Raw genomic sequence first — 132,091 nt, forward strand, 5'->3', positions numbered from 1 at the left:
ACTTACAGATATCACAGATAAGGTTTCACAGCATTCCGGAATGGGAAGAGAGGGTGTTGCAAAGGAAAGCCTAGTACATTTAAAAGTTAGAATGAATCAGTTATTTGCCAAATAACTAAGTAAAAGTGTTGTTTTAGTTTTTAAAAAGGTATATGCAAAAAAAGAGTATTTACTGGTCCTAATCAGAGTTCTAGACAAATATTGTGGGTTTTGTTTTTTAACCCCCCAGCGCCCTCCTCCCCCGTCGAGCTAAAACTGGTGTGTGCGTGCGTGCGTGTGTGTGTGTGTGTGTGTGTGTGTGTGTGCAGGGCGCCTGCAAAGAATAGCACGCATCTTGTAGATCTTAAAAAAAAAAAAAAAAAAGCCAAATAAACCTGTTTCTTGAATAAACCAATACATTTCTGAAGTTAAAAAGAATCCCAAAGGAAACAGGAATTGACAGCTTGGGAGCTTGATTTTTGGAAAAAAAAATTTTTTTTTAATTAAAAAACCCCTAATCTCCACATTTTTTGCTAGGCGAGAACCGAAGTTTGGAGGTAGACGAGCAGGCGAGCGGTTTGCCCGGGCGCAGAGCATGAAGGCCGGGCGGGCGCGGGGAGCGGGCGCCCGCCGCCCGGCGCGGGGGTGAGCGAGAGAGAGAGCGGAGCGCGTGTGGCCGGCGCCGCTCGGCCGGGAGCTCCCGCGCCCGCGCCCCGCGCCCCGCGCCCGCCGCCGCCGCCGCCGCCGCCCCTGGTGCGATGGCGCAGAAACCCCGTTGACAAGGCACTGCTTTTTCATGACGGTGAGTTTCCCTTTGAGTGTATTATAATTTTGTGATAAAAATTTCAAGGAGAAAAAAAAAAACACACACAACCTCCTTCCTCTGCCTCTTTCCTTCGGGGAGGGGGAAAGCGAGGGAGGGGGGGCTGGAGATCTATCTCCAGACAGACAGAAAAGAAAGAGGAGCAAATTAAACACCGAGTTGCCAAAACCAGGATATTAGGTTTCAGCCCAGAGAGCTATTGGCTAAGGCTGTGTTTTTTTTTGGGGGGGTGGGTTTGTGGGTGGGTGATGGTGGTGGTGGGTGGATGTTTAATGGACACGGAGAAAAGGGGAATCGAGTGTTTATGCCTTTCCCAGCGCCGCCCGGGCCCCGGGAAGACCAAGTTCAGTGTCTCGGGCGGGGGCGCGGGCGGGCAGGGGGCGGCGGGGCTGGGCTGGGGGTGCCTCGGCGGGGTGGGGGCCCCGGCGCCTTTTTTTTTTTTTTTTTCCTTTTCCGCGGATGCAAATTTCTGGAGCGGGGAGAGGGAGAGAGCCTGGGAAGGGGGGTGGGTGGCGTGGCGGTTGGTGGTGGGGAGGAGAGGGGAGGGAAGCCTTTTAATGACTCATTGATTGAGCCGGTTTAAAATTAGTTGTGTGCGCGAGTGTGAGTGTGTTTTCCGCCCCCCGGAGCCGCCGGGAGCCGGGAAGGAGGGAGCGGGGCTCGCCGTGGGGAGGACGGCGCGGCGAGGCCGCGAGCAGGGGGCAGGGAGGGCCAGGAGTGACGGCGGGCGAGGAAGAAAAATAAGCTTTTCCAATCTCCTCCCCTCGGTTTTCCCCCCCTCATTTCTTTTCTCTCTCGGAAGCTCTTGGGTGTGAATCGCATTTTCTTTCTTCTCGGCAAAATGGACCCCGCGTCTCGGGAGGGGGAGGGGAGAGGGTGGGGAGGGAGGCGGCGGCAGGGACCGGGTTCCTTTTTCACCCTGGCTGCTGCTTCCCTCCGCTCCTGCGGGCGGCCGCGGCGAGAGCTCGGAGCCGGCCGCCGGTCCCAGCCGGGGCCCGGTCCTGCGCGCGCCCGCCAGCGGGACTGGCTCTTCCCGGCCGCCTCGCCGCCTGGCTCCGGAGCTCCGCCGAGGACCCGCGGCCGGGCCGGACCAGCCCTCGCGCCGCGCCGAGGACACGAGGCCCACCCAGGCACTTTCTGTCGGGCCCGCGCGGCCGGACCGAAGAGACGAGAGGCTGTGGCGGCACTGTTTTGGCCGAGAGCGCGCGGGCCCGACGCGGTTCGCGCCCCCCGAGTCGCCCCGAATGCGGGATCTTGGGCGGGGGGGGGCTGCGGCTGGAAGGCGCTAAGATGGCGCTGGGCCTGGCCCGTCGCCAGGGCTGGTGGCGCAGTTGCTCCGCGGGCGCCATCTTCCCTGGCGGCGCGGGCGGCGCCCTTCGCGGACGCTTCTCCGGCCCGGGCGCCGGGAGGGCGAGGGCGACGGGGAGCCACGCTTGGGGTGCAGAATTCTGTAAATGGGGCCGGAGCCGAGGCCGGGGCCGCCTAGCCTTGGCCTTCCCCGTGCCCCCGGACCCAAAAGACGAGGAGGCCGGCCCGGAGCGGGAAGGGACCGGGGCCGGCGGCGTCCTGCTCCTTAGCACTTGTGTTGGAGGGAAGAAGTGGGGCTTGGGGTCGGACCTTGCGGCCGGCGGGTTCCCTCTCTGAGCCTGCAGACCCCCTCCGGTCAAATTCGGAGGGGAGGGGGCTTCTCGTTAGCTCTTCTGGGGCCTAAAACCGCACGGCTTTGTCTTCCCTGGCCTGGCCGAGGGCAGGGCAGGGCATGGAGGCTTTTCCTTCATCCTCTTCCAGTTAGTTTTGAAGAGTAGAGTCAAACCAGGTTACAAAATTGCAGGAAGAAAGAGTCGAGGACAGTGTCTGCCTTCTAGTGACTCGGTTCTCGATTGGCACCCTACGTTAGTTTTATTTCTTTAGTTGCTTTATTTTAAAGCAGTCCTGGAGAGACATTTATGTAGTCCCAACTGTGAAAAGGTTATGGGTTCCAGTGATTTGAAACATCTTGTTGGCTTTCATTTTAATTATTCCAAATGGTAGTGATTTAAAACAGTTCTCAGAACTCTGATCCGAAAAATTAAACTCTCTTTGAAACGCTTAGACTTTTTTTTTTTTCCTTTCCCTTTCAAAAACAAAAACGAACCCCCCCCCCCCCCCCCCCGCACCGTTTTGGCTCATCTCTTTCTCATCGATATAATAAGGCTTCTCAGTTCTCGGACTCCCTAGAGTGTTGCCTTAAAATCATTCATTTAAGTATTTATCTGTCGTGTCGTAGGTCTGTATTAAGAGATGCGTGTGGGTTTTAACTGTGTTTTTGTTACTGGAAAGATTATTGGGAGGAGGAAAAAAGTCTAAAGCTCTCATCTCCCTAGGAGTCCACAGAGATGGAAAGTAAGTAAGTAATTTCTAGTGGATAAAAGTAACATCGGGGCACCAGTAAGTGTGTCCTTGTGTTTATAACCAGTCTATATAGTGGCCGTTTTATCCCCTTTAATAAGACCGTACCATATATTGAACACTACTCCATGTGTGTGTCTGGTCCTTTAATTCTTATTTATATCAGCCCTGCAGTGTTGATTTGATTATCTCTTTATACCAGAGGATCACCCAGATACACAAATTGTTCTTGGTCTCACGGTTTTAAGTGGGAGAATTGACATTGGATCCCAAAAGCCATGTTCTTGGCTTTACACACATGGTGTCCAAATCCGAGTTTCAAAAGCAACTGGAGCGAGATATGTTTAAATACAGATTTGTAACCTCACCTTTGCCCCCCATGATTTGTTAGGGCCAGTAGGGTTTTTCTGTTACTGTTGGTTTCCCCAAAACATCTAATGTGTTACACAATCTCAGTTTTAAGCTTCTGACTTTCAACTTCCTGCTGTCCCTAACGCCCAATTTTGAAATTCTGGCCCACCCAGCAAATATGTAGGAGTCTGTGTTAGTCGACAGCTGTCCAGGTGATTCCACTGTGACACAGATATGCATTTGGACTATCTCTATACTATATACCGCGTGCTGTGCTGCTGGCTCTTTTTTGAATGGAAACATGAGGCCCATATCGCTTTGAGTTTCAACACAGTTTTATTGCTTGTTCTTTTTTCTCCTCTAGCTGCCATTTATCAAATTATTGAACCTTTTCTTACAGAAAGAAGGTTTAGGTATTCTAAGACTTTAAAATCTCAGTACGTTTTCAAATGTGTATCTCCTTCTGCTGAAAAGTTATATAACATACAGGCTTCTAGGTCTAGCTGGGCCATCTAGTTTAGTCCAGACAGCTGTGCAACAAAAATAGAATTGAATCTAGGATTGATACAGAAATGAGGAATAGGGTAGAAAAGATTCGGGGGTGGGGGAGGGACCTAGAAATAAATTCTTGGGGGAAAGGATTCTTTTCAGAATTTTGAATTCGGAGGATATCTTTTGGGTTTTGGGAAGTAGGATGGTGAAGTGGCTCTAAACATGAGACCTTTTAAGAACAGAGGAGGCTTTCAGGACACGGAAGGTCAGGAAGAAACATCCAGAGCAGGTGATGAATAGCTGACCTGGCCAAAATGGGAGGAAACTAAGCGATAAAAATCATTAACTTCTCTGGAGCAAGAGCCGTGTATATTTGTTCTGTGCTTTCCTTTCTTTATTTCTTTAGTCACTGTTGTGTTTAATAACTGCTAGGGGGAATGGTTAAAAACTTTTGTGATGCAGATGTCAAAATTATGTTATCTTATGCGCACATTTCTCTCTCCTTCCACGTTTGAACATTTTTATAAGGAGCAACTCTTAAGCACCTGTGTGCAGTCCGTGTCCAGTCTAGACTAGTGGGCGGGTGGAGGTCTAGGCTTTGACTGTCCAGTGTGCTTTTTCTCCCTTTGTGTTTCATGGTAAATGCCAGAGTAATTATATTCTTTGACTAAAACCCAGTAAAGCTTGAAAGGAGAAGAAATCTAAAACCTGCTTAGGAGGAGGAGCGTCTTCGTTTTATTTTTATTTTTTAAATATTTATTTTGTGAGAGGTAGAGTATGTGCAGGGGAGAGGCAGAGAGAGAGAAAGGGAGACAGAGAATCCCACTCAAACCCACAAACCATGAAATCATGTCCTGAGCTGAAATCAAGAGTTGGACGCTCAACGAATCTGAGCCATCCAGGTGCCGGACTAGCTTCTTCATTTTAAAGTAGCCTTTAGTGGGGGGTGCCTGGCTGGCTCAGTCAGTAGAACATGTGACTCTTGATTCCAGGGTTGTGAGTTCAAGCCCCACATTGGGTGCAGAGATTACTTTTAAAATAAATTAGTTAATTTAAAACATAATAAAGTGGCCTTTCGTGGGATTCAAGGCAGACAAAATCTCTGCCCTCATGGAATTTAGAGTATAGTGGGGAAGACAGGAAGTAAGTTAAACACAAATAATCATGATAATTGGAGATTAGAAAAACAGTAAAAAGTTAAGCTGGTAGATCTATAAGAATGTGTTGTGGGGAATGACTTTTGGCTAGTGAGAGTCAAGGGGCATCCTTTAGAGAGTGATACTTGAGCTGAGGCTTGAAACATGAGCTTGTACTACTCGCTGTGTGGAAGCTGGGGAGACAGTCCTAACCTGTGAACAAAGTGCAAAGACCTGGAAGGCCCAGAAGGGCATGGGTGTTAGAGAGAAGCAAGAGGAGAATGAAATAAGAGTTGAGAGATCTTCTAGGGCCTCCTGTATTCGGCTGTACCAGGAGTTTGGGGTTTTGTTTTATTCAAAATAACAAGCTATTGAAGGGCTTTCATTGGGACAGTGGTTATTATTTGGTGGGTTTTTGTTTTTGTTTTTGTTTTTGTTTTTGTTTTTGTTTTTGTTTTAGAGAGAGAGGGTGCAAGTGAGCGAGGGGCAGAGAGAGAAGTGGGGCTCATCCAATGCAGGGCTCCAGCCCAACTGATGTGGGACTTGAACTCACAAACCGTGAGATCGTGACCTGAACCGGAGTCAGATGCTTAACGACTGAGCTGCTGTTTTTGTTTTTAATTTTTTTTTTAACGTTTTTATTTATTTTTGAGACAGAGAGAGACAGAGCATGAATGGGGGAGGGGCAGAGAGAGAGGGAGACACAGAATCGGAAGCAGGCTCCAGGCTCTGAGCCATCAGCCCAGAGCCCGATGCGGGGCTCGAACTCACGGACCGTGAGATCGTGACCTGAGCTGAAGTCGGACGCTTAATCGACTGAGCCACCCAGGCGCCCCTGTTTTTGTTTTTAAAGATCACTGCTGCTGTATGGAGCAAGAGGGGAAGTAGACAGGGAGGCTATTGCAGTAGCCGGCTCAAGACTGATGGTATCTAAGCAAATACAGTGGCAGTGGGGATAGTGCAGGGTAGATGGTGGGATTCAGATGTATTTTGAAGGTGGAATCAGAAGTATTGGCTTAATGAGTTATCTGTAGAGACGGAGGAATCAAGGAGGACTTCAAGTTTCTAGCCTAAGCTTTGGTGGCCGATGGTGCCATTTGCTGGTTGGAGAAGACTGGAGGAGGAACAGGTAGGAAGGGTGTGTAACGAGTTCTGTGTGGGACCTGTTATGTTTTTGAAATACTTGCAAGACCTCCAAGTGGAAGGTCAGGTAGGCAGTGAATCTTCAAATTGAGCTGATGGGAGTGGACATAAATTGTGGGAGTCACTAGCATACGAATAGTATGTCATGGAACTAGTTGAGATCATTTGTCATCATAGAAGTCTTAACATCGAACCCTAAAACGCTTCCAGTGGCTAAAGGTTGGACAAAAGAGACTGAGAGGGCCATTAAATGGGAAGAATGGATTATTCTTTTCAAGAGAGAATGGTCTTCTCTGCCAAATTCTCCTGAGAACACTGAGGATAGAGAAATGACCGCTTGGATTTGTCAACATGGAGGTGGCTGTTTGACAAGGAGTTTCAGTGGCATATGGGGATGGAAGCCAAATCAGAATGCACTGAGGATGGGATGGGGTGACCGTAGCCCGCTTTTTGGGGAAGTTTTGCTGTAAAGTCTGGAGAGCGACAGCACAGCAGTGGCTGGAGAGGGAGGGAGGGTTGAAGAAGTGCTTCTTTTTAAATGGCGGGGAATGGAAGAGCATTTTTAAATAGACTAATGGGAATATTTAAGAGGGAGGGAGTGACTAACAGAAGAGAGATAAGACTACCAAAGGAGCAGAATTGTTGAGAAGGTGAGAAGCTATTCAAAACACAAGAGGGTTTGCCTTTGACAGGAGTAAGACGACTTGCAGAGTGGCAGGAGAGGAGGCAGAGAATATGGGCACAGCGCAAAGACGCTTATAAATTGGGGATGGAATACACGGCTTTATGATCTGTGTTCTCAATGAAGTCTGAGTCAAGACCAGCAATGAGGAAGAAGGGGTGTGCATGACCTTGGACAGCAGGATTGTGAACTAAGTCCCTGGGAAGCGAGGTAGGATTGCTGTACACAGGACTGCCTGGCTGTGCCTCGCCTCTGAATTTGAAGTGAAACCGGTCCATCCAGTTGTGTAGTTTTTTGCCAGCAATATCCAGCTGTTACAAGGGAAGCCAAGAGCGGGCAGGGGATTGGTTTGACCAGGACTGGAGTTTTACACCCCACCCCACCCCTCACCCCCACATGTGACAGCAGAGAGAAACTAGGACTTAAAGGTGGTTTCAGGGGACAATTAAAATGAACCTTGAAATGTTAGCTGGGTAGGAAAGCAAGAGAAGAGAATGGGGGTGGGGGCCATGAAGTTAACCATGAGACTTGTTCTTGGTTAATAAAAAATGAGTTAATGGGGAAAGAATTTAAAGGTGGGTTGATGAAAAATCCTGGAGTTGGATAATAGCTGCAATGGCACAGCAGTGTGAATGGGCAGAAGGCCATTGAGCTGGACACTTAAAGACAGTACATCATGTATTTTACCACAGTAAAAATAACATCTAAACATTTGTGGCAACTACAGATGTTACTTGCACACTGCCTTGGACTATTTGCAAAGTACTGCATTTTTTTTTTTTAAATGTTTATATTTGAGAGAGAGACAGAGTGTGAGTGGGGGAGGGGCAGAGAGAGGGAGACACAGAATCCAAAACAGGCTCCAGGCTCTAGGCTCTGAGCTGTCAGCACAGAGCCCGACGAGGGTCTTGAACCCACAAAGCATCCATGATGTGAGCCAAAGTCAGATGTTTAACCGATTGAGCCACCCAGGTGCTCCTAAAATACTGTATTTTCTATGGAAGACAGTAGCTTTAAAAATTGTATCTGAAATTACTGGGGCTAAGGAGAGTATCTCCACTTTATCATGTTTATCCCAAACTTGAGTGTGCAAAATAGTCACCTAGAGATTCTGGAGTGGGACCAAGAAATTTTAAATTTTTTCTTAACCTGTTCACTGACTTATTCTAACCCTTCAGCATAGCATTTAAAACAAGCCTGGCATGGGGTGCCTGGGTGGCTCAGGCAGTCGAGTGTCCCCTTCTTGATTTCGACTCATGTCATGATCTCACGGGTTCATGGGATTGAGCCCGTCATTGGGCTCTGTGCTGACAGTGTGGAGCCTGCTTGGGATTCTCTCTTTCTCTCTCTCTGCCTGTATGCTGCTGTGTCTCTCTCTCAAAATAAATAAATAAACATTCTTTTAAAAACCAGAGAAGCCAGGCATTCGGTAAACATTTGTTGACTAAAAATGTTTGACAGTCCAGGTAGAGTAAAATGATAGGAGCCAAAAGGAAAGGTTTTTGAGATTGGTTGAGATCAACAGTGCCTTATACATTCTGATCTCTGGGGGTGATGAGAAAAAGCAGATTATGGGCTGAGGAGGGAGAAAGGAAGTATTGGGAAAATCATTTTTTTTTTTTTTTTAATTTTTAACGTTTATTTATTATTGAGAGACAGAGTGTGAGCATGGGAGGGGCAGAGAGGGGGAGACACAGAATCCAAAGCAGGCTCCAGGCTCCGAGCTGTCAGCACAGAGCCTGACTCGGGGCTCAAACTCAACAAACCGTGAGATCATGACCTGAGCTGAAGTCGGATGCTTAACCGACTGAGCCACCCGGGCGCCCCGGGAAAATCATTTTTTAAAGATTCAGACAAAACCAAATGGAAATGTGTAGCACTCCCTTCAACCACGCCTTTCTGCATTCTTTGAGTGACGTTCATTCACCTTCTCATAAGGTCCTGTGTTCCTCAACCTGCCTACAGAATAAGTAATAGGTGAAATTCGAGAAAAAGAACGGGGTAGATGATAAGATTCAAAATAGATGTCTGTGGTCTCCACTGGAAAGATAGCAAGGTCATTTGTTAGGGGTGGAGGCAAAAGGCTTGGAGTTTAAGGAGAAAAGGAGTCAATTTGTGGAATGTATCAGATGGGGGGGGGGGTACCAGAAATGGGACTTGACTATAATGAGGCAATGTGAATTAAGCTAACATAGAGGATCCATCTCTCCGTGGTCAGTATGATCTATAGTAGAAGTGGAAAATACAGCGAGGGGGAAGGGTTGTTCAATTAGTGTGGAGAAGTGGGAGAGCTGACAGGAAAGGAATGGGGTGTGGACTTTAAAGGAAAGCCCTAATGTGGAGACCTTGTAAGTGGTACCTCACTTTGTGGAAGTTGGAGCCCAGGATGTGGCTCTGCTGGGGACGGCTTGCCCATTTGTAGTGCAGTTCAGGAGAGTTCCGGGGCTGTCCGCGTGTTGTATGGGAAAGTAGAAGAAAGGTCTTGGGGGGAAGCGGCTGTGGGGGCTTTGATCTGTTTATTTTCTTCACCTCACATTGCATCCAATCAGGAAAAGATCCTGAGACCTCACTGTACTAGATCTTAAATCCAGGTTCCCCTTCCCCTTAATCTTTATCAACTTTAATTCATATGGTTGTGACTTGATGATAAATTTTTAATAAAGTTGTAAAATTGAACATTTTCTGGTTTTGTGGGTTCTTTGGCTGTCTTGCAAACACATTAAACACTTCTATTACCTGAAATAAAAAGGGTGAATGTGAAAATGTGAGGGAATGAGGTATGAAAAGTATTGTCTTTCTAGCAAAGGCTTATCTCAGTTCAACCAAAATCCAGGATGCTTCCTTGTATCATCAGAAATTATGTTTTCTGTCCTCACCTGTAGTTGGAACATTTTCACAAGGAAGAGAATAGGGGGGAAAGAGAAATAATATTTGTTAAACCTTAACATTATTTCCAGCCCTGATGTTTTAATATTATTAAATTCTCATAGTAACCCTGGAGGTAGGTTTTGTCTGTAGAGATAATGAAACTGAGGTTTACAAAGGGTAGATAACTTACCCAAGGTTCCATTACTAAGGGTCAGAGCTGGGATTTGAATGTATACTGTAGACCCATGCATCATACATTTTGCCATCAGTATTAAGCCCGTGTATAGATTTAATTGACAGATGACTGCCTACTGAACATTTTAATATATTAAAATTGGATGACCTTGATTTCAGTAGAAGGACTAGGGAAAAGTAGTGTTTTTGGTGATAAATAAAAACTGCGACCAAAAACACCAGCATCTCTTACGGTGATAAATTCTAGGTCAGAGCTCTTATTCTGCCCCTTCTGCAGATAACTCGGTTTTTATTTGCACAGTAAGGTGAGTCAAACATGGGGACCGTTTTAGCTCTATCTTTGGTAGCAATCAGAGATTATGAATCATATCTTTCACTTAAAAAAAATCCTAATTGGGAAAAAGAACACTTAGGACCTTAATTAAGCATGATACGGTGCAGCTCAAGTTGTACCCGTGCTTAGAATGTCAATATAAGCACAGTAATTAGAAGTACAGATTTGGGGTGGAAGTACTTAAAATGTTCAGGAGTGCCTGGGTGGCTCAGTCGGTTGAGCATCCGGCTTCGGCTCAGGTCATGATCTCACGGTTTGTGGGTTCAAGCCTCCATCAGGCTCTGTGCTGACAGCTCAGAGCCTGGAGTCTGCTTCGGATTCTGTCTCTCTCTCTCCCTCTCTCTGCCCCTCCCCCACTCACGCTCTGTCTCCCTCAAAAATAAACATTAAAAAATGAAATGTTCAAAGTGTGATTCACTTTAAGGAAACATTCTTTTAAAGAGGCCATACTGTAAGGTTGAACATAAGGCACATTTACTAAGTGTGGCCAGTAAGGTAACATGTCAAAAGGAATTTTTATTTCCTTTTTGACTGTTCCAAAAGGCTTAGCCCTGATAGGCAACAGGAGTAAAAGATCATGAAACACTCGCCCTGTGGGTTCTTGAGTTCACCAGGGCTGAGATCTATAGCTCTTGAGCCGCATGCTGCTTACTGAACACTCTGAGGTAGCACATGAGTTCTTCATGCAAGGCTGCAAGAACTAACTTGAATTTTCCCCCTTTGCCCATTGAGAACCAACTCTATCACTGCTTATTAGTGGGAAGCCTAAGTTGGGGAGATGAAGAATTTCAAAATCTTGTGGTAAGTGTCACGCTGGAGAGAATCTCAAAATTTGTTATGTGGTCCGTAAATATCTTGACCATAACTAAGGAGTAATAAGGCTGCTATTGTACGTATTAGAATCAACCACCCATAAAAGTTGCTTGCAGTATATTTCAAAATGACCCCTTCTGAACTTTTTTTTTTAACGTTTATTTATTTAGAGAGAGAGAGGGATCATGAGTGGGGTAGAGGCAGAGAGAGAGAGGGAGAGAGGGAGAAATCCCAAGCAGGCACTACCCTGTCCTCACAGAGCCCATCGTGGGGCTCGATCTCACTAACTGAAATCACGACCTGAGCCAAAACCAAAGTCAGATGCTTCATGGACTGAGCCACCCAGGCCACCCCTCCTTTTGTACTTTTTAAGAAGATAAATCAGCTTATCTGGTTTCTTCAGTTTTTAGAGTTTTTAGTGCTCCTTAGAAAATATTTTACAGTGTTATGGCCACCCCCATCAGTGTATTTTTAGCAGTACGTTTTCAAGTCCTAAGCATTTCCTCTGAATTAAAAAAAAAAAAAAAAAAAAAAAAAAAAAAGCCATAGTTGTTGAATAAGCTTAGTTTCAGTGCAGTATAACTGATAGTTTTGTGAAAATAAAATAGGGTAGTTTATAATTTTCTTTTTTTTTCAGAAATCATTTCTCAGGGCACCTGGCTGGCTCAGTCATCTCAGGGTCGTGAGTTTGAGTCCCACGTTGGGTGTAGAGATTACTTAAAAATAAAATCTTTAAAAAAAATCATTTCTCAATAAACAGAACTGGAGAAACCTGGATGCCATTTTGAGAGATTAAATTTAAAAATCTTTGTGTTTGTCAAAGTTGTTACAAAGTTAAAATTCACGGCAATGAAAGTTAGAAAACTTCAGTTTTTTAAACTAGAGAAAATTTTAGTTTTTTAAACTAGACATAACCTGGGAAGTAGAATACTAGGATTTTCTTTTCATGTGAGAACTGTCTTAAAACTTAGAAGTAACTCTTTCCATGTATAGACAACTATTACCCACAAAAAAAAAAAATCACATTTTTTTCCTCCTGACTACTGAGCGTAAAAGTTATTTTCATGTGGTTTTGATTTGGAAGTATTTCTTCCCGGATTTAAAATAAAAATGCATGCTGCTATATTTAGATTTAACTCTGGCATTTCCTAGAAGTGCAAAGAAATACATTTAGAAATAGGTCGCTTTATTCTTCCTATCTGTATTCTGATTCACCAGATCTGTGAGAATCTTAGGATTGGAGAGCTCCATGGAAGCCAAGCCCTTTTCTCTGGGTGTGATCACACTTAAAAGATTAATATTTACTAGATATGTTTGGAGCTGCTTTTATCCATAGACCTCAAGATGGCTTTTTTGTTTTACTGTTTTACATGTTTGTCTGACTTCATATGTCACATGATACCCTTATTATTTTCTGTTACAGCATATATCATGTAGATAAAACAATCTGAAAGTAAATGCCCAGAGAGAATAATACAAAGAGAAATGAAATTTGGGTAACCATGCTGTTTGAAAAAAAGGGGTGGGGAGGACCTTTACATACTTAGCAATGTAAAGTGGACATTATGCCATGGAAAATACCAAATACATACCAAAGAAAATGTGCTTCTCTTTTTTAGATGGTATCTTCTGAGTACTAATATATTACTGTACATGTTTTTTTCATTTACATGGTCATATTAAAGTTTTACGGTTAAATTAGACAAATAATCGATTAAGAAGTTACCCTAAGTCGTGCAGGAGTCTGTTTACAGCGCTTCCCCTTCAATCCTCATGGAGGAAGTTATGCATGTGCAGCAGTCAAGGTGAGGAAAAAATCTGCAGCTAATTTAATTTTTTTAATATTTGTTTATTTTTGAGAGAGGCAGACAGAGTGTGAGCAGGGGAGGGGCAGAGAGAGACACAGAATCCGAAGCAGGCTCCGGGCTCTGAGCTGCCAGCACAGAGCCTGACGTGAGGCTTAAAACCACCAACTGGGAGATCATGACCTGAGCCGAAGTCAGATGCTTAACCGACTGAGCCACACAGGCGCCCGTCTGCAGCTTATTTAGAAAGCTGTCTAAACTGTTTTTCAGAAGCACACGTTGGATATGCAACACAACATGCACAATATAGAGAGATAGGCTCAAATGTTCATGTAAATGAACACTTTAAATACCTGCATAATGTGAATATAGATAGGTAAGTTGTTTTTTAAAATGCATTTTCTTCATGAGTTGAATACCCCCCAGCTACAACTTTCTATTATTAGATCAAAAATTGTGACATGAAACTTACGTGACATTAACCTTTTATTTTTGTCACATGTTGCATAAATTCCCAACTCGTAACTATCATTTAAAATATGTTCTGGGGGCGCCTGGGTGGCTCAGTCGGTAAGCGGCCGACTTCGGCTCGGGTCATGATTTCGTGGTCCGTGAGTTTGAGCCCCGCGTCGGGCTCTGTGTTGACAGCTCAGAGCCTGGAGCCTGTTTCAGATTCTGTGTCTCCCTCTCTCTGACTCTCCCCCGTTCATGCTCTGTCTCTCTCTGTCTCAAAAATAAATAAACGTTAAAAAATTTTTTTAAATATGTTCTGTGTTTCATATTACCTAACTATCAAAACATTACCTTGTGCTTGACTCTCAAGAATGTCTTCAGGTTATAAGATGCCATGAAAGATGAAAGTCACTAAGCAAATATTTTCTTTTCAGAGCATGACATGGATTTGGGGTGTGTGTGTGTGTGTGTGTGTGTGTGTGTGTGTGTAGAAAATACTTCATCCTTTTAAAATTAATTTAGGGGCGCCTGGGTGGCTTAGTCAGTTGAACGTCTGACTTTAGCTCAAGTCATGATCTCACTGTTCCTGAGTTCGGGTCCCCCATCGGGCTCTCTGTGCTGACAGCTCAGAGCCTGGAGCCTGTTTCTGATTCCGTGTCTCCCTCTCTGTCTCTGCCGCTCCCCCACTGTGCCTGCGTGCTCTTTCACTCTCTCTCTTTCTCAACAATAAATAAACATTTAAAAAAATTAAATTAAAAGTTACATATTCTAAATTTTTCTTCTAAAATTTCCTTCTAGAGTTTCTTTTCTAAGCAGAATGTCAAAAATGAATATTTTTTAAAATATTACTGTGTCTACTGTGAAAGAGAAAGGCACTACACTGATATTTCATCATCAAATATTTGTTAAATGCTAATTTTGTACAGAGCACTTGGAGGTTATGGGAATACATAATATAGCTAGTTGGATAATAGGGGCACCCAGAAAAATACACAACAGTATATGGTAAGTACCAAGTGAGTAGCACAAGTGAGAGCAAAAGAGAGCCTTTGATTAAAGTGTGTGAGAACATCCATCCATTCATTCATTCAGCAATCAACTGAGCATCTAATTTGTGCCAGGTGCCATTCTAGACTCCCAGATCCCTCAGTGAGCAAAAGACCAAGGCCCTGCTCTGGTGGGAAAACAGACAATAAACCTAGATAAGCACTGTAGTAAGTAATGGGGGGGGGGGGGGCGGGGAGGGGGGGATAAAGCAAGTTAAGGAAAGTGTAGAGTGCTGGGGGATGGGAAGGTGGTCATGGTAGGTCATGATCAACTGAGCAGAAACTTGAAGGAAGTAAGGGGCAAGCCTGAGGATATCCGAAGGCACAGCATTCCAGGCAGAGAGCAGCCAGTGCAAAGGGCCGAGACATGAGCATGCCTGGTGAGTTCAAGGCATGGCAAGTCAGCAAAGGATAGAATTGGGGGTGAGGGGTGGAGACAGGGAGAGCCATCGTGTAGGGCATTGCAGGTTTTCACAGCTGAGCACAGAAAAGGATTTTGTTTTTTATAGTGAGGAAAATGAGGATTCATTGGAGGGTTTTGGCTTATGTTTTAAAAGGACTACTCAGGAGGTTGGGATGAGAAGAGATTGGAGGGAGTAAAAGAGTGAAAGCAGAGAGACCAGATGGGATATGATGATGGTTTGTATTAGGGGGATGACAGTGGAGGTAGACAGTGGAGGATTCTGGATCTATTTTGGAAGTATAACCAAGGGGCTTTCTTGATGGATGTGGAGCATAAGAACGAGCAGTCAAGGTTTACAGATAGGAAATGGAATTTGAACTGGAGCCTAAAGGGATTTGTTGACCATGAGAAGATGGCATAAGCAGAGAAATTTAGGTGGGAGAGAACTAAATTAGGTGAGGAGTGTAAGAAAGGGGCAGGACAGGAAAGTTCTCTGATGGAGTTAGAAGTCTGTAAAAGAAAAAAAAAGGACGGCTGGGAAGGGACTTTGGGATCAGGTTGTGAAATGCACTAAATGCAAGGTCAAAGTAGATGAATTTTTCCTTTACATATTCAAAATCAAAGGTTTTCAAACAAGGCAGTGATGTGACCTAAAAAGAAAAGACTATTGTGATAATAATAGCTTTGGAACCAGACAGATTGGAGTTCCAACCCTTGCTCTTCTCCTTTCTGTGCTTTTTTTTTCCTTTTTTAATGTTTATTTATGTTTGACAGAGAGAGAGAGGAAGACAGAGAATGAGTGGGGGAGGGGCAGAGAGGGAGACACAGAATTCTAAGCAGCCTCCAGGCTCTGAGCTGTCAGCCCAGAGCCCGACTCGGGGCTTGAACTCACAGAAGGCGAGATCATGACCGGAGCCAAAGTCGCTTAACCGGCTGAGCCACCCAGGCGCCCCCTTTCTGTGCTATCTTGAGTAAATTATATAACCTCTCTGAGGAAATGTGCCCAGTTTCTCCCTCTGGATTGAGAATTTACCTTTCAGAGGAAGTTTGTAAGGATAAAGTGAGATCATCGTATAAAGATTTATATAGTGCCTAACCCATTTGGGTGTCAGCTATCACTGCTTTTTAAAATTATTATAGGGGCGCCTGCCTGGGTGGCTCAGTCGGTTAAGCGTCAGACAGTTTCGGCTCAGGTCATGATCTCACAGTTCATGAGATTGAGCCCCACGCAGGGCTCTTCACTGACAGCATGGAGGCTGCTTGGGATTCTTTCTCTCCCTCTCTGCCTCTCTCTCTCTAAATAAACTTTTAAAAATTGAAAAAATAATAAAAGTTATTATAAAAAGTAATATTAAAGCAGTGTTTCATTAGACTAATCTGCTAACAATGAATAAATGAATGGTTCCTTTAGGAAATGAAATGAACTTTTTGCCTGAAGTGAATTGCTCCTGTCAGCCAGTATTTCCTTCCAAAACTGGGCATTGCCCCCTTGAAATTCCTATTAGCTGTCCAGTAGTATACTTTGATCAGAACAGCAGGAGATATAATACAGAGTTTCCTCCTTCCCTCCCCAGACATTTAGAGATCAAATCTAACAGATGCCCATCTTGACATTCCCAGTTTAGTATAGAAGATCCTCTGAGAATTTAGCAGCAGAAACCTGACGTCACTTTGAAACCCAGTTTCCAAAAATTAAGGTCCTGCTGAACACAATTCTGCAGAACACAAGATTTAGAAAATGCTGGGAAAGTGAAAAAAAAGGCATATGGGCTTTGATTTCATTTAAGTATAAAAATATACCTAAAAAATAAAAATGTACTAAAGAAAAAGACTGAAAAATCATCCACAGCATCCACGGCATTAGTCAGCTCCAGAGCCCGTAACAAAGTACCATAGGCTGATGGGTGGCTTAAACAACCGAAGTTTATTTTCTCACGGTCCTGGAGGCTGGGTAGTCCAGCATCTATCTGGGTGCCGGCCAATTTGATTGCTGGGCAGGGCCCTCTCCCTGGCTTGCAGACTGCTGTTTTCTCACTGCGTCTTCATGGGAGCTCCGGTATCTCTTCCTCTTATAAAAACACCAGCCTTATCAGATTAAGGCCCTACCATTATGACCTCATTTAACCTCAGTTACCTCATAAAGACCCTGTCTCCAAACACAGTCATCCTGGGGGTTAGGGTTTCAGACACCAGCTTGGCGAGAGACAACAGTTCAGTCCCTAGCAGTCACCTCTAGGCAGTGGTATCATAAGTGATTTTCATTTTCCTCTTTAGAAATTTCCGTACTTTCCAAACTTTTCTGCAGCTGTAGGGGTTGAGTGAAATTAGATTCTACTTCTAGATTCCATTTTTATGAGATGCCTAGAGGAGTCTAATTCATAGGGACAGAGAGGACAGTGGTGGTTGCCTGGGGCTGGAGGGAAAGCGGAATGAAGAATTAGTGTCAAATGGGTGACAGAGTTTCTGGTTTTCCAGGTGAAGACTTCTGGAGATGGGTGGTGGAGATGGTTGCACAACAATGTGAATGGACTTGATACTACTGAACGATACACTTAAAAATAGTTAACATGCGGGAGGCGCCTGGGTGGCTCAGTCGGTTGAGCGTCCGACTTCGGCTCAGGTCATGATCTCACACTCCGTGAGTTCGAGCCCCACATCAGGCTCTGGGCTGACAGCTCAGAGCCTGGAGCCTGCTTCGGATTCTGTGTCTCCCCCCTTTCTCTGTCCCTCCCCTGCTCATGCTCTGTCTCTCTCTGTCTCAAAAATAAATAGAAACATTAAAAAAATTTTTTTTTAAATAGTTAACATGGTAAATTTTATGTTATGTGTATTTTACTACACACACGCGCGCGCGCGCGCGCGCGTGCGCGTGTAGATATTCCCAACCCCTTCCCACCAGAAACAAAAACAAAAAACTTCTAAAAAGTACACAACTTTTGGAGTTAAACAGATGGTTTAAGTACCAGTTCCATGTTGATCTAGTGGTTCTCAAACTTGAGTGTGCATTAGAATTACCCAGACGGCTTAACACCCCCTGGGTTCCCGATCCAGTAGGTCTGGAATGGGCCCAAGAATTCACACTTTTAACAACCTCCCAGGTGCTAGAGAACCACCGGCCAAGAGCAAGTCTTGGTTCCTGGTTTATAAAAATGGGCACGTGAGCCAGATGTGAGGCTTCTGTGAGGATACCTGATCCAGAAGCTCTCAGCATCAGCTTTAGTTTCCTTTTAGCAAATTGCTTGCTTTTATTTTCAAATAATTTTTGGATTTTTTTCCCCATGTAATAATTATGGTCATTTGACACAAACAGAAAGAAATAACTTATTTTTATTTTTATTTATTTTTTTTTTTTAGTAAGCTCTGTGTGGGGCTTGAACTCACAACCCCTGAGATCAAGAGTTGCATGCTCTACCCACTGAGCCAGAAATAACTTATTTTTAGAAACATATATTAAGGTATTTAAATATGTGAGAAGCATGTAAAATTTAACTTTGTTTCTTAGAAGATTAGGATTATTTCAGCTCAATGGCTAGACTAGGGTTATCTTTGGAACTGATATTTAATGATCAACTTTTTTCCTGTTTCAAATTAAATCTGCACATGTATGTATGGTGGGCAGGGTATATTCTGGTGAAAATAAGGGCTGTGGCAACTCCCTTCCCTTCACCTCTTGCATAAAAAAAAAATTGACAAAACCTCTAGGAAACCCTATGTAAATAATTAGGGTAAATATTATTCCTATCACTACAGCTGTTCTTAAAAGTTCCACTTTGTGGCTATCCACAAGAGCTAACAAGGGGAAAATGGCCCTGTAAGCAAGTGTTTTACCTTAACTAAATTCTACAGAAATCTGTAGATTGGGACTGTCCAATATGGTGACCACTAGCCATATATGGGTATTAACACTTGAGCCATGACTGGCACCAGTTGTGATGTACTGTAAGATTTAAAGACTTTGTCTGAAAAAAATGATGTAGAATATCTAATTTGTTTTATGTTAATTACATGTTGAATGGTTAAAAATTAAATTAAAATATTTTATTAATGTATTTATATTAATATTTTCCATTTAGTCAAAATATTTTTTGATATTATGGACTAAATATATTAAGTATACTTAAAAATATGGCTACTAGTAAATTTTAAATCGTATGTGGCTGTCACTTGTGACTCATATTTCTGTTTGATAGCTGAGCTCCTCTAGACCTTCCAGGAATTAATAGGTGTTGGGGGTGGAGTTGGGTAAGAAAGGAGGGCTCTGTGGCAATGGTAACATATGAAACATTGACTTTTAAAAACCAAGAGGTCTGATATGCATGATGAATTACCGGGAAGTCTGTGTATGTGTATATATAAATACACATACATGGGTATTTGCAGTATATATATGAAATTGTATATATATATATACAGTATATGTACATATATATACAGTGAATGTATATATATACACACATATATATACATATACTGTATATATATGAAAATTTTTTTTTTAATTTTTTTTAACGTTTATTTATTTTTGAGACAGAGAGAGGCAGAGCATGAACGGGGGAGGGTCAGAGAGAGAGGGAGACACAGAATCGGAAGCAGGCTCCAGGCTCTGGGCCATCATCAGCCCAGAGCCCAACGCGGGGCTCGAACTCACCGTGAGATCGTGACCTGAGCCGAAGTCGGACGCTCAACCGACTGAGCCACCCAGGCGCCCCTGAAAATTTTTTTTTTAATTGTAGAATTTTCATTCATGGAATAGTGAGGTTTTTGCTGTGGGAGAAAATGTCAAGATTCTCGATTGCTATCTTTTGGTATGGGACACATTTCTAGAAATTGAACCTTCCAAAAATCATGTTTACACCCACAGAGATGAGAAGCATCATCTCTTGGGAATTAGAGATTTGAGTTCAAACCTCTGTCTTGCTACTTACAAACTCTGCAGTGTTGGGCAAGCATCTTATATTCCCTGTAAAAATAGAGATAATAGTGCGTACCTGGCGGGACTGTTAGAAGGGTTAGAGCTGTGTGAAATGCCTAGCAGAGGGAAGGCCAGTAGTAAATGTTAGCTGCTATTACAGTTTTTATTATCTCATGTGCCTTGGTATATCAACTAATAATAAAAGGGACTTAATTTTACTGTAAATACCCATGCTAGTATGTTTATTTTCTTGCATATTGATAATGCTTTCTGTAATTTGGAAAATTATTTCAGATGTAGCTCTTGCCTTTCTAATAAGATTACCAGCTACTCGCAAGCTGGGACATATTATTATGTTTGTTTAGCCCTGCAGGACAGACTTACCTAATAAATAAGTAATCGTTGAATCCAGTCCTCATTATCATTAGTATAGTAATTATAATGGTACTGCTTAATATATCATGCTACCTACGTGCTTTCTTAAAGAAAAAGCATATGGATGTTAAGGGAATCTTTAACAAAAGTTGCAAACTATCATTAGAAGTTTAAGGAAAAGTTAAATAATGACAAATCTTTATAGGGGAATAATTTTACTCAGTGAGGCAAAATCTAATAATTTAAATATTTAGAGAGGGAAGTAGGGTGTTCTTTAGGCACGACTTTGAAGACATAATGAAGCAAGAAAAAATTCTTTTTTTTTTTAATCTTGGGCAAGTTAATTTGTGTCTTTTTTTTAATTTACATCCAAATTAGCATCTAGTGCAACAATGATTTCAGGAGTAGATTCCTTAGTGCCCCTTACCCATTTAGCCCATCCCCCCTCCCACAACCCCTCCCGTAACCCTCAGTTTGTTCTCCATATTTATGAGTCTCTTCTGTTTTGTCCCCCTCCATTTTTATATTCTTTTTGTTTCCCTTCCCTTATGTTCATCTGTTTTGTCCCTTAAAGTCCTCATATGAATGAAGTCATATGATATTTGTCTTTCTCTAATTTCACTTAGTATCATACCCTCCAGTTCCATCCACATAGTTGCAAATGGCAAGATTTCATTCTTTTTGATTGCCGAGTAATACTCCATTGTGTGTGTGTGTGTGTGTGTGTGTATACATATATACGTATATATATATATATATATATATATATATACGTATATATGTATATATATATATATATACGTATATACACACACACACACACACACACACACACACCACATCTTCTTTATCCATTCATCCATCGATGGACATTTGGGCTCTTCCCATACTTTGGCTATTGTCGATAGTGCTGCTATAAACATGGAGTGAATGTGTCCCTTCGAAACAGCACACCTGTATCCTGTGGATAAATACCTAGTAGTGCAATTGCTGGGTCGTAGGGTAGTTCTATTTTTAGTTTTTTGAGGAACCTCCAAACTGCTTTCCAGAGTGGCTGCACCAGCTTGCCTCCTCAAGGAAAAAATTATTCTAATTTGTCCAAAAGAATGATACCGAATAATGTCAAGAATAGAACTACGGGTCTATCTTACCTTTTTTTTTTTTTTTTTTTTTTAACGTTTATTTATTTTTGGGACAGAGAGAGACAGAGCATGAACAGGGGAGGGGCAGAGAGAGAGGGAGACACAGAATCTGAAACAGGCTCCAGGCTCTGAGCCGTCGGCTCTGAGCCATCAGCCCAGAGCCTGACGCGGGGCTCGAACCCACAGACTGCGGGATCGTGACCTGAGCTGAAGTCGGACGCTTAACCGACTGAGCCACCCAGGCGCCCCATATCTTACCTTTTTTAATTGACGTATAATTGATACACAATGTTGCAGGTGTACAACGTCGTGATTCCACAACTCTATTCATTATGCTATGCCCACCACAGCTTAGCTACTATTTGTCACCATCTAACATTATCACAGTACCATTGACTATATTCCCTATGATGTATATTTTGCCCTCCATGACTTATTCATTATATAATCTGGAAGCCTATGTCTCCCACCCTCCTTCACCCATTTTGTCTTTCCACCCAACCCCTGCCCCTCTGGCAGCCACCACTTTGTTCTCTGTATTCATGGATCTGTTTCTGATTTATTTTTTGTTTGTTTTTTTAGATTCCACATATAAGTGAAATCATATATTTTTCTTTGTCTGACGTGTTTCACTTAGCATAATACCCTCTAGGTCCATCCATGTTGTCACAAATGGCAGGATCTCTTTTTTAATTCTTTTATGGCTGAGTAATATTCCAGTGTGTGTGTTGTGTGTGTGTGTTTATATATCACATCTTTGGGGCGCCTGGATGGCTCAGTCGGTTAAGCGTCCGACTTCGGCTCAGGTCATGATCTCACGGTTCGTGGGTTCAAACCCTGCATTGGGCTCTGTGCTGACAGTTTAGAGCCTGGAGCCTGCTTCAGATTCTGTGTCTCCCTCTCTCTCTGCCCTTCCCCTGCTCATGCTCTGATTCTTGATCTCTCAAAAAAAAAAAAAAAAAAAAAAAAAAAAAAAAAAAATATATATATATATATATATATATATATATATATATATATATCACATCTTCATCTATCAGTGAGCACTTAGGTTGCTTCCTTATCTTGGCCATTGCAGATATTGTTGCAATACACATAGGGGTGCATATATCTTTTCCAATTAGTGTTTTCATTTTCTTTAGGTAAATACCCAGTAGTGGAATTACTGGATCATATGGTATTTCTATTTCTACTTTTTTTGAAGAAACTGCATACTATTTTTCTTAGTGGTTATACCAGTTCACATTCCTACAAACAGTTTGTGAGGGTTCCCTTTTCTCCACCTTGCCAACACTTATTATTTCTTGTCTTTTTTGATGCCAGCATTCTGACTTGTGTGGAGTAATATCTCATTGTGATTGATTTGCGTTTCCCTGGTGATGAGTGATGTTGAGCATCTTTCCATGTGTCCGTTGACCATCCGTATGTCTTCTTTGGAAAAATGTCTATCCGGGCGGGTCTGTCCTATTTTATTTTTTATTATTAAAAAAACATTTTTTTAATATTTATTTTTGGGAGACCGAGAGAAAGGGTGCAAGCAGGGGAGGGACAGAGAGAGAGGAAGACACAGAATCCAAAGCAGGCTCCAGGCTCCGAGCTGTCAGCACAGAGCCCAACAGTGGGGCTCGAACCCATGAAGCGTGAGATCATGACATGGGCTGAAGTCGGACACCTAACCGACTGAGCCCCCCAGACACCCCAGGTCTGTCCTATTTTAAATAACCCAAAAGTGATATAAGATAGGGTCAAGCCAAATGAAAAGTTTTTATGTTTTCCCTAAGGAAAAGGGTTGTATTGTAGGCACCAATGTCTTAGAAGATGGGACTGTGTTCTAAATTAGTTATACAGTTTCCCCTAACATCATTCAATTCTGGTACATGTGACTGCTACTTTGAGAATGAAGTGGTTTTAAATTAAAGAAAAAAACGCACAGTGAGTTGGCCTTAAAAATAAATTTAGTATTTTGTTCTTAGACCACTGGAGGCCGTCTATAAGTTACTTGACTCCCTTATTTGAGGGTACAGTAAGTAATCTATAGCAGAATAGCCCAGAAGTGAGTAAGGGGTGCCTGGATGGTGCAGTTGGTTGAGCATCTGATCCTTGATTTCAGCTCAGGTTGTGATCTCATGGTTGTGGGTTTGAGCCCCACGTTGGGCTCCACACTGGGCATGGAACGTCTTAGGATTCTCTCTCCCTCTCTGTCTTACCTCTCCCCCACTTGTGCTCACAAGCACTCTCTCTCTCCAAAAAAAAAAAAAAAAAAAAAGAATATACATATATTTGGGGGCACCTGGGTGGCTCAGTTGGTTGAGCTTCTGACTCTTTGATTTTGGCTCAGGTCATGACCCCAGGGCTGGAGAGTTGAGCCCCACTTTGGGCTCCAAGCTGAGCATGGAACCCGCTTAAGATTCTCACTCTCTCTCCCTCTGCCCCTCTCCCCCACTCGAGCTCTCTCTCTCTTAAAAAAAAAAAAAAAAAAAAAAGGTGAGTACACAAAAGGGTGTTAATTCAGAGGTCCATTCAATTCTGAGCACTCATATAAAAACTAGAAAAGTACGTGATTTATTTATGTAACTGTTTTCCACTTCGGATGTTCAGGAGAATGAAGCTAGGATTTTGATAAGCTTACCAGAAAAGATTGTTGCATGTTTATCATGAAATTTGCCTTTGTGTTTTACACTGGTCCAAGGTTGAGAATTTTGATGAGCTTTTCCACTGCAGTCTTGTGCTTGTAAGTTGTAAAATGTGTTTCTGTTGCTCTCCACTAAGCATGCAAAATATTAGCTTTACTTGACTTCCTTACTCCGGGAATTTTTTGATAACTTTGGTGATGCTGGAGAGTGTCCTTTCTGCCCAGTTGGAATTGCCAGCTTGCTGCTACCATCCTGTGTATCTGGCAGCACCTTCAACATCTTTGCAAAAATTACATCAAACAGTGTTTAGAAATGACCAGACTGTGCTTAGCAAGTATAAAAATAGCTTGTGGATGATATTCAGATGTTTAGAATCCCACTGTGTTTGTTACTGCATTGAGTTTATTCACTTCACATGTTGAACAAGTGCCCTGGGCCCTAGCAGTGCACAGGCTCTATGGACCGACCCCTAAAGGATCTGTGGATAGAAGTGTGGGGAGGGGAGACCATGAACTTGGATATGAAGAAAATTGCATGTTACTTTCATTAGACTCCAGTTGAAATTTATCATTTCCTAAATCTATGAATGAAGGCAACCCAAACCATGAATTAACAATGCCTGGGAATTTGTTACTATTAGAAATATTTTTTGTCCCATTACATTTGCAGATACCTGAAAAAATTACGATCTTCCAAAAGGTAGTAGTTACTAGACTCACCACTAAATCTTGTAAGAATGTGTTGATGAAGAATCACATATATAACTGTATCACAATTTTTAAATATTTTTATACATGTGTTTTTTATTTTTATTTTTTAAATGAATGCATTTTTTTTAAAGTCCTACATATATTATGAACTTTGAAGTATTACTCTGGCAAGGGATCCATAGCCTTCACCAGACAGCCAAAAGGCCCACAAAGGGTCAAGAAACCTCCTCCCTCCTTTGGGGGATTTCCTCCCCCAGCCATATCTGGTACCTGTCAGTAGTTATGGGGTGAAGTGCCTCAACTTCTTTCACACCACTGCTTCTAGGGTTAATTTTAACCGATGAGCTCTGGGTCCTTCATCTCCCTTCAGTGAGATTTAAGTGTCAGACTTCGGCTCAGGTCATGATCTCACTGTTCGTGAGTTCGAGCCCCATGTCAGGCTCTGTGCTGACAGCTCGGAGCCTGGAGCCTGCTTTGGATTCTGTCTCTTCCTCTCTCTGCCCCTCTCCCACTCATGCTCTGTCTCTCTCTCAAAAATAAATAAACATTTTTTTTAAAAGATTTTTTGGGGGCGCCTGGGTGGCTCAGTCAGTTGGGCGGCCGACTTCGGCTCAGGTCATGATCTCGCTGTTTGTGAGTTCGAGCCCCGCGTCCGGCTCTGTGCTGACAGCTTGGAGCCCGGAGCCTGTTTCAGATTCTGTGTCTCCCTCTCTCTGACCCTCCCCCGTTCATGCTCTGTCTCTCCCTGTCTCAAAAATAAATAAAACGTTAAAAAAAAATTAAAAAAAAAAAAATAATAAAATAAAAATAAAAATAAAAAAAGATTTTTTGATGATAGATCTACAACTAGTTACGGACCACTAGTTATGGCCTTGTTTTTTTTTAGTAAGAATATTCATGGATGCTTTATTTTTTATTGTTATTTTTTATTTCAAAAATTGTTTTCATAACATAAAATTTTCCATTTTAACCATTTCACGTATAGTTCTGTGGCATTAAGTACATTCACACTGTTGTGCAGCCATCCCCACCATCCTTCTCCAGAACTTTCTCATCTTCTCCAACTGAAACTCTGTTCCTTGTAGTCTTTTGATCGAAATAAGTACAAATATAAATTCCCTTCACATGGCATTTCTTAGGGTTTATAAAAGACTTTTCATTAGATAGAAGTTTATATCTTTTAAATGGAGTGTAGAAAAATGAGATTAATTTAGCTTCTTAAAAAAATTATTTTCGTAATGTTTATTTTTGAGAGAGGGAGGGAGAGCGTGAGTGGGGGAAGGGCAGAGAGAGAGGGAGACAGAGGATCCTAGAGCAGGATCTGCTCTGACAACAGAGAGCCCTATGTGGGGCTCAAACTAAGGAACCAGGAGATCATGACCTGAGCTGAAGTCAGACACCTTAGCTGACTGAGCCACCAACGCGCCCCTAATTCAGCCTCTAAAAGTTTTTGTAGAAACTGAAATTTTGCTTGGAGTAATACAGTATATTTCTTCATATTCTTTCTTAAATCCTTCTTTAAAAATATTTGTTCATTTTGGGGTTGTTTTTTTTTTTTTAAGTAGGCTCCACACCCAGCATGGGACTTGAACTCACAACCCTGAGATCAAGAGTCTCATGCTCTGCTGACTGAGCCAGCCAGTTGCCCCTTAAATCATTTTTAAGTTTAAAAAAATTTCTCTCATTTTCTTCCCCTTAAAAAATTTATTTTGTGCACACGTCGTCCTTGTGAATCTACTTTTACTGAAGGGGACCCTGGACATCTCTTCCTTGGTTAACATCATTGACTTCGTAAAATGGAATTTTGTTTGTTAAATATTGTTAGCTGTTTTTATAGGGCTTGTTTTTCTTGGAACATACCATAAAACCAAAATATTTTGAATGTTACTCATTGAGAGAGAGCAGTGAGACTCAAGAGTTTGCAAAATAACTTTAACCAGATTGCTAATAAAAAATATTTTTTGCTTATAATTACTACCATTTCAAAGTATCTTTTAAAAGCAGTTCCACACATAGGGACAACAGTACCTACAAACTACACTAATGGATAACAATGGCATCCTATTATTTTGAGGAAATACAGAAAAAGATTCAGCAGTTTTTACTTTAATAGCTTAATTATTACCATGCTGTATTTCAGTGAATTCTTGACTGTAGGATTGGAATGCAAAAAGCAGTCTTTTTTACTATTTGTTGTGACTGGTACTGCACAGTAATGCCCGTTGTTATTAAAAGTAGAAAAAGTCACATTGGTAGGGTTTTTACTTTTATTTCATTAAGCTGTTCTCTGAAAGATGGGTGCCTGGCTGGCTCAGTGGGAAGAGCATGCGACTCTTGATCTCAGGGTCATGAGTTTGAGCCCCACATTGGGCATAGAAATTACTTACATAAATAAAACTTTAAAAAAATTTAAGTTTATTTATCTTGAGAAAGAGAGGGAGAGAGAGAGTGCGTGCACAAGCAGGGGAGGGGCAGAGAGAGAGAGAGACAGAGAATCTGAGGATGTAAGTAAGACTTACCTTTGGCTCTTCTCCTTTTCAATGCCTGTTCCTGAAATTTTTGCTAATGTGTTTTTGGTTGATACTCGTTCATCTTTCTGGGTGGTTAGTTTCAATGTTGGCATTGCTTCCTTTTGCTAAGTCAGCTTGTTGTTGGAGCTAAGGCTCTAAATGACTGTTTTTAGTGGAAGAAAGTAATAAATGTGGCAGTCAATGATTAAAACAGAAATTCGCCTTTTATTTGGAAGTAAAATACAAGAATTCTTTAACTGAAACAGTAGTATAACTGAAGAGAACTGACTTATCTTTTTAATATGTATTATTCTATATACTGAAGTATCGTGATTTATCACAAAGATAGTTTCAATTTCACTTTACTTAATATTTAATAGCAATCAGGCTAGCAGCATTTCTTTTTTTTTTTTTTTAATGTTTGTTTATTTTGAGAGATTGAGCATGCACGTGAGCAGGGGTGGGGAGGAGACACAGAGAGAGAGGGAGAGAGAGATTCCTGACCCAGGCTTGATCCCACGAACCATGAGATCATGACCTGAGCCAAAATCACAAGTGGGACGCTTAACTGACTGAGCCACCCAGACGCCCCTAGCAGCATTTCTTTGTATCATTTCTCAATAATTTCCTGTATATTATTTTCCATAGTCGTTAAAATGTTCAGTCTCTTTTAAAACATAGTAAATTATGGGGCGCCTGGGTGGCTCAGTTGGCTGAGCGGCCGACTTCGGCTCAGGTCATGATCTCGCGGTCCGGGGGTTTGAGCCCCGCGTTGGGCTCTGTGCTGACAGCTCGGAGCCTGGAGCCTGTTTCAGATTCTGTGTCTCCCTCTCTCTGACCCTCCCCTGTTCATGCTCTGTCTCTCCCTATCTCAAAAATAAATAAAACATTAAAAAAATTTTTCTTTAAAAAAATAAAATAAAATAAAAATAAATAAAACATAGTAAATTATAACAACATTTTTTGGCAGGGCATCTGTTTTTTTCCCATATTATTGAGTTGTTTTTCTTCCCTGTAAGGTCTAGTGTTGGTACTCTCAAAAGCCATTCAAGGCTGTGCCAGAAACTCTTCAACTTAGACTTTTACTTGTGAGTCTTTTAAGGAACACAACTATTATTAACATAATAAATGACTGTGCTAAAGATTTGGGAACTCGAAGGAATTATTCTGTTTATGTTTAGTACGCAAATCCCTGTTTTAGGGAAGTTTATTTAATACTAAATAGATTATTATGGAAGGATACACAATCCTTTTGTCCTCTGAATCTTAAAAAATGACACTTCCTTATGCCTCAGAGATTGAGTCATCTGCTCTGGAGCAGAGATGGGGAGTCAGTTGACTTCTCATGACTTTTTCTACGCAGCAGGAATGGCTGTCTAGATACGTAAGGGCCCAGCATAAGCCAGTAGATCCTGGGCATTGGACGCTCCACACTGCATCCCAAATCCTGTGCTTTGTGATGCGAGAAAGTGCTCATGGGTAGCCTAGCTGTATATTTTTGGCAACTAAATAATAAGGAACTGACATCACCCGTCAAAAAGTTAGTTATTTAGACCAAAATCTTAGTAAAGTTATTCAGTAAAGTAAAAGACATTTACTAGGCACGTTTATATCAGGCATTGTCCAAAACTCAGATAATACAAAGATGGAAAGAAACTGCCCCAGCTTTCATGGAACTTGTAAATTAACAAGGGGACCAGAAAAACAAAGTTTTGTCAACACACCTGTCAGATGCTAGTAACATGTCAGATGTGCTCTGGGGATACAAATAAGTAAACAATTAATTTTGCCTGGGGGTTTAAAAAAAATAGTATAATTTTACTCCAAGCCTTAAAAAATAGGCAGGCATTGTCAGTTGGCCACTTGGAGGTGGGTAGGAAGGTCTGTCTTCTCAAAAAGATAAGTGCAAAGCCAAAGAATTTAAAAAGTGATGTGATAGTTTGGGGGACATGGTCAAGATGGCAAAGAGCCAAGGGTCCCTTCATTACAGGGAGGGTAGGGTGGGCAGGGATTCAAAATGAGGCTAGAGCTTTTTCTTTCCGTGCCAATAGCGTTCTTGCAGCCATGGTGAGCGTTCCTAAAACCCACCACACTTTCTGCAAGAAGTGGGGTGAGCACCAACCACACAAAATGACCCAGTACGAGAAAGGCAAAGATCCTCTTTATGCCCAGGGAAAGTGGCGTTATGACAGGAAACAGTGGCTACAGTGGGCAAACTAAGCCGATTTTCCAGAAAAAGGCTCAAACTACAAAAGAAGATTGTGTGGAGGCTTGGATGTGTTGAACCCAACGCAGATCTAAGAGAATGCTGGCTATGAAGAGATGCAAGCATTTTGAACAGGGAGGAGATGAGAGAAAGGGCCAAGGGATCCAGTTCTAAGCTTATTTTGCTACATCATGAACACAATAAAACCTTGAGGTTATGTTCACTTCATTTGGTTGCAGTTGGTCTTTTGAGAGGCAGGTAAACTAGTGCCCTCAATAAAATTCCCTTTGTGGGGAAATTTATGCTTAAAAAAAAAAAGAGGCTAGAATCTACTGTAATGAGCCAGTGTTTCCAGCTCACTGATGCCAAAAAACACGACGCAGTCTAAAAGTTGCTCAGCTTCGGGATGGGTGTCTTAGCTGCTCTTCATCAGTCTTCTCAAAGCACTCTAGACTCTTTTTACTTAAATTTGGGCTGTGCTTTAGTTGAGAATAGAAGATAGGCGTCGCGAGGATAACCACAGAGAGTAATGTCTGATCAGTGTCGAAAGACATGGTGGTTGCTTTTAGAATTCTAGGTAGAGAATCCTAAGGTTGTCAGAGAAGGATTCGCAGAGGTTCAAGCTACCAGGAAGAGCATTCCAGGTAAGAAAATTGTCACCTGGACAAGGGTGGGGGGAGTGCACGTTGTGTTTGGGGGCAGGAGAGTGGCAGTTTGGCTAGAATTAGCATGTAGGGGAAGAGCAGGAAATGACTTTAGCCCCATTGTGCATTCTAGGCTTAAGTAGAATTATTTTCCACTTTAGATTGTTCTCCCATAGGAATAACCTGGTCTTCAAAAAAATACACTTTCTTGGAAAACTAAAGTAGGTTTCAAGGAGAAGGGCCTGGGGTGCCTGATCCTGTTGGAGCTTTTGCCATCTTGTGGCCAACATACTGGAAAGGATGATAGGTTCATTTCGAAAAATGTTCACTAACAACAAGGAGATACCACTTCACACCTGCTAGAATGGCAAAAACTCAAGAGATGTCAGCAAGGATGTGGACAAAATGGAACCCTAGTGCACTGTTGGTGGAAACGTAAATTGGTGCAGCCAATACGGAAAACAGTATGCAGATTACTAAAAAAATTAAAAATAGAGCCACCATATGAGCCAGGAATCCCACTTTCAGATATATAGCTGAAGGAAATGAAATCACTGTCCCAAAGAGATATCTGCACCCCCTGTTCACAGCGCCATTATTCACAATAGCCAAGATATGGAAACAACCTAAGTAACTGCCGATGGATACATTGATAAAGAAGTTGTTTTATACACACACATGCCCATATACCTACACTGGAATATTGTTCAACCATAAGAAAGAAAGACACCCTGCCATTTGTGACAGCATGGATGAACATTGAAAGCATAGCATAAACTAAGTGAAATAAGTCACACAAACATAGACAAATACTATATGATCTCACTTATATGTAGAATGTAAAAAAGTTGAACTTGCAGAAGCATACTCAGTTGGTGATTGGTTGCCAGAGGCTGGGTTTAGGAAATGGGGAGATATTGGTCAAAGGGCACAAACTTCCTGTTATACGATGAATAGGTTCTTTACAAAAGGGGGGTTGGGGGAAGGGAGTGCCTGGATGGCTCAGTTGGTTGAGCAACCAGCTCTTGATTTAGGCTCAGGTCATGATCTCGCAGTTCATGAGCTCGAGCTCCGCATTAGGCTCTGCACTAATAGTGTGGAGCCTGCTTGGGATTCTCTCTCTATTCTTCTCTCTTTCTCTCTCTCTCTCTCTCTCTCTCTCAAAATAAATAAATAAACTTAGAAAAAATAAGATGAATAAGTTTGAGGGATCTCATGCATAGCATGATGACTGCAGTGTATTATATACTTGAAATTTGTTGAGAGTAGATTTTAAATATTCTTACCACACAAAAAAATTGGCAAGTATGTGAGGTGATGGAGATATTAACTAACCTTATTGTGGTCATCATTTCACAATATACACATGTATCAAATCATCACACTGTATACCATAAACCTATACTGTCTTATTTGTCCACTATATGTCAATAAAGCCAGGAGTAAGAAAGAAAAAGTTTATTGAGGCTTTGTAATATGTATGCCAGGTGCTATTCTGGATGCTGAGGTTCACTGGTGAATAGACGCAAACCTCTGCCCTGATAGAGCTGACATTCCAATGTAAATATGAGTAAATACGGGAAAGAGGGGTATGGAGAAATACAGGAATTACCTGTATTTGATGGGAAGGAGTGGAAGGAATGATACTGAAACTGGTTTAAGTCATACGCTCCCAAGTAAGATTTCACCTACAGCATTTCCCTTCAGTCAAACTACCAAAAAACTGAACCCTTTCTCTGAGTTTGGAGAGTAAGCAGCCTCAATTTGTATCTCTGAGCTGACCAGAGGCCCTTGTTTGCAGGTCCTACCTGACTGTAGTTGGGGACAGGTTCCCCAGGTTGCCTGAAATTTGCCTGAGTATGTGTTATAACATGAGGGAAAGAGTGACCAACCTCAGAAGGTCAAGGAGAAAACTCCATAGTAACCCCCGATTCCTGGTGAATCTCTGCGGGAGCTGGAGGAACAGGATTCCACGTTTGATTTTTTTTTTTTTTTTTTTTTTTTTTTTGGTGTACTATATTTCCTTTTAGGTTTTTTTTCATGTGTCTTTTAAAAATTTTAATTCCAGTGTAGTTAACATATGGCGTTATGTTAGTTTTAGTGTACGAGGACTCCATGGTTTTGTTTTTTTTTTAATGTTTGTTTATTTTGAGGGGAGAGGGAAGGGCAGAGAGAGGGAACAAGAATCCCAAGCAGGCTCCTCGCCTTCAGCATGGAGTCTGACATGGGGCTCGAACCCATCAACTGTGAGACCATCTAAAGTCGAAATCAAGAGTCAGACACAACCAACTGAGCCACCTAGGCACCCCCCAATGTTTTCAGTAACCAACTTTAGGGGCGCCTGGGTGGCTCAGTCAGTTGAGCATCCGACTTCAGCTCAGGTCATGATCTCATGGTCCATGGGTTTGAGCCCCACATCGGGCTGTCCACTGACGGCTCAGAGCCTCGAGCCTGCTTCAGCTTCTGTGTCTCCCTCTCTCTCTGCTCCTCTCCTGCTCATTCTCTCTCTCTCTCTCTCTCTCTCTGAAAAATAAATAAACATGAAAAAAAAATAACCAACTTTAGTCTATATTATTTTGAAGCAAATCCTAGACATCATAGTAATTGAACTCATACCTGCTTCAATATGGATCTCTAAAGGATGATTTTTTTTTTTAATGTTTTTGGGGGTTTTTTTTTTGTTTTTTTTTTTGAGACAGAGAGAGACAGAGCATGAACGGGGGAGGGACAGAGAGAGAGGGAGACACAGAATCTGAAACAGGCTCCAGGCTCTGAGCCGTCAGCACAGAGCCCGACGCGGGGCTCGAACTCACGGACCACGAGATCGTGACCTGAGCTGAAGTCGGACGCTTAACCGACTGAGCCACCCAGGTGCCCCTAAAGGATGATTTTTTTAAATATAACCCCAATTTCATTATTCTATCTAAAAAATCTTAACAGAATGTAATATATCTGTAAGTCCCACCAGGAATTACAAAATTTCAATGTTGGTATTCTCTAGGGATTTGTCAGTTTGTTAGAATTAAACTAGAATTATGTTGGGGTGCCTGGGCTGCTCAGTCGGTAGAGCATCCGACTTCAGCTCAGGTCATGAACTCACAGATCGTGAGTTCGAGTCCTGTGTCAGGTTCTGTGCTGACAGCTCAGAGCCTGGAGCCTGCTTTGGAGCCTGTGTCTCCTTCTCTCTCTGTTGCTCCCCTGCTTTCTCTCTCTCTCTCTCTCTCTCTCTCTCTCTCTCTCTCTCAAAAATAAATAAAGATTAAAAACATTTTTTTGACTAGTATTACATGCGTTTTTAATCATGCGAGGTCTTTGGGAACACAGTCTTTGCATAAAATGCAGCTACACTATATTTAAACCCTGAATGAATATTTATTTAGTGTTTCTTACACCTGTTTATGTGCTCTTTGCTGGGAATATGAAGATGAATATGACAAGATCCCTGCTTTTGAGGATAGCTCTATGATATTGTCTTATGCTGTTAATTTCTAGGTGATAGTCTATTAGTAACATTTAAGTTTGAAGTCAGTCTAGTGTGTTAGTCCACTGTAATTGAGCCATAACTTAATACTCCTACAAGCTATGCAGTATGAGTTCAGAGCACCCCTCATTGCTGGAGGGCTTTGTTATTTTCTGAGTTTGGTATCTCTTGAACCACCTCAGCTCTGAATCTAGATGCAGCAAAGACTTTTGGGACTCAGCCAACGCTCTTTTGATAACCTCCTTTGTTGGGACCTGGGCCCCCAGCCTGGTGCAAAATTGGCAGCTGAGACTGAAAGAATATGACAAAGAGAGGCCTGGAAAGCTTTTCCCTGGGACCATCTCTGCATCAGTCAATGTGTATATAGGTCTTCTGTCTGTGGATTCTTAAGTGGATCTTGAAATTTTGAGAGGCCGTTAGCAAACACGGTTAGCACAATTTTTATGAGCCCCAAAGTTCTCCAGTGTATGTATTTCTGGACAATTTTAGAATCTGTTAATGTTTCTCACACTTGAGATCTCAGACCACCCAAAGTTATTTTCTCAGACCCTAGCTTGAGAAACACTGATTTGTTTGGTTAATGATTTTATAGTCAGTAATCTTAAGGTTATTATCACTGTGTTGGAATTTATCTTAAAGAAGTTTGATGTGTTTATCAAACAATATCACTATTCTGTTGCTAAAATAATCATGATTCTTGATTTTTATGGATCCTTGGGTTGTTTTTTTTTTTTTAATGTTTATTTATTTTTGACAGAGAGAGAGAGAGAGAGAGAGCGCAAGCATGAGCAGGGGAGGGGCAGAGAGAGAGGGAGACACAAAATCCAAAGCAGGCTCCAGGCTCCGAGCTGTCAGCACAGAGCCCAACGTGGGGCTCGAACTCACGAACCGTGAGATCATGACCTGAGCCGAAGTTGGACGCTTAACCAACTGAGCCACCCAGGCTCCCCATGATCCTTGGGTTTTCATTTTCAGATTGACCACTGTTGATGGTCATTCTTTCACAACACACAAAAACCACTGCATTCTAGGAGTTGGAGAAGTTAAAAGGATTTCAAACTTGTTTTCTCCTAGCTAAATAAGAATTGAAGGGGGAGAAGTGGAATATCAGAGTGTCTCCACCACCAATATTTAGGCCTCCAAGAAAGCCTTGGAGAATCCTAGGTCACCAGGGAACAAAGTTTAAAAATCATAGCTGTGGCTATTAACTTCATTTAGGGGTGGACAAATGGGCCCTGAGAGATTGGAGCTTGTCGGTAATCACACAGTTAGTTAATGTCAGGTATCCAAAACAAGCCCTTTGCCTTCCAAGTTCAGTGTTCTCCCCGATATGTCCCTTGCTCTGTAAACCTTGCCAGACTTTGCCCTGACCCCCTGAGGTCGGCCACTCTTTCCCCCCACCTTAGGGCACATTGTTTAGCCGGCTGGATTTCTTAAAAATGAGGTTTATTTCCATCCTGCCTCATTCTAAATAGGAATTAAAGCAGCTTTTTAAGGCCTTCAAATTCTACATTTCATGAGGTGAACCAGGGCCCAATACTGCCTACTTAATGGTCATCTTTTCTGATGGAGGAATTTTTTAATCCCCAAGTTCTTCTAATAATATTTCTTAGTCTTTTCTGTCTTCTCTTCATTGCTGCTAGAAGACATCAAAATGAAGGAAGTTCTTTGTTGAATAATAACTGAAAAACTCAGAGCCCATTGTGTTGAGTTTGATTGCTTCTTTGTATTGCAAATGAGTATAATTGTGAAAATACAGTCATGTTTCCTTTTCTAGTAAAATGTCATATTATTTCACAAAAAAGCCCAGGAGCTTCACCTGAAGAAGCTTGAGAATCCCTGCCAAAACTCTCAGCACTTCTCACATTGCATTGTGATCAATTATTGAATGTCTCCCTTCCAAAAGAAAGTGGGTGCCTTAAAATCGGAAACCATGGCAGAAAGTTTCACACTGTCTTGCAATTACAAAATTTAATAGCCCATAACTATTACAATATAGTAAAAGGAGTACAAAGAGAATACTTTAGGGGCGCCTGGGCGGCTCACCCCTGTCAGTTAGGCATACAACTCTTGATTTTTGGCTCAGGTCATGACCTGCCAGTCTGTGAGATCGAGTCCCACGTCTGGCTCTGTTCTGACAGTGCGGAGCCTGCTTGGGATTCTCTCTCTCCCTGTCTGCCTGCATCTCCCCTACTAGCTCTCTCTCTCTCTCTCTCTCTCTCTCTCAAAATAAATAAATAAGCTTTAAAAAAAAGAGAGGGGGCGCCTGGTTGGCTCAGTCAGTTAAGCGTTCTACTTTGGCTCAGGTCCTGATCTCACAGCTTGTGGGTTTAAGCCCTGCATCAGGCTCTGTGCTGACAGCTAAGAGCCTGGAGCCCGCTTCAGATTCTACATCTCCCTCTCTCTGTCCCTTCCCTGCTTGCACGGTGTGTGTGTGTGTGTGTGTGTGTGTGTGTGTGTGTGTGTCAAAATTAAAGAAACACTAAAAAAAAAAGAATACTTTATAAAATTTTTTAATGTTTATTATTTTTGAGGGAGAGACAGAGAGCAAGCAGGCAAGGGGCAGAGAAAGAGGGAAACACAGAATTGGAAACAGGCTTCAGACTGAGCTGTCAGCACAGAGCCTGATGCAGGGCTTGAACCCACAGACCATGAGATCATGACCTGAGCTGAAGTCGGCCACTTAACCAACTGAGCCACCCAGGTGCACCAAAAAAGAATATTTTAGATCTTAATTGACATAAACAGCTACTTGCCCTGGGTAAATGGTTATTTTATGGCATAACTTTTTGATCATGACACTCATTGGAAAATTGTTCGCTAAAACAGTCATTCACTTTTCAGCATTGCTTTTACAGTCCTACAAAAATATCAAGTGTGCTTACATTTATTATTTTTACTTTAATAAATCATCATTTATTAACTTTAAGTGTGCTTACATTTATTATTACATTTTATGTCATGCTCATTTGATATCCCTAGCCTTAATACAGTACCTGGCACATAGCAGGTGCTAAATGTTTACTAAATGAATAATGAATAGTGACCAACTTTATTAAAGATACAGATTAAAGAAGCAGCTTTCCTCCTTCCCTAAGCTATTCTGCAGGGTAGAAAACAAAAGGAGGCATGGGATAAAACTGTACGATTGATTTAGTTTCCTCTTCCCCCCTCCTCAATATACTCTGACTTATAATTTGTGCTAATGAATTCATATAAACTGTCGTTACCTCCTAACGTGATTTTTTTTTTCAAAACCTTAAAAATAGCTGTTGTAGGGCTGAGATGGAGAAACTGGGACTGAATTTACTTTCCTGCATTAAAAAAAGTTAAAAATAGGATAAAATATATTAAACAGTGGTTTTGAGACATGGGAAATCAGGCAGCATGGAGAGCAACTCCTGAGAAATGGAAAACGGATGAGGTGAGCCCTATTTGTAATTGTTCCAGCTTACTGTCTGGAGAGAGTTGCCAGGCCACGGCGTAGGGAAGGGGACCCCAGATGGAGTCTGATCATCTTCCAGGGATGAGCTGATGTGGTTGGAAGGGGAAAGTGGCTCAAACACAAGGCACAGTACCGGAGAGGAGAGTGCTACCCAGACAGAAAACGCCTGAGTCCTCAGCTGATGACTGGTCAGTCCATGGGGGCTGAAGGACAACTACCCAAGTCTTGGGAGAGAACCATCCAAAAGGATCAGAGGAAACAACGCTTAGAGCTCACACAGGGCAGAAAATGGTTTGTGTTCCCACCTGTGAGAGCGTGAAAATCCTTGCAATCCATGAGACATCAACAAGGTATGCCATCAAGTGAAGGGTACTGCCTCAGGATAGGGCAAAACTAGCCCTATGGATTGACAGAGCTTAAAAGCAAGCCTCAAGACGATCAAATGATTTAATAAGAACTTAATTTTGTCCTAGACAAAGTTCAAAAATATCTGCAGGGATACAAAACTATCCAGCACTCAATAACACAAAATTAACAATGTCTGGCATCCAATAAAAATGTACCAGGCAGGGGCACCTGGGTGGTACAGTTCAGTGATTTAATTCCAGAACATTTTCATCATCCCAAAAAGAAACCCCATACCTGTGACATCTAGGCCTTTGCAGTCTTTTGCTAAAACCAAGAATGCTGCACTGGATATTCTTATACACATGTGCAAAAATACCTGTAGGACAAATACCTGAAAATATTTTCCAAGTAGAATAATTTGTGCGCCTAAAATTTTGAAAGCTATTGCTAAATTATTCTCTCTAGAGGTTATGGAGTTTACACTCTACTGGCAAAGCATAAAAGTTGCTGTTTCCCCACTTCCTCACCATCATGGTCCTTTACCAAACTTTTATCTTTACCAGTCTGGTAAGTCGTAGTATCTCATTGAAATTTTAATTTATATTTCTCATGTTCAAAGAGAGGTTGATTATTTTTATATGTTTAGGGGCTACTTTCCTTTTTTAGTGAACTGATGGTTCATATGTTTGATTTTCTGCAGGGTAGCTGTTTTTTTGTTTTGGTTTGGTTTTTTTGTTTTTGTTAGGGGAAGAGAGAATCTTAAGTAGGCTCCATGTTCCGTAAGGAGACAGACACGGAGCTCAATCTCACGACCATGAGATCATGATCTGAACCAAAATCAAGAGTTGGATGCTCAACTGACTGAGCCACCCAAGTGTCCCTGTTTTTCTTTTGTTGTTGTTGTGTTTATAGAAGGTATTTGTTTATTAGGGAGAAAAGCCCTTTGTGATATGAACTGGAAGTATTTTTTCCACTTAATGTTTTTTTGGGTTTTTTTAGTCTTTGACTTTGTTTACTTTTTTCCTTTATCATGCAGAATTTTAAAATCTGATGTTGTCAAATTTGTCAATCTTTTCTTTTATACCTCTGTATCTTGTGACAGACTTTCCCTACTCTAAGATTAAAAAAAACTATTTCTCCCATGTATTCTTCTAGTACTTTAAGGTTCTCCTCCCCTCTCTGCCCCTATTTAATTGTTTGATCCATCTAGAATTTATTTTTGTATAAAATGTAAGGTATGGATCTCCGATCTTTTCTCCATACAGCTAACACCTTTCCCCCATTGATTTAAAATGTCACTTTTATACTGTGTCCTCTTGATTAAAAGCCACTATTCAAAGTGTTGACTCCGATAAGGACAATTTTAATACTAGCTTTAATTTTTTTAAGAGTGGTAATCCGGAGCACCTGGGTGGCTCAGTCAGTTAGGTGGCCAAATCTTGATTTCGGCTCAGGTGATAACCTCACGGTCTGTGAGTTCGAGCCCCGGGTCGGGTTCTGTGCTGACCGTGCAGAGCCTGCTTGGGATTCTCTCTCTCCTTCTCTCTGCGCCTCCCGTGTTTGTACGCATGCATACATTCTCCGCCCCCCCCTCAAAATGACTAAATAAAAATAAACTTAAAAACATAAAAAGAGTGTAATCAGGTGTCTGAGGCAGTGATTTCTGACCTGTTGGGATGCCTCTCAGGATTCTGTAAGAAATACAGTCCCCTTCCCTCTGTGACAAATCCTCCTGTCATCAGCTGCTGTTACTGAGGGGAGTGTGTCTCCCTCAAGTGTGTTGGGCCAAGAAGTAGTTTTTAACCATTGACCTAGGGGGACTCCTCTTTCACAGAGCGTTCTAAATTTCACCTAGTGATTCCAGGGTTGTTACTTTACGGAGGAAAGAGCCTCCGCAAGAGTCCAGAAGGAAAGGGGGAGCCTACCTATCCAAAGAAAACTAAACTCTTTACCTTGGAGACATTAGTTTCTGATCCTCAGGTTGTCTTCCCACACTAGAATTGTCAATTTCTACACCTCTCCTTTGGGAAATTGCCTTTGGTGGACCATGTGTCCTCCTGGGGAAAGGAACTACTGGGTTAGACGTGGGATGACTGTGCTTTGGCAGTGTGCAGAGCTGGGGACATAGCGATAAGAGTCATCTCTTTTAATTTGAAACTCTTTAAAGTCAGAAAAGAGGATGGCCCTTTAAAAAGTGGAATTCTCTGGGTACCCCTGACTATAAAATAGGCTCGTGGAGTTCTACCCACAGGGGGCTAGCGACAGAGGCTTGTGTGGTTGGATGGATGCCACTGACTAGGACAGATGTCCCCAGGGAGCATTCTGTCAAGTGTTGGAGCAGCCCGTTCAGTTTGATAGGGGAGGATGCACAATGGCTTTTACTTTCATCCAAAGTTGTGTAAGTGTTCTCTTATTTACGCCACTCAAGGAGTAGCTGGTCACTTTGAACTTTGGGGCAGCAGATGTTCTCGGTGCTTGAAAGTCCCAGTGGCAGTGACACCTTGGTAGAGTGACCGGCGCTGACATCCTTTCTCAGTTTGTTAACCTTTGGGTGTCTCTTCCGCTAGAAGAGCGTGTACAGGTGTGAAGTCGTGAGGGAAGCTGGGATAGCTGGGAAAGGTTGTTGTGGTATAGGCTATTTTTCCCTTACATTTTCATTAGTTTGTTCCAGAAACCATGGACACTATAAATAATAATAAATCCTATCCACTTTATAGGCTTCATGATATGTCCTAATTGCCTCATTTATTCCACGTGATTGTGATGTCTGGGAGACGAGCTCATGGCGCAGTAATGAGCTGTGGCTGATGCAGTTCTTCTACCACATAAAATATCAGGATTTAAGGGAGGCCCTTCCCACAGATTTCTCTGTGTCTATTTAATGATAGTTTTCCTGCTTTTCCTAGCTGTGGCATTTTCACTTCTCAGAAGTCTGGTCTTGCTAGCATGTTCCTAAGTAACTCCACATCTGAGGCCTCAAAGCACATTTCACCTTGCCTGCCACCCTTCTCACACTTTAGCCTGGATGTTACCCTTGGATCGGCCTTCCCCCTCTTCTTCCTCCTGTGTCACCCACCACCTCGCCTCTCCACCAGAGTTCCACTCAGACACCTGCTCGTCACCCCCAGGCCATTCAGCACCTGAACAAATCCCCCTCCCCACCGCGGGAAGGTCTCACATTGGGGGATACTTACCCCTTCCAGACCCTTCCTGGGGAGAGCAAGTTTCCTTCCATGTGGCAGGAGCCAGTTTTATACTTTTGTCTGGCCTCGTGACTGAGAGGATGGGAGGTCTGGGGGAGCTGGAGAGGAGATGGCAGTTTTAACCAAGGAAAAAACACTGAGTAGAAATGATCCCTTCTGCCTTCTTCGGGCGTGTCCCTCTTCTGGGCATCTCTTCAGGATTTCATTCCTCCGTCCAACTGCCGTTCACAACTGCCCTTTCCAACTGCTCCAGAACTCTTGGCCCCGGCATTCCGTGATGTAAATTATTCCACGCATGGCTCGAAATGGGTGCGAAGCAGTGTTGCCAGGTGTCAGATCACTAGTGTAAGTTTACCGGATCTCGGGGGAGGGACGAGAAAGGGGGAGAACTGCTCTTGGAATTTGTCCGGTTGTTACCATTTCAGCCCGGAGCACAGTCACCGCGCTGGCTGAGCTTGATGCTGGCGGTGGCTGGGGAGACAGGGAGCTTGCTGGGGGCTGGGAGCCGGGGGTGAATTGAGGGTTGAGATTTTCCACTTTAAAGATTCCAGTGATGGGATGTAGATTGTTTGGAATTGAAGGGTTGGCGGTGCTGCTGCTGCTCCTGGGGGAGGAACCTGGGACCTCCGGGGCAAAGCCAAAGCCAAAGCCTGTAGCAGTCCAGCCTGGAGCTATGGTGTCTCCTCTGTCTCAGAAAAGTAGGGAGAACCGGCTTTTCTGTTTCTGTAAAGAGAGCCAAACTATGGCAAGAAATCCACATTGCTCACCGTGTTTGGAAACACTCGGTCATAAAACTCAAACACCTCTTGGATGCATGAGATTTTTCTCTAAAACAAATACTATTTTCTCCCCTTTTGCACGATATGTTTTGAGGAAGTTCCTGTTCCTGGTTTACGGTCCCTTCGGGGAATCTGTGTGGGAAGGATTGCCGCCAACTATCTTTGATTTATCTAGATTCCTTTTTGACTTGTAAGTTAAGGATTTGTGTTCAATAAAAACAACTTAAATTGAATATTTAGTCTCTTGAATAACCACAAAATTAAAAAAAAAACTCCCATTAAAAACAAGCAGTTAAAGAAAAAGCTTCCATGAATTACACAGTTATTTAGGAAAGTATAGAGTGTATTTTTGTGTTGCGTTGGCGCGACTGGCTTTAATCTGCTTTCTAACCAGCGTTCTCTTATTCCTTTTGTGTAGTTGTCATGGATGATGACGACGACTCGTGTCTCCTTGATCTTATTGGGTAAGATGCTCATTCCAGAACCAGGGTGAATCAGATGTGTAAGGTTTGCCGTACTAAAACAACCTACTAAGCTAGCATATTAAAATTGGGTGGGTTTTGGGGGCACCTGGCTGCCTCAGTCAGTGGAGCGTGTGACTCTTGATCTCAAGGGCATGAGTTCAAGCCCTACATTGGGAGTAGAGATTACCTAAAATTTAAACTTATACCCCAGTGTTTATAGCAGCACTTTCAACAAGAGCCAAATTATGGAAAGAGCCTAAATGTCCATCAACTGATGAATGGATAAAGAAGTTGTGGTTTATATATACAATGGAATACTACTTGGCAATGAGAAAGAATGAAATATGGCCTTTTGTAGCAACGTGGATGGAACTGGCGAGTGTTATGCTAAGTGAAATAAGTCATACAGAGAAAGACAGTTACCATATGTTTTCACTCTTATGTGGATCCTGAGAAACTTAACAGAAGACCATGGGAGAGGGGAAGGGGGAAAAAAAGTTAGAGAGGGAGGGAGGCAAACCATAAGAGACTCTTAAAAACTGAGAATAGGGGTGCCTGGGTGGCTCAGGGTTGAGCGTCTGACTTTAGCTCAGGTGATGATTTCACAGTTCGTGAGTTTGAGCCCTGTGTTGGGCTCTGTGCTGATGGCTCAGAGCCTGGAGCCTGCTTCGGATTCTGTGTCTCCCTCTCTCTCTGCCCCTCCCCTACTTGTGCTCTGTCTCTCTCTGTCTCTCAGAAATAAATAAATAAATGTAAAAAAAAAAAATTAAAAAAAAAACTGAGAATAAACTGAGGGTTGATGGGGGGTGGGAGGGAGGGGAAAGTCGGTGATGGGCATTGAGGAGGGCACCTGTTGGGATGAGCACTGGGAGTTGTATGGAAACCAATTTGACAATAAATTTCATATTAAAAAAATAAAAATAAAAAAGCGGGGTGGGTTTTTAAAATAAAAATCAAGGGGCACCTGGGTGGCTCAGTTGGTTAAGCATCCGACTTCAGCTCAGGTTATGATCTCACGGGTTGCAACTTCAAGCCTTGCATTAGGCTCTCTGCTGTCTGCACAGATCCCACTTCAGATCTCTGTCTCTCTCTGCCCCTCCCTGGCTCTCATGTGCATGCTCTATCTCTCTCTCTCAAAAATAAATAAACATTTAAATAAATAAATAAATAAATAATCAATCAACATAGATTAACAAAGATATTTGGATATGATAGGGTTCATACTTAGGTTATCCTTTATTAAATTTACTTTCTAACAAATCCCAGAGACAGAAATAAGTGATAATAGGAAATGGAACAACATCAGGAAAATCAATAATAAAACCAAAAAACTAATAGGGGCGCCTTGGTGGTTCAGTCAGTTAAGCATCCAACTCCTTGATTTTGGCTCAGGCCATGATCTCATGGTTCATGAGATTGAGCCCCACATCAGGCTCTGTGCTGATAGCATGAAGCCTGCTTGGGATTCTCTCTCTCTTTCTCTCTCTCTCTCTGCCTCTCTCTCTCTCTCTCTCTCCAAATAAATAAATAAATAAACTAAAAAAAAAAACACCCACAAAACAAAAAAACTAATAAAATCGTTTAAAAACAGGGAGAGAATTTTACTCAGGCTATGTCATTTTCTTTTGACCTTAGTGAGAATGAATCCTAAATACAGGTTATGTATTTATTTGCTGATTTCCTTTCCTTGTTGTTGTTTTCCAGAGACCCACAAGCATTGAACTATTTTCTACACGGACCTAGTAATAAATCTGTAAGTAATACTTAGAACATCACAGATATAAATTTTGTTCCTTCTTTACAGTTAAAGTAATCACCTTGTTGAATTTGTACCTTTGCAGAGCAATGATGACTCAACTAGCACAGGATATTCTGCAGCCAATTCAAATTCAATTTTCGCCAACTCCAGTGTGAGTATTGGAAGCTGAATTCAGTGGTCAAGTGTTTCTCCCTCCTTGCTGCCTTGTGTCCGGAGGCTTCAATCGCCTTTGGATCCTGATGGGAGTTATTACCTTGTCTCTTATAATTGGCATGGAAGGAAATCTACCGAATGGTGTTGACATTGTCTCCTTTTAACTTAGTCAGTTAAGATAAACTATATGAGATTTACTTTGCCATTTTCCTGACTTATAACCTAAGAAAGCCATATTAGGATGTTTAGGGACTTGTTACATAGCTTTAAAGAAATTACTCTTCATTGTCGTTACTTACCAAACATTTTCATCTTAAAACGAGAAAAAAAATTAATGACTGAAAATTACTGAGCATTTAGTATGTTCTTGGCACCAACCGTTTAGCATGATTAACCTCATTAATCCACGTGATAACTCCAAGAAGTAGGTTCTATTATGATCTCTATTTTATGGATGAGGAAACTAAAGCACAGAGAGGTTAGTACTTGCTCAAAATTATACAGCCAGGAGTTGGAGAGCTAGGATTCTCCCTCAGATCACCAATTCTGGATTCCATATTTTCAAGCTCTAGGAGTGTCCAGACAAGAAACCTGACCTGGGGGATAGGGAAGTCCTGCCTACAGACTATGGCCAGATGACTACATTCAAGCCTATCTTAATCAAGTGCCTTCTTCCATCATGGATGGTAGCCCAGAGTCAGACTGCCCCAAGTGTGAATCCTCACTCTGCCACCTCCTAGCCCTGTCACCTTGGATATGTCACTAAATCTCTATAGAGTTCAGTTTCCTTATTTATGAAACCAGGAGAATAACAGAACTACTTCCTAGGTTGGTTAACATTAATTGACTAGTCCAGGGAAATTACTTGGTACAGTGCTCAATAAAGATTAAGTTATCATCAGGGCCTTTATTTCCTTCATCTATGACATGGAATGGTATTCAGAAAGCCCTTGGGAGTGCAGAGTTCTTTCACGTGTCTGAGTGTGTGTAAGTTATGTCAGATCATAGGATGTATGACACGTCCACATGCTACAGGTGGCTTTGAAGTTACAACACTGATCTCCTGTAAGGCTTGTGAATCAGTAGCACTTTTGAAATTCATTCTGAACGAGTAATAATTTTATGTGGTGCCATTAAGCACATAAGGTAGATATTTAGCCTGTCCCTTGATGTGAATGATTTTTATTTACCAACTCTCCCCCTTCCGTGTGAGTATGACTTCTGACTTTTCAGACTGCCAGTATGTATTTATTGGGAATTTCTATTACATCATGGGAGGTGAGGTAGAAATTTTTTTTTTTCAGTAGAAATATTTTTCAAGGATGGCCGTTTAAACTTATGGCCTGTTAATTTGTACATTGTAAAAACATTAAAAGGTGTATGACCATTCAGGAGATATCCTTCGTTGTCTAGATATTGTTCCGCAAAAAAAACATCTCCTTGCTTTCATTTGCTTTCCCCATTTCCTTTCGGAGGACTCCTCAAGTCCTATCACATTGGTTCTGCTTCAACTGTTGAGGGTTGAGGGTCAAATGATCTAGTCTTCGGTTTTCTACCTAGTTCTTCCCATCATCTATGAGAATCTCTACACTTTTGCAAGGTTGCATTGACCTGTTTTTAATTTTTTTCTTCATCTTTTTTTTAAATGTTCAGTGGCATTAAAATACTTATGAAATTTATCATCTTAACCATTTTTAAGTTCAGTAGTGTGAAGTACATTTGTGTTATCCCTACCTGTGGATTCCGTATCTTTCCTTTTATAAATTTTGACATGTCCCAAGAAAAACTGCTAGACAGTGGAGTATATCTTATTTATCACATTCGTTTCTCTTCATATGCCTGTGTTGTCTCTAGTTGGAATGCCCATTCCTAAGGATTCCTTAAGGACAGAAACTAACACACAAGCGGGTGCTTGATGACTAAAATGTTGATGGACTTTTACTTTTGAATAGGACACTGAAATCGTTTTGAAAGCGGCGTAATAAGCGGATTCCTTCTAAGAAATCGAATGACCGCTCGCTCGTGTGGGAAGCTTGTTTTCGTCTGGACTGGTCTTGCCTGGGGTGGTAGGGATAGAACTAGACATGTTCTGAGAAGCCTGGAATGACAGTGATGAATCTGGGATACCTTCTGGATCTCTAACAGAACAGTACCCAGAACTCCCAAAATTCACTTAGATTCCTGTCGTGCAAAGGACTAGACATGGCTATTTCTTGGATACTTACACACCCTGGGCCGAGTCTCACTCAAGCCCTGGACTGGGAGCAGTCCTGAAAAATAAAGCCTTTGTCAGTATCTGAAAAAATGGAGCTAAACTCCAGGTGGTCATCAGTATGATCCTGTTATGTATCTATTTTCTATGAACTAATTTACCAGAGCGCTGAATGTGTACGCTTACAGAAATAATGTTAAACATCATCACGAAGGAAATTCAGTATCAGAATAAGCTGAGCACTTTGAAGAGCTGTGCCTGTTAGGCTTTATTCTATTCAAAAGTGAGGTTTGTGTTGTGTTGTTTTAAGAGCTTCTTTCAAAGGTTGGATATGCCAGGTAACATACTTGTGTATGTTTTTTAGAATGCTGATCCTAAGTCATCCCTCAAAGCCGTAAGCAACCAGCTTGGAGAAGGGCCCAGTGATGGACTGCCACTTTCAAGTAGCCTTCAGTTTCTTGAAGATGAACTTGAGTCTTCTCCTCTTCCCGATCTCAGTGAGGACCAACCTTTCGACATTCTTCAGAAATCCCTGCAGGAGGCCAATATCACTGAACAGACATTGGCAGAAGAGGCATATTTGGACGCCAGTATAGGTTCAAGCCAACAGTTTGCACAAGCCCAGCTTCATCCTTCTTCATCAGCATCGTTTACTCAGGCTTCTAATGTTTCGAATTACTCAGGTCAGACGCTGCAGCCTATAGGGGTGACTCACGTGCCTGTTGGAGCATCATTTGCAAGCAATACGGTGGGGGTGCAACATGGCTTTATGCAACACGTGGGGATCAGTGTGCCCAGCCAGCATCTGTCTAATAGCGGTCAGATTAGCGGTTCGGGTCAGATACAGCTAATTGGCTCCTTTGGTAATCAACCCTCCATGATGACTATTAATAACCTAGACGGATCTCAAATCATATTGAAGGGCAGCGGGCAGCAAGCCCCATCAAATGTGAGTGGAGGACTCCTGGTTCACAGACAGACTCCCAATGGCAACTCCTTGTTTGGGAGCTCCAGTTCCAGTCCCGTAGCACAGCCTGTTACCGTTCCATTTAACAGCACAAATTTTCAGACGTCTCTACCTGTGCATAACATCATCATACAGAGGGGTCTTGCACCAAATTCAAATAAAGTCCCGATCAATATCCAGCCAAAGCCTATCCAGATGGGTCAGCAGAATACGTACAATGTGAACAATTTGGGAATACAGCAGCACCACGTTCAACAAGGGATCTCCTTTGCCTCCGCCAGCTCACCCCAGGGCTCCGTAGTTGGTCCGCACATGTCTGTGAACATCGTAAACCAACAGAACACAAGGAAACCAGTCACCTCACAGGCAGTGAGCAGCGCTGGGGGTAGTATCGTTATTCATTCTCCCATGGGCCAGCCTCACACACCCCAAAGTCAGTTCCTCATACCCACAAGCCTTTCTGTCAGTTCTAACTCGGTACATCATGTCCAGACCATAAATGGGCAACTGCTTCAGACTCAACCTTCTCAGCTCATCTCCGGCCAAGTGGCCTCAGAGCATGTCATGTTGAACAGAAACTCTTCCAACATGCTCAGGACCAACCAACCATATTCTGGACAGATGCTGAACAACCAGAATGCCGCCGTCCAGTTGGTGTCTGGGCAAACGTTTGCCACCTCTGGAAGCCCAGTGATTGTCAATCATGCCTCTCCTCAGATTGTTGGTGGACAGATGCCCTTGCAGCAAGCGTCACCAACCGTATTACACCTGTCACCTGGGCAGAGCAGCGTGTCCCAAGGGAGACCTGGCTTCACCACCATGCCCTCGGTGACCAACATGTCAGGACCTAGTCGGTTCCCTGTCGTCAGCTCATCCAGCACTGCCCATCCTAGTCTTGGGTCTGCGGTTCAGTCGGGTGCATCAGGATCAAACTTCACGGGAGATCAGCTGACCCAGCCAAACAGGACTCCAGTACCGGTCAGTGCGTCTCATCGTCTTCCAGTTTCTTCTTCCAAATCTACCAGCACCTTCAGTAACACCCCTGGAGCGGGAACCCAGCAGCAGTTCTTCTGTCAGGTACATTTGCTTTATCGCACAAATGTTGGGATGATTCCAGAAAAGGAAAATGGAATGTGTATTTCACAGAATATAATTTTCATCCTAAACTCCCAATTTATTCATTAACAACTCTCTTTTTTTTTCTTAAGTTTATTTATTTATTTTGAGAGAGAGAGAGCAGGAGAGGGGCAATGAGAAGGAGAGACAGAATCCCAAGCAGGCTTCACGCTATCAGCGAGGGACCCGATGTGAGGCTCGAACTCGCAAACTGTGTGTGAGATCATGACCTGAGCTGAGCTGAACCGACTGAGCCACCCAGGCTCCCCTCATTAACAATTCTTTTTTTCATTAACAATTTTCAACTTGTGATTGATTACCTTTTTTCTTCCTAATTAAAAAGATTTGTTTTTTACTTTTTATTTTATTTTTTTAGTTTAGAGAGAGAGAGTGTGTGTGCGAGCAGGGGGGAGGGGAGGCACAGAGGGAGAGAGAGAATCTTAAGCAGGCTCCACACTCAGCAAGGAGCCCGATGCATGGCTCAATCTCACGACCCTGGGATCATGACCTGAGCCGAAATCAAGAGTCGAACACTCAACTGACTGAGCCACCCAGACACCCCCTTAATTAATATTTTTCATCCATCATAGCATTGTGGTTTGGAGTGGGGCTCTAGAGTCAGTCTTATGGATTTTACTCTAAGCTTTATGACAATAGAGCAAGTCTTACTTTAACTTACCTCTGTAGACTTAATTTTCTTCATCAGCGAAATGGACATATATTCCCATGGGGTTATTGGGGAGATTAAATGAGATAATCCACACAAAGCACTTAACGTAGTCCCTAACAGCAAATAGCAAATACTCAATGAGAGCCAATTAATACATATACTTGATGAAATGTATGACAGGCATTTAAAATGAAAGCTTATGGTAGATTATTTACTTACATCATATAGTAAGCCGCTAGGTCATGTAACTATGGACTGGGTGGAGACGTTGTAACTGCTTCTTGGGTGTCAGTCAGAAAGGCTCAAGGACTCAGTACGATTCATCAGTGGGTAACTGCCCTGCACGGGAGGGATGTATACAGAGGGAGGGATCCAAAATTACCGTGGGCAGTTGGTAAACCCACAGAAGGATTATGTTTCTAAAAATCGTCTCAAATGTCATCAGCTTTGGTCCTGAACCCCTATCTGTGGATCCTTGAATTCCTCCTCTAGCTTCTAATTCATGCTCATCCTGAGCACTGTCCGTAGTTCCAGCTCCACACCCCGCTTTCACCTCTGTGGTCGACCCTGTTTCGTCCTCCATTTCCACTGCCTTGCTCCTCCATGTTTATTTATTTATTTATTAATGTTTATTTATGTTTGAGAGAGAGAGAGAGAGAGACACAGAGCATGAGCAGGAGAGGGTCAGAGAGAGAGGGAAACACAGAATCCGAAGCAGGCTCCACACTCCAAGCTATCAACACAGTGTCCGATGTGGGGCTCAAACTCACGAACAGTGAGATCAGACCTGAGCCGACGTCGGACGCTTAACCGACTGAGCCACCCAGGCACCCCTCCTCCATATTTAGATGTACTCAAAAACTTCTCCGTGCTGGGTACATCGATAGTTTTCAAACTGCATACCTTTGACTTAGTCATTCCACTAAGAGTCCTAGGGAAACAAAGATTATTTATGATCAAGGACATTCAGCGTATTACTTTCAGTGTCAGAGGTTGTGTGTGGGTGTGTTTTGAAATAATGTCAGACTTCTAGAAAAGTCAAAGTTGCAAGAAGAGTATAAAGAATTGTCATATACCCTTCACCAAGATTCCCCAAATGTTAACTTTTTACTACATTTGTTTTATCCTCCTCTTTCTCTCCCCTTGCCCCCCCATACACACACACACACACACACACACACACACACACACACACACACAATTTTGAGAGTAAATTGTAGGCATGATGCCTGTTTAGCCCTAAATACTTTGGACTTCAGTCTAAAAACGGAAACATTTGGGGCGCCCGGGTGGCTCAGTCGGTTAAGCGTCCGACTTCAGCTCAGGTAATGATCTCACAGTTGGTGAGTTTGAGCCCTGCGTCGGGCTCTATGCTGACAGCTCGGAGCCTGGAGCCTGCTTCAGATTCTGTGTCTGCCTCACGCTCTGCTCCTCCCCCACTCACACACTCTCTCAAAAATAAATAAATATTTTAGAAAAAAGAAAAAAATGGAAACATTTTCCCACATAAACATAGGTAGTACAGTTATCAAAACCAGGAAATTAGCATTAGTACAGCATTTTTACCTAATCTACAGACCTTATCCAGATTTAGTTGATTTTCCCAAGAATGCCCATTACGGCGAAAGGGGGAAAACTTATTTTGTTTTGTTTTTATGGTCCAGGGTCACTGTCTAATTGTGTCATCATGTCTTTAAATCTGGAACATTTTCTCCATCTTTTTTGGTCCTTCATGACCCTGATATTTTTGAAGAGTACAAACCAATTTTTAAAAAAATTTTTTTTTTTTTTACGTTTATTTACTTTTGAGACAGAGAGAGACAGAGCATGAACGGGGGAGGGTCAGAGAGAGGGAGACACAGAATCTGAAACAGGCTCCAGGCTCTGAGCTGTCAGCACAGAGCCCGACGCGGGGCTTGAACTCACGGACCGTGAGATCGTGACCTGAGCCGAAGTCGGCCACTCAACCGACTGAGCCACCCAGGCACCCCATAAACCAATTTTTATGTAGAATGTCCCTCAATTCACATTTCTCTGCTGTTTCCTCATGATTAGATCCAGGTCATACATTTTTGATAGGACTGCCGCAGAAATGATACATCATCATCATGTGGATTTGTCCCATTCCTGGTGGTGTAAACTTTGAACACTTGCTTAAGATGGTGTCCGATGCTTCTTAATAAGTTTCTTCTAGGAGATACTTTGACACCGTGTAGGTATCCAGTCACTCATCAAACTTGCACATACGTTAAGTTTCCGTTGATAATTCCTGACCAAATCCATTGTTATGGAATCTGCTATTGCTGTGATGGCCACCAAATAGAGATTTTCTGATTCCATCATATGTTCTACATTAATTGTTGGCATTCTTCTCTAAGAAAGCATTTCCTTTTCCTCTTTTACTTACATGTTTGTTTATATCAGTATGGACTCAGAGGTTCTTATTTTACTCAGTGGGTTATAAATTGTTGTAGTCACTTATCTTGATGCTCAAGTTACTTTGATGGCCACTGGGCACCCCTCCAAATTGGCTGCTGGTCCTTCTGACACATTTCCATTGTGCCTTGAGCACTTTCTTTAATTTCTGGCAAAACAAGATGTTCCGTGTTTATCTTTTATTTTCCTGACTCTGCCCTGGAACCAATCATTCATTTAAGGAGCCTCATTCCTTCTAGTGGAGAGCAGTATTTAGAAACTATGACCTGAGCACTACACGTTCATTGCTACTGACCTGGGACTTATATATATTTACACACCCCCAACATCTGTAGCTATTTATATATCAATCTGTATTAAAAGCAATGAGCTCCTATTGATACTTCCTATTCTAATCCAGGACCACTGGGTTCATTATTCAACTCTCTTTCTTTTCCATTTCCAAACATCTTCCATGTTTCCTCTTTTCTAACAGTGAGAAAGGCAACTCCACAATATATCTATATAGATATATAGGTATATATAGGTATAGATATATCTATACAGATATATAGATATAGATATAGATGTAGATATAGATATGTAGGTATAGATATATAGATAGATCGATATAGATATATAGATACAGATATATCGATATAGGTATATAGATACAGATATATAGATATAGGTATATCTATTTGCTCAATCCTAGAGTACACAGAAAATGGTTTCAGAATTGCTACCCCATACCACCATGAAAAAACAAACCTACTAATGAGACTTCAGCATCAGTCTACAGTTCTGTCTTTAGCCTAAAGGCATATGGTCAAAATACTGTGTTCTAAAATTACTTGGGTTAGTGCTTTTCCCTCCTCCCTTGGTGTAGTTATGCTATTCATTTGAAATATAGTCCTGCTTATTAATTGTAGGAGTCTTTCCCCACCATCCTTACTGATTATATCTATTTCATTTCTTTTGAAAGTGTGACCCATTAGCATGGCCCCAAAAGTCAGGGCTCTGCAGAAAGTATACCTTGAGCACCTCACTTCACCCTTCTCCCACCCCTCCATCCTCTCCAGCCAGTTCTCGGCCCCCTCTATATTCACTGATCTCATTCGTTTCTAGTTATTTATCCTACATTTATTTTTACACAAATGAGCTGATATATGTAATGTGTTATGTCTAATTTCCCTTCCTTTTTTTTAATGTTTTTATTTATTTTTGAGAGAGAGAGAGAGAGTGCAAGCAAGGCAGGGGCAGAGAGAGGGAGACAGAGGATCCAAAGCAGGCTCTACACCAACAGCAGCAAGCCCGATGTGGGACTCAAACTCACCAATTGGGAGATCATGACCTGAGCCAAAGTCAGACACTCAACCAACTGAGCCACCCAGGTGCCCGCCACCCTTCCCTTCTTATTCAAGTATAGCATGCTGTAGATACTCTTCTATACTTTGGCTGCTAAAAAGTTTTCTAAAAACCCAAATGTCTAGGGGCACCTGGGTGGCTCAGTCAGTTAAGTCTCCGACTTCGGCTCAGGTCGTGATCTCAGGGTTCGTGAGTTCGAGCCCCACCCACATCGAGCTTCCTGCAGTCAGCAAAGAGTCAGCTTTGGATCCTCTATCCCCCCACCTCTGCCCCTCCCCTGCTCGTGCTGTCTCTCTCTCAAAAATAAATAAAAATAAAATAAAAAATGTCTAATAATAGAAGAATGATTGGCTGTGATGAAAACTATGCAGCTATTTAAAATGTTTCCGAGGGGAACCTGCCTGGCTTAGTCGGTGGAGTTTGTGACTCTTGATCTCAGGGTTGTAGATTTGAGCCCCACATTGGGTGTAGAGATTACTTTAAAAAAAAGAAAAAATCTTTTTAAAAAAAATTTTTTAACGTTTATTTATTTTAACAGAGAGAGACAGAGCGTGAGTGGGGGAGGAACAGAAAGGAGGAGGCACACAGATTTTGAAACAGGCTCCAGGCTCTGAGCTATCAGCCCAGAGCCCGATGCGGAGCTTGAACCCATGGACCATCAGATCTTGACTGGAGCCAAAGTCGAATGCTTAACCGACTGAGCCACCCAGGCGCCCCCCAAAAAAGAAAATCTTTAAAAAAATAAAATAAAATATTTTCAAAAAATAACTTAAAGATTTGGGGAAAGACTTACAAAATAATCTTTTAAGTGTACATTTAAATTTGAAATATTTAAAACGTGCATTTAAATGTACAATAAAGAGGGGCACCTGGCTAGCTCAGTCAGTAGAGCATACGAAACTTGATCTCAGGGTCATTAGTTAAAGCCCCACATTGGGAGTAGAGCTTACTTAAAAAAAATTTTTTTAAATAAATGTATAAGATTGAATAAATAATTTGTTTTCACTCTTAGAAAAATGATGGGGAGAGACAATATGTTGAATTAGAAAACAGAAAACACTTGCTTATAAAACACCCAGAAATTTCATTAGAAAGAAATACAATATAACATTAACAGCAGTTCTCTGGATAGTAGATTTATAGATTATTCTCACTTTCTTCTAGTTTTAAAAACTTGCCCCACACAGAAGACATGATATCTGGACAGCATTTATCAAAACATTTATGCATTTTTAAAAATAAGTAAAATGTGCAGGCCATCTGGGTGGCTCAGTTGGTTAAGCACCCGACTTCGGCTCAGGTCATGATCTCACACACAGTTCATGAGTTTGAGCCCCACATCGGACTCTGTGCTGACAGCTCAGAGCCTGGAGCCTGCCTCAGATTCTGTGTCTCCCTCTCTCTCTGCCTCTCCCCCACTCACGCTCTGTCTCTCTCTGTCTCTCAAAAATGAATAAATGTTTAAAAAAAAATAAGTTAAATATGCAATTGGTAAAAACTTAAAAACAGTTCCAAGAGAGTTGAGAGTGAAAAGTAAGTCTTCCTGCCAGTTCCCAAGTTTCTCTCCGAAAGCCTGCCACCGCGTCTAGGTTCTTTCTCTGTATTCTCCCTGAAAGAGCCTCTACGCATACGGACGGGCACAAATAACTGCAGACGTCTGCTTAACTCTGCAACACGCCATGGGTGGTTTTACTTAATTCCATAACTTGAGGATTGTTTTCATATCAGTATGTGTTGATCTGTTTTATGTTTGCTGTTATTAATGATACATAATCAGCTACGGCATGATCTCTCTTTAACCCCTGTGTAACAAATAATGCCTTGATAAGGAAAAAAAAAAGTCTGTCTGAGTCCTAAAAGTTTCAGTTATCCAGAGGTAACAAGAAGCCTCCACTGGCAGCTCCAGAGTAATTTTTTGTGACCTTTAATGCCAAAAAGTATTGGGAACTAGGTCAGTTGCATCAGGCGTATTGGAGTAAGGAGGACACAGCCTTGGAGACCGCATAGTTAGAAAAGTAATGTTGAGGTGTTATCTAAATTTTAAACCCCCAAAACATCCAGGAACACTTAACAGTGACTCTCTTTTTTACTTTACAATTTCCGTGTAAAATTTCTGTATAAATTACTTTATAGAATGTTGTAATAAACAAAAACACCGGGGCACCTGGCTGACTCAGTCAGAAAAGCATGCAACTCTCGATCTCAGGGTCGTCAGTTCAAGCCCCACGTTGGGTGTAGAAATTACTTAAATAAATAAATATTAAAAACAGCAACAACAATAACAACACCATTCCCAGGGACCTTCCATGTTTGTCTATTTAGGGAAATTTAATTCAGCAAGTTTTGATCCTATAAGAGTTAACTCTACAGAGGAGTAAGTTTCTAAATATAAATTTTATTTGGTTTTGGCATAGAAAATACATGTATTTGGTTTAAAATCCAAAAAGTACAGAAAGGTATATACTGTAGTGAAAATTTCCCTCCTTCTGTCCCCCAGCCATCCAGTTCCCTGCAGGCAACCAATGTAACCAGTTTCTTGTAGAGTGAAGTTAAGTCCCCACCCCACCTTTTGTATTGTGAAAACTTCCCAAACCCACAGAAAACTTGGAAGAGTACAGTGAACCCATTCACCTAGATTCATCTGTTGTTTATATTTTGCAACATTTGCTTCACCTGTGTGTGTCTTGTGTTTCTCTGTCTCTACATACACACTCACACACACACCCACAACCACCCACATACACACACACACACACACACACACACACACACACACTTTTGTCTCTGAACCATCTTGAAAAGTTTCAAATGTCATGACCCCTTACCCCTGAATACTTCACCAGCTATTTAATAAGAACAAAGGGCCGCCTTCAACGCAGCCACAATATCACAACCCAAAAAGTTAACATTAATACACTGCAGTTGTATCAGATTTTTTCCAGTTGACCCAATAATTTCCTTTACAACAGTGTTTCATTCCAGAATCCAGAGAGCACTGACATCATCTGTTGTCACATCTCTAGTCCACAGCAACCCAGATCATTTGTCTTGTAGAGTGGCCTCAGTGTGGCGGTCTCTGATTGTGACTTCACGATCAGAGTCAGGCTAAACAGTTTCGGCAAGACACAGAATGTTGAGCTGTCCTATTATTGGTGTGATCACTTGGCTAAGGTAGCTTCTGCTAGGTTTTTTCTCCTCCAGGTATTCAAAGGTACATTTTTTCCCTTTGTAAAGCAGAAATGATCTCCAGGATGGTGCTTTGGGACCTTGTGACTATCCTCTTTCCCAGTCTCTCATCCAGTGATTTGAGACTCTGAGCCTCACTGGAATATTAATTACATCAGTGGTTGCAAAATGGGGATTTTCTAATTGTATTCTCCTATCTATAGTTATTGGCTGGGACTTTTCCAGAAAGAGCTTTTTCTTTCCTTCTCTCTCTCTCTCTCTTTTTCTGAATAACACTATGAACTCAGTTTGTCTGGGGCGGGGGGAGTTGCATTCATTTTTAAACATTTTATTATGGGGGATTTTAAACATGAACAAAAGTAAACAAAACAGTGCAGTGAGCCCCTGTGCACAATTAGCTTCAGTGCTTACCAACTCATGGCTGTGCTTGTTCATCCATCCCCAGCTAAATTCCCCCACCCCCTGCCCAACATCATTGTGAGGCTAATCCAGACATAGAAATTCATCTGTGATAGTTTAGTGCCTGTCTCTAAAAGATCATGCATTCTTTTTGTAGTTAATGTTGCATTCTGTTGCTTTCATTATTTTTCTTTTTGATGCCTAAAGTGTCCCAAATGTGGTCAGTGGAGGCCTGCTAAAGACGGCTTCTATACTTTCGACACGGCCGCATCTACTTTGAGAATTTCGTGGCCCAAGACGCTGTGGGCATGTCTTCCGATTACCTAAACCTATTATCTCAGACCTAGAATCAGCCATTTCTCCAAAGAGTCCTGTCAACTGAAATCCCTGAATGCAGAGAATAATTTACAGGATTTAAACTTTCTTGTAAACAGATTAATATTCAAAAGTCAGTGATTAAAGGAGGCAGTTTACAACAGTTTAACCTGCCAAACACAAGTAAACATGTTAATTTAAGTCCAAATCTCCGCAGATCACTAGCAGATTTAGTAGCTTGTAAATTCTTCCAGGGCAGCACCCACCATGCTTGCGGGTGTTGGTTGCCATAGTGACCACCCAGCCCCCCCCCCCCATCCCTCCCTGCCCCTCCCTGCTTTCCTTTCCCTCCAGCTCAGCCTGATAACCTTACTGTGGAACCACTGGATTTTCAGACACCCAGACTTCAAAATCTAGGTGTTTTTTCCTCTCCTTCTATACTTTTAATGACTAAATCCTACAGATTGGTCTTTGAAGGTCTCATATCTATTCTTTCCAATAGTAACAAAAATAACGATCATATTGTTGACAACTGGTACATGCCAGGGGCTCTCCATATTAGTGATAATCCTTACCTTGGGGCTACAAGTGGATACTGTTTCCACTTCACAGTCTAGAAGATAGAGGTTCAGAGCATGGCCAAATTGCTTAGAGAAGCAGACTGTACCTGCTAGCTGGCTATACTGTACTCTTTTCTGTTTCTCTCCTTTTCTGCATCCTTGCCCTGAACTAGACTTTAAGAGGGACTGCAATATAATGGGGAAAACAAGAGTTGGATTAGCAGTCAGAGCTTGCTTGTAGGTCCTTCTCTGCCAGGGATGGGTTTTGTGAACTAAGTTTGCATCTTAAACTCTCTGAGCCCTAATTTTCTCTTCTCTAAAATGAGGAACCCTAGCTATGCAATCAAATCACCTGGGGAGCTTTTTAAAAATATGGATGCCCGGGCCTCTCCTCCATAAATTCTGGTTTAAACGGTCTGGAGAAAGGACTCTAAGCATCAGCATTTTTCAAAAGCTCCCCAAGTGATTCTAAAGAGCAACCAGGGTGGAGAACCACTGAGTTTAGATGATTTCCAAGGCCCAATCTGACCCTAATACGTGGACAAATGTAGCAATTATCTGGGTGATTGATTTGCCTTCTGCCTCTTCCTAAAGGCAGATTTCCACCACAGTAATCTTCCTAAAACATTTGCTTGGTGACCTGAGACTCCCCATCGCCACAGGAGAAAATACAACCCCCTGGCCATTAGTTAAGCTTCTCTAGTCGAAAACCCTCCATTTTAGTGAGGCTGACGCCTCCTCCCCACCTCCCTGACTGGCCAGACTCATTGTGAGCCCCATGTCTTTACTGAGATGGGCATTCATTACACACGCTTTCCTAACAGGTAGAAATGCATCCTGTCCTTCAGGCCCCCACCCAAAGCCCCTAAAAGAGTGAAGCCTTTTTCCAGTGTCCCCAGATCTCTTCTCTGCACTTTTCGTTCATACTGCTCAACGGGTGCATAATCACTTACTGTGTTAAATGTTTCCTTCTTTCCTTCCTCCCTTCCTTCCTTCATTCCTGCCTTCAACAGTATTTTAGAACCTCCCACGGCTACACCAGTCAGTTGCAGAGCAGGAGGCAGACAGATAAGCTGACAGCCACAGAGCACTGTTTTAGACACTCCGGTAGAAGTAATATACCAGATTACCAGTCTACCAGACTGCCTGGGTGGCTCAGCTGGTTGAGTGTCCAACTTCAGTTCAGGCCATGATCTCACGGTTCATGAGTTTGAGCCCCACGTTGGCTCTGTGCTGACAGCTCAGAGCCTGGAGCCTGCTTCGGATTCTGGGTCTCCCTCTCTCTCTGCTCCTCCCCTGCTTATGCTCTGTCTCTCTCTTTCATAAAAAAAAAAAACAAACAAACAAACAAAAAAAAAAAACACATTAAAAAATTTTTAAAAAGTAAGTAATCCAGAGCTCCAGGCTCAAGAAAGACACCTCTAACCCAGATGGGATGGTTGGGGAAGGTTTCCTTGAGATAGTGACTTCTGATGGAGACCTACTAAGGGAAGGAAGAGTCAACCCAGGTAGCAAGGGCCTGAGCGAAGAATGTTCCAGCAGTGGGAACAGCAGTGCAAAAGCCTAGGGAGAGAAGAGACCGTGATACTGAGGAGACAGCAAAGCAAGTTCAGATGAGATACAGCAGATTTAGGCAGGAAAGGTGAGCAAGGACCAAATCATACAGGACCTTTATCTGGCACGTTAAGGAGCTGGTGTCATAATCTAAGCATGAAATACTGAAGACCTACACTAGCCTGGTGGCACTAGAGATTGTGGGAATGGAGTAGTTTGAAGACACTTAGGTTAGACCTTCTGATTGACTGGCTATAGCAGAGAGATAAGAATGACACTCTGGACAGTGACACCAGGTACACTGAGATAGAGAACATGAGAAGGAGTTGTGGTTTGAAGGGAAATTATGAGTTCAGTGTAGGGTATGTTTGCCAAGCCTGAAAACCTGTAGGACAACCAAAGTGTATGATAAACAGCTATCTATACCAAAGCACAGGACCAAAATGTGGACGCAAATGAGACTGACCACCATATCCATTGTAAGTGAAGTGGTAGAAATGGATGAAATGGATCAGGGTGAGTGTGTGAATAAAGAAAAAGTGGCCAGAAGAGAACCCATGGCACCTTGCTACTTAGGAGATTAGGAGAAAGAAGAGTCCACAGATGAGACTCAGAAGATTCCAGAGAGGAGGAACCAATAGGGTCCAGCATTCTGGACGCTAAGAAAAGAGAATGTTACAGGCAGGAGGACAGAGGTCCACAGAGTGAAGCATCACTGAGAAGCCAGTGGAGGTAAGGATTGGGATGTTTCTGACAGCATTAGCAATGAGGAGGCAGCTGCTGACCTTGGTAAGACTTGTTTCCATGGAGTGTCGGTTGTGGAAGCCAGAAAGATTGAAATAGACCAGGGAGAGACTGGAAGGTGTGGTCATGAGCACACATAACATTCAGAAAGATGAAGGTAACTGAAGCTGCAGGATGTAGGGCCGAGGGAATTCGTTTTTTAGGATACGGGAAAGGCTTGAGCTTTTTTTCTCCAAAGCTGGATGGGAAGGAGATGGACATGAATTCCAGGGCACTGGTGGGATTCTTTGTAGTAAAGAGGAGGGATGCCTGTGCCATTGTAACAACAGAAGCAAGGAAAGGTCGAGTGGGGATGCAGGGAAGGGTGTAGCTGTGGTGGTAGAGTTGAATGCACTTGCACCTGGCTTACGGGTTTGAAGACAGTGAAATAGCGTTCAGTGGAAAATGAGCAAAGGTGCTGGCTGGGAGAAAGAAAGGACCACACAGGCGTGAGGGCCCAGTTGAGGATAGAGGCCATAATTACAGTATGCTGATGAGCCGTGTTGGGGTAGGCCTGGGTTAGTTCTGGATGGTGAACTTCCCAGAGGTCAGAGACCCTGTTGGTGTCCTTCGGCCGCCTTCTCTGTGGTTGACCATGGTGCCCCGTACACAGCCGACGCCCAGGTGCCTTCATCGAGGTACTTTGGGTTGCAACTCTCAGAAACTCACCATACGCCTGGGTGGCTCAGTCGGTTGAGCGTCCGACTTCGGCTCAGGTCATGATCTCACGGTTTGTGGGTTCGAGCCCCACGTCGGGCTCTGTGCTGACAGCTTGGAGCCTGGAGCCTGCTTCGGATTCTGTGTCTCCCCACCTCTCTCTACCCCTCCCCCGCTCAAGCACTGTCTCTCTCTCTCTCATTAAAAACATTAAAAATTTTTCTAAAAAACAAACTCACCCTAACACATTTAGCAAAAAAGGAGAACGTTCAGGAAGTCCAGTGTAGCTCCTTATAAGGTCAGAAATCAGGCTTTCTGCTGTTCCCTCAGCCTGTTCAAGATAGCGTGGCCTTTTATCTGTCCTTCATTGTTCTCTCTCACTCTTCTCCACCAAAATGGCCACCTCAGGCCGGCTTCCAATGCAAATGCAGTGGTTTCCAAAACTTAGCAGTGCCTAAGAATCAAGAGAGCTTTTTGGAATCAAGAGAGCTTTTAAATTCCTGGGGTGCCTGGGTGGCTCAGTCACTTGAGTGTCAGGCTTTGGCTCAGGTCGTGATCTCACAGTTTGTGAGTTCAAGCCCCGCGTTGGGCTCTGTGCTGACAGCTCAGAGCCTGGAGCCTGCTTCGGATTCTGTGTCTCTCTCTCTCTCTCTGCCCCTCCCCACTCATCCTCTGTGTCTGTCTCTCTCAAAAATGAATAAACATTAAATAAATAAATAAATACAAGAATTTTAAATTCTTTTTTTTTTTTAACGTTTATTTATTTTTGAGACAGAGAGAGACAGAGCATGAACGGGGGAGGGACAGAGAGAGGGAGACACAGAATCTGAAACAGGCTCCAGGCTCTGAGCTGTCAGCACAGAGCCCGACGTGGGGCTCGAACTCAAGAACTGTGAGATCGTGACCTGAGCCGAAGTCGGACGCTTAACCGACTGAGCCACCCAGGCGCCCCCTTTTTTTTTTTTTAACGTTTATTTATTTTTGAGACAGAGAAGAATTTTAAATTCCTAAGCCCACATTGGATTTCTGAATCTTGTGGCTAGAACCCAGAAACTTGGTATTTCAGAAGCTCCCTAGGTGATCTTGATGCAGCTAGTCTATAAACCTGCATTTGAGAGCCACTGCCTTTGGGTATCCATTCCCCACCACCACTCAAAATTCCCAGCAGAAGCTTAATGACCCACTGTGGCTCAGTAAGCCATAGCCAGAGGAGCAGGGCCATGGGTGACACGAAGTGACCATACAGGGCCTCTACTGCTGTATACAGAACCTTTGTTCAAATTAAGAAAAAGTGCCCCTCTGAGCCAAAATAGAAAAAGGTACGCCTCTGGGTGGATAAACTGCTCCATTGGCAGGATTGGCACTTTTATTTTATTTAAAAAATTTTTATTACAGAAAGAGCAGGGGAGGGGCAGAGGGAGAGAGAAAGAATCTTAAGCAGGCTCCATGCTGAGCATGGGATCGACATGGGGCTCAATCCCACAACCCTAGAATCATGACCTGAGCTCAAATCAAAAGAGTTGGGCTCTCAACCAACTAAGCCACCCAGGGGCCCCAAGCTTGGCACTTTTAGATGGAAGAAAAAGTGCTCCTTCCTTTCCTAAAGTTTAACCCTCGATGCCTCTGGCAGGTAACACACCTTTGTGTCTTCTCCAACCTTCCTGGCTCCAACCCGTTTCTGTGGCAATAGGACAATTCCCAGAGGGGAGTGTGGCTGGACAGAGCCCCCCAGTGGTCTCCCTCATTCAGTAAATGCCTGTTGTTAGGTGAATATTGTCTTGCTAGGTTGTAATTGGTTTCTTTCAAAGTATACCCCAGAAGGGGAGGTTGACATATCAAATATTTTGATTTGTTGGGGTTCTTCTGTATGTTTACATGATATCAAAGATAATCCATAGGATCTAAAGCATTAAAATGTATACTGATGTTAGCAGATTTCTTAGAGCCAAGTTCTCAACAAAGTATCCTTAAACAGTCTGTTTGTCAAGAAAATGTATTTAAAGAGCAAGGCTTCTCTAAGAGTTCAGGAAACAGGACAGGTGGTAAATTTCACTTCTGGAAAAGATGGTCAGTTGTGGGCAGCCTGAAGTTTTGGGGAACAGGAGAGAGGTGATGGATCCTGAGGGGTTGGGGGGGGGGCTGGGAGGAGGGACAGACCCCCGTGACGTACACTGCAGTGGAATTCATTCACACAGTTTACTGAATAACTGTTTGCTGTGCGCTCACTGTGGTGCTGGCCCTGTTCTGGTGCCGGGAATACAGCAGTGACCCAGACAGACCAAAGTCCGGCCCTGAAAATATGTAGACTGGGAGCGAGCGGCGAACTTCTGGAGACAGAGTGGTCCCTAAGGCACGGAGCTTTCCGAACATACAGACCAGCTGGACTGAGGTTATGCCACTGCAGGGCCCAGGCCAGGCTCCCCCCATGCATTCTGACTCTAACACCACCCTGGCCCTACCCGCCCCAGCCCAACCTGTGCAATTACCCCACAGTGGGACAACTGGAGTGACCGTCCTCCTCCCGAGGGAAGGCGTACTTGAGGACACAGGCAGGGGTAAGATGAAAACGCCCTGATGCCAATGCTTGGCACCCACACAGGTGGGCAAGGGGACTACAAAACACTCCAACATGTGCTTAAACGAGAGGGTCCCCTTCAGTTTCCTTGTTTTTTTTTTTTTTTAACGTTTATTTATTTTTGAGACAGAGAGAGACAGAGCATGAACAGGGGAGGGTCAGAGAGAGGGAGACACAGAATCCGAAGCAGGCTCCAGGCTCCAAGCTGTCAGCACAGAGCCCGACGCGGGGCTCGAACTCACGGACCGCGAGATCGTGACCTGAGCCGAAGTCGGCTGCTTAACCGACTGAGCCACCCAGGCGCCTCAGTTTCCTTGTTTTTAGACACAACAGTACTTTCATTTTCAGGCTTGGACATGAGGTTGTTCTGGGTTTTTTTCCCTTTCACTCTTCTGTGTTGTGAAAGAGCACACATTTAGAAAAAAATGTGGAAGACATGATCGAACGGTTAACAAAGAATTCAAAAGCAAATTCCCATCCACGTAACCACTCAAGAAATAGAATATTGCCAAGTAGCCCCAGAAACCAGCCCCCTCTATATGCCTTCCGAACCACAGCCCTTCTCCTGACTTTCCTGGTGATCTCTTTCTTGCTTTGCTGTATAGTTTTATCGCTTATGTATGCAGGGGGGTTGTTTGTTTTTTTTTTTTTTTGTTTTTTTTGTTTGTTTGTTTGTTTTTTAATGTGTATTTATTTATTTTGAGAGAGAGCACATAAGCAGAGGAGGGGCAGAAAGAGAGAATCCCAAGCAGGCTCCAAGCTGCCAGTGCAGAGCCCGACGCAGGGCTCGATCTCACGAACCATGAGATCAGGACCTGAGTGGAAGTCGAGAGTCAGATGTTTAACCCACTGAGCCGCCCAGGTGCTGCTGTAGAAATTTTGTTTCGTTCATCTGTTTAGTAACTGTGAATCATTTTAGGTCATGTCTGATAAGTAAGGTGGAAGATCAGGCTGGGTAATGCCATTTTTATTTAAAAAAAAAAAGTTGTATACTCTAAAGCAGTAAGGATGACTGACATTCTTCTGTTTCGTGCGAACTAGGCACATTGGGAAAAATTCCCAAACTGTGTATTAACAGCACTACCGTAAGGACTGCGGTCACTGGAACATATTCACTCTGGTCCATCTATTCTTGGTGGTCTGGTTAGTTCAGAGTTCCATGTAGTATATAGCCTTGCCCTGTGAAGCCACATTTTCCCAACTTTTATCTGTTTGTTTTTTATTCAAGGTGGCCCTTAGTGTTCATCCCCTGGAAATATCTGAGAGGGTCCTCACCGTTTTCCCCAGACCTCCCTGCAACCCCAGTGTCCTCCGTGTGGACAGCTACCAACACTAGGAGAGCAGAGTTATGTTCTAGGTGAAATGCTGTGAACACTGGAAAATTTCCCCTCCGGGTTTTGTTACTAAAAATGTATTAGCTGTCTGCGTAGAATGGTGTAGGTCTGACCTTCCCTGCTAATGGAAGGATGAGCAAGGTGACCATTTCCAACTTTGTAGTGACCTCTTCCTTCTGGGGTGATGTCACATCTCTCTCAGGGCACCTGGGTGGCTCAGTCAGTTAAGCATCTGACTTCAGCTCAGGTCATGATGTCAGTGTTCGTGAGTTCAAGCCCTGCGTCGGGCTCTGTGCTGACAGTGCGGAGCCTGCTTGGGATTCTCTCTCTCTCTCTCTCTCTCTCTCTCTCTCTCTCTGCCCCTCCTTCCCTCCCTCCCTCTCTCTCTCTCTCTCTCTGTCACCCAAAAATAAATAAATAAACACTAAGGACACAAAAAGGATGTATAGCTCTAAAAAGAAATCCCTCTCCATTTTTGTATTAGAGGAGAGAACCAAATAGATAATTGAATATTCGCTTAGAATAGAAATGTCAGCATGAACTTACTTGGCCAATGGTCAGGCATTGCTAAAGACTGTGTGAGTGCCCACACATGAATGGCTGGTGGGAACATTTTAATCAGGCCAAGGTCATAGTTTAAGTCCCCCGTGGGGATGGCTGCACTAAATTCTCAATCCACTGATAGAATAGAAAATATAAAACTGAAGAAAAAACTCTGAAAACTTATTGCACTATGAAGCAGTAATGACACAGAAGGTTAAAAATTGAGAGTAATTTATTTTTTTTTTTTAATTTTTTTTTTTAACGTTTATTTATTTTTGAGACAGAGAGAGACAGAGCATGAACGGGGGAGGGTCAGAGAGAGGGAGACACAGAATCTGAAACAGGCTCCAGGCTCTGAGCTGTCAGCACAGAGCCCGACGCGGGGCTCGAACTCACGGACCGTGAGATCATGACCTGAGCCGAAGTCGGACGCTTAACCGACTGAGCCACCCAGGCGCCCCAAAAATTGAGAGTAATTTAAAAGCCCTTTATCATCTTCCTTTAAATGGATCATAGAGATAACAGATCTTTTTAGAGCTACAAGGAACTTGTCAGTCCCTAAACTTCATCCAGTTCATGTCCTCATTTATAGAAAAGAAGCACATCACCCTGATGTTGACATGATGCGAACGGGAGACATACCGGTGGCAGGGGTGACACGTACTCTAGATCATCTACACAGCAGTGTGTGCTCACAGTAGGTTTGGGGCTGGCGCTTGGACCCTGACCAGGTGCTCAGAGTCCGTGCAGCACCCCGCCCCCATAGGTTCTGGTAGTTGGGATCATAGTCCCTGCAGGCTAGAAAATTACTGCGGATAGAAAGTGAGCTTCTGGCTCTGCCTTTGTGTCTGGGCACCACAGTCCCGGGGCAAGAAAGCAGTCTGGCATCAACTCAGCATCCCCGTGAATGGCACTGAGAAAATTCGGCTCGCCTGTAGCGTTTTAAAGGGCGCTGCTTGCGGTCCTCCCAGCGTGGTAGGAGAGTGACGGAAAACTCTGCTTTTGTTTTGTAATCTAACCTGACGGTGATGCCGGGTAGGCATTAACTGGCCTAATTGGTGTTTTGAGGAATCTGTTACAGCCTTTAGTCACGAAATTAACTTTTCCTCTTGGCAATATTTTTCGCAGGCTCAGAAAAAAGGTTTGAATCAGACTTCCCCCATATCCGCTTCCAAGACCACAGATGGCCTGAGGCAAGCACAGATCCCTGGCCTCCTGAACACCGCACTGCCAGGTCAGGAGCCTTCACAGTAATCTCCCCTCAGCCGTCCCCTGTCTCCCCAAATCCAGAGGACACTCTCTTCCCACCCCTCACCCTGCATGTAGCCCTTCCCATTCAGCCTCCTCCCCACCCTGACCGTTCCTTCTGCCTCCTTTCCCCCCCGAATGATAAACCATGTTGCAATCCCCACTTTCATTTTATACACTACTAAGAAAGAAAAACAAAACGCACTTCTAATTAAATTATGACGCACTTAATTTGGGGGGAAATGTGCTGCTCGGAAACAACAAAATCCAGTGTCCTATGGCACAAGGGACTCTGTAACTATCCTCATGTCATTTTATTTATATATATTTGGAATCCCCCCCCCCCCCCCGCCAAGACTAAAAATATTGTGGGCTATGTCTTCCGTTCCTTCTAAAGTTTTGAATACCTGCACTGCTCAGTAAATACTGAAAAAGACAAAAGCAGGAACACTTGTAATCAGCCTCCTGCTTGGGCCTCCCATCCCTTACATCGTTCGTGAGCATTTTGGGGTGTCGTAATCCTGGCTGGCTGTCCAGTAATACTGCTGCAGTGACTGGCTCGAGGCCTGTTCCTCAGACCTTCGATAATTCGAAACTGTAACACTGGCAGCTTTTATTTATTCCCATTGATTTATGTATCTACTTTCTATTTATTACCACGTAGGCTTTACTAATCCTGACATCTGCCGCTAGGACTTCTGTAGATAAATGTACTTCCCACCGTCCTTCCTCAGAGCAAGCATTCGTGATAAAGAAATCGTTCTCAGAACATTCAGTAACCCACATCCATTGGCCTCTAGGGGTGATATAAGGGGCCCGATTGACTGTTTCTGTTGTCTTATGTGTTCATTCTAATAGGGCAGGATTCTGGAAGCAAAGTTATACCGGTGTCCTTAGGAACCGCACAGCCACAGCAGGAAAAGGTAGTTGGATCATCTCCTGGCCAGCCAGCTGTGCAGGTAGAGGACAATTTGCATAGCTTCTTCCTAAGGTTGAGCATAATTGGGAGGAAATGTAGGTGTGTCATCTCCCGCTTGGTGGTTGCCGCCTGGTATCATCTACACACAAAAGTGTGCTTGCTCACTGAAGACCTTCCCGACAGGCCAGGCTGTGTTCTGTTAATGTTTATGGGGTTCATGTGTCTATTCTATTTCTCACATTACAGCACTGTCATTTCCTCATGAATTAATAATAGACTGGAAGCTGGGGCTCCTGGGCGGCTCAGTCGGTTGAGCATCCGACTTTGGCTCAGGTCGTGATCTCACAGTTTGTGAGTTCGAGCCCCGCACTGGGCTCACTACTGTCAATGGGGACCCTCGGATCCTCTGTCCCCCTCTCTCTGCCCCTTCCCCGCTCACGTTCTCCTTCTCTCAAAAATAAACATTAAAACAATAATGATAACCATAATAATATACTAGTAGCCGATACATAGTAGGCACTAAAAACATGTAGTTTACTATTCAGTGGTGTCACTCATTATCATAACTGAAGTAGATCTGTTCCTCTTAGTTATACCAAGAGTTTTTTATTTTTCTGCTGTAGCAACCAGGAATATATGAAATAGTCCGTTTCTGTGGTCTTTTAACCGAACCACTGATCTAAAAAGGAAGGAAAAATATTTTTGTTTTCAGCTTGCTGAGCCCTTAGTTTCTTCTCAATCAAACCCCAATTCATAGTTTAATGAAACTTGTTATAGTCTGGGCCCGCCTGGAATACTCCGTGAAGGATCTGGTTCAGTTCTCAGATTCTGACATAAGTCATGTTTGTTCCCTTAACATTGACATAAGAAATGCCCTACCATGGGCACCTGGCTGGCTCAGTCAGTAGAGCTCACAACTCTTGATCTAGGGTCATAAGTTTGAGCCCCATGTTGGGGTGTAGTTTACTTAAAGGAAAAAAAGAGAGAAATTACCTACTAAATCACACACCTTGACTGTAATAGCTAAGGGATTTTCAGATGTTCATGGAGTTGGTACCCACAAATATACTTCAAAAATCTAATGATGCATTTATAGAGTTGGAGATTCAGGCTTTAAATACAATCCCTTCCAGGGAACTGATAGTACAGCTTTTCATAATCTTGACACGGTGTGACTTTGCTACATGGGTCTGTGGACTGGCTTGTTTTATTTTTTTAGCGGGGTACAGTCCCCATTCTTAGAATATGCTCTTGAGGGGCACCTGGTGGCTCAGGCAGTTGAGCGTTAGACTCTTGATTTCAGCTCAGGTCATGGTCCTAAGGTGTTGGGATTGAGTCCCACATCGGGCTCTGCGCTGAACGTGGAGTCTGCTTAAGACTCTGTCTCTCCCTCTGCCCCTCTCCCCGACTCACACACTCTTTCTCTATAAAATAAAAAATTAAAACAAAGGTTTTTAATTAAAATCAAAACAAAGGGGTGTTTGGGTGGCTCAGTTGGTTAAGCATCCAGCTCTTGATTTCAGCTCAGGTCATGATCTCACAGTCTGTGAGTTCGAGCCCCACGTTGGCTCTGTGCTGACAGTGCACAGCCTGCTTGGGATTCTCTCTCCATCTCTCATGCTTGTGCGCTCTCTCTGTCTCTCTCAAAATAAATGAATAAACTTAAACTTAAAAAAGAATATGCTCTGGATAGGGAATTGAAAATATCTGTAACATAACTATGTGTAACTACATTCTGCTTATTGTTTCTACGAAAGGGAGTAATAAGAGGTATGTTTTGTCTTTAGGTGGATAGTCATTCAGGAGGACAAAAGCGGCCTGCTACAAAACAACTAACTAAAGGAGCTTTGTAAGTGACCCTTGGAAATGACTCATTTTGACCATTTCTCTAGGTTCCTAACCTTCAATAAATATACAACAGAAGTCAGGTTATAATGTATATATGTGTGTGTGTGTGTGTGTGTGTGTGTGTGTGTGTGTGTGTATGTGTGTGTGTGTGTATACAATATGTGTGTGTGTGTGTGTATATATATATATAATGTATATAATATTTTTTTAATGTACTTTGAAAATAATTTCCTATAGTTTGTTTCTATTAGGACCTATAAATACAGTGACCCTTGAACATCACGGATTTGAACTGTGCAGGTCCGCTTATACGCAGATTTTTTCTGATAAATGCAGAAAATGTATTTTCTATCGATGTATTTTCTGTTCCTTACGATTTTCTTAATAACGTTTTCTTTTCTCTGTATAATGCATATAATATAAAAACTATATATTAGTGGACTGTGTAATCAGTAAGGCTTCCAGTCCACAGGAGGCCATTAGTAAAGTTTGGGGAAAGTCAAGTTCTCTGTGGGTTTCTGACTCTGCGGGGAGTCAGTGCCCCCAGCCTCCCATGTTGCTGAAGGGTCAGCTGCGTATCATATATAGTTTGAGTCTACCGTTGGCTCTTTTGTTCTTAAGAAGAATAGTTCTTGGTCTTTCCAGCATACCACATACCCTTCGATTGGCTGAAGGGTCTCTGAGGAGAAGCATGGTTTGGTAAACGCCTATGAAGTAAAAAAACAGAGCTGCCACACTGTGAATAATAACATTCCTGTAGGTCTTAATTTCTTTGCATGCAAATCGCAATTAGGTTTCCTACCATGGATCTCCACTGACATGGGCAATTTCTCTTTTAAAGCATTCTCCAGCAGTTACAGAGGGACCAAGCCCACGCTGTGACACCTGATAAAAGTCAGTTCCGATCACTAAGTGATGCGGTGCAGAGGCTACTCTCCTACCACGTGTGCCAGGGCTCCATGCCCACCGAGGAAGACTTGAAGAAAGGTAAACAGGCTGTAACCCCAGAGTGCCACTGTGACACCAGACACCATCCTATGGATGCCCCACAGAAGAGCGAGAGCCACGTAGCTCCCAGACAGTAGGCACGTTAGTGTTTTTAATCACAGACCTAACTTGTTCCCAATTTACTCAATCTCCTGGTCCATGTTTAGGGTTATGTGACTTACTCTTCTCAATATTCTGTGAAGGGATATGCAGATGTCAGAGTATTTTATTGACAGATTTGGGGGCAGTGAGTCCAAAGCATTGTCTGGACTACTGGCTGCAGGCGGGATGGCTCAGAAGCAGGTACTCTAGCCAGTGATTTTTTGTATTGAGGCAGATTGCATACCCTTAGCTGCTACTACCAGTTTTATGAATTAGAGAGATACTTTAGCCCTCACAAGCATTCTTCAAGGTTCCAAAGTGAGTCTAGGGCATTGTTGTATGTCAAGAAACTGGCAAAAAAGATTAAGGCTGGGAGCCCCATTACCAACCTGGAACCCCGCCATTCCGATGCCTCTCACAGATGCACAACGGAGTTGGGCCCGCCCTCCCCCCCACCCTTCCCACCACCGTCCCCAAGCCTGGACTCTGGTAGTTCCCTTCTACTGCTTGAATGCCTCCCTCTGCTGCCACTGGTCTTGCTTCCCTGGCTGGGGTCTCTGATCTGAGTACAGTGGTGTCCCTGTCAGTCCCCTGGGAGCTTCCCTGGGAGTTCCCGGGAATAGGGTCCAGATCCCGAATTATACAGAGATGTGAAGACTCGGAGTGATTAGAAAATGTGAAACCTTTGGAGACCGGCAGGCAAAGGCCAGAGCCACTGCACCATGACCTGCAGGATATCATGAACTAGTTTGTGTCCTCACATAAAAACCAGTCGGCCCACCCCAGACAGCAGGACTGCGTTGTTTCAACTGTTTTCGTCTTTCATACCATTGAAGGGAGAGGGGGTACGGCCACCTAGACCAGCAGATCATTCTCTGTTCATTGATATTTATTGCACGTCTGTGTTACGTGGTTTTCCTTTATAGGTGATGTTAAAAGCGTTATGCTCTTGGCTTCCTGATTTAAGTTAACATAAGCTAGTATTGAAATGACTTGCTTGATCACATAACAATGGACCGTGAGAAAAGCAGCGCAGAAGCTTGTTTAAACAAGGAAAGCTAATCTAGGAAGAGAAAACTGTCACAGAAAAGACAGATTTGAGCAATGGAAGAGTAATGCATTTCGGGCCTAAGAAAGAAAAACCCTAGTGGTGATTTGCACGGTCTTACCATTTTCTCTCTTTCTCTCCTTTTTTTTTTTTTTAAGTCGACAATGAATTTGAAACAGTTGCCACTCAGCTCCTAAAAAGGACCCAAGCGATGCTTAACAAATACAGATGCCTGCTTCTAGAAGATGCCATGGTAAAAACACTGCTACCACGCATAGTTGTTTTTTTTAAAACTCTACAGGTCACAGCTACTAATTCAGAGAGAAAAAAACCTCAGGGAATCACATTTTCCCAGCATAGTTTAAAAGGCACAGATACTACAGCACTTGGCATCTGGTGCGCTTTCCACACGCGATCACACCTAGTGAGTGCTGTGGCTTTCCTGGCCCCAAACGAGGAAACCAGTGCTTTGGCTAAGTCATTTGCCTAACATTCCACAGCCAGTGAGCTTGCAGAGTAACTAACAGAGCTAGAAGGTAGACGGGGACCATCTGGTCTGGCTGGGCACCCCCCAGCCACCATCCACACTCTGATGCTGCCAGCCGCCTCTCACCAGCCCAGAGATGTGGCGAAGGTTGTTCAGAGTGACATCTGAAAAGACGAGGTGACAACAGATGTTAAAATTGGTTTTGTCTTGTTTTTAACGGAGTGATCATGAACATGCCATAAAATCCCTGCACGATTTAAAAACGTACGCCTTGGGGGCGCCTGGGTGGCTCAGTCAGTTTAGCGTCCGACACTTGATCTCAGTTCAGGTCTTGACCTGACAGTCTTGAGTTCAAGCCTCATGCTGGGCTCCATGCTGGACATGAAGCCTACTAAAAAACATAAATGTGGACAAAAATAAATATAAGTGTACAACTTGATGGTTTTCAGTATATTTGTAGGGTTGTGCAATAATCACCATTGTCTTAATTCCAGAGTCTTTTCATCTCCCTAAATAGACACTAAAATTAGTTTTAAAGCATCCGTTAATTAGAGAAAAATGTAAGATACCTCAGGAAATGGTAGAAAGACCAAACCTCTTCTGAGATTTTAGAAACAATTCTAAAATCGTATCAGCCTTAACCTATAAATTGGCCTCTTACAAGCAGTCTTAAATTTAAAATTAACTTTGAAAATGTCCCTTGGGAACTTAGTTGAACTACATTGTGCACATAGACAGTACAGTGTAAATACATGTGTGTTTATGTTTACTTAACTATACACACACACACACACACACACACACACACACACACACACATTGGGGCACCTGGGGGGTTAAGTGTCCAACTTTGGCTCAGATCATGACCTCACAGTTCGTGGGTTCGAGCCCTGTGTCAGGCTCTGTACTGACAGATTGGAGCCTGAAGCCTGTTTCGGATTCTGTCTCCCTCTCTCTCTGCCCCACCCTTGCTTGCACTCTGTCTCTCTCAAAAATGAATAAACGTTAAAAAAATTTTTTTTAATATATATATATATATATATATATATATACATATATATATATATATGTATATATATATATTTACTTAAATTTGTGCCTCCAAAGCCTGAAATAGTTGTTCTCATTTTAACAACCATTTCAGAAACAAAATGCTGAGATGTCAAAAAAGAGTACCATTTTTGAGGAAAGGCCCACCTATTTGGTCAAATTATCTTCTATTAAAAAAAAAGGTCATGCAATGAAAAGACTTTTAACGTATTAGTAAGCAGAGAAGGAAATAAGAAAGATACAGAACAATGTGTGTAGTTGCTACCATTTGTGTGCAGAAATAAAGAAGAATGTCAATGCATGTGTGTGCATAAAATCAGTCTAGAAGAGTCTAGTAACACTGGTAGGTGCAGGTGCCCCCAGGGAAAGGCAGGGCAAGCCAAGAAGGCAGGCTTATTTTTCACATCCTCTTTAGTACCTTTTGAATTTTGTATCAATGTGTAAATCACTTTTTCCCCCAAAATACAATTTTAAAAAATGCATTCCTACATGATAAGGATAAATGTGACTAAACAGAGGTGCACCTGGGTGGCTCAGGCAGTTAAGTGTCTGACTCTTGATTTTGGCTCAGGTCATGACCTCATAATTCATGGGATCTAGCCCCGTGCTGTTAGCACGGAGCCCTGCTTGGCATTCTCTCTCTCATCTCTCTTTGTCCTCCCCACCCCCTCCCCCTGAGCTCTCATGTGCGTGCACTCTCTCTCAAAATAAATAAACATTTAAAGAAAAAGATTTCTTTAAAAAAAATGTGACTAAATGGGACATGACTAGAACCTAAACACCAAATCCTCATGTCTGGTTGCTTCGTTTGTTTCAAAGACACAGTGGGATGTTTGCACTTGTTAAAAGGCATCTGAAATGACCGGACTCTCTCGTTTTTAGCGGATCAATCCCTCTGCTGAGATGGTGATGATCGATAGAATGTTCAACCAGGAGGAAAGAGCTTCTCTGTCCCGAGACAAGCGTCTGGCACTTGTAGACCCTGGTAAGAAACGTCAGAGGGAAAGTAGAGGAGAGGGACGGACTTATGGGGTCCGGGCCATGGGCCTTTGGGGAGTCTGTCTGAACCACCTCTGGTTACAAAACCTGAAGGTACAAAATGAATTCTGGAGGGGATGCCTGGGTGGCTCAGTGGTTAAGCACCCAACTCTTGATTTCACCTCCGGTCATAATCTCATGGTTCCTGAGTTCAAGCCCCACATCAGGGTCCAAGTTTGCAGTGTGGAGCCTGCTTGGGATTCTCTCTCTCCCTCCCTCTCTCTCTGCCCCTCCCCTGCTCACCCTCCCTCTCTCTCAAAATAAATTAATTTAAACTTTAAAAATTTTTTAAACTTTAAAATATTATATAATACAATACAATAAATAAAATGAATTCTGGGGAGAAAAAAAAACAGAATGAGAGCAGTGTAGGCATACTCTAAGAAGGCCTATAGCCTAGAAAATCCAACCTGGAATTCGACATTTGTTACGTGATTATTTTCCCCCATTATAAACGTAAAATTCTCATTCTTTTTCTAGTTTTTGAGAACAAAATTAAGTCAGAAGCCTTCCCCAAAGCATTTAAGCCTCAGCAAATTACTGAGTTGTCTTACTATTTGCAAGGCATTGTAGGGTCCCTGCCCACAAGCTTGTAAATTGAGATGCTCCATTTAAGTACCTTTCTCTCACTCTTGTCAGTTTCCCACTAATTTCGTTGAAGGGGGGGAAGAAATTTCCCTCTGTCCAAAGTTTTTCTAGCTGGGCTAAGAATTAAATTTACATAAGACCTATTAATAGGAGGAAACAAAAGTTTTATTTTATTTTTTTAACATTTATTTTTGAGAAACAGAGCACAAAGTGGGGAGGGGCAGAGAGAGAAGGAGACATAGCATCCGAAGCAGTCTCCAGGCTCCTGGCTGTCAGTACAGAGCCCAATGTGGGGCTCCAACTGTGAGATCATGACCTGAGCCAAAGTCAGAGGCTCAACTGACTGAGCCACCCAGGCGCCCCCCAAAAGTTTTATTACATGTGTACAAAGGTCCAATAATGAAGTTGAGACTGAAAGAGTAACCAAGGCAGGCAGTTTTTCTACTTTTTAGACAAAGAGACAATAAATCTATGAGGAATTGATACGATAAAGAGACTTAACTCTGGGACTTCACTTAGTAAGGAATTCAAAACAGAATTTGGACTGGAGTGGTAAATTAGTGAAAAGTAACAAGGGTTGTTCATACATCCTTCTTGGCCCTGAATTCCATGTTTCTGGTGATGAGGATATCTCTCTGCCTCTTGGTACAGGGAGGGCACCTTTCACATGGGGGATTTATTTCCTGCTCTCAGGGAGCCAAGGAGGGTCAGAGTATCCTTGTACAAGCTGTTTTTTTAAGTAGTTTTAATCCAAAATAATCAGTATGCCATTGTGTTGTTGGGGTGGCCTGCCCTTGGTCCCTACAGAATGCCATTAGATTTGACCCACAATCTGCCTTTTAAAAATGAATCCTCCCGGGGCACCTGGGTGGCTTGGTTGGTTAAGCATCTGACTTCAGCTCAGGTCATGATCTCACTGTGCATGAGTTGGAACCCCACATGGGGCTCTCTGCTATCAACACGGAGCCTGCTTTGGATCTTCTGTCCCTCTCTGTCCCTGCTCCTCCTCAGCTCGCATGTGCTTGCACTCTCTCACTCTCTCTCTCAAAAATAAACATTTAAAAAAAGTTTTCTGAACGAAATAAAAATGAATCCTCCCAGGGCGCCTGGCTGGCTCAGTCAGTGGAGCGTGACTCTTGATCTCAGTGTTGTGAGTTCAAGCCCCATGTTGGGTGTGGAAATTACTTAAGAATAAAATCTTAGGAAAACAAACAAAAAAAAGAATCCTCCAAATAAATAAGAATCCTCCTTACTTTTCTCTGGCCTCTAAAAAAAATTTTTTTTAATTTTTTTTAATGTTTATTTTTGAGAGAGAGTGCAAGGGGAAGGGGGGCAGAGAGAGAGGGAGACACAGATTCCAGAGCAGGCCCCAGGCTCTGAGCTGTCAGCACAGAGCCCGATGTGGGTCTCTAACTCATGAACTGTGAGATCACAACCTGAGCTGAAGTTGGACACTTAACAGACTGAGCCACTCAGGTGCCCCTGGGCTCTAAAATGTTTTTTTTTTTTTAATGTTTTTTTTATTTTGGGGAGACAGACAGAGTGCAAGCAGGAGAGGGGCAGAGAGAGAGGGAGACACAGAATCCGAAGCAGGCTCCAGGCTCTGAGCTGTCAGCACAGAGCCTGACGCGGGGCCCAAACCCATGAACTGTGAGATGGTGACCTGAACCGAAGTCGGACGCCCAACCAACTGAGCCACCCAGGCGCTCCTGAAATGTTTTAAATCAAATATCATTATCACAGTTCATGGAATATAAATTTTACCCATACTTGCACCATCCTATAGAAGAAAAGTATTTATTTCTCCAAGTTTCCTTCCAGCTCCGGTTCCTATTTGCATGCCTCATTTATGTATAGTTATAACCATATGTCATATGCTAAATATGATTTTGTTATTCTAATTGGCTTCCATTTAACATATCTGAAGTCCTTATCATTTGCTAGAGTCTTCAAAATAATATCTAATAAATTTTTTGTAACTTTAATTTGAGAATGTAGCTACTCCATTCCCCTACTGTTGGACTATTATTTTCCAGTGGCTTTATTTCCATTCCTCTAACTTCTTTTCCACTTGTTAAAGGTTCTGCCTTGTGTCTGACATGGCTCATGAAATTTCTAAAGAGAATAAATGATCCTTACACTCAGTCTGAAGGGAGCGTCTGAAAGAAATGCTGTGTACTTAGGAGAATCCTCAAATCTTTCCAAAAAGGAAAAGAATGATGTAGGATATAATTCTATCTCTTTTTCTTAGAACTTGAAATCTCCTATTGCCTTTTGATGAGTTGGGCTTATGGATAAATCTTCCTACTTCGTCACCGCCCCCCAGACCTGCGTGTCACCTTCACCCCCCTCTGTATTGTGCCTGCACAGCCAGTGTTTGTCGGATGGAGTCTTCTTTATTTATTTATTTATTTTTTAATGTTTATTTATTTTTGAGAGAGAGAGAAAGAGACAGAGCACAAGCAGGGGAGGGGCAGAGAGAGAGGGAGACACAGAATCCGAAGCAGGCTCCAGGCTCTGAGCTGTCAGCACAGAGCCCGATGTAGGGCTCGAACTCATAAACTGTGAGATCATGACCTGAGCCAAAGTCAATGCTTAACCGACTGAGCCACCCAGGCGCCCCTGGAGTCTTCCTTTTAAATATTATTTTAAAACTTTTTTAGAGAGAGAGAGTGCAAGCAGGGGAGAGGGGAAGAGGGAGAGAAAGAGAGAATCTTAAGCAGGCTTCACACACAGCACGGGGCTCAATCCCACAACCCTAGGATCATGACCTGAGCCAAAATCAAAGTTGGACACTCCATCAGGTGAGCCACCAGGCACCCCTGGAGTCTTCTTTGTACATTTCAAGGCTGTATCCCCTACATCTCATATTTTTTGATTTGATGAAGAAATTCACATTTTGTTTCTACAGATGTCATTAAAGCCCTATTTCACTTTTTCTCCTCTTCTGTAACAGCAGTCTGCTTCCGTGCCCTCAACCTCCTAAATCCTCATAAATTTCTCTTGTCATCCTGGGCTCTTCAAGGCTGGCACAGTCCAGTGCTCACTCATAGACCCGGTTCTTCCATACACCATTGTCCTTCCAAGCAGGCGTCATTTTGGAATCGTGTTGACCATTTGTTTTGTGGTCCTGGCAAAGTGCAGCTATAACTCCAGGTCCCCTTACATGTGTCTATAGGGACCGAAATGCCATCAGCCAAAGACAGAAGTAGTTGTATCTACTCCCACCCTGCCCTAAAGCCTCATTCCACAGCCCTCTGCTCCAGGGGAGAAACCAAGCTGATATTAGCATCTAATTTCTGTTTTCAGACTATTTCAGAGCAGTAATTTAAAAACTAGCTAAAGATAACACGAAGAGGGGTGCCTGGCTGGATCAGAACACTCTTGATCTTGGGGTTGTGAGTTTGAGCCCCAAGTTGGGTATAGAGATTACTTACATACGTAAGTAAATAAACTTTAAAAAGAGAGAGAGAGAGAGAGAGAGAACACTAAGATATCAAGACAAAGTGGAGGTTTTGCCTGTTTGGTTTTCCCATTTGTCACCCACCAAGCAGCTACTTTTTCAAAGAGGTTTAAGCTTCTTGTCTGGAAGCCATGGTTACTTTCACAGGAAGCCCCCTCAAGTGCGGTGCTTCTGCGTGTTCCTGGACACGAAAGACTGGTTTGCTGGGCTCGGCTGGATTTGCACTTGACCCACTGGGGGTCTGCCATATAGTTCTTCCTATCTCATTCACTCATTAGTGTTCTTTTTGCTCCCATTCCCAGAGGGTTTTCAGGCTGATTTCTGTTGTTCCTTCAAACCTGATAAAGCTGCTCATGAGACACAGTTTGGCCGGAGTGACCAGCATGGCAGTAAAGCGCCCAGCTCTCTGCACCTGACAGCCAAGGCCCAAAGCCGAGAACCGACGAATCATGACCAGTTTCATCTAGTGCCTAATCACATCGTGGTCTCCGCAGAAGGAAACGTTTCTAAAAAAACTGAATGCCTCGGCAGAGCACTGAAATTCGACAAAGTGGGCTTAGCACAGTACCGGAGTGCATCCGAAGAGAAAACAAGCCGGAGAGAGTCCACGAAGGCCAGCGAGTGCTCTCCCGGCCCCGAAGGGCACCGGAAAACCTCATCCAGACCAGATCACGGTACTGAGAGCAAACTCTCAAGCATCCTAGTAGATTCTCACTTGGAGATGACGTGTAACAATTCCTTCCAGGACAAAACTCTGAGGAATTCTCCAAAGAATGAAGTTTTACACACAGACATCATGAAAGGGTCGGGTGAGCCCCAGCCAGACCTCCAGCTCACTAAGAGTTTAGAAACAACATTTAAGAACATCTTGGAACTCAAAAAGGCTGGGCGGCAGCCCCAGAGTGACCCCACGGTTAGCGGCTCTGTTGAGTTAGATTTCCCCAACTTTTCTCCAATGGCTTCGCAGGAAAACTGCCTGGAAAAGTTCATCCCGGACCACAGTGAAGGCATTGTAGAAACCGACTCCATTTTAGAAGCAGCTGTAAATAGTATCTTAGAGTGTTAATAGCAGCAGCCCTCCCCCACCCCGCCCCTACACCCCGCCCCGGACAAGTTACATTCTTTCCTGGCAAAAGCAAATGGAAGTGTTCTCCTGTCTCCAGCCTGCTTGACCTTTCATCACAGGTTATTCTTTCTGATCTTCAATCCCATTCTTTGTTTAAGAGCAATACTCGTGGTGGTTACAGGGAGATCCTTTCGTGAAATTAATCCTTGTTAGAAAGCAGTCTGATAGGCCCTACACATTTCAAGTGTTACGAAAGTGCTTATAGTCATTTTCTTTGCGTGTTTGTTTACTTGTTTTATTACTATTTTTTTTTTTTTTAAAAAAACACCATAACTCACTGAGATCACAGTACACTTGGCCCTCGGTAAAATTCTGACAATCATTAAGTCATTTGAAAAGAACAGACTTATTAAAGAAAATCAAACAGGACTGATAGAAGCTACTTTGTGAAAGAATGTCCCACTGCATCTCCAAATTTCGTTGTTTTGGGTTTGTTGTTGTTGTTGGAGGGGAGACCGCATGGTTGTCCCCCCCACCCCACCCCCGCGCCCCGCCCCGGGCCACCTCTGAGCAGTAAGTTGCCGGCTGCTCTGCCAGGGACCCCACAGCCCCGAGGAAGCAGCCAGCACACAAGCAGGGCATTCGCAGGGCTTCCTTGTTCATCGTCTGAGCGCTTTTCCGATGCTCCTGGAGCAAAACCTCATGCTTTTCGGCATACGCGTGTTGAGTTTCATCTAGGGAATGCTCTGTTCTTAGTTGCAACGGCACGACTTGAGAAAATTTTCACCAGGCTGAAATAAAGGAAAATGGAAACCAGTTAAGTGGCACAGTGTACAGGGGAGGCCGGGAGAGAGCCTTGAGGAGTATACTATGTATATATGTAAAAGCATATATATGTTAACTATTGAGAAAAAAAACAAGCGTTTTGCATTTTGTAATTGGATATAGTCAACGTATGCTGTACGTTTTTGTTGCTGGGTTTCCTTTCATTTAACCTCTCCGCACCCTCTCCCACAAATAGCCAAGCGTCCAAAGCACTTTCATTTGAAAACTGTGTTGTAATACTTCAGTTTAAACTCTAAGGGGACTTTGGCCTTGTTTATGCTTCTTGTCTGAGAACAGTAGTCACCCCCCGGCAGCAATCATTACCAAAACACAGACAAACCAAAGTTACCAGCCAGCCCCCCACTGAAAGAAAAGAGCTGAGACACGGGATTCCCACTTGAGAGCCAAAGGACACGCCCTGTCACGGTCTGTGTGTGGCCCGTGTTCCTATTAGTGAACATGACTTATTGCTTTATTTATTTATATTTCTTTTCAGGGAGCTTTCCCCGTTTTCCTTCCTTGTGTTCGTGCCCCAGTTCATCCCATCTCGGCTGTTACCTTCATTCCCAGTGTCATTGTAACCAGCCCTTCTCTCCTGTCATTGGGAAAGCGACATAACGGTATTTCGTATGCACTCTGCCCCACGTGCGCGTGCATGTATCTTTGAGATCAGGTCATTCTGGTGACAGTGTGGACCCACCCATTCTTCCTCCCATGTGCACGCACTCTCTCATTTATCCTGTTGATCTCTCTGGCTTGAGGGGTTGCACCCACTGGTCTCCACTCTGACGCATTGCCAGCACCTGTTTCTGGCTGTTGCCAGAAAGGGGATGACCCCCATTGTCATCATGTTGGGCGCTTCTTTTCCAGATTGGCCTGCGTTGGAAAGGAAGGCTTCTGATTATTGGAAAACACGGCAACGGAAGACCCAGACTCTCTCCCTGCCCCTCTGTCCCTGCACTCAAAGAAACCTCTCTCAGCCAGCCAGCCTTCATAAAAGCGAAGTTCCTTCTCCCCACCCCCACCCGCCGGCCAATAGAACTTGGAAAATCTGGGCCATTTTAGGGTTCCCATTTTTTCCTTATTTGTGCCAACGTCCAAATTGCAGATTTCCCCTTTTTTCCTGTATTGTAACATATTAGAAGGATAAGTTGGTATTGCCAGTTGGAACTTTCTGTTTGGGCCGCCCTGGGGTAACACCCTGCCCTGAACCCCATGATTTTATAGGCTCTTCTTCTCTTAGGACTCATGGTCCCCTCATTCCTAGCAAGACTTAAAGATGGTCCCTCCTAATCGAATTCTTCTCATGGTGGAACTTTCTACCCGGAAGCCTTCACGTAGGCTACTGATGAGTTACGTTAATTATTGCCAATCAGTGGAATTCTTAAAAGATAAGCTTCATGTACATTCATCACCTCCCTTTCTTCCCCATCCTGTCCTGCTACCCCAATCCCAGCCTTTCTATGTACCATCTCAAAGGGTCTTTTGAGCCCTAACACTTGTCTAGCAAATGGAGAGCCTAATTTACCAAAATGAAACTTGTAAATTTTTGTGTCCTTGTATGTAAGTTTACTTTCTATGGAGGAAAGATTCTAGATAATGACAAATGAAGATTACGAAATGTATTTTACTCCTGTGATTAGGTTTTGCGCACATGGGTCATAACTCGCATGTGGAGCCCCCTCTGGCTAAGGGCCAGAGGGCTCCGCCTCGGACGGCCAGCTTTGAGTTGTTCAGGTTCATTAGTCAAGGTTAATTTTTTAGAACTACTTGTACTCAGTAACAAAAATCATCTTCTTTTTTTTTTTTTTTTTTTTTCTGTTGTGGAAAAGTGTGCATTTGTTATTAAGCATTTGATTTTCTGTGTCCTTAAGTACTGCCTAAAGATAAAGCAAATTTTAAACTGGCAATTACGAAGAAGAACTATTTTAGCTCTGAAGAATTTAGTAGATTTTGTTAGATTAGGGAGGCCTTACAGACTGACTTGACTTATAGAGGATGCGTCACTCACTGTCAGTGTGGTGTGGGCTTTATTTGCTTAAATACCTTCATTTGTATAGTATGTCTCACTTGAAATTGCTTTGTATACATTTTGTAAAAATATTTATAAAATGTTTTGTAAAAAAAAGTATAACAAATCGCAGTTTATTTTGTTATGTTGGATAAATACTGTTAAAAGAAACCAGTCAGTAACTATATTGTTAATCCATGGTTAGGAAATGTTTAGTTGGAGATTACAAAATGAAACAACCATTGCAATACAGCCAAAGATTTGGGAAAACGCGCAACTGTGATTGTCTTGATTTTGCAAATAGGAATGGCTCTTTTCCCAGAAGAAAAGGTAAGTAAGCGTTCAGTAGGAGTTCTACTGAAATAGATTTACTGTTCCCAAACAGGAGCCTAACTAGTGAGGGGATAGGGTTTTCATTGACCGGCCTTTCCAAACAGTTCCAGATTCAACAGAGTTGGTCAGTGAGAAAGTTGTCATGTACTTGTCGGGCCTCCAGCCCTACTCTTGTCACGTGGGTCCTTAAGGATGTCACGTGGGTCCTTTAGGAAGGAAGTAAAAATGGGGCCATTTGAGAAGTTAGATAAATGAGCCTCAATCTGCAGAAGGTTTCTTCAATCACTTTATTTTGTTTCAGTTAAGGACAAGAAGGCTAAGGCATAGGTACAGAAAACTGTTTTACACAAGACTTACTCCAGAATTAACATGTTTCTTAAAATTTTTCACATATTTATTTATTTTGGAGACAGAGACAGAGCATGAGCAGGGGAGGAGCAGAGAGAGAGAGGAAGACACAGAATCTAAAGCAGGCTCCAGGCTCTGAGCTGTCAGCACAGGGCCCGACATGGGGCTGGAACCCACAAACTAGGAGATCATGACCTGAGCCGAAGTCGGACGCTTAACTGAGCCACCCAAGCGCCAACTTTTTTTTTTTTAATGTTTCAGACTTAACGTGTTTCTCTTCGCACACATTTGACCAAACTACACTGAGAAATACCTCTGTAACCTGAACTGTAAATTCTGAGGCGCTTCTGAGTTCTTGCCCTCACAAGAGGGATGCTACCCAAATTGTTAGAGAAACTACCATAGGGTGAAATGTATTTCTGGGGTGAAGGTATAAGACTCCTTAAATTTTTCTTTGGGGCCTAGGATCCCTTATGGTTGAATTGTGCCCCACCCGCACTCCCACCCCCACCCCTAAAGCAGCAGTCAGAAAATCAAGATTCTGCAGTAATCCACATAGAAGCAGGACGTAGTAAGAATAATTACTGCTAGAATAATTGCATCACTGGATGGATCCCTTCATGTCTTTTACGCACTGTTGCTCTGATGCCAAGATTCTCTTGCTAAGGACAAATGTGTGCCCAACATGATGTTCTTTCCCCTCTTCAGACCATTTGCAATGGGAGTGTCCCATGAATGAAGAAGGAAAGATGATCTGGCTGCTTGGTTTGGATCAGACTCTGTTCCCCAGGGGCTTGCCCGGAGGAAAGACCAGGCATCTTCTCTAACGATGGTTAAAGCCCTCGGTCCTGTGTATGGGGGGCGGGGGGCTGTGTTCCAGGAAAGGGGCCAGTGGATTATTGGGGGCAAAAAGAAAAGGAAGAAAACAATCTGGGGGCACTGAAACAGATCGCTCAAACAACACTCTGGCTGTGCTGTCCTCAAGGGGCTAGGCCCTGGGTCCGGGCTCTGACTCTGCTTCAGCCTTGCCTCTATGCTCTCGGAGACAGAGTGAGGGCTCCTGGGTACCCAGCTGAAGGTGGACAGCATTTGCCACCATACATTTTTTGAGCAGTTTACAGGCACCAGGCTAGATGGATAATTCAGGTATGACCTCTACTCTCAAAGAGCTCACAGTCTAGACAGGAAACAAGCACACAAATAATTGCATTACATTTGTGAAGTGACTGGAGTTCAGGAGAGAAGAAACCGGGGCTAAAATTCTTCCCGACCTACCACTTTGGTAAAGTTGCGGTCTGTATTCCAGTGCCCTGCTTCTTAGTTCATCCTTAGTTACATTTGAGAAAAAGGTGTGATACTTTGTGCGGGAATGAAGATAAAGGCATTTTGTAATTATAGGGTTAAATATTATGGAGAAATCAGGAGCATTGTCATAAGTATAAAGCGGATTCTGTAATATGAATCGTCTGTGTCTATGTTGCTGCCCATGAAAGGCCATTATAAACCCTAATCCGCATTTCTCACGGGCATATGCTGGAGCCTAGCCTTTGAAAACACTTGCAAAGGCATGAAGATCCTCGGAAAAAAATCACTTGTGTGAAGGTCTGAGAAAGCACCACAGAGTGGGCAGAAAGTGCTTTGGGCAGCAGAATCTAGAAATGGGTTCTAGTACCTCGTCTAACACATAATTAGATCTCTTAGTGCAACTTTCAGCCTCAACTTCCTTGCCTATGAACTGGGCAGATTTGTCCTGGTCCTCTACTTCCTGAGGTGTAAAATGAGGTGTTACTGAAGAAGTATGGAAGGTGGGAGAAGCTAAGAGCCACTGACCCTGAAATAATTCAGAAAAGGTTCGGTTTTTCTGTTTTGTTTTTGGTCTTACCCTCCTGCACACTATGTACTTCCTACTCTAGCTTGCCTGTGTCTATCCTGGACCCTCAAAGGCTGCTGGCCTTCACATGTTCTCTCCTTTTTCCTTCACACTTTTGCTTCCTTATGCTTGTTTTTCATCAGGATCAAAATCTGTTGGCCACGTTGTCTTCCCCAACTCCAGGCTCATCTGATCTCTTTCTCACCTGTGTCCTGGTAACCTCATGTCACTCTCTGAGGAAGCAACAAGGAAAGCTGGAAACGGAACAAAAGTCAACTTCCTGAAGTCTCATAACTGTCCCTCAACTGTCCAAATAATCCCAGAGTGCAGACAATACAAAAGTAACCTATTGTGGAATATGCTGGGAAAAGAACCCTGGAGTCAATTCAGAGAGCCAGCAAAGGTTTGCCCTGAAAGGACTTTTTTTTTTTTTTTTTAATGTTTATTTTTGAGAAAGAGTGAGATAGAGTGTGAGCGGAGGAGGGGCACAGAGAGAGGGAGACACAGAATCCGAAGCAGGCTCCAGGCTCGGAGCCGTCAGCACAGAGCCCAATGTGGGGCTCAAATTCACGAACCGTGAGATCATGACCTGAGCTGAAGTCGGACACCCAACCCACTGAGCCACCCAGTCACCCACCCAGTCTCTTTTGAGAGAGAGTGACAAAGGGCACGTGCAAGGGTAAAGGGCAGAGAGAAAAGAAGAGAGAAAATCCCAAGCAGGCTCTGCACTGACAGCGGGGCTGAATCCCACGAACCATGAAATCATGACCTGAGCTGAAATCAAGAGTTGGGTGCTTAACCAACTGAGCCGCCCAGGCACCCCAGGAAAGACAAAGATTGAAGAAAAGACTGAAGAACCATTAGGCTTGAGAAAGACAGGAACAAGGAAACTCCAGATCTTAGTAGGTGGAAATCCTTAAAGTCTTGCCCCAAACCTCCTATGTTTCTTCCATTATCACTCTGCTCAAGATTCAAAACCCAGAGTTTAGTGTCTCATGCCCCCTCCCACTAGGGAGATGGAAGGAGTTTAAAAGATCTTTCAGAGACACCCCTTCAACTTATGTATTGGGAGGACAAACCTTTAGATTTGATACCCTACCCTACTCCACGATTGTACACGATGAAGTAGAGACCAGTCCACAAGAGAAATGGGATGCTGTTAGGAAATGGAAATGGTCATCAGCAGGTCAACAAAGAAGAAAAACACCATTAAGATTTCAGGACATGAAAACCTACCTCATTGCGTATAGTTGCATAGTCTTAATCATTCCCAAAAGGGGCCTATGACAACAGGCCATTCCCCATTCTCATTCGATATCCTCACTTTGAAATAAAAAGTCTTGTATCTTGCCTCACGCTGAGTCAATGCTCAGTAAACATGTATTCAGTTAGTGAATAATTTTGGATTGAGGAGGCCTCTATCACTTTTCCTCTGCATCTTGTGGAATGATGGCTTTGGCACTGAGAATAAGTACTCTCTTAGCGCCATCTGCTGGCTTCGGAAAACCTATCCTGAATTGTGGCCTCCAAGTCTCTTTCAGCCACTGTTAATAGCCCTGAAATTTCCTTCTCTCCTACTACCCTCAGTACCAGAGGACCTACCTTTTATTTGTAGATAGATACAGTTACAAAATATTGACCTATTTTTGTTCTTTGATTACTATCTAATAAACGTTTTACACTTTGGTGACCCTTGTTTTTGCCTTTTTACAAAGTAAGACACGTGTGAAGTGCTATGTTAGTGAGGAGTCTCACACCAGTCTTTGATTCCAAAGACTATGTTGTCCTTCGACATTTATTCATCAGGTAATGAGCTCTGTGTATGGCACTCTCTCTCTGGTTGGATTAGTTACAGAGCACGTACCAATATGATGCTTTGAGGTTAGCTAAAAAGCACCTGCAGGTGCCCACTATTGTGACAGGAGCTGTAGCAGATGGAGAAGTATGAGATAAATTCCCTGCCTTCAGAGCACCCAATCTAATTAGGGACACAATAAGCCAAACAGTACAGGATAAAGTCTGCGGTGATGCCTGTAAGTGCCGAGGGTCAAATAATGATGCTGGGATAAATATATATACTGTACTAAACATGTGGCAATGCCTGAAGACATTTTTGTTTGTCACATCTGGGGCAGAGGTACTACTGGCATGGAGGGGGATGCTGCTAAACGTCCCACAAAGTCCACCATGATAGAGAATGATCTGGCCCCAAAAGCCAGTAGTGCCGAGATTGAGAAACCTACGCTAGACCTTTAGGAACCGCCATGAGCAAGGCAGCCATGGTCCCTGCCCTCCTAGTATCATGAAGAAATGTTAAAAATATAATAACGGGATGAAGGAATTTAGAAAAAAGGAAAGAGACAAGAGTCTTGCTAAAGTGCAATCCATAGACCTGAAGGATGACATCACTTTGAAGCATGTTAAAAAAGTGAATATCCATTCCCCCCTCCCCCACAAACTGAATTTAAAATCTGCATTTTAGGGGCGCCTGGGTGGCTCAGTCTGTTAAGCATCAGACTTCGCTCTGTTCATGTTCTCAGGGTTTGTGGGTTTGAGCCCCAAGTCAGGCGCTGTGCTGACAGCTCAGAGCCTGGAGCCTGCTTCGGATTCTGTCTCCTTCTCTGTCTCTCTGTGCCCCCCCAACCCCGCCAAATAAACATTAAAAAAAATTTTTTTTTAATCTGCATTTTAACAAGACCACCAGGTGACTACTATGCATATTAGTGCTGGAGGCACTGCACTAGAGGTTTCCAGAATACAGGACGTCGATTATTTTTGTTTCATGAAGACCAGGAAAAAAGGAAGCAAATTCCAGATGGTGAGAGCTGTGCCAGGGAAGATTCTGACATGACAAAGAGGAATTTCTAGTTTTCGATCCAGCACTGATAACTAACCTAGTGTCTCCTGCTGCGTGTCCTACACTCAGACACTGTGCTAAGCGCTTTACATGGAACATTTCACATAATCCTCGCAACGCTATCGCGTAGGTCCACTTTATGGGTAAAGCAAACCACTGTACAGAGGGGTTAAATAACTTGCTCTGGGTCCTGCTGACGGAGCCAGGCTGACAGAACGGAAGCTGCACTCCTTACCATCCGAAATCGTCCACAAACACCTCCACCCACACGTGAGAATCAAAGTCACAGGGGCCCCAGCTCTCGCCATAAAGCAAAAAGCCTCTCCCGCCAGACGGTCTCCCTTCCCGCACACGCGCAGCCGAGGGGAAGCGGAAGGAGAGGCGCGCCCTCCACACCGGAAGTCGTAGGAAGTGGGAAGTGTTTATTTACAGCCCAGCCAACGGCATTAGCGTAAAGGAAGTGGGGCGGGGGGGGGGGGATTTCGAAGATGACACGGACTCTAGAGTGCTCGAAAGCAGTGCGAAGGAAGCTTTGTGTAATTTTCGGCAAGGAATCTGTGTTAGCGAGACCTCAGCGGTTCACTGCAGCTAACTGGCAGGACTACCCGTGTTATAAACCTTGAGCTAGAAGACACATCTCTATGGTCAAGTACACATAGAGCGGTCCTTTCTTTCCCACGTGGTGGGGCTGCGCATGAGCAGTAGCCGGTAGCCACAGCTTTGGAAACATGGCGGAGCAAGAGTGAGTGTTTGAGGTTTGAGTCTCTCCAGTGGGGTCTTGAGCATCCGGTGCCATCCACGGTGTTTGTTCTTCAGTGGCGGAAAATAAGGATACTTGTGGATTGAAGGAAGAGAATAGAAAAGACTCCAGATTACAGAGAGTGGGGTGAAGAGCAAGGAGCCGTAGGATTCGGCCTGCCGCTCAGGTGGAGGGAAGCCGCCGTCAAATTCGGGTTACTAACCTTGGGGGGCAGGCTGGAGAGTGCTAGTCTTCGGTTCACCCAGCTTGACTTGAGTATCGCCCCTGCAGATAGGTCTGTACCCACCCCAGCCCCACGGAGTTTTACTAGGAGCATGTAGCTGTTAGTGTCTTTAAAAGGCTGTGACAGTAAAAGCTTCATGGAGGCAGAGGAGGACTAGTGGCCAAGGGGTTCATGACTTCTTACTGCTTAGAAAAGAGTGAATGTTAAGGGGTCCGTTTTGAGGACTGGGGTCAGACACCACAGTTTTCAGGGAAGTCTGTCTTTCGGAATTTGAAGAGAGTAATGTTTCTCGAAGCCCAAGAGATGGTTTAGAAGCTCATTGAAAATTTGTTCTTTAAACATTATCTCTGATTGCAATTTTCCGTATCAGGCAAAGAAAAAAGATTCCTTTGGTTCCAGAAAATCTCCTGAAAAAGAGGAAGGCGTATCAGGCCCTTAAAGCCACTCAAGCGAAGCAGGCACTTTTGGACAAGAAGGAGGTAATGATGGGGCACCAAGAGAAGGGAATTAGAATGTATTTGGTGAGTTATATCTAGCATGCGTTGAACTAGATTTGGTATGGACAGTCCCTTTCCCCGTTGATTCTATTACAGCAGGTATACAGTTCATGTCTTCATTTAACAAATATTTCTAATTTTCTGCGGATAAAATGTTTGAGTAGTTTGTTAAGGAAAAGTGGAGGAGACGTTGTACTATTTGGGTTCACACCAAGTGATTTGAAAAACCAAACATTCTTTTTACTTGGAAGAAAACTTTTTTTTTGTAATGTGCCAAATAATTTTTGCTACTTGCTAAACGTTTTGAGAAGATACTTATTTTGGAGTCTGGAAGATGAAACAAGCTCATGCTTATTCTGTACTTTATGATCCTTAACACAGTGTTAGGTTCCATAAATGTTTGTTGGTAACGTTGGCTAATAGCATGTAAACTAACTTGTTTATTTATCAGAGACTTTTTTTTTTTTTGTAGTTTCTGAGTTTTCAAAACTCCTTGGGTATCTCGTTTTTGCCTTATCTAGAATAGAAGATGTTTGTTTGCTTCTTTTTGCGGAACATAGTGGGAAATACAGTCTATGGATAGTGACCAATGAATCACTGTTGTGGAAGTAAAACTAGAGGCACAGAATGGTGATGGTGGTCTGCCTTTTCTGTAGCAGAAGAAAGGAAAAGAGGTCAAGTTTAAGCGACTGGAATGGTTCCTACATGATTCCTGGCGGCAGCAACGCGACAGGGTGCGCCTCAGACGACTAGAAGTGAAACCTCACGGTTTGGAAGTGCCGGATAAACATTCCTTGGCCTTTGTTGTACGCATCCAAAGGTGAGGAACTTACCAGATTCCGTAGGCTGGGGCAAACTACTGGTTCAGCTTTAGGCCCCTTTCTAGGGAGATGAGATTTATAATAGGCTTTAAGCCACTAAGACAAGTTGTGCTAGGAACTTGGGGTTTTTCTCTTTAAGGTTAAGGAGACTGATCTGAGCAAATCCACATGAAAATATACCAAGTGCGATGAGGGTCAGCTGCTGCAAGGGCAGTACTAGTTGTGGACCCTCTAAAGCAGGAACTTGAAGCTGAGACCTGCAGACGTGGGAGGAATTCACGAGTGTTGGGGAAGGCTTTCCAGGCATAGATGCAGAAAGTCCTGAACTGTGGGAATCAAGGCATCCTTCTAGGAACTTAACCAAGGTCAAGTGGATGGAGCGTATTCAGTGCTGGGGAGAGCTCATTAAGCTTTTTCCTCATTGAGGCGGACTTTACCCAGTCTGTCTGCATGTACAACTGCCTCTTCCTGTTTCCCCTACCCACTCATCCAAACCAGAAACCTGTGGGCTTTAAATATCTTTGAGCCCTCTTTATTAACCTCCCTACCATTTCCCATAATCTCTCCTGGACCATTGTATTAGCTAACTGGGTTTCCCTGCCTCTGGTATCATGGTTTCAGATCCATCTGATATGCTCTCCTCAGTGGTGGTCAATCAGAAAGTTGATTGTGTCCCTTGTACCTAAAATCTTTTCGTGCTTTTACTGCCCGCAGAGTCCAGCTTCCTTTGCTTAACATGCACAGCCCTCCACACTCAACTCATACACACCCCACACGAAATCAGGGCCCATTCTGTTCCTATAGCATTGCCCCACATCATGTGAGAATGACCTGTTTACATAGCTGCCACCTTCTGACCTCACCTGTGAGGCACAGTCTGTGTCTTGCTCTCTGGATGCCCTGTAGTGGCAGTCATTTCATAGGTCCTTGCCAGACTGACAAAAACTGAATAGAACCTGACTTTCTCTGTCATTCATTTCAGGATTAATGGGGTGAGTTCACTGGTGCAGAGGACCATTGCAAGGCTTCGCCTGAAGAAGATTTTCAGTGGTGTCTTTTTCAGAGTGACCCCCCAGACCATAAAAACGCTGCGTATAGTGGAACCGTATGTGGCCTGGGGGTGAGTAAGGTTTTGTGTGTGTGGATTCATATTAGATTGTATGTGAGCCTGATGAGAACATTAGCATGCGAGTGTTATCCTCCAGGGCTCGTGTTGCTATGTTGAAGAAACATTTTGTGGTGACCACAGTTCCCAGAAATCAGCTGCCAGCCATAGAACTTTGGAACATGGGGCAGACAGAGCAGGAGGTGGTGCTGCTGCTGACGTGACAAGAAAAGTACCATGGCAGGGCTTGTTCGCTTGTAAGCTAAGGCTGAGTAAGATGGGTAGAAGAGAAGTTAATTCTTGGGAGTCTTGGGGCAGAGCTGGGGGCAGTGCTTGTGTAAGAGTAGTGTGTTCTTTCATGGTCGCCTGGCAGGCTCAGTCAGAAAAGCGTGTGACTCTTGATCTTGGGGTCATGAGTTCGAGTAGTCTTCTTTCAAACATTAAAACCCAGCAAGCGCTTGGATTTAACCATCTTGAGTAGAGGATTCTATAAGGCCAAAGTCCTGGATTGTAAGCCAGTGTTTGTTTTATTTTTGCCTCGGAAAGTAATTTTTTTTTTTTTTTTTTTTTTTTGCACAATCAACATTTCTATCCATAAATTGTAATTTTTAATTACATAGGGCCACTCTGGTTTTTTCCTTGCTTGTGTGCTTGCAGGCATCCCAGCTGCAGCGTGATTGCACTTTTTGGTGGGGAGAAGGGGTAGTAGGAGAATCCCTCCTCAGCCAGGCTACAGGACTGAGTGACCAGTGTGGGCAGTGTGCCAGGGGCTGATAAGGCTGTACTTTATTCTGCCTCACATAGATTTCCAAATCTGAAGTCTGTCCGGGAACTCATCTTGAAACGTGGACAAGCCAAGGTCAAGAATAAAACCATCCCTTTGACAGACAACACAGTGATTGAGGAGCATCTGGGTGAGTGTTGCATCTTAGGGGTCAGTTGGGCAGAAAGCAAGGATCTCTGGTGGTCTTGATGTGGGATTTAGGTACTGTTTTTCTTGGAGTCCCAAGAACCTACCAGAGTGCCCAGCTCTGAGCATATAACAGCCTCATAGTATATACTGGGGAAATGTTGAATAAAGGAATCTGTATCCTTATGTTTCCCAGGGAAGTACGGTGTTATTTGCTTGGAAGACCTCATTCATGAAATTGCTTTTCCGGGGAAGAATTTCCAGGCCATTTGTGACTTCTTACGTCCTTTCCATCTCTCAGTGGCCCGTCATGCTACCAAGAATAGAGTGGGCTTTCTCAAGGAGGTGGGCTTACCAGGCTATCGAGGCGAACGCATCAATCAGCTCATTCGGCAGCTGAATTAAACCCAGGTGAGGCAGGGCTGAAAACTGGCCTTGGGCTGATGTGATGGTCCATTCTTTGCCACTTAAAAATTCTTTTTGCATTTACCAGTATCTGAGAGTAACTTTGGCGTTTGAGTGGCAGAGGGCAGGGGGAGACTGGTATCTACAAGTCTAACAGATGGAAATATGCTTGAAACAGTGAACGCCTGGTTAGGACATGGGGCATTCCCATGTGTATTCCAACAATCAGAGGCTAGAAAATGTTGAGTAACAAAAAAAATCTTCTGTATTGCTGTGGTCATTTACCTGGCATTGGGGAGAGAATATTAACTAATTTCAGAAAGGATTTGAAGATACAAACCATCTATTTTGTGGAAGGTATCTTAATTTTTTGAAATTGCTTAATCTTAGGTGCCAACTGTCATTAAATTTCTATTAATGAAGTTATGTTTTTCTTCCTCAGAATATCTGAAAGCACAGCACATTGGAGGTGTGTTTTGTCTTTTGGAATTGTTATCAGTATCTTCAAAGAAGATATTTTCTGCTATACCTTCAGAAACTAGAGGAGGGGGAGTCAAGGAAAAGATGATGACGTTCCTGGCAGGCACGTCCCATCACAGCCCAGTTCCAAGAAAAAATTCCAGTGTGTTTTCCACGTTGACTGCACTGTCACCCCTTAAGTCAGCAGAGGACTCATGCCATGGAAGAGAGAATCCTGCTACGTCACATCTTCCATTCTGGGGTTTGATGTTAGTAAATGAGTATCCAAGCATGAATACAAGACAGCAGTGGACCACGCTCAGGGCCATACTTGAACCTGGGGGTTCTTGGGGCTTTGTTTTGGAAGGAATTTAAAATATAGTTACAAAGAAGAGCACAAACACGGTTCTCAGTTGTCTCTGCTGTGAGTCTGTGTTCTGACTTTTCAGTGACCGCTTTGTGAGCTCTCAGACTTGGCTGGCCTGAAGTGTATCTGGTGGCTTCCTTACCATAGCCTGCGGTCGATTTAGTCCTTTTCTCTACCTCAGGATTTTAACCTTTTCTTGGGTCTATGAGAAGGGAAGACCCTTTTCCCAGGAAAATACGTACACTCAAATTATTGCTTGGAAATTTTTATGTTCATAGATTTCTCTTAGGGACCAAGCACCTTATGTGAGGAAGTCCTGCACTATCTGGATTGACCACCTGGGCCCTGACCTTGTTCGTCTCCTCTGGTCCCATGTCCTGTGGAAGACCAAAGCTTACCAAGGTAGCTTTTTCCCTTGGAGCCAATTGGGTATTTCCTATTAGGATCACAGTGGTGGATCCCGGAGCCCTCTGTACCATCTGCCTCAGGGAAATGCTCCCCATTTATTTCTGCTGGGCTTCAAGATGGGATTTTCTTGGTTTGGCATGGATGAAATTAGTACTATTAGGTCTTTTAGGCCCCAGGCAGCCTTTATTGAACCCTCTCCTTGCATAGTCTAGACTCCAAAAGTATTGCTCTCTACCCTGCTGGTAACCATGTATAGACCACCACTAGGGCTCCTGGGGACATAGACCTAGAAAGGGAATCTGATCCTGCTTGTGTTTTATCATCAGTGCCCCCCTCCTAGGTGGGCCTTCCTCTGTTCCTGTCACGTCATTGCCTCGATTGCCATGTGAGAAGTTGGTGAGTGTGCCAGGCATGGGTTAAGACTTGAAAACGTGTAACCACTGTGTCCCCTGGTCCGTTATGATCAGCTTTGCTGCACTTTTGGCTCATGGGGCCCTCAAACATAGCTGTGAGGTTGAATTAGAACAATGCCTTAAAATGTGCCAGGTTATGAGGTAATTAATTAGGTTGGTTGGCTCAAGAGTTAACCTGCCAAGAGTAGATGTTAGAGCTTACTCTTATATTTTAAAGAATTGTGAAATCAAATTACTTGAAGATGACGTATCAAAAGCCATGGGAAAAGAGCACTTGTGAATGTGGATGCCCAGGGTTTCTACTGCAGGTACGTTTTATAATAAATACAGGAAGGGGGCACCTGGGTGTCCTGATTTCTACTTAGGTCATGATTCCAGGGTCATGGGATTGAGCCCCACTTCAGGATCCATGCTGAGTGTGAAAACTGCTTAAGATTCTCCATCTGCCCCTCTCCCATGCTCTCTACCCCACTCCCCTTTCTCTGGGAGGAAAAAAAAAAGCTAAATACAAGAAAAACATTTCCATTCTTGCCTGCAAAGTGGAACTAAATGTAGCATGTGTGCCTCACACAGTTGTTCAAAAGGTTAAGCAAAATAACCATTAACTTGGAATTCTATGTATATAAATAAGTTATAAAAAATGTACTGCTGGGGTGCCTGGGTGGCTCAATTAACCATCCAACTTTGGCTCAGGTCACCATCTCACCCTTGGTGAGTTGGAGCCCTGCATCTGGGTCTGTGCTGACAGCTCAGAGCCCAGAGCCTGCTTTGGATTCTGTGTCTCCCTCTCTGCCCCTCTCCCGCTCGCACGCTGTCTCTCTCAAAAATAAACGTTTACCAAAAAATTAATGTACTGCTGTATCGTGCACTATGATCGACCATTCCCTGAACAAGTTGTGGAACTATCATTTCTGGGAAAAATTAGTCGTACGATTTGTAGATAGCGTATGCTAATTGTGAATTGTTCATGGCTGTCAACATACAAAACTATCAACATACACCATATATATGTTCTAGGTGTAGGGAAAACAAAAACCTTAGTTTCAGTAAGCAAGAGTAGGGGCAGTAAGCCACGTGGCCCGCCTACTTAGAGACTTCAGAAAGTAGTTGTAGGAGCTCTCCCTCTGTTCTAAGCTTCTATAGTGACCCAATTGGTTCCCAGAACCAAAGGTTCTAGTTTTTTGTTGACTGGCTTTTCTTTTAACGCTTTACGATTTTGTTGGTCTAATGTATCTTTGAAGTCATTCCAGGGCCAAGTTTAATCATTAAACCTTTTATTAGCTGCTGACCTGGAGAATGGCTAAGAATCTTGAATCCCAAGTTCATTTGCCCAACTCACAAGAATTAGCTGAACGGGGAGATAAACACTGACGTTTTCCTACATTGCTAACGAAATTCTCAGTGGGTCAGACCCCCGTTAGTGTGTCCTCAGTAGCATTTTAAAAATGAAGGCACATCTATACATCGCAGAGAGTAAAAAGTATGAAATCTGTTTCAATCATCTGTAAGGACCGAAACCGGATTTTTAAAATGAGGATCTTAGTCCAGAAATACTCGGATACAAGACAACTCCAATGACTCTCCCAGGAGGCTTAAGTTCAGCTGAGACAGGTCGGGGGCGAATGCATAAAAGATAACCGTGGCCAGCATCCAAGGTCCGAATTTATGCAGGACAGAGTCACGCTCTCCAGGTCTAAAAGGCAAAGGACTAGGAGCCTCAGGAACCCACTACAAGCCGTCAGGAAGGCGCAGTCGTTGATTCCGCCGAGCCGGGCCCCTCCAGGCGTTCTTCTACCCGGACACAAGGTCGACAGGATCTGGGTGCCTGGGGCTACTGCGGCGGCGCGGGGGCCTCAGCCGACCCCGAGGCCTCCCAGGGCTTGGGCCTCCGCGGGAGCCGGGGCGCCGTGGGTTCGCCGTGGGTCGCCGTGATGCAGCGCCTCTCCAGGCCCGGGAGCTCCCGGCCCTCCTGGACCAGCTGCAGGAGCTGCGCCAGGGTCACCGAGGCGGGGGCCGACTCCGCGGGCGGCGGGCCCGGGTCAGGGCAGACCCGACCGCTGTGCTGCTCCATGCCGGGGCGCAAGCCTGACATGCGTGCGGGCAAGCACTTCCGGGTGAGGTGGGTGCAACCACCGTCGGAGGAAATGTAGAGGAGCTCGCAGACCATACCAAGCCGGCCCAGAAAGGGGGGAGCACTTGAGAATTGCGACCTGCTCCGCGCAGAAACGCTTCGAGCACGCGCGCGCGCGCGCACACACACACACACACGCGCGCGCACACACACACACACACCCTTAGCCCACAACAGAGCTTGCAACGTGCAATGCTTTAGAAGGAATTTGAAGGCTTGCACAGAATGGGCCGTGCATGTAGACACGCTGATGCGGACAAAAAGACCCAATTTGGCACACATGCATAGGAAGGTGCACATACCTGTTTCCTTTTTTTTTTTTTTTTTTTTTTTTTTTTTTTTTAAGTAATCTCTTGGGGCTCGAGATCAAATGTCACATGGTCCTCCGACTGAGCCCGCTGGACGCTGGAGTTCAAACTTATTTTCACACATGCGCAGAAATGCGCACCTACACCTGTAGAGACCTGTGGCAAGGGGGATCTTCTCCACACCGGACTCCGCAGCTCCAGACAGAAAATAGCTGTGGACAGATTTCCAGTGACCTCAGGAGAACTGGGAACAAGTGACAGCACTAGAAAGTCTTGACACTCTCTCCCCATTTCCTACCAAGACTCTATTCCTGGTGTTCCCAGAGGGGTTGAGAAAAGATGAAGGCAGGTCAGGTGTACTACAGTCCCTCTGGCTGCTCAGAAAGTTAGTACCAACAATTCTCAGGTTTGTAAGTTTATCGAAAGCTAGCCTGATCTGGCAAACGCTGTCTTCATCATGTAATCAAAGTCTACTAATAGAACAAGCTGGCGCCATGTATCTCCTGATGTGATGCACTGAGAAGGACACTATGGGTGTAGGAATAATACATCTCTTCTCTAGTATTCCTGCCCAAAAGGTTCACCCTGAATCTAATCTTGAAGAAATGAGCAAAGCAAAGTGAGAGACATTTCTGCAAATGACTGCCTGGATGCTTTATAAATGGCAACATCATAAATGTCTCTGTGATGCCCACAAAGATGGTTATTAATATTCTAACTAGGTGGGTGGCTATGCTGACTCTCTTCTGTGGCCCCTCCAGGTCCTCTCTCCACCCTTGTCCACCGAGCTTCCAGCACACTGACATCTACAGACATTGCAATAGGCTTCGGGGTTTGGCCAATGCGGGGGGCGGGGGGGGGGGAGTGAGCAGGAGAAGAAAGAAGGAGAAGGAGGCCAGGGTATTTATTCCTCAGTTTCTCTCCCTCCAGGATTCCCACTGGCTGCAGGGTCCTGATTTCTGGTTTTGGGGCCCTGCCATTGCTCTCCTCACCTCTTCAGGCCTGTTACCAGTTCTAGGCACGGCATTATCACTTGGGATTTCCCTTCACCTTTCCACCCTCTATAAATAGTCCCTTTATTAAATTCTCCTCAAATTATCCAATACATGTGTGTCCTCTGTTTCCTGTCCACACTCACCCATAAAGGAATTGGCTCCAGGAACAGCCTCAGATAGAATACTGAGATTGGACTGATCATAAATTCAGAGCACAGGGGAAGCCTCTTTGCAGCGGGGGAAGAACACCCAGATGATTCACTGCATGCACAGGTGTCACCATTACTCAAATTATCCTTGGGCAGGGGTGGGGGGGTGGCAGGGGTGAAGTGGATAATACTGCATTGTTGAGGGAGGAAGATGGCAGAAGAAATAGCTGTGGCTCTTCTTCACTATGGTGTGGCTTCGTGTGGCTTCTCATGGCCACGGGGAGAAAACTGGAAATTATCAATGTCTGACAGGAAATGCGAGTGTGGAATCAGGACACCTTGATGGCGCCTTGGAGGGGTCCCTCATCCCCTATAGGCAAAATGAGCCCACATGGCTGAGGATGGGCACCAGGATGTCATTGTAGGGGTTGCCAAGTTGTGGTGCTAATTAAGTGCTCAGCCCTCTAGGGCAGCATAAGAATATGCTAACATAAGGGCACCGAGGGACTCTGAGATGAAATGGGGACATTTGGGCAGACATTGGCTTCCGTCTCCCCAGACATCAGCTTCAGGACTCTCCTCACCTCCAGTCTTCCCTGGCCCTTGTCAAATCAGGTCCCAGAGCAGCCTGGGCAGAGAAGCACAAGGCCCACGCTGAGAGGAGGACGCCCAGACAGAAGGAATTACAGACCTTGCTAAACTGTCTTGGCAGGAGCCACAGCAATATGTGTGGGAATGGGTTCTAAGGGAAATAGACCCAGGAGGGTGGAATGTCAGGTTCAGTTTGCCCAAACTCAAGTCCATGGATGCTCATCCAGGATTTGGGATTTAATGTGTTGGCTCAAACACCTGGGAGAGGCATAAATAGTCTATGAGGTTGGTTAATTAAAGCCTGGATTTAATGGTAGCCTATAGTTAGTAAACTTGAAATGCCAGAATTTCCCTGGCATAATGTAAAGGAAAGAATCCAAAATCTCAGAGAGGTGTGCATGCCAGATTGGATTTATTATGTGCAACCTGCTTAGCCACCCCTCAACACATATTTTAAGCGGGTCTGGAAAACACCTCTTTGCCAAAGCATTATGAAATTCATTGGTGAGGGGTGCCTGCCTGGCTCAGTCAGTAGAGCATGCAACTCTTGATGTCGGAGTCAAGAATTTGAGCACTGTGTTGGGCACAAAGTTTACTCGGAAAAAAGAAAGAAAGAGAAAGAAAGAAAGAAAGAAAGAGAAAGAAGGAAGAAGGAAAGGAAGGAAGGAAGGAAAGGAAGGAAGGAAGGAAGGAAGGAAGGAAGGAAGGAAGGAAGAGGGAGATAAATGCATTGGTGAGAGTCACCCACATCCTTGACTTGCTCTGATGGCTGTCCTCTGTAGGCTGGAGATGCTAGTGGGGGATGCTGGATGAATCAGTAGAACTGGATTCCGTGATCTCAGTGGAAATAATGGTATCCTGGTAACGTAAAGGCCAGGTGGCAATGTTTAACAGCCAAAGGAAAGGTAGCCATAATACCCCACATTAAGACATGGGAAAGAATGGTCATCCCGTTGGACACAATGACAGTCCTGTGGACCCTCTTTCCCCAGGCACGTTAGGCCTTGTTCAGTGGACTCATGGTGGCAGGGATGGAAGCTATGCTTTGGTTCAGTAACAGTCTTCCCTTCTCTGAGGCTAATGTGGCTGTGACCAGTGCTGAATGCCCATCCTACTTACAGCCCCATGCTGAGTCCCTGACTGGGTGCCATTCTCACCTGTTTATAGGCTGATTTGACTGGGCCCTCCTAGCATGGAAGGGCTGTGCTTTATCCTCATGAGAACAGACACATATTCCAGGTATGAATTCACCTCCTCTGCCTACAGTCTTCTGTCAGCACCACTATTCTGTCAGCATCAGGTATTCTGATGGACAGAATACCTTACCCATCACTATGGCATTCCACACAAAATCGCCTCCAACCGGGGCTCACATTTCATTGCCAAGGAAATGTATAAATGAGCTCACTCCCAAGGAATTCACTGATCTTACTGTGTGCCCCATGACCTCAAAGCAGCAGGCAAGAGAGAATGGTGGATTGGCCTGCTGAAGGCTCATTTGGAGCATAGCTGCGAAAGCACACTTTGCAAGGTGCAGGGGCTATCCTACTCGATGCAGTGTTTCCTTAAACCATAACCATACATGGTCATATATAACCAAGAGGTAGGGGTAGTCAGAGCCTCCTCACTATTACACCTAAAGTCTATAACCTACCAGGAGAATTTTTGCTTCCCATTCCAATAATGGAATGGACTCAGAGGGCGTGGTGATCCTAGAACCCCAGAGAGAAACACTTCCCACCATACGACAATCATAGAACTGATGACTTGAAAGCTGAGATGGCCCTGGCCATTTTGGTTTCTCCTGCTACTGATCCAATAGGCAGAGAAAGGCGCCTCTGTAATGTCTCAGTTGGTGAAGCCCAATTACTAGAGAAAATTAGGTTGCTACTGCATAATAGAGATGGGGCTAGATCTGGAGCCCAGGGGAGTCACTGAGGTGTCTCTTAATAATCCTCCCAGGGCGCCTGGGTGGCTTAGTCGGTTGAGCGCCTGACTTCAGCTCGGGTCATGATCTCACGGTTCATGTGTTCGAGCCCCGCATCTGGCTCTGTGCTGACAGCTCGGGGCCTGGAACCTGCTTCGGATTCTGTGTCTCCCTCTCCCTCTGGCCCTTCCTCTCTCTCTTTCTCTCTCTCTCTCTCTCTCTCTCTCTCTCAAAAATAAATAAACATTAAAAAAATTTTTTTTAATTAACATCATAACTGAAACATTTCCCCGTGTCATTACAACCTCTTCGGAAAGAATCAAGACTTAGCTCAAGTATCTTCTAAATCATTTTTCCTAAGGCTCACATCGGCTCCAGAAAGGATGATCTCCCTCTCCCGGGACCCCACACACACACGCGCACACACCAGTCGTGACATCTGTTACACTCCAAGTCCCTTGCCTGTTTATGAGCCTGTCTCCTTCCTTGACTGGTGGGAGTAGCTCTTTTTGTCTTATCCCCAGCCCCAATTCCTGGCATAAAACAGACACCAAGAAATGGTTTGCAATACGAGGATATTCTGAGGCCTGCATAGTATTTCATCCTAGAGGGCCACTCTGGTTTATTTAGCTCCTTCCTTGTTATTGAACTTTCAGGTGATTTTTATTTTGTATTATACCTATCACTGTAGGACTTTTTATTTGATCAATGAAACAGGTGCCCCTGTCAGTATTAACTGGAAGACACTTCTACTTGCTACTTCAGCACACACACATCCTGATCTGGCCCTCTGACTGCAGTCTTCTAATTGGATATGTCAGATTTACAATTGGTAACTGCTTGGTTAATAGCGGCGGTCTTTCTCTAATAAGCACTGCTGCTTTTCCTTCATTTTCTTTTTTCATATCCTATGTGGCTCATCCCAGTTTAGAAGAGCCCTTGGTTTTCTATGTGTATATATGAAAAAAAGGGGAGAGAGGGAGAGATCATCTGCTGTGCCAGGCACTCAGATGGGTACTCCTATCAGACAACCTTGTATGAAGAGCCCTGGAGAGACTCCTGTGAACACATCCCTAGAGTGAAATCCCAGCTCCACCACTTGCTGCTAGGGGATCCTCGGAACTTCATTTTTCAGAGTCGCAGTTTCCCCAGCTGGAAACAGGGATGAGAACACCTGATGGGGTGATTGTGGGTATTTAAGGAGAGGTCTGTGAATAGGACCTGGCTCTTAGTAGCAGGTCAGCAAATGGCCAAGTTTAATCCCAAGTGAGGAGCTCAGAGAAGGATTTCTCTCAGAGGAGCTCTGAGATGCAACGCCAGCATGTCAGGACATCCTCACAGTCCTGGGCAAGGGCATCTTTAGGACCCGCAAGACTGTGCCCGCAGAGGGAGATTCTTGGCGCTTCTGGAAGGAGGATACCTATGTGACAGCGGGCAAGGAAAGCTTGCAGTGCTTTGGGGATGAGACCTGTAACCCGGAGCTGGGAGTGGGCCGGTGGGAGGGTAGCTGAGCAGCAGGAGATGGTTCCAGCCGGCAGCCGGCAAGGTAGGCGGCTGGCACAAGGGGTCTTCTGCCTCCCCGTTCCTGGGAAGGTCTTAAAACCCTAAAGAGGCCAGAGGGCTCCTTCCCCATCTGTAATGTGGTAACGGAGCCCGGGCCAGCACCTCCCCAGGCTGGAAGGCAGGAGAGTCGTTAGGGACACCTGCCTCCTCCCCGCCCTCGCCCCCTCCCCCTCCCAGCGGGAGCCCGCGCAGACCTTGGGCACCTGGGCGCGGGCTGCGCCTGGGAACAACTGGCGCCCCTGGCCTCCAGGCCTCCCTGAGGGAAGGGGGCGGGACGTCGGAGGGTGCAATAGACAGAACTATTAAGGCAACCATCCCGACGGAAATGGGGTGAGGCTGGCACCAGAATAAAGAATCCTGAGAACCAAGAAGAAATAAACCCTCCAACATAAAAGATATTAACATAGAGAATGTCTCGCAAGTAATAGGGATAATCGATATCCTGGGATAGTAATCGACATCCTCGCAAGTAATCGATATCCTGGGATAATCGATTAGCGCGGGGGGGGGGGCATGAAATTTAGATGCATGTCTTCTATCATACACCGAAATTAATTCCTGATAGAGTTAAATGGTGATGGGAGATTGGGGATTAAACTACACACGCACAAAAAGACAGTAGAAGGGAGAATGTATCCGTTCTGTAGAAGGGCGAGGACTTTCTAGGCTTAAAACGGATAAGGAAGGCGTCTGGGTGGCTGAGGGGGTTGGGTTGAGCGGGGAACCCTTGATTTGCGTTCAGGTCATGATCTCATGGTTTGTGGGATACAGCCCCATGTCCACATCGCAATGATAGCGGGGAGCCTTCTTGGGATTCTCTCTCTCTCTCTCTCTCTCTCTCTCTCTGTTCCTCCCCTGCTAGTGCTCTCACTCTCTCTCTCTCAAAATACGTAAATAAACATTAAAAAAAAAAAAAAAAACAAAACCGTGAGATAAATCCCACTAGGAAAGACAGATGTGTTGGGGGCGTCTGGATGGCTCAGCCAGTTAAGCCTCTGACTTCCGCTCAGGTCATGATCTCACAGTTCATGAGATCCAGCCTCGAGTTGGGTTCCTGTGTGGACCTTGCTTGGATTCTCTCCCTCTGGCACTCTGCCCCTCCCCCATCTCTCTGCCCCTTCTCCCCCGTCTCTCTTGTGCGTGCATGCTCTCCCTCAAAAATAAATAAAAAATAAAACTTTAAAAAAAAAAAAAAGCTGCTGCATAATATTCACTAATGCAGGTACACCAAACATTAATTCATTTGGCCCTTCCCCTAGCGTTGAACAATTACACTGTTTCCAATTTCTCTTGCTTTTTACATATACTACTACTTCAAAGAAAATTTTTGTGCATAAATCTTTGTCTTATAATGACTGACTCATTATTTCATTAGGGTATATACCTAGGTGTGAAGTTTCAGGGTCAAAATGACAGCTATAGCTAAAATTTAGTAGAGTCACTGAAAATGGCATTTATGAAGAGGGTTTTTTGTTTTGTTTTGTTTTGTTTTTTTAAGATTTCATTTTAAATAATCTCTACACCCAACCTGGGCTTGAATTTACAGCCCAGAGATCAAGGAGATGAAGAGTCACTGCTCTACTGACTGGGCCAGTCAGGTGCTCCAAAAGAGTTTCTTCTTCTTTTTTAATGTTTATTTATTGTTGAGATAGAGACAGAGCACAAGTTGGGGAGGGGCAGAGAGAGAGACAGAATCTGAAGCAGGCTCCAGGCTCTGAGCTGTCAGCACAGAGACTGACATGGGACCAGAACCCATGAACCCTGAGGTCATGATCTGAGCAGAAGTTGGATGCTTAACAGACTGAGCCACCCAGGTGCCCCTAAAGAGTTTATTCTTAGATTCGATGAGTGGTGCCTGGGTGGCTCAGTCGGTTGGACAGCCGACTATGGCTCAGGTCATGATCTCACGGTCTGTGAGTTTGAGCCCTGCGTCGGGCTGTGTGCTGACAGCTTGGACCCTGAGGCCTGCTTGGGGTTCTGGGTCTTCCTCTCTCTCTGTACCTCCCCCACTTGCACTCTCTCTCTCTCTCTCTCAAACATTAAAAAAAAAAAAATTTTTTTAAGGTAGTCGATGTAACAGGCAGGGAATATTCATGAAATCTCTGAAATTTCCCCTCAATATCATTGTGAATCTGAAACTGTTCTAAAAACTAAATTCTATTTTTAAACGTGGCGGGGCGGGATGTTGTAACAACACTGAAATAAGTGTATTGGGCTTTTTGGCTACAGTGAGGTCAGCCATCAGGAAACCATCCAAGCCCCGGCTCTGCCACCTGCCAGCTGTGTGACCTTGAGCAGGTCACTCAACCTCTCTGAGCCTCAGCTGCCTCACCTATGAAATGGAACTTATAGCGGTTGGCTGGACAGAATGAAGTGTTGAATGCAAGGCCTTGAATACAGCCTGGTGCTCTGTATCCTGTAGATGGCAGGGCCAGTGAGTGGGAAAAGACTTTGCAGACCGTGAGGTGCTCTTCAGATGGGAGGGAGTAGGCTGTGGGAGAGGCACCTTGAGTTCCCTGGCGCCTGAGAGGGGATTGGGTTTGGGGGCCAGGGTGGCGGTGGGAGGGGCCCTCACTGGGGAAACGGCTCCGTAGTGGAGCAGCTGAGGTGCAGCTGGGCCTGTGGCCTGGGAGGCAGTCTTGCAGGCACCTCCTCCCGCAGCCCACAGTCTGCAGCTGAGTCCTGCCTCTTCTCAGGTGGGCCATGGCCAGGACTTGGCTGCCGCTTCTCCTGGCCCTCGGGTGTCCAGCCCTGCCCATAGGTGAGCCCCCTCCCTGCATCCCTCTCTGGGCCCCATTCGTTTGCCCAAGCCCACTCCCTAGCTCCTGACCTCCTTGGGTGTGGGTGGGATGTGGGGAGGCAGGACAGACCTATGTGGGGTCCCTGGGAAGGGTCTCACCATAAGCCCACCACTCCCTTCCCCACAGTATTCACCTTCCAGCTACCTCTCTCTGGGGCTCCAACTCCTGTTCCCTGGAGTCCACAGTGTTGGTAGTAGGGCAGTCACTTCTTGGAGGTAGATAATAAGAACAAGCTGGATGGGCATCCAGGGAGGGTGGGGATGGGGTAGCCAGGGCTGGGACATGGGCGGCATTGTGAGATCCTCTCCTGTCCTTCCTGTCCTGGACTCCTGCCCTCAACAGTACCCTATTCCAAAAGGACTCAGAATGCCTCAGGTTCATCCCTGCTCCCCCTTCTTCGTGAGTTCTCAGGAGAGGTCCCAAGGCCCCAGTGACTTCCCAAGGGTATTACCCTCAGTTCCTCAAAGATCAAGAATGGAGCCAAAGGACTTGTGTTTAGAGGAAAGAATTCTGGGGTGCCTGGGAGGCTCATTTGGTTAAGCGTCCAACTCTTGATTTTGGCTCAGATCACGATCTCACGGTTCATGCATTGGAGACCCGAGTCAGGCTCCATGTTGACAGTGCAGAGCCTGCTTGGGATTCTCTCTCTCCCTCTCTCTCTGCCCCTCCTCTCTAAACAAACAAACAAACAAACAAACAAACTTACGGGATAGAATCCCAGCTTCATCTAAAAGTATGTGCATGTTTACATGTTATGTGGTGGGGAAAGGCCTTGATCTCTGAGTCAGGGCATCTTCTTTTTAAAATTTTTTAAAAAGTTTTATTTATTTATTTTGAGAGAGAGCATGCACTAGCAGGCAGGGGAGGGGCAGAGAGAGGAAGACAGAGACAATCCCAAACAGGCTCCACAGCATCAGCAAGGAACCTGATGCTGGGCTCGATCTCAGGAACCGTGAGATTATGACCTGAGCTGAAATCAAGGGTCAGACACTTACCCAACCAAGCCACCCAGGTGCCCCCGCATCTTCTTGATCTAAAGCTGGCTTCTAGTATTTTCATAAGCTGTCTCTTGCTAGGGAGATTAACCATATCCATGTGAAGCAGGGAGAGCCCATGGCAAAAGGTCTGGGAAGGAAGCAGCCAGGCTGAGGAGGAGCAATCCCGGGCAGCTTCATGGAGGAGGCACATGCTAAACTCAACCTGGGGAGTGTCTCTATCTGTACAACTGGACAGGCTCAGGAGCTCACTTTCGGCTTTCTCTGTTCCTTTTGTTTGCCATGCCTTATTAATATTAGTATTGATAAAATAATACTAATACTTTTCTGCCAAGGTGTTTGACATTCATGACCTTTATTCTTCACAACAATTTTACTGGGCTGGTGTTTTTAAGTTTATTATATTGGTGCAGCATTCAAGACTCAGTAAATTAAGTGGACCAGCCAAGAGTCAAACCAACTCTGTCTGAGGCCATGTCCCAGGCTTGATCCACTGTGCCATGTAGCAAAATCTTAGTCACCCTTCCAAGTGGGGCGGGTCTATGGGAGCAGGAGTCAAAAAGACCTGAGTTCCAATCCTGAGTAGGCTACTTACCTTCCACATGCTTCCAGATCAGTTCTTTGACCTTCAAGAAACCTTCCCTGAGCACCCCCCACTCTGACCTCCCCACAAGATTCTCTGGTGTCTTTTCCTGTGCCCTGGGGAATTTCTTTAGCTTGGCTGCATTTAATTCATGGGGTAAATTTGTGGGTTTTAACGTTTGAGATTTTATTTATATGAAAAGATATCCAACTATTCAACAATAACATTTTGGTCATTATATATATTGTCACCTTCACTGAAAAGTATAAGATTGTAGAAAATCAAGACTATCCCAGAAAATATAGGACAGATGTTTGCAGTACCCATGTGACTTTTTTTTTTTTTTGAGAGAAAAAAAAAAAACTTGCACGAGCAAGTGGGGGAGGGGCAGAGGGGAAGATTGAGAGAGAGAGAGAGAGAGAGAGAGTATCTTAAGCAGACTCCATAGTCTGTGTGGAGTCCGACTCGGGGCTCAATCCTACGACCTTGGGATCATGACCTGAGCCAAAATCAAGAGTTGGATGCTTAAACCAACTGAGCCACCCAGGCACCCCTATTTTTGATTTTTTAACTATGAAATAATACATACACTTGAAATAGGTGAATTGTATAATACATAAATTATGTCTGAACAAAGCTCTTTAAAAAATATTATAGGGGCACCTGGCTGGCTGGGTTGGTAGAGCATGCGACTCTTGGTCTCAGGGTTGTGAGTTTGAGTCCCACCCCACGTTGTATGTAGAGATTACTTAAAAATAAAATCTTTCTAAAAAATACAACAGACTGGAGCGCCAGGGTGGCTCAGTCAGTTAAGTGTCCAACTTCAGCTTAAGGTCATGATCTCATGGTTTGTGAGTTCGAGCCCCGCATCGGGCTCTGTGCTGACAGCTCAGAGCCTGGAGCCTGCTTAGGATTCTGTGTCTCCCTCTCTCTCCACCCTTCCCCTGCTCATGCTGCCTGTCTGTCTCTCTCTCTCAAAAATAAATAAACATTAAAAATATTTTTAATACTACAGACCTACAGAAAAGAACAGAGAATAGGGCAACAGACACCTCTGCATATTCCACTGAGATTAACAAATAGTTAAAATTTTGCCATATTTGAATCAGATAAAAGAAACAAAAAGTTACAGATACATTCGGAGCCCTCTTTGATCTCATTCCAGATCTTATTTCCTTCCCTTCCTCCCCAGCGGTAACCACTCTCCTGAGGCTGGCACAAGGTATTATAAGAATGTGTTTATGCACCTGCTATCTTTCCCATAGGAAAGGTTCCTTGAGGGCAGGGACAACGTCGTCACCAGTGTTTTATCCCCAGTTCCTGGCACAGAGTATGCCAGATATTGGGTGAGGGATATGATGGATATGATGGGTGAGGGAAGGATGGATACATGGATGCATGGATGCGTGGACAGATCTACAGATGGACGGTAGAAGAGGTATAGGAAAGACGGATGATGGGGAAAACATGGATGAATCTGTGGGTAGATGCAAGAAGAGAGGGATGGATGAGTGGGTGGAAAGATAGATGGATGGTGGAAGCAAACCCAGATGGAAGGACAGAAGTCTATTATGAGGTGCTGGCCTGGGAGGGCACAGACAGATCAAGCCCCCCACAGGTGCATGCTCTCTTACAGGTGTGGGCGGCACACCCTTCCCGTCTCTGGCCCCACCAATCACGCTGCTGGTGAATGGGAAGCAGCAGACGCTGGTGGTCTGCCTGGTCCTCGATGTTGCACCCCCTGGCCTTGAGAGCCCCATCTGGTTCTCAGCTGGCAATGGCAGCTCGCTGGACGCCTTCACCTACGGCCCTTCCCCAGAGGCTGACGGCACCTGGACTAGCTTGGCCCAGCTCTCCCTGCCCTCTGAGGAGCTGGCAGCCTGGGAAAACTTGGTTTGCCACACTGGGCCCGGGGCCGGCGACCACAGCCAGAGCACACGGCCCCTCCAGCTGTCAGGTAGGGACGGCATCTGGGCCCCTGTGGATGCTCCCTGCCCCTCCCCTACACACCCTGGAAACAGGATATGGTGGGAGACAGGGCAGGCTCTGGGCCATGGGGGCATGGAGGGTGTCCACATGCCAACCATCTGAATGAGGTGACGATGGGTAGGATCAGAGCAGGGTGACCTCAGGGCCCTGAGTCCTGGATTTGCAACTCCTTCAAATATCCAGGCTTCAAATATCTCCTTCAAATCCAGGCTCTGATGCATGACTTCCAAGAGGTAGTACCTCCTCCCTTCTATTACCTAGGGTTAATATCTGTATTGCCCTATATATGACGCCCTACTTATAAGGACCAAGCAATAATTAAATAACAAAATTTTTTCATCTACTTATTGTTTACCCTGCAACAGGCACTGTTACAAACACTTTACATTTATAAACTAGGTCATATTATTTTCCCAATATTACAGGCACAGAGAAGCTAAGTGATACGTCCAAAGCCAGCTATTATTTTTACTAGATGACTTCCTCTTTTTGGATTATGGCAGTTTTGTCATCTTCCAAATGGGAATGTGGACTAAAGTTCCCGCCTTTCAAAGAAGGGTGCTAAGAAAATCAATTTCTTGTCTGAAAGTGCTGAGGCACCTCAGCCTCCCCTGGGCACAGAACAGTCGACCGTGGGGAGTGAGAGAGATCTGGGCCCCTGAGAGGAGTCGTAGCAAATGGGCCCCAGGTTCCTACTGCTGGTTCATCTGGTTCATTTGTCCAACATGCCGTGAATGGCTGCCCTGTGCCAGGCTGGGAACATAGTGCTTGGGTGGAGGGCAGAGCCCATCCCCAAAGACTCATTCTCTTCTCCTTGACTGGCAGGAGAGACTTCCTCAGCCAGAACCTGCCTCTGGGAGCCTCTCAGGGGTGAGTACTGGGGATCTTGGGCTCTGTTAGGGTCTGGCCTGATGGTTCCACTCTGCTGGGGCGGGGGGTTGGTGGTGTTCCCTGAAGAGGCTGCCTTGCTGGGTTGGGGCACTGGCAAGCCTGGGCTTGAGTCTACCTGTGGGTAAATGGGAGTGGGTCCTCTGACCCCAGAGTACTCCCTGGACACCAGTTGGAAGGTGTAGGTGAGAGTTAACGGGAGGCTCCTTAAAGCTCTCCTTGGGCAGCCCAGATGGATGGTGTCAGCGTCAGAGCCTTGGGAGACTGGGTGCTAGACAGTCCCACCACCCAACAGGCAGAGAGAGTCATGAGTCAGGTTCTACTTCCTCACCACATAGAGCATTTGGAGCTGGTTATTTGCCTCTGCATCAGATGCTAATTTCTGCCTGGCATACATCCCCCTGGTTTGGGGGGGAATAAGATAAAATGAAGGCTGGGAAGGTGTGCGTTATTATTACCAGTTAGAGCTCAGGTCAGACACCAGGGAGGACTTGCCCTGGCTTTGGGGAACGGCGGGGAGGAGGAACGGCAAGGGCAGAGGACAAGGCCCCTCTTCCCCAGAGAACGCCCTCCTGCGAGTGGGGCTGACGCTGGCCTCCAGGTCCCTAACTGCTTTTCTCTCTCCCGCAGGGACGCGGGGCCAGGCGCTGCGGCTGGGGGCGCTGCGACTGCTGCTTTTCAAGCTGCTGCTGTTTGACGTGCTTCTGACCTACAGCCGCCTCCGTGCCCTGCCCTCCACGCTGGGGGACCCCGGGCTCCCCGCGCCCCCCAGGGGCCCCCTGGAGCCCCGCCGTCTCCCGCAGCCTCCGCCCGCAGCAGAGCCTTCAGCTCCAGCCACCTGGATTCGCCGCAGTGCTGGGGGGACGGCAGGCCCGGGGCTCAGCCTGTCGCTGCAGCCCTGCCTTCTCGGCTGGGAGTCCAGGAGCCCGGTGTGGGAGGAGGGGACGCTCCCTACCCACCGAGCCTGGGCCTGGTGCTCGTGAGTCACCCTGAATTCCTGCCTCAAGCCTTGCAATCTTTGTGTGTGACCTGCCTCCTATTGCAGATGGAAATTTCCGGCGCTGGGGTTTGTTTCCCGCCTCGGATTGAGGGCCTTCTGAGGGAGAAGGCTGTATCTCTCCCATCAGACCGGGAGCCGCTTGAGGGCGGGGATCCACAGGTACAGGGACCCTTGAGGTGCAGAGAACTGAGAACAATTAAAGGGGAACTTAAATGACACAAACAAATGAAACATATTTTAATTCACGTCTGCCCTGGGAGGAGGGGATTTGGCAGATTTTTAAGAAGCAGAAATCTGGGAGGGCTCCCTTGAGGAAGAGGGCTTCCTGAGGGTGAGACTCTGGGAACTGTAGAGTGATGCCAGGGTTTGGGGAAGATGCTGTCCTACCTCTGTCTCCTTCTCCGCAGGCAGGCGTGGGGTGAGGCTCCCTCTCTGTCTCCCTATCCTGACCCAGCCTTTGCAAGAGGTCAGGATGAGGAGCCCAGGAAGCCAGGAAGGTGGGATGCTGGGCCTGATGTGAAGTTTTGTACAGACTTGACAGAAATGAACAGGGCCAGGATCCCAGGGTAACAGGATCATATACAATGCCAAGAGCATGGATATTAATTACAAACTTACACCTTATTAATCAGTTAAGGGTCATTATTCATTTAACAAATATTCATTGAGCATCAACCCTGAGCCAGGCACTAAAGAGTCTTCTTGTTTCCTAAAGAGTGTTCTTACACTGATAGTATATGAGGCCCCCACAGTAGAGTGTCTGGCCTCTGTTTCTCCAGCACTGGCAGGAAATCCAGTCTTTCCAGGGGTTCCTCTCCAGTAATCACCCGCAGGAATCTCTGGGTGCTTTCATGTGAATCCAGGTGTCCCCTAGGCAGCACAGGACAGTCTGCTGGACAAGTGGTGCTACCTTTGTCTTTCTTCCCCCAAGGTGGTATTAGCAAATGCTCTAACATCACCCCCCACCACCACACACACATGGTGTCAGTGACATTTCCATCTTTCCTGAGCCTCTGTGCCCTCTCAGCTACTGTTCCATGAAAACCCTCACTATCTGCTGCACAGCTCATCTCTCACCAGCCTGTAAGGAGATACTCCAGCCTCTTTTTGGATTCTTCAAGGAGGGGTATCCCACAACTTCTGGGGACAAATCCGTCCACCATCCCTACATGGCTTGCTCCTTCCCAAACACACGGACTGAGAAGAAGTCTAAGCTAGGCTGGGTTGGGGCAAGGGCATGTCTGGCCATAACCTCAGACTTTCTCCAGCCACTGTCCATTTCCAGCCCTGAGCTCCTGCCAAACTGATTTGTGCCTCAGTAAATGTCCTTCAGACGTCCTTTTGTTCATTTTGTAATCAGAGTTTCCCTTAGCTTCAACGCCCCTCCTCATCGTGTTCCAATCCCCCAATCCTGCCCTGCCCCAGGCTCAGTTGCTACTGTGGCTGGCTTAACATTATTTCCCAGGAAGGTTCCTGGGCCTAGGTAAATCACTGGACTTGGCCAGGCTCTGAGTCTCCCCAAGTCTTAAGAAGCCTACAGAAGATGCAGCATTGCAGAAGGGTGTCCTGATCCTGTGTGCTATAGAATTATACATACCACAGCCCCTTCATATCTAAAGTGCCTTGTCACTTGCACAATTGTTTTGAGCAAGAAGCTAAGATCAGGAAATAACAAGTCAAAAGGCTGAGCATCAGTCCTAAGACTTCATAAAATAATATAAATATCCAATATCTAGGAAGGAAAAATAGGGCACTGGGGAACAGAGCCTTGCAGACAAAAGTGTAATTTGCAGACAACTTCCCAGAAAAGCAGCCTTGGTATGTGTGTGTGTCCATAGGACACTGAGCTCAGGGGCAGTCTGAAGCAGCCCCAAAGACCCAGAAAGTCCTCCTCTTGATGAGGAGATGGGAACCCACCAAGTATCTCCTTATGTGGGGTACCCTGTCGTTGCTGGGGAGGCAGAAGGGAAATACAATTGTTCATTAGCCAAGTCCCTGCTTTGTAGGAGCTCAGAATCCAAGAAATAAATAATAGGGTAGAAAAGAGAACTAAGGTTACATACTAATAAAAAAAAAAGTGTGAATTTTTTACAATCTGTTAATAAGCTTTAGTTCCACAAACCTATTTGAGGTTGCCAGCTACAGGCAAGTCTTTAACAGCAGCTAGGAGCATCCTTTGTCATCATAAAGATAGAAACTGAGGCTCAGGGTGCCTGGCTGGCTCAGTCCATGGAGCACCCAACTCTTGAATTTGCGATTGTGAGTTTGAGCCCCACGCTGGGTGTAGGGATTACTTTAAAAATTAAAAAAAAAAGGAAGAAAGAAAAGGAGGGAGGGAGGGAAGGCAGGAAGGAAGGGGAAAAAAGAGAAAAAAGAAAGAAAAAAGAAAAAAGGGAGAGAGGGAAGGAAGGAAAAAAAGCAAGAGGCAAGAGAAAGAAAGGAAGGGAGGGAAAGAAAGAGAAAGAAAGAAAAGAAAGAAAGAAAGAGGCTTGGAGAGGAGGTAATTTGTTCTAGCTCTCGGGGGACAAAGCTGGGATTACTGGGCATTAAAAAAGCTGCTTGATGGCTGGGGACTGAGTCGCCATGGTCTCACCTACACAGCCTACCAGTGATTAGCAATTACAACAGTAACAACAACTATAATAATAATAAAATTTTAAAACAGGTGCTCACTTAAGGGTTTGCTGCATTACAACCCCAGGAGGGAAGTGACGCGTAAGGAGGCGGCGGCGACGGCCTTCTGCACCTCTTGCAGGACCGACGAGCCCAACCTCGTCCCTTTCAGGCCTAGCCTACAGCTTCCCCTCTCGGCGTGCTAATCCTCCAGCCGCTCCAGAGCCACCGTTAGTGGGTGGGGTAAGATGCTGCCATAGGACACTGAGGACACCATCTGTTTCCTCATTGGTCGAGGCCGAAAAAAGATCGCCCTCCCATTCGCTGGGATGCAAGCCCCGGAAAGCCCATTGGCTGCGTAGTCCGCGGGCCTTCGTCGGCTCTGAGGGCGGGCCGAGGCAGCCAGAGGAGGGAGCGGGCCGGGGGCTCCCTGTTGCCCTGGTTACGCCGAGGCACGTGTGCAGTCCCGGAAGCGGCTCCGGGAAGCGGCCCAGCGCGCGCAGCCGGAGGAAGCTCAGCCCGGTCCGCTGGGGTCGGGTCCGGCTGGGCCATGGAGCCGTTCCCTGAGCCTGCGCCCCGGCCCGGACCCCGCTGTCTTCTGCTTCTCTCCCTGCTACTGTTGCTGCTGCTGCTACTGCCACTGCCGGCCCCGGAGCTGGGCCCGAGCCAGGTGCAAGCCGAGGAGACCGACTGGGTTCGACTCCCCAGCAAATGCGAAGGTGAGGGGGCGGGGCCGGCGGGGAGTCTCCTGCCAGAGGGGCGGGGCGTGCAGAGAAGGGGGTAAGGGGGATGCAAGATCCTTGCCTCCTGAGCTAGAGTCTCTTCATTCGTTGAAGCTACTGTGTGCCTGGCTCTGTGCTGGATGCTGAGGACACAGGGGCGGGCAAGGGATCAGGTCTCGGTGCACCTGGAGCGATCAAATCGGTACAAAAGAAGTAGTTATAATCCAGGGTGGTAGATGCCATGATAGATAACAGGCTTTGCCGAGTGAGGAGCATCTAATCTAGCCTAGGGATGGGGGAAAGGCTGTGTGTAGAGGAGAGCCAGGAAAGGCTTCGTACAGGAAGCCCAAACAATAATTAGGACTTAGCTGGGTGAAGAGAAGTGAAAAGAGAGAATGTCTTAGGAAGCCACAGCTGCAGAGGCCTGTAGGCTAAGAAGCAAAGGACAGACAAGTTTGAGGAACTGAGAAAGTATGTATGACTGTTCTTAGGGGAAGAAGAGCCTGAGAAAGCCCTTTCCCCTTTTGGCCCTCACCACAACCTAATCTGTGCAATTGATGGACTCCCCCACTAGCTGTGAGCTCCTTGAGGACAGGACCTTTTCTCAGATATTTATTCACACAACGCCTGGTACGCACCCAGTGAATATTTTTGGAATAAATAGGAATAAACAGGGACTGTGGGTGTGGGTGGAGGAAGGAGAAGGGTCTGAGGCCTAAGGGGAGAAGAATACAGGGCCACTTTGGGACAAGAGTAGAGCCTGGGGGAATTTGGTGAGGGAGGAGGATTTTAGGAATAAGGAGAAAATGAATCCCAAAGATATAGGAGTGGAGGTGTGGAACTTCAGAGAGAGAAAGAGCACCAGCACCCAAGCCAGTGATCTGGGACTATGAAGGGCCATTCTTCCTCTCCCCATCTCTGTTTTCTCCCCAGACCTTCGCAGCCACTCCTTTCTTCCCATCTCTGTAACCCAAACCCCTCAGCAAGTTGGCTATAAATCCATTTCATCCCAATTAAAGCGTACAGCAGGCCAGATGTTCCCTAAGTCCTGGGAAGTGGGGGTGGGGTAGGTGGTTTGGGACACGTAATCCTTTCATTTTCGAGATGAAAGATAAGATGCTTCAGACACGACCTGACTTCACCAGTAGGGCTCCCAGTATGGATGCTAGCCTGTACCTTGTCCCTCAGCCCCATAAATAGGCAGAGGGTTGCAATGCTTTCCTTTCACTCTTTCTCGAGAAATCTTTTGCAGAGTTCATTTCCTCTCTTTGTTTTCATTCTTAGCCTCCACTGTGTCTCTGATTATCCTCATAGTCTAAGAAGCTCACATTTCTTTCCATTAGGAGGCATTCACAGACTCAGAAGCAGAGAGCTGGCAAAGATTTTAAGAGATCATTCTAGTCCAACCCCATTTTGTAGGTAATGGATAAAGATTAAAAGGCATTTTCAGGGGCACCTGGGTGGCTGAGTCTGTTAAGCATCTGACTCTTGATTGTGGCTCAGGTCATGATCTCACAGTTTGTGAGTTTGAGCCCCCACATTGGGCTGTGTGCTGGCAGCGTGGAGCCTGCTTTGGATTCTCTCTCTCCCCCTCTCTCTCTCTGCCCCTCCCCCATTGCACAGTCTTGAGCGCACATGGGTGCCCTCTCTCACTCAAAATAAATACATAAAACTTGAAAAAAATGGATTTTCAGTCACAGGATGGCTTGGCAAACTCTTAGGCTCCTCTTAATAGTGTATTTGCTTTTATTTATCATTGTTGCACCTTTTTTGTTAAATGCTGATTGTGTCTGGCCCACAAAGCCTGCCTCCTGGCTCAGTAGCCTCAGTGGAATAGGCCTTGGCACAGAGGAAGGAGAGCCTGCCTGGAAAAAGAGTAGGTGGGTGTCCAGGAGAGTCTGGGGCCTGTGCCATGAGCCTCCTCCAAGTCTGATTCTGGGTGGGATCCCCAGAGGGGGTCTTGAAGAGGTAAGATTTGGAAGAGTTGGGAAGCAAGGTTGTGGTTGATGGGCACAAGAGAGAAAGGAGGTTCCAGGTCCCCAGGGCCTGGAATCCTAAACGTTGAGGGCGTGGGAGAAAGGAGCAAAAGAGCCAGAAAAGCGATGAGCTCACACAGAATACAGAACAGAGAAGGGAGGGGGACAGGTGTCCTGGATAGAGAGCCTGGGAGGTGAGCCGCCTCGATTCATTGCAGACTCTGAGATCCCAGCCTATATTTTGGAATTTTCATGTGTTCCAGATTCTCCAAGGCATCTATTAATATGTAAGTTATAAAATTTTACCAAGCAAGCCTTCAGGGGAGGTACTGTTGTCAGTGTTACAGTCACTCTGATGGTGTTTAGCCTATAGATCATATTCATTCAGAGGCATCAGAAGCTGCTCGACCACAAACACAGTCTGTCAGCAATATTTATTAAGTATCCAACATACACACAGTCCTTGACTAGAGGAATACAGAAAAAAATCCAATACATGGTAACTCACTTTGGGTACCCTTATGGTCTAACTGGGGAGACACAAAATGGCCAAAGGCCCTCAGTGAGAGCATGGGTCCTGGATCCTGCAGAGGCCCAGATAAAATCAGGAGCAGGTGGGATTGGTCCAGAAGAACTTCCCAGTAGGAGGAGGCTTTTAAAATGAAGCTGGGAGAATGGGCAGAAAAGCCCCTAGAGGGCATTAAGTGCTCTCCCCGGGCCTCAGACAGGTCACGCTTTTGGTGGTAGTACTCCTTATGCAGTAGTAATTATCTGTTTACACTTCTTTCTACTCCATTAGACTGGATCTGGAACCTTGTTTTCATCTGTGAATCCCCAGGCAGTGCCTGACACCTAGGAGTTGCTTAAAAACTGAAGAAAAGTAAGAGGAAACAAAAAGGTGAATGTACAGAAACAGTAGAAATAAGGCCTCTGGAAGGGATGGAACAAATTACCTTGGTAGGAACAGAGAGCTGGTAGTGGAACAACATACGAAATCAAGTAATAAAAGAGACATACAAGACAGGGAAATTTGGGGCAATTGGGGAAATTTGAATGTGGACTGTTAGGTGGTATTAGAATTGTTAATTTTCCGAGTATCAGTATGGTTGTATGGTTGGGTAGAAGAACGTCCTTATTCTCCAGAGATGCATGAAGACATTTTTAGGGGTGAAAGGTCATGATATCTGCAACTTACTTTTTATTTTATTTTATATCTTTTTTTTTAATGTTTATTTTATTTTTGAGAGAGTGAGAGCGTGAGCAGGGGAGGGCCAGAGAGAGAGAGAGAGAACTGGAGAAGCAAGCTCCGGGCTCCAAGCTGTCAGCACAGAGCCCGACGTGGGGCTCGAAACACAAACCGTGAGAACATGACCTGACCTGAAGTCGGACCCCTAACCGACTGAACCACCCAGGTGTCCCTGCAACTTACTTTTAAAATGGTTTAGCAGGGGCGCCTGGGTGGCTCAGCTGGTTGAGTGCCCGACTTCGGCTCAGGTCATAATCTCGCAGTTTGTGAGTTCGAGCCCCGCGTCGGGCTCTGTGCTGACTGCTCGGAGCCTGGAGCCTGCTTTGGGTTCTGTGTCTCCTCCTCTCTCTGCCCCTCCCCTGCTCATGCTCTGTCTCTCTGTCTCTCAATAATAAATAAACGTTAAAAAAAAAATTTTTTTTTTAATGGTTTAGCAAAGGGGCGACTTGGTGGCTCAGTCATTTAAGCATCTGACTTCAACTCAGGTCATAGTCTCCTGGTTCGTGAGTTTGAACCCTGCATCAGGCTCTGTGCTGACAGCTCAGAACCTGGAGCCTGCTTCAGATTCTGGGTCTCCGTCTCTTTCTGCTCCTCCCCTGCTTGTGCTCTGTCTCTGAAAAAGAAATAAACATTAAAAACAATTTTTTAATGGTTTAGCAGAAACAATGTATATATTGTTGATATATATTAATATATTATCATATTATGTTACATATTGGAGAGAGAATGTAGCAGATCACTAACTGTTGAAACTATATACACTATTCATTGTACTCATTCAGCGTTTTTATATGTTTGAAAATTTTAAAGTAAAATGATTACAGAGGGCAGTGGGAGTGGGGGGCAGGAAGGAGCTGGGAGAAATGGAGTCAGCCAGGACTGGACATGGGCAGTGAATCTTGGAGCCAAGTTTCCCCCGGTGACCTCCATGGGGTGGTCTGGGACTAACTCCTTCCCTGCCTGGGGTGTTGACCCCGTCTGGGAGAGGCATCCACGTTGGTGTGGTTTGCTGGGAGCTGGCTTCTATCAGACTCACGTGCACTCAGTAGGCTGGGCTGTGTCTCCCTCCCCTAGTGTGTAAATACGTTGCCGTGGAGCTGAAATCAGCTTTTGAGGAAACCGGCAAGACCAAGGAGGTGATCGACACAGGCTATGGCATCCTGGATCGGAAGGCTTCCGGAGTCAAATACACCAAGTCGTAAGTGAAAGAGGGTACCCATCAGCCTGGCCTGCTTTGTTCGTAACGGCTTTAGAGGTTTGGAGTTCCCTTCTCCCTTCCAGCTAGGCAGACCCACCAAAGGGAGGCGGCTCTGACCAACACCTAAGTTTGCCCACTGGTTTTGCCCCCAACTATTTGTGTGGTCTTCGTAAGTCCCTTCATTCCACTGAGCTTTGGACTTCTCATCTGTAAAAGCAAGACTGTTGGGCCTTATCTCATTCCCAGACTCTTGGATTTCATGGACCAGTGCAAATTAAAAAAAAAAAAAAAAAAAAAAATTGGTAATATAGGGTTACCAATCTTTAATTTTGCCAGGAATAAATATTAAAAGTAAAAATAACCCCCCCAAAAAACTTTCATCAGCCATGATGCTCCTTTCAAAATGAAATGTGTTGGAGCACCTGGCTGGCTCATTCAATGGAGTGTGTGACCCTTGATCTCAGGCTTATAAATTAAAGCCCCACGTTGAGTGTAGAGATGAGTTAAAAATAAATCTTAAAACAGAAAAAAAGAAATATTTTAACATCAAAACTTAATACATTTTGCTTTATAAAACCATCTAAATACTGAATCATCTAGCTTTATAAAAAATGCCTTCCCATAGAGCTGTTACAATTTTGTCTCTCTGGTCTGTGTTCCAGCATTTCAGAGCCCCCAGACCAGATGACCTATCTTCCTTCCAGCTCTGACTTCCCTTTGGTGAGATGCACAGGTGTTGGGGTAGCAGGGCTGGAGGGACGGACCACTAACCCACTGGGGCTAGGAGAGGAGTTCAGCCTCTCTCGTGCTGCTGTCTCTGCAGGGACTTACGGTTAATCGAAGTCACTGAGACCATTTGCAAGAGGCTCCTGGACTATAGCCTGCACAAGGAGAGGACCGGCAGCAACCGGTTTGCCAAGGTTGGATTTGTGCTTGTCCTTCATCCCCACTGGGCCAGGCCTGGAGGTGTCTAAGTGGTCTGCTGGTGTGGGTGTGATTTGGAGATCATGCTTGGGGAGCTTCCCTCCTTGGCCTCTTCCCATTCTTCATCGACCACGGTGTGCATTTCTCCCCTTCTGAGTGGCCTGGCTTTTCAGTGGCGATAGGCACATTCTTCATGGCCTGGGCCTGCCCATCAGGGCCCTGTCTCAGCCTCAGACTGAAATGCAGGGTGGCAATCCCCGTGGAGGCCTGATCACTTGCTCAGTGAGAGCTCAGGGAGTACAGACCTGTGGGCTTTAGAGATGTCAGAAGACATGGCAGGATGGGGGTGGGGTTATTACCTCATTCCGCTGGGCACGCACCTGGACCGCTGTCAGGGTGCCTGTGTAACATTCAGTGCACTTACTGTATGTGTGAATGGCTCTGTCCCTGAACAAGGAGTTTCTTACAACAAGGCCCAGGGGCACCTGGGTGGCTCAGTCGGTTAAGTGTCTGACTTCGGCTCAGGTCATGATCTCGTGGTTCACGAGTTCGACCCCCACATCGGGCTCTGTACTGACAGCTCAGAGCCTGGAGCCTCCTTCTGATTCTGTGTCTCCCTCTCTCTCTGACCCTCCCCCCATTCATGCTCTGTCTCTCTCTGTCTCAAAAGTAAATAAACGTTAAAAAATTAAAAAAAAAAAAAAAAACCAAAAACAAGGCCCATAGTTCTTTGTTTCTATGTCTTCAGTGCCTGGCACATGGTAAGAGACTTGCCTCCCACATTTCTCCACCCACCTACCCTTCCAGTGAAGTCGGTTAGTGAGAAACCCCTGGGAAACCTAGAGAGATAGTCTTAAGCAACAGAAGTCTTAAATTTTTTAAATTTGTATGAATTTTGTATTCTACTCAGTAATAAAACCATGTTTTGCTTTAATATAAAAATGTTTATGGGGCCCCTGGGGGCTCAGTTGGTTAAGCATCTGACTTTGGCTCAGGTCAGGATCTCACAGTTCATGAGCTCGAGCCCTGCGTTGGGCTCCACACTGACATCGTAGAGCCTGCTTGGGATTCTCTCTCTCCCTTTCTCTCTGCCCCTCCCCTACTTGTGCTTTCTCTCTCTCAAAGTAAATAAATAAACTTAAATTTCTTTTAATGTTTGTATTTACTTTTGAGAGAGACAGAGCATGAGCAGGGGAGGGGCAGAGGGAGAGGGAGACACAGAATCCGAAGCAGGCTTCAGGCTACGAGCTGTCAGCACAGAGCCTGACGTGGAGCTCGAACCCATGAACCACGAGATCATGACCTGAGCCAAAGTCGGACGTTTAACTGACTGAGCCACCCAGGTGCCCCTAAATAAATAAACCTAAAAAAAAAAAAGTTTAAGATTATTTTCCGTAGCAATAAAATTAGAAACAACCTAACCATTCACCAGTGGTTAAATAAATTGATGTGGCCATTCAGTGGACAAAACAAAGAATGAGGTAGCTCTTTGTGGCGTGAATTAAAATTATCTCCAAAGTCTGTTAATAAGGCCAGGTGCAGAAGAGTGTGTCTGCTATATACTATTGCTTGTGTAAAAAATGGGGGTGAGGAGGGCAGGATGGATTTGTATGTATATTTGCTTGTATTTGCATGCATTACCTCTGGAAAGATAGAGGAAGTAGATGATGTGTAGGTGTAGTCTCCAGGGAGAGGACCTAGGTAGCTGGCAGAAATATTTTTACAGAACTGGGTCCTCCCTGCCTCACTCGTGCCCACTTCCAACCCAGGAAAGGCACAAGCCCTAGGAAGAACTAGAGCAGTGAGCGGGTCTAGAGCCAAGGCACACTTAATTCCTGGGAAAGGAGTATCTATTCAAAGGGCCGGAAGGCAACAGCAGCCCTTTTGGGGATTTTTGTTTGTTTCTTTAAATTATTATTATTATGATGATTTTAATAGGGAGAGGGGAAGAGAGAGTGAGGGGCAGAGCGAGAGGGAGAGACTCTTAAGCAGGCTCCATGCTCAGCACAGAGCCCGACGCGGGCTTGATCCCACAACTGTGAGTTCATGACCTGGGTCAAAGTCAAGAGTCAGACACTTAACCTACTGAGCCACCCAGGCGCCCACACAGCAGCCCCTTTTGAAAGGGGGAGGTGTGGGGAGGCAGGATAGGTTGTGTGTGATTGTGTGTGTGTGTGTGGTGTGTAGGTGTGTAGGGGTTGTGGAGTAGGCCTGAAAGAGGGGAGAGGAAAGTGAGGTCCAGTGTGAGAAGCCTTGAGAGTCCTGGCTTCTCAGAGCTGGGTCCTTGGGCCTCCAGCACCACCCGGAGAGGAGGGTGGGAGGTGGGGAAAGCTCCGCTTCTCATGCCTGCTTGCCTCTTCCAGGGCATGTCTGAGACCTTTGAGACACTGCACAACCTGGTCCACAAAGGGGTCAAGGTGGTGATGGATATCCCCTATGAGCTGTGGAATGAGACCTCTGCAGAGGTGGCTGACCTTAAGAAGCAGGTATGGGCCTTTTGGCCCTCAGAGGCTACTGTACCCCACAGGGGTGGGTGGGGACTAGGTCTGGGGCTGAGGAAGGCCACCAAGAGCTGGGAGGCTTTGATCAAGTCATCTCACCTCTCTGCCTTCAGTTTCCTCAGGAGAATCACAGCCACCTGCCTGCCCTGCAGTGGGTTGTGAGGCTCAGCTGAGCTCCCCCGGGAGCGAGTCAGTGCTGGGGCTTTGCCAATGCAGTGTATTCTGATTCATAGTGCGACGTGTTGGTGGAAGAGTTTGAGGAGGTGATCGAGGACTGGTACAGGAACCACCAGGAGGAAGACCTGACTCAGTTCCTCTGCGCCAACCACGTGCTGAAGGGCAAGGACACCAGTGAGTCTGAGGGAGGGAGAGGGCAGGGTGGGTGGGCCCTCAGCTTTACTGCTTGCCCCCCCTCAGGGGAGGTGGGTAGGGAGGGGACAGAGAAGAGATAAGACCTAGAAAGCACCATACCCTCAAGGAGCTTGATGGGACGGCGTGGAGTAAGAAGTACTGAAACCAGGTGCAGAATAACATGGCAGTAACTCAGATGCCCCCAGAGGGGCCTGGAGGCCCCAGAGAGGCAGGAGGAGGGGACCTGACACCACTTCCGGGGCCACCCAGTCAGTGTTCCTCACCCAGCAAACCAGTCTGTTGAGGGTGTCTCTCTTCACCCCAGGTTGCCTCGCAGAGCAGTGGTCCGGCAAGAAGGGGGACACAGCCGCCCTGGGAGGGAAGAAGTCTAAAAAGAAGAGCGGTAAGGTCAAGGCCTCAGGCAGCGGCAGCAAACAGAGGAAGGAGCTAGGTGGCCTTGAAGAAGACCCCAGCCCCGACGAGGATGAGGGCATCCAGAAGGCATCCCCCCTCACACACAGCCCCCCGGATGAGCTTTGAGCCTAACCCAGTGCCCCCTGTATCATGACCCCTGACCTGGAAGCTGAAGAATCTGGGGCACAGCTCTGGCAGGCAGATGGCTGTCCCTCTCCAAGTCCTCCCTGCCGTGCCAGCTTCCTGCCGGGAAAGACACAGGGCCAGGGAAGAGCTCAGATCAGCTGCCGTCAGCCTACCGACCTCCTCCCTCTGCCAAGCGGCTGTCCTAACCCAGGCTTCGGGCAGGCCATGCGATTTCGCGCCTGCCAAGGACTCCAGTATGAACTCCGGAGGGGCAGGTGTGGAGAGGGCACCCGGCCTTCACCTCCCCTCACTCCTTCCCAGCAGGGAAGCAAGACTACAGGCCTCCCCACCCCTGCTTATCCCCTCCTGTGGACACCTTGCACTCTGCCCGGCCCTCCCCAGGGCTCACAGAGTAAAAACCTTTTGGCCTTTTTTGTTCTGATTTTTGAGTCCCCTCCAGCTCCTCAGAGGGGCCTGGAGTCCCAGTTGCTCTCCTCCCCCTCCCCTTCCAGCCCAGGGGGGCCAAGGGTGGAGAGGCGGCTCCCATCCCCCATTATTGAGGCTGGGCCTGCCCGCTGTGGGGGGCAGCAAGTGCTGGGAGGACCCAGGTTGTTTTGGGGTGAGGCTCAGGACTGGGCTTTGGCCCTGCCCCTCAGCTGCCTTTGGACTCCCTGAGCTCCCTAGGCCAGGAGGGGCCTCACTTGTTCCCTGGCCACCTGGCTGGGCTCCCGCTGCCTCTCCTCTCTCACCCAAGGCCTTCCCCTTTGTTGTGTAAACTGTTTACTGGTGACCCCGCCAGATCCCACCCCTCCTTCCCACCTCATCTGCCCTACTTGTTGGTCTTGAACCTTGTTACCTGATGACCACAGCTGGTCACTCTGCTCTTCCTAGCTGTTGTGCCTGGAGTCTGGAGGGGAGGACACCCCAGCCCCCCAACAACAGCTGGTTACACCATGTTCTCTGGGTGCAGGGAGGAACAGGAAGGCTGGCCTCTAGGGAGAGGGGTGGGAGGCCCAGGCACCTCCGCATTCTGTCCTGAGGGCAGGGATCAGGCCCTCAGTAGCAATAGTGAGGACAGCGGCACACACTCCCAGGGCTTTAACTTGAACCCTAACAACTCTTGGGGGTGGGTGCCATTAGCCTCATTTTGTAGAAGGTAAAACTGAGGCTCAAATTAAGTGACGTGCCCAAGGTCCTGCTGTTAGTAAGTGTGCAGCTGGCACGACTCTGGGTCCATTGTATTTCCCCTACCCTGAAGCTGCCAGCTCCTTCACCCAACACCCAGCACTGGCAGTGTGATCCACACTGAACTGGTTTGATTTCTTAGCCAGAACTCCACCCTTACCAGCACGCCTCTTTTCAAAGGAAAGGAGGAGGCTTCTTAGGAGGAGACGATGGCAGAAGGTCCTGCCAGCGTGGCACCCCCACCAGGTGCCCTGTGGGTACCCGCACAGACTCTCTGCTTCTCGCCTGGGCCTGCTGGGCTGGGGGAGAGGCACTGCCGAAGTGCCGCAGACTCTGGCTCTGGCGAAATGTTCCAGGGCCTGAACTGGGGGTGTGGGGCCCCGTCATAGCCTGGGCTCAGGCCCCCTTCTCCCCTGAGTTGGAGCAGCCAAGGTCATAGAGGGTGGAGGAAACGGAAAATTTTTCTTCCGGCTGGTGAGGCTTCCAACAGGTCCTTGGAGGATGATACTTTTTTGGTTCAGCCCCTCTGCCCCCACCCATCTCCAGGACTGGTACTGCCCCCTGTTGAAGGGGCTGTGGGCAGTGAGAGTCCAGTCGAGACTCAGGTCCCACCTGGGACTTTGTTCAAGGGCTGGAGCCCAGGGCTGGGGAACCATTTGCAGCCCCCTGGACTGTCCAGGATTTCATGGCTAGTCTCTGATTCCCCCATTATGTCACTGACCCACAACACCTCCGTGCCTGCCTTACATCAGTCCCTAGAGCTTCATTGGTCCTTAAAGTAGGATGAGACAAGACCTGTCCCCTTACTGGGTGTTGACCCAGTGGCCCAATCCAAACCCAGTCCCAGACCTGAGGGCAGACAGTGCTGTGACTGCTTTGCTCTTTGACCTGTGGCTGCTGCATGAATAGCACCTTGTTCCTCCCCCACCACCACCAACAAGGCCAAGCAGGTTGCACACACTAGCTCTCCACCCACCCACCCCAGCAAGCAGCCTCTCCCTCCCCCCCCACTCCCCCACCCCGCCCCCAGCCTGGAAGAGCCAGAGGCAAGATCCAGCTTTCCAGGTTTTTCTTTTTCTCTCTCCACCACACCTACAAGCCTTTCTGAACTTGACTATGCCTTCCACTCTCCCACACCACTTCTCCACAAGATGAGGGGACTGGCTGAGCTGGAGTTCAACTGATTTTAATCCCTTAATTAGAAATCCTGTTAAAAAAGGGTTTCCTAAACTCACCTGAACATGAAAAGTCACATGGAATGGTGGTTAAACATACAGATGTCTGGGCCCACCTGATTTGCTGGGTTGGAGACCTAGAAGTCTGCATGCTTAACAAGCCTCTCTCATGGTTCTCAAGATGAGGCCAGCTGGACCCCACTATACCAGGAGAAACAGAGTGTCTTGCTAAGAGGGGAGAGGGCCTCAATGAAATCACAAGGTCAGTGTCTTGCCCTCAGAAACACAACTTGTCGGAACCCCAGAAAGGATCTGTCTCTCAGCCATCATCCAGAACCACAAAGGCCGGTGGGCAAACCAGAAAGCATTTCTTTCAGTTCCGTGATTAAAAGAACCACAGGCCCTGGTAGTGGAGTCTCAGGGGTTGGGGCTCTGTAGTCTCAGGGGCGGCTGCACAAGGACTCTGTATTTATTCTAGAGGACAATCGCTAGGAAGTTTCTTCAACTTCCCGGTTCCTGGGTGATATTTCCATGCAGCATCTTTTTGCAGGTTAGAAAATGGTGCTCTTCACACCTTTGACTTCTGTCTGTCAGAAAGTTGTCTTAATGTCAGTTTTGTTAGAATAAGAGACTGACTACCAGAATCCCGCCAGAAAATAATAAATTTACAAACCCATGAATGGCAGTCCCTTAAATATGGAACCTTTGTGTGGTATCCAACTGCCCCGGATCATTTCTGTTCACAAGTGTGAGTAAATGCCTCTTCTTTTTTTTTTTTAATCTCAATTTTTTACTCTTATTATTTTAGAGAGAATCTTAAGCAGTCTCCACACTCAGCACTGGAGCCCAGTGCAGGGCCCGATCCCCCGACCCTGGGATCATGAGTTGAGCTGAAACCAAGTCCAATGCTCAACCAACTGAGCCACCCAGGAGCCCCATTATTATTATTTTTTTTAATCTTAAGGCATGCTTTTTGCTACAGATGCATGGTCCAAACCTAAGTGGTTTATAGGAGGGCTCTGTGTACTAATCCTAGCAGCAGAGCCAGTTGAATCTCTCTTAAACATCCTCTGATGGCCTAGTTTGCTCTAGTAAGGAGTTTCACTGGAATAATAGTAGCCACTATTTTTTGAGTGCTTACTATGTGACAAACACAGTTGTACATGCTTTACATAATTATTTAACACTGCTATGATCTCAAGGCCATGGATTTCTAAAAACTGTCAAAGTACAGAAAAGTGCTTACAGCTCAATGAGTTTTTACGAACTGAAAACCCAAGTCATCTGCACCCAGCTCATGAAACATTATTACCATTGCCCCCTACACACACACACACACACACACACACACACACACACACACACAGGGAATGTCATCTATTTTGTTTACTGTTGTATCCCCAGCACTTAGTATAGTGCATGGCACAGAATAACTGCTTAATAAATACCTATTGAATGAAAGGTTAAATAACTTGCCCAAGGTCACACACGAGTGGCCCTAGCAGGTTATGAGCACAGGCAGAATGGCTTCAGTGTCCTGAGGCAGAGGCATGAGGCCACAGTACCCTGGAGCTATAGTTTGGCTTAGGGCACCATCCGCCTCTTACATGGCTCTCTTCTAGAAGGCAGCCCAGCTATGCGGTCTGCTAGTCTATGTCTTCCAAGTTCAACATGGGGAATGCAATTAGGAGCAAGACAACTTTCAAGTCTCTCCCTTTTCAGAGTTTACTGTTGCATATAGGTGAAAGCCAGCTTGACCCTTATGCTGCCCTCAAGGGCTGGACTTTTTTTTTTTTTTTTTTTTTTTTTTTTTTTCAGTAATCTCTACACCCAACATGGAGCTCAAACTCACAACCCCAAAATCGAGAATCACATGTTCCACCCATTGAGCCAGCCATGCACCCCTCAAGGGCTGGCTCCTGTTTACAATTTCTTTTTCTTTTTTTTTTTTTAATTTTTAATTTTTTTTTTAATTTTTTTTTTTTTTACGTTTATTTTTGAGACAGAGAGAGACAGAGCATGAACGGGGGAGGGTCAGAGAGAGGGAGACACAGAATCTGAAGCAGGCCCCGGGCTCTGAGCTGTCAGCACAGAGCCCGACGCGGGGCTCAAACTCACAGACTGTGAGATCATGACCCGAGCTGAAGTTGGACGCTCAACCGACTGAGCCACCCAGGCGCCCCAAAAAAATTTTTAATGTTTTATTTATTTTTGAGAGAGAGAGACAGACAGAGTATGAACGGGGAGGGGCAATGAGAGAGGGAGACACAGAATCCGAAGCAGGCTCCAGGCTCTGAGCTGTCAGCACAGAGCAAGACGCAGGGTTTCGACTTGTGAACCACAAGATCATGACCTGAGCTGAAGTCAGACACTTAACCGACTGAGCAGCCCAGGCGCCCCCGCTGTTTACAATTTCTTGAAGAGGAATCCAACGTTACTCATTCTTCCTTTAAAATTGTGCTCTCCACTGCTTCCAATTCTGTGTCTCCCTCTCTCTCTGCCCCTCCCCCGTTCATGCTCTGTCTCTCTCTGTCTCAAAAATAAACGTTAAAAAAAAAAATTTTTTTTTTTTAATTAAAAAAAAAAGAAAATTGTGCTCTCCATCTACTAAGGTTGTACAGGCCAAGAGAACTTAAGCTTCCTTTAACACAATCGTGACTGTTTGTAAGGAAGTGTTGTTGCCCATTGAGAGGAGAAGCAGGCTGACTCCGTCACCAGTTCCAGGGGCAGCAACACCTCCTCCCACCACCAACCACCCTGAAAGATAAAAGGTTCTCAGCCCAAAAAGGAGAACAAAACAAAAAGACACTCAAAAAGCTAGATTTTTATCTTGTTCAGAATTACTTATGCACCAAAGTGGTCTTGGTGTTTTACCGTTCGTCTCATCCAGACATGATGGCATGTGTAAATCGCCTGTCTGAGCACTGCTTATTTAGCATGTTGCCAGGGCTCAAATAGTATATCATTTTCCTGTGGAAGAGTACAGCTCAGTGAGCAGATTGGTATACACAGAAGAGATCTTATTGGGCATTAGCACACCTTAAAACAGCTTTTAATAGTGTGAAATGATCAAAGGAAGCCTCTCTTCTTACACATTGGTGGAATTCTTACACCATTAGTTAGTGCTGCAATCCACTGATGTAGGGACCAATTCTACACTCACTTAACAGGACTTTTTTTTTTTTTTATATACTTAAAGCATTTTTTTAATTTTTAAAAAGACTGTGGTAAACTACCCATAAATATAAAATTTACCGTATTAATCTGTCTTAGTGTAGAATCCAGTAGCATGAAGCACAGTCACATTGCTGTGCAACCATTCTCCAGACTCTTCATATCTTACAAAACAGATACTCTGTACCCGTTGAAAACTCCTCCTTCTCCCCTCCTCCAGGCTCTCCTCACCACTGCCCCACTTTCTGTCTCCATGACTTTGACTACCCCAGATATCTCATACAAGTGGAATCATACAGTACTTATCTTTTTTATTAATGGCCTATTTCATGCGGCACAATGTCTTCAAGGTTTATTCATGTTGTTTTTGTTTTGTTCTGTTTTGTTTAATTTACATTCAAGTTAACATATAATGCAATAATGATTTCAGGAATAGAATCCAATGATTCAGCACCTATGTTTAACACCCAGTGCTTAACCCAACAGGTGCCCTCCTCAATGCCCCTTGCCCATTTAGCCCATTCCCCCCCCACCCAAAACCCCTGCAGTAACCCTCAGCTTGTTCTCTGTATTTAAATCTCTTATGTTTTGTCCCCCTCCCTGTTTTTATATTATATTTGCTTCCCTTCCCTTATGTTCACCTGTTTTGTATCTTAAATGCCACATGAGTGAAGTCATATATGTCTTTCTCTAATTTCGCTTGGCATACATAATACCCTCTGGTTCCATCCACATTGCTGCAGATGGCAAGATTTCGTTCTTTTTGATTCCCGAGTAATATTCCATTGTGTATATATACCACATCCTCTTTATCCTTTCACCAGTTGATGGGCATTTAGGCTCTTTCCATATGTTGGTTATTGTTGATAGTACTGCTATAAATATTGGGGTGCATGTGCCCCTTCGAAACAGCACTCCTATATTCTTTGGATAAATACCTAGTAGTACAATTGCTGGGTCGTAGGATAGTTCTATTTAAATTTTTTGAGGAACTTCCATACTGTTTTCCAGGGTGGCTGCACTAGTTTGCATTCCCACTGGCAGTGCAAAAGGGTTCCTCTTTCTCTGCATCCTCGCCAACATCTGTCATTGCCTGAGTTTTACCAGGGCTTTATTAAAGCAGATTAAGTCTTATATGGTATATTAAAGAGTCCAAAAAGGGATCCATTGTGATATATCTGCTAACAGAGTCCGTGTGGGTGGGTGGCTTCCCTCCCTTCCCCCCAACATCCCAGTGTTCCATCTGGGTAGATGTGGTCAGCAGACGAAAGAGAGAGAGAGAGAGAGCACACTGGCACATGTGCGTATGTGCACACATGTGCAAACAGGGGAGGGGCAGAGAGAGAAAGGGAGAGAGAGAATCGCAAGCAGCCTCTGCACTGTCTGCACTGAGTCTGACAAGAGGCTCAAACTCATGCACCATGAGTTTGTGACCTGAGCTGAGATCAAGAGTCAGACTGAGCCACCCAGGTGCCCCATAGACAAGAGTTTGTTTGTTTGTTTTTTTAATATTTTTTTAACGTTTATTTATTTTTGAGACAGAGAGAGACAGAGCATGAACAGGGGAGGGGCAGAGAGAGAGGGAGACACAGAATCTGAAACAGGCTCCAGGCTCTGAGCGGTCAGCACAGAGCCTGACGCGGGGCTCAAACTCACAGACCGTGAGATCATGACCTGAGCCGAACTCGGACGCTTAACCGACCGAGCCACCCAGGCGCCCCTAGACAAGAGTTTTTTTCAGCACCTTGGACTGGAGTTTGGAAATTAGCGTCCATCATCTGAAAAATTAATTTTACCTGTTCCGAATCTAAACAAACACAGGATGTCCTCCATTTGTAGTTACTGTACATGCATACTTCACCATTCTAGAATTTTAATGTGTCCTCAAATTGGAATAGCTTGGGAGTTTGTCTGGTTGCAGCCATATTCCCAAGATAAAGTCTTTTTGCAAACATCACACATTTGGGGATGAAAAATTTACTCCTTTCAGCTAATGTCAAATAAGCACCACACATTAAAAATATCACAGGCACCTGGGTGGCTCAGTCAGTTGAGCGTCCAAATTTGGCTCAGGCTATGATCTCACAGTTTGTGAGTTCGAGCCCCACATTGGACTTGCTGCTGTCAGCACAGAGCCCACTTCAGATCCTCTGTCCCCCTTTCTCTGCCCCTCCCCCACTTGCACGCGCGCGCTCTCTCTCTCTCTCAAAAATATTTAAAAATAAAAATATCCTCTATTCTTATTTTCAGTTAAGTCAAACTGTAAATTGATTCATATTCTGGGATCTTCTCTTGCATGGCCCAGGGCCTCACATTTGTTTCTCTAAAACTCACCAGAACTAACAAGTAAAACAAAAGGCAGTTTTAATATATTTCAGTGGGTAGAGGATGTGGACAATTTAGAGATGAAGGAGTGAAATTACTTGGTACATTTTGGTGGCAAATAAAGAAGACTACAACAATTAGATATAATTTTCTAACTAGTAAAATATCAAGGAATAACATCTTCGCGTAGAGAAGAATTGAAACAAGTATTTGTTTTGGGTGACAATATCAATTAATAGAAAAATTCCATTGGGGATATGATTTGATCATAATTATCCAACTGTTCACTCTGTTGAAAAATTGTGAGAGCATTTTAAACACTCAGAACTTGGGGAATGATTAAACAAGTCATAACACATCTATTCAATGTAGCCATTGAAAGCATGCTTAATGCCAAGTAACTTAAGGTCAAGAGAAGGAAACAAGATTTTGATAGTTAAAAGTTTAAAAAAAAATAAAAGAAAGAAAAGAAATAAAAAGGTCCATGAAATTTCATGTGCTTTATGATGTTGACATTTTTTTAAATGCCTGTGGATGAGAAAGAAATCAAATCATTATTAACTTCACACCAAAAATCTTGTTTTCAAATGGAAAGTACATCTATAAGTGACTCACAACCTATACTTTTTTAATCCAAATTTACTACCAGTATTCATATTATTTTTAAAAAATCATATTATAGGTCTTTGGGTAAAAGGCTATGTTTCTCAAAAATCGTAAGTATCAGTATGTAAATAAAAACCAAATATTTAAATAAAATTCCTTATCAGTATGGAGAGTACGGCTTTTAGCCTCCAAAGGCTGCAAACCCATCACAAAAATGTTATACGAACAAGAATGCTGTACAAGAAAAAGTTCCTGGGGAAGAGGGAGTGGGGGATCATGTAACACTAAAACAAAAGGAAAGATTCTTTTTATTATTATTATTATTAAAAAAATTTAAGTTTATTTTCAGAGAGAGAGAGAGAGAGAGAGTGCACGCACTAGTGGGGGAGGGGCAGAGAGAGAGAGAGAGAGAGAGAGAATACCAAGCAGGCTCTAGGCTGCCAGCGCTGAGCCCAATGCCAGGCTCAAACCCACAATACTGTGAGATCATAATCTGAGCTGAAACCAAGAGTTGGGCACTTAACTGACTGAGCCACCCAGGTGCCCCAAAAAGCAAGATTCTTAAATAGTTGTTCTAGGTAATTTTTTTTCTTCCTTTTCTTCCTCCTAGGTAAGAACAAAATCAAAATGCTGTTTTTGGGAACTAGTTTTATGGAATGACTCTGGAGTCAGTGTCTTTATGGCAGTTTCTAAATGAAAGGGTGTGCAAAGATGTCTAAATTTACAAATCAATGCCCTTCATTCAGGATGCACTATTATTTATGTAAATATCAGGAGAATAAAGTATTCCAAATCACAAGAATACTTGTCTTTAAATATTGAGACCCAAAGAGTTGGGTAAACCTTGTGATCTATTGAAATGATTATCCTGGTCTTTCTAAAGTCCAGTGTGGGGCTTGAATTCACTACCCTGAGATCAAGACCTGAGCCGAGATCAAACCTGAGCTGGGAACAAGAGTCAAAAGCTTAACCTCTGAGCCACCGAGGCGTCCCTAAAGGGGACATGTCCCAGCAGCATTTTGAGCCCTGAGAAAATCCCAGGCTTACCTCAGATGTATTCAGAGAGGGTTAAGAGGCAAAAAATAAATGGAAAAGAGGGTATCTGGGTGGCTCAGTGGGTTAAGCGTCCAACTTCGGCTCAGGTCATGATCTCACAGTTCATGGGTTCGAGCCCTGCATCCAACTCTGTGCTGACAGCTCAGGGCCTGGAGGCTGCTTCTGATTCTGTGTCTCCCTCTCTCTCTGCTCCTCCCAGGCACACGCTCTGTGTCTCTCAATTAAAAATAAACGTTAAAAAAAATAACTAAAAAAAAAGTAAATGGAAAAGAAATCAATAGTTAGGGAAAAAATAATAAACTGCCTTAGGCCACTTATCTATGTATTTATAACTCCCAGTTCTGTGCCCTTCTAAGCCTGTTGCCAAAAACCTGTCGGTAGGGTCAACATGAGCACAAGACTCTATTACTTGGGCAGGACAGGCTCATTTGAGGCAATCTGTGTGCTACAAATAGGAAGCTGAGAATGATTATATGGGGGCATCTACCTGGCTCAGTCGGAGGAGCATGTGACTCTTGATCTCAGGGTAATGAGTTCGAGCCCCATGTCGGGTGTAGCAATTACTTAAATAAATAAAACTTTAAAAAAATGGGGGCACTTGGGTGGCTCAGTCAAGCATCCAACTCTTGATTTCGGCTCAGCTCACAGTCCTGAGGTTTGTTCATAAGATCCAGGATGGAGTCGGGCTCTGCACTGACACCATGGAGCCTGCTTGGGATTCTCTCTCTCCTTCACTCTGTGCTCTTCCCCCTGCCTCTCTCAAAAATATACATATAAACTTTTGAAAAAAGATTATATGATCTTTGGGGTTCCTCCAGCTCCCAGATTGTACAGCTAATAAAAGGGGGAGGGGGAGGAGAGCCTCCTTCATTCCAAACTCTATACATAGCTCTTTCTGAAGCCAGACAAACCAAGATAGATAGGGAAGGCTGTTCTCCCTGTCTTGAGCTTCACTGGGTGGTATCATCTTGCTGAATCCATCTCAGTCCAGGGTGGTGTCCTAGGAAAAGACCTCCTGCTTTGGGGAGGAAGGGTGGATGTATAACCAAACCAAAGGGCCAATTTATGAAGTGACAGTGAACAATATAACAGCAAGGGCACCAAGCACTTCCACCCTTAACCCTTGACTTCCTACCCTGTGGGCACCTCCATGGAAAGCACATAGTGTTTAAAAAAGTAAAAATTTTAGGGGCACCTAGGTGGCTCAGTTGAGAGAGCACGTGACTTTTTTTTTTTTTAAGATTTATTTTTCTTTCCTTCTTTCTTCCTTCCTTTCTTTCTTTTTTTTTTTTCTTTTAAGTAATCTCTCCACCCAACTGGGGCTCGAACTCACAACCGGGAGGTCAAGAGTAGCATACTCCAGGGACTGAGCCAGCCGGGCGCCGCTAGAGTATGTGACTCTTGATCACGGGTTGTGACTTAGAGCCCACTGTTGGGTGTAGAGATTACTTAAAAACAAAATCTTAATTTTATTTATTTATTTATTTATTTTGGTGGAGATTCTGGAGATCGAACAGGGGCCTCAAACAGCAGATAGCGCTTTAGAAGTGTGCCAGTCGGTGAAGAATTGGGAGGAAAGGCCGGACTCCGCCTCACGCGGCTCAAGGAAAAGCTTGATGCGTCACCTCCAGGACAGAGGAGCATCTGCCCCCGGGTAGGCAGACGATCCCCTGAGCCAGAACTGCTCCTGGACTTGGGTGGCCAGACTTGCATTATCCCCAGATATTCGCTATTCATCCCTTTCCTGGCCGACCAGGCCCTCTTTCAGCTAGACGATCCTCCTTTAGATATGCT

General features: G+C 44.8%; 5 protein-coding genes, 1 long non-coding RNA gene and 1 pseudogene across 14 annotated transcripts; 5 read left to right on the forward strand and 2 right to left on the reverse strand.

Moving 5' to 3' along the window:
- Positions 1-682: 682 nt before the first annotated feature.
- Positions 683-81,739, forward strand: BICRAL (BICRA like chromatin remodeling complex associated protein). Of its 4 annotated transcripts, none has more exons than XM_042938791.1 (12): positions 683-781; positions 41,718-41,763; positions 43,468-43,516; positions 43,605-43,673; positions 46,252-47,931; positions 65,458-65,563; positions 66,436-66,536; positions 68,284-68,345; positions 69,186-69,331; positions 70,640-70,734; positions 72,901-73,003; positions 77,410-81,739. In XM_042938791.1, the coding sequence occupies exons 2-12, from the start codon at positions 41,723-41,725 to the stop codon at positions 78,171-78,173; spliced, it is 3,216 nt and encodes a 1,071-aa protein (XP_042794725.1). In that variant the 5' UTR covers positions 683-781; positions 41,718-41,722; the 3' UTR covers positions 78,174-81,739. The 4 variants fall into 4 exon arrangements, with proteins under 4 accessions (XP_042794725.1, XP_042794724.1, XP_042794727.1 ...); XM_042938790.1 differs by lacking the exon at positions 683-781 and adding an exon at positions 36,221-37,319; XM_042938792.1 differs by lacking the exon at positions 683-781 and adding an exon at positions 40,799-40,865.
- Positions 9,628-40,793, reverse strand: LOC122219922. The gene is made up of 3 exons (XR_006202611.1): positions 40,512-40,793; positions 27,203-27,356; positions 9,628-9,730 (listed from the first exon to the last, which is right to left on the reverse strand). It is a non-coding gene; the product is annotated as an uncharacterized LOC122219922 (long non-coding RNA).
- Positions 28,136-29,999, forward strand: LOC122219921 (annotated as a pseudogene).
- Positions 81,740-86,899: 5,160 nt separating the features above from the next.
- On the forward strand, positions 86,900-91,994 carry RPL7L1 (ribosomal protein L7 like 1). Of its 3 annotated transcripts, none has more exons than XM_042938795.1 (7): positions 86,900-87,159; positions 87,771-87,879; positions 88,554-88,717; positions 89,701-89,838; positions 90,628-90,737; positions 90,930-91,144; positions 91,581-91,994. In XM_042938795.1, exons 1-6 carry the CDS (start codon positions 87,146-87,148, stop codon positions 91,136-91,138), a joined length of 744 nt encoding a protein of 247 aa, XP_042794729.1. In that variant the 5' UTR covers positions 86,900-87,145; the 3' UTR covers positions 91,139-91,144; positions 91,581-91,994. The 3 variants fall into 3 exon arrangements, with proteins under 3 accessions (XP_042794729.1, XP_042794731.1, XP_042794730.1); XM_042938797.1 differs by having other exon boundaries at positions 91,035-91,144; XM_042938796.1 differs by having other exon boundaries at positions 88,557-88,717.
- Positions 91,995-94,042: 2,048 nt separating this feature from the next.
- On the reverse strand, positions 94,043-94,887 carry CB2H6orf226 (chromosome B2 C6orf226 homolog). Its single transcript, XM_042937297.1, has one exon. It carries the CDS (start codon positions 94,875-94,877, stop codon positions 94,617-94,619), a length of 261 nt encoding a protein of 86 aa, XP_042793231.1. The 5' UTR covers positions 94,878-94,887; the 3' UTR covers positions 94,043-94,616.
- Positions 94,888-103,152: 8,265 nt separating this feature from the next.
- PTCRA (pre T cell antigen receptor alpha) lies at positions 103,153-108,916 on the forward strand. Its single transcript, XM_042937298.1, has 5 exons — positions 103,153-103,210; positions 105,994-106,050; positions 106,465-106,785; positions 107,643-107,687; positions 108,336-108,916. The coding sequence occupies exons 1-5, from the start codon at positions 103,153-103,155 to the stop codon at positions 108,686-108,688; spliced, it is 834 nt and encodes a 277-aa protein (XP_042793232.1). The 3' UTR covers positions 108,689-108,916.
- A 2,800-nt stretch (positions 108,917-111,716) lies between these two features.
- CNPY3 (canopy FGF signaling regulator 3) lies at positions 111,717-121,208 on the forward strand. 4 transcript variants are annotated; one of them, XM_042938803.1, is made up of 8 exons: positions 111,950-112,037; positions 114,816-114,914; positions 116,337-116,460; positions 117,123-117,180; positions 117,258-117,380; positions 119,748-119,870; positions 120,119-120,236; positions 120,562-121,208. In XM_042938803.1, the coding sequence occupies exons 4-8, from the start codon at positions 117,145-117,147 to the stop codon at positions 120,774-120,776; spliced, it is 615 nt and encodes a 204-aa protein (XP_042794737.1). In that variant the 5' UTR covers positions 111,950-112,037; positions 114,816-114,914; positions 116,337-116,460; positions 117,123-117,144; the 3' UTR covers positions 120,777-121,208. The 4 variants fall into 4 exon arrangements, 3 of the variants coding, with proteins under 3 accessions (XP_042794734.1, XP_042794736.1, XP_042794737.1); XM_042938800.1 differs by lacking the exon at positions 114,816-114,914 and having other exon boundaries at positions 111,717-112,037; XM_042938802.1 differs by lacking the exons at positions 114,816-114,914; positions 117,123-117,180 and having other exon boundaries at positions 111,717-112,037; positions 117,284-117,380.
- The last annotated feature ends 10,883 nt before the right edge of the window (positions 121,209-132,091 follow it).

This window comes from Panthera leo, chromosome B2, assembly GCF_018350215.1.
Source record: "Panthera leo isolate Ple1 chromosome B2, P.leo_Ple1_pat1.1, whole genome shotgun sequence".
Lineage (NCBI taxonomy): Eukaryota > Metazoa > Chordata > Mammalia > Carnivora > Felidae > Panthera > Panthera leo.

Bases quoted from the DNA above. Each gene is read 5' to 3' on its own strand.
- RPL7L1 (XM_042938795.1), top strand. The intron at 88,718-89,700 runs GTGAGGAACTTA...CATTCATTTCAG, and splicing joins TTTGTTGTACGCATCCAAAG to GATTAATGGGGTGAGTTCAC. The intron at 89,839-90,627 runs GTGAGTAAGGTT...TGCCTCACATAG, and splicing joins GAACCGTATGTGGCCTGGGG to ATTTCCAAATCTGAAGTCTG.
- PTCRA (XM_042937298.1), top strand. From the start codon at position 103,153: ATGGCCAGGACTTGGCTGCCGCTTCTCCTGGCCCTCGGGTGTCCAGCC. The intron at 106,051-106,464 runs GTATTATAAGAA...GCTCTCTTACAG, and splicing joins TCTCCTGAGGCTGGCACAAG to GTGTGGGCGGCACACCCTTC. The intron at 106,786-107,642 runs GTAGGGACGGCA...CTTGACTGGCAG, and splicing joins ACGGCCCCTCCAGCTGTCAG to GAGAGACTTCCTCAGCCAGA.
- CB2H6orf226 (XM_042937297.1), bottom strand. From the start codon at position 94,877: ATGTCAGGCTTGCGCCCCGGCATGGAGCAGCACAGCGGTCGGGTCTGC.
- BICRAL (XM_042938790.1), top strand. The intron at 43,517-43,604 runs GTAAGTAATACT...GTACCTTTGCAG, and splicing joins ACGGACCTAGTAATAAATCT to AGCAATGATGACTCAACTAG. The intron at 47,932-65,457 runs GTACATTTGCTT...TATTTTTCGCAG, and splicing joins AGCAGCAGTTCTTCTGTCAG to GCTCAGAAAAAAGGTTTGAA.
- CNPY3 (XM_042938800.1), top strand. From the start codon at position 111,869: ATGGAGCCGTTCCCTGAGCCTGCGCCCCGGCCCGGACCCCGCTGTCTT. The intron at 116,461-117,122 runs GTAAGTGAAAGA...TCTGTGTTCCAG, and splicing joins GGAGTCAAATACACCAAGTC to CATTTCAGAGCCCCCAGACC. The intron at 117,381-119,747 runs GTTGGATTTGTG...TGCCTCTTCCAG, and splicing joins GCAGCAACCGGTTTGCCAAG to GGCATGTCTGAGACCTTTGA.